The following is a 144,179-nucleotide window of genomic DNA, read 5'->3' on the forward strand; positions in this document are numbered from 1 at the left end:
CTGGCCCACCGGAGAAGATGGCGGTGGCGCCCTCTGCTGGCCCACCGGGGAGGATGGCGGTGGCGCCCTCTGCTGGCCCACCGGAGTGCATGGTGGCGGCGTCTGTTGGCCCACCGGAGAAGAGGATGGTGGCGCCCTCTGCTGCTGGCCCACCGGAGAAGAGGATGGTGGCGCCCTCTGCTGCTGGCCCACCGGAGAAGAGGATGGTGGCGCCCTCTGCTGCTGGCCCACCGGAGAGGAGGATGGTGGCGCCCTCTGCTGCTGGCCCACCGTAGAAGAGGATGGTGGCGCCCTCTGCTGCTGGCCCACCGGAGAAGAGGATGGTGGCGCCCTCTGCTGCTGGCCCACCGGAGAGGAGGATGGTGGCGCCGTCTGCTGCTGGCCCACCGGAGAGGAGGATGGTGGCGCCGTCTGCTGCTGGCCCACCGGAGAGGAGGATGGTGGCGCCGTCTGCTGCTGGCCCACCGGAGAGGAGGATGGTGGCGCCGTCTGCTGCTGGCCCACCGGAGAGGAGGATGGTGGCGCCGTCTGCTGCTGGCCCACCGGAGAGGAGGATGGTGGCGCCGTCTGCTGCTGGCCCACCGGAGAGGAGGATGGTGGCGCCGTCTGCTGCTGGCCCACCGGAGAGGAGGATGGTGGCGCCGTCTGCTGCTGGCCCACCGGAGAGGAGGATGGTGGCGCCGTTGGTTGTAGACCCACCGGACTGCATGGTGGCGTCTGCCGGCCCACCGGACTGCATGGTGGCGTCTGCCGGCCCACCGGACTGCATGGTGGCGTCTGCCGGCCCACCGGACTGCATGGTGGCGTCTGCCGGCCCACCGGACTGCATGGTGGCGTCTGCCGGCCCACCGGACTGCATGGTGGCGTCTGCCGGCCCACCGGACTGCATGGTGGCGTCTGCCGGCCCACCGGACTGCATGGTGGCGTCTGCCGGCCCACCGGACTGCATGGTGGCGTCTGCCGGCCCACCGGACTGCATGGTGGCGTCTGCCGGCCCACTGGACTGCATGGTGGCGTCTGCCGGCCCACCGGAGTGCATGGTGGCGCCGTAGGTTGCAGACCCACCGGAGATGATGGCGCCGTCTCTTGCAGACCCACTGGGGCGAGAAGTAGCTGTGCCTCCCCAGCTGCACTGCTACTCATAGCCCCTCCCCCAAGGGACGGATCCCAGACGTCCCCAGATAGGACCACAGACGACAGGGGTGGGAGGGAGAGGGCTTGAAAAGCGGCCGAACTTTTCTTCAGATTAGCCATTAAGTCCAAAACTTTGTTAAGCCTCTCCGCCATGGACATCTCTGCGAGATTCGAATTTGGCTGGATCATTATGTCAGAGTTTGTAGGTGACGAACCCCAAGATGCAGAGAAGGCGAAAGGCATTGTGCGAGAAAACATGATTTAATTAAAACACTAAGGCAAAACTACAAACGAAAGGGTAACAAAAGGCGCGCACAAGGCGGAGAACAAACTTGGCTATGAACTAAAATAGCACAGAGGCTAACTGTGGACAAGAAACCAAAAACACTTACTGTGACACGAAGGAACTAGGACATGAGCAGAGTGAAACAAAAGTAGACAGAGCTACAACGACAAGTATTAAGAACAACGACACGACAGGTAGGAACGACAATGATCCAGCAATGACTGGAGGAGAAGGCAGGTTTAAATAGTAGCTGGCTGATTGATACCAGGTGTGGCCAGGTGCCAATCAGCCACAGCTGAGGGGAAGCAGCACTCAGGGAGACACTCAGGAAATGAAGACAAAATAAAAGCGCTGACAGGAAACTAAGACAAACACAGAGAAAAAACTAAAACAGTCAAACTGTCAGGGACAAGCCTGACAAAGACAACCTTAAGTATGAACAACTGGCCTTCTTTCCACACCATATAAAATGTGATATCATTGTATGTATTTTCTTAAACCAACTTTTAATAATTAGGACAGGCATCATTTTCAGTATATAATTAACTGCTGGCAGTATACTCATTTTTACTATGTTCACCCGACCCCAAAGTGATATTTGGAGACGTGACCAGCGTTCCATTTTGGATTCTATCTTATTTTTTAAATGTTTAAGATTGAGATCTCTGCTTGAATAAAGGTTTGGTGTAATGTGCAGTCCTAGATATATGATTTCTGCCTCTTTCCATTTAATTTTGGAGTTCTGAACTTGGGATTTCTTGCAGTGTTTATTAAGTGGTAATATGTCACATTTGTCCCAATTGACTTTATACCCTGATAAACAGCCATATTCAGTGATGACATTATTGATATAGTGAAGAGAGGAGTTAACATGTGACAGGTAGAGAATTATGTTGTCACAATGCATCGATAGCTTATTATACTGAGAGCCAATTTTTATACCATAAATATTATTTTCACTTCTTATTTTTGCAGCTAAGGGTTCAATAACCAAATTAAATAATAATCCAGATGCAGGACATCCCTGTTTTACTCCTCTGTTTAACGAAAAAGGTTCTGAAATATGATTATTGGTTTTGGGCCTTGTATAAAGCATCTTAATCCATTGTATACAATTATCTCCAAATCCAAATTTACGTAATGTGCAAAACTTAAATGACCAGTTTATGCGGTCGAAAGCCTTCTCCGCATCAACAGTACATACTGCTGTGGGATAAGAGAAACGTCTGGCATAGTAAATAACATTAAACTATTTCCTTGTATTGTCTGAAGATTGTCGACCTTCCATGAAGCCAGTTTGGTCATTATGAATTAATTTTCCTATAACATTTGATAATCGTGTGGCTAAGATTTTTGCCAAGATTCAAAAAGATTCTCTATTCATTCAATACATAGGATTTCAGCAGGATCTACCCCAGTCTGCTGACATGCAAGCAGAGTAGTAGGTTTTTGTAAAAAGCTTTTATAATTGTAAAGAACAATGTTTTATCAACTGATTGCAATAATGTAAATTTGTTTTAACTATTAAATGAACTAAAAATATGACTTATTTTATCTTTGTGAAAATATTGGACAGTGTGTTGTCAAGCTTATGAGATGCGATGCAAGTGTAAGCCACTGTGACACTATTGTTCTTTTTTTTTATTTTTATAAATGTCTAATGATAATGTCAATGAGGGATTTTTAATCACTGCTATGTTGAAATTGTGGCGCAGTGGAAGAATGGCTGTGCGCGACCCGAGGGTCCCTGGTTCAATCCCCACCTAGTACCAACCTCGTCATGTCCGTTGTGTCCTGAGCAAGACACTTCACCCTTGCTCCTGATGGGTGCTGGTTAGCGCCTTGCCTTGCATGGCAGCTCCCTCCATCAGTGTGTGAATGTGTGTGTGAATGGGTAAATGTGGAAGTAGTGTCAAAGCGCTTTGAGTACCTTGAAGGTAGAAAAGCGCTATACAAGTACAACCCATTTATCATTTATTATTTAATATTGATACTGTTGTTGATAATATTCATTTTTGTTTCACTATTTTTGGTTTGTTCTGTGTCGTGTTTGTGTCTCCTCTCAATGCTCTGTTTATTGCAGTTCTGAGTGTTGCTGGGTCGAGTTTGGTTTTGGAATTGGATTGCATTGTCATTGTTATTGTTTTGTTGGATTGATTAAATAAATTAAAAAAAAAAAAAAAGTTTAAAAAAAATAAATAAATAAAACAAAATCGATGTTTTAAAAATGAGAATCGATTCTGAATTGCACAACGTGAGAATCGCGATTATATATATATATATATATATATATATATATATATATATATATATATATATATATATGTGTATGTATATAAATTATGCTTGTCAACATTACTTCTAATTTCAAAGCATGTTGTTCATTAGTTTGTTAGCAAAATATATACTAATCAAATGCATATGTTGTAGAAATCAGTGACACACACACCCGAACATACATACACAACTACGGATGCCCATAAGGGACATCCACTACATATGTAACGTGGGCCATGAGTGTGGCCAGGCGTTTATGTTTGTGACTCCCTCCCTGACAACTTCAATGAGTGTGATAGCCGTTGGGTTAGCAGTACGGGCTTTTGGCCTTCTGACTAGCACACTTACCTCTCATTCAGACGACGTGTTAGCGCCCATCTCGGGCAGTTGCAGTAATAGAAGATCAATACACAACGCTGAGCAGCCACACGGGGGCATCTGCGTAATAATAACATGAATTAATAATTATGCATTTGTATATTCACTATTTTCTTTTAAGTGACCCTCTAACAGCAACAAAACGGTATACCAAATTCACCTTCACGTTTTACCCGTCAGATGGCACTGCAAGCAAGTAACCAAACACTGCTTCGTGACATTTGAACGTAAACTACACGCCATGGTGCCTTTATTTCCCCCTATCCATGCATTCATTGCGTAATCTACTGTGTACTTTCAAACATTTCATTAACATTACATCATAATCTCACTCTCCATCAAGTTATTAGTGTAACCTGTTGCAAATGGTCTAGCGACAATGGTGCCTTCAGGAACTGCACAAAGTGTAGGACATCTCCAAGTACCTTGTGTAAATACGTCATATCAAAAATAGTTGACTCCGATGACCCTAAGTGGACTTGTGACAGGCCAATCGACGCCCCTCGTCGTGTTATTATGTCTACGTTTACAAAGGGATTAAAGGCCGCGCGATGGATGTCATAAACGGACGGAATGGGGGGGTGTTAGTGGTGCGTTTGAGGGCGGTGAGGCGGTGCCTTCTCGAGCCTCCTTTCACTCTCTCTGCGGCGCAGCGAGCTCCTTGGAACAGAAATGGCGGAGGGGGAGTTGGACGTCGACTCGTTGATTTCCAGGCTTTTGGAGGGTGAGTCTGACATAGTTTTTTTCCATCGCAGACTGCGTGCTGTTTAAGCGACACGTTGCTTTTTGGCGGATTCGTGTTGGCGCAGCCGACGACGAGCCGGAGGTTTCCAAGTGGCGCTGAGGAGAAAACATGTCTCAGCCACACCTTTAGTCCGCCCTTTTTGCCTTCTATTTATCCTATCTCTATCTTTTTCTCGCTTTCTATTATATTTGCACTGTCATGTGACGTTTACGTGGCAACAAAGTTGCAGTTAGCCGCTTGTTCTTAGCCCAACATGAACGCAGCACCAGCCTGTGTCACTGCCATTGTTGTCATTAACTTAATGCTATTATATTAATGTATTACACCTAATAACCCAGTTACGTGTAATATACATCTAGCTATGTTCTATTTTTATCACGCTGCTCATATGTCTTGAACGCAGCGTGGACGCTACTTTAAAAGTTGTCATGTTTTTAAAAACACAAGTGCTTCATATGGTTAACAAACTACGCCGAATATGTCTATGTAGTTGCTTAGTTTTAGGCAAATGACACAATCTCGACCTTATAAGGTGCATGTTGTATTTTTTCAGCTGTCTTAAGAAAAAAACGATGATTCTCGAAGGGGTTCGGCGTTTATATGCCGGGGATACCTATAAAAAAGTTGTCTTATTTATTAAAACAAGGCGTCACCTGGCAAATAAGTACACCGGAAGTGTCCGCTTAGTTGTTTTGTTTAGGGAAACAACAATGTCTTAAGATAATAGGGGCCGATGGCATTTTTTTCCAGCCGTCCTAAGGAAGAACGCTGGTTTTCCAAGCGTGGTATTTATTGTCTGTTGTGTTTACCTAAGCATTTTCTTTCTTTCTTGCTTTAGTTTATTTCGAACATGAACACACTTACAGCATAATACATCACACCATTTCATATCGTTTCACTTTACATCATGTCCGAAAAGAAGTAGGAAGAAGCTAAGCTTATTTAATCCTACCACTTTCCCACTTCAGAGCGTTTACAAATATATACGTTCATTTACGGACTTCTTCAGTTTTTGTAATAGATAATTAAGTGAGTCATGATAAACATACTGAGATGAAGAATATCTTATTTTTAATAAGGTTGAAAGTGTTTCTCATAATTGTTCTTCTTTGTACTTTGTAAGCACTATTAATTTGAACTAGCTCTTAAACTGGATCATATCAGTACATTGTTTAACTTCTTTACTTAATTTAATTTCACATACATGGGGCGGCATAGCTCGGTTGGTAGAGTGGCCGTGCCAGCAAATTGAGGGTTCCAGGTTTGATTCCCGCTTCCGCCATCCTAGTCACTGCCGTTGTGTCCTTGGGCAAGACACATTACCCACCTGGTCCCAGTGCCACCACACTGGTTTAAATGTAACTTAGATATTGGGTTTTACTATGTAAAGCGCTTTGAGTCACTAGAGAAAAGCGCTATATAAATATAATTCACTTCACACTTCATACTGATATGCTAAAGGTTCTAAGTAGGGCTGTGAATCTTTGGGTGTCCCACGATTCGATTCAATATCGATTCTTGGGGTCACGATTCGATTCAATATCTATTTTTTCCCGATTTAAAACGATTCTCTATTCATTCAGTACATATGATTTCAGCAGGATCTACCCCAGCATGCTGACATGCAAGCAGAGTAGTAGATTTTTGTAAAAAGCTTTTATAATTGTAAAGGACAATGTTTTATCAACTGATTGCAATAATGTAAATTTGTTTTAACTATTAAATGAGCCAAAAATATGACTTATTTTATCTTTGTGAAAATATTGGACACAGTGTGTTGTCAAGCTTATGAGATGCGATGCAAGTGTAAGCCACTGTGACACTATTGATCTTTTTTTATTTATTTATAAATGTCTAATGATAATGTCAATGAGGGATTTTTAAGCACTGCTGTGTTGAAATTGTAACTAATATTGATACTGTTGTTGATAATATTAATTTTTGTTTCACTACTTTTGGTTTGTTCTGTGTCGTGTTTGTGTCTCCTCTCAATTGCTCTGTTTATTGTAGTTCTGAGTGTTGCTGGGTCGGGTTTGGTTTTGGAATAGGATTGCATTCTTATGGTATTGCTGTGTATTGTTTTGTTGGATTGATTAATAATTAAAAATGAGAATCGATTCTGAATCGCACAACGTGAGAATCGCGATTCCAATTCGAATCGATTTTTTCCCACACCCCTAGTTCTAAGTGTTGTATGTGCATACAAATGTTTTAAATTAGATTTTCTTCTAAGGTTGCATTTCTCCTCTTCAGTAGAGGAGAAGTGTTGTACATTCTTTGGTAGCAGGTTATAGTTTGCTTTGTACATCATTTTAGCTGTTTGCAATTTTACCAAATCATTGAAATTCAATATTTTTGACTCAATAAATAAAGGGTTTGTATGTTCTCTGTATCCAACGTTATGTATCAGTCTAATTGATCTTTTTTGTAACACGGTTAACAAATGAAGCGCACATTTATAGTTACTTCCCCATATTTCTGTACAATAACTCAGATATGGTAACACTAGCAAGCAGTAGAAACACCTGCAATATTTGCAGGTAATTATTAATTAACATTTAAAGGTAATAGACTACGTGAGGTAAAGGTGTGTATTTAGTGTGTTGACTCATTCTTTAAAAGGGGGGTCCGAGCCGAGGCTGCTGTTGTGGTTTGTGCAGCCCGTTGAGGCTTTTGTGATTAAGGGCGATTTAAACACACTTTGATTGAAAAGCTGCACAAAAGTTGTTGATGTCACATCTGACACATACTGGGTGTTAAAAGTGTACTGGCCTACAAATATTGAGCAAATATCATGTTTGCACAACACAGGAAGTGCACAATGGCAGCAGCAGTGTGTTTATTAGGAGCTATGGTAATTATCTTCTACATTGCCTGTTAAATTGAAATTCAAGTATACACCATGTTTTTTTCTTTACAATATTTTTGTTTAATTTGTGTATATGGAGACAATTTTTGGTTGTTGTGAATGAAATAAAGGATAAGATGAAGACAAAGTCAGAATTAAGCTTGACATTTATACAGGACAGACTTGGGCTGGGCAATATGGCTGAAAACTGTATCACAATATAGTTTTTTTTAATTTGGGCAATACCGATAACAGTTGATATTTATTATGACTCATGGAACATATGGACTAAGAGAAAAATATATTAAATGTTAAAATTTTTATTTTACTGACTGTAATCCGCTCAGATATCAAGTCAGAAAGGAAAGGAAATGTCAACACAACCATGGAAAACAGTCAATGTAAACAACCTTCTAAAATCACAATAAACACTTGACAATAACTTCTTTAAATTGAGGCGCAAAAATAAGGAATATGTAAGAAATGCTTTTTAAAGTGTAACAAAATAGTGCAAAGTGTGAAAATGTAAACAGAAACCTGAGAAGAACCATTTTACGTGGTATATTTATGTTTACGTGCTCCGTGTAATGTTTATTTTGGTTTTGGAATTCTTATTTAAGTATGGAAACAGATGTATGTCACCCAGTAATTATCATTTAAATATTATTGAACCAAATTAATATTTTAAAGTAGCAGTTTTGTTATATGTTGCTATTTATTTTACTTATACAGTCCTGCACTTTCGTTCCTACCTGTTGTTTCCGTACATCCGAATAGGGAACGGACAAAGATTGAAAAGATCCTTTCAATGTGTTTTCTTTATTTTCATGACTATTTACATTGTAGAAGGCATCAAAACTATGAATGAACACATGTGGAGTTATGTACTTAACAAAAAAAAGGCGGAGTAACTGAAAACATGTTTTATATTCTAGTTTCTTCAAAATAGCCACCCTTTGCTATGATTACAGCTTTGTTATCAGTTATTTCACTTTTTTTGTTAAGTACATTACTCCACATCCACATGTGTTTATTCATAGTTTTGATGCCTTCAGTGACAATATACAATGTAAATAGTCATAAAAATAAAGAAAACGCATTGAATGAGAAGGTGTGTCCAAACTTTTGGCCTGTACTATATATAAATATATACAGTTGTGGTCAAAAGTTTACATACACTTCTGAAGGACATAATGTCATGGCTGTCTTGAGTTTCCAATCATTTCTACAACTCTTTTTTTTTTGGGATACTTGTTTGTCACAAAAAACATTCATGGAGTTTGGTTCTTTTATGAATTTATTATGGGTCTACTGAAAATGTGACCAAATCTGCTGGGTCAAAAGTATACATACAGCAACATACATGATCAATTTTGGTCATGTAGAAAAGTTACAATCAAATCAAATAGCTTCATGGCATGGCCTCTTAACTTCATGTGAGTGATTATGATTGATGACACATGTGGACTTCTCTGAGCCCATTTAAATAGGGCTCATGTGATGCAGTCATTATACTCTGTTACAAACGCAACAATGGGAAAGTCAAAGGAACTCAGCACAGATCTGAAAAAAAACAAATCATTGACTTGAACAAGTCAGGAAAGTCACTTGGAGCCATTTCAAAGCAGCTTAAGGTGCCAAGAGCAACTGTGCAGGCAATTGTCCGTAAGTATAAAGTGCATGGCACAGTTTTGTCACTGCCACGATCAGGAAGAAAACGCAAGCTGTCACCTGCAGCTGAGAGAAAATTGGTCAGGATGATCAAGAGTCAACCGAAAATCACCAAAAAGCAGGTCTGCAATGATTTGGAAGCTGCTGGAACACAGGTGTCAGTGTCCACAGTCAAGCCTGTTTTGCATCGCCATGGACTGAGAGGCTACCATGCAAGAAGGAAGCTCTTGCTCCAGAAGCGACACCTTAAGGCTCATCTAAAGTTTGCTGCTGATCACATGGACAGAGATAAGACCTTCTGGAGGAAAGTTCAGATGAAACAAAAATTGAGCTGTTGGGCCACAATACCCAGCAGTATGTTTGGAGGGGAAAAGGTGAGGCCTTTAATCCCAGGAACACCATGTCTACCGTCAAGCATGGTGGTGGTAGTATTATGCTCTGGACCTGTTTTGCTGCCAATGGAAGTGGTGCTTTACAGAGAGTAAATGGGACAATGAAAAAGGAGGATTACCTCCAATTTCTTCAGGACAACCTAAAATCATCTGCCCGGAGGTTGGGTCTTGGGCGCAGTTGGGTGTTCCAACAGGACAATGACCCCAAACACAGGTCAAAAGCGGTAAAGGAATGGCTAAATCACGCTAGAATTAGGGTTAGAATGGCCTTCCCAAAGTTCTGACCTAAACCCCATTGAGAATATGTGGATAATGCTGAAGAAACAAGTCCATGTCAGAAAACCAACAAATTCAGCCGAACTGCACCAATTTTGTCAAGAGGAGTGGTCAAAAATTCAACCAGAAGCTTGCCAGAAGCTTGTGGATGGCTACCAAAAGCGCCTTATTGCAGTGAAACTTGCTAAGGGACATGTAACCGAATATTAACATTGCTGTATGTATACTTTTGACCCAGCAAATTTGGTCACATTTTCAGTAGACCCATAATAAAGTCATAAAAAAACCAAACTTCATGAATGTTTTTTGTGACAAAAAAGTATGTGCTCCAATCACTCGATCACAAAAAAATAAAAAGTTGTAGAAATGATTGGAAACTCAAGACAGCCATGACATTATGTCCTTTACAAGTGTATGTAAACTTTTGACCACGACTGTATATACAACTTTATATCTGAAATGTGTATCTGGAAAAAAAAATTCGATGTTGCTTTTTTGTCTTACAATATCTAATATTTCTCTTAATTAAATTATACTAGCAATATTATTTTTTTAATGGTAAATAGTTATCTTTCTATTCAGCATGGCCCCAATAAATGCCTTGATAGTACAAAGGCATCCAGATGTAAGTTACCAATGCACAGCTGGTTTGCACCATGCAGAGAAGTAACTTTTGGGTTGTCTAGTTTCAACGGAGACGGCGACTCTTATTAAATGTCAGCAGCTGTCCCTGTCAATCATAAACATAAACCCCTGGGGACGCATGCACGCGGCGAGGCAGGCAGACTAAATTACTGACAGGCAGACACTGGGTCAGCGTTTTTAGGGGCGGCCATCAGTTTTTCTCACCCAAACCCCAGTGCATATATGGTAAAACCATAATCATTCATACTGTAACGCCTTAAAGAGACAATGGCTCCTTCGTGTAGACACAAGCCTGAGGCAAACCAGCTAAAAGACTGTGATGTCAGATGTGTTTGACCCTGGCAACATGCTGTCTTGTTTCTGGTCTCCCGGCAGCAGACTGGCTCGACCTGATTGACTGACAACACTCGACAATTCCCGCCCTCTGTGACGCTAAAGCTTGCCCTACGTGTGCTGGTTATATATATATATATAGGGAGAAACCGGTTTAGTCAACGCCCCTCGACCGGCTGGCTCACGTTGACATGAGTGGTTGTCGACATAATCGGTAACTAAACTGAAACTGGCTTTTGCTTGCACATTTAATGATAAATAATGATAAATAGGTTATACTTGTATAGCGCTTTTCTACCTTTAAGGTACTCAAAGCGCTTTGACACTATTTCCACATTCACCCTCTCACACATTGATGGCGGGAGCTGCCATGCAAGGTGCTAACCACGATCCACCAGGAGCAAGGGTGAAGTGTCTTGCTCAAGGACACAACGGACGTGACTAGGATGGTAGAAACTAGAGATTGAACCAGGAACCCTCAGGCTTCTGGCACGGCCATTCTCCCAACCGCGTCACACCGTCCTGTCAAAGACATAAGGAGAATGTCAAACTCTGATGTTGTGTTCATCTGTTTTCACCTTGCTTTCTGTTCTGAGCTCTTATTTTGGTACAACGGTTTCCTGTTTTGTCGTTGCTTTACGGCTGGCTTGGGAAGCAGCTACATGCTGATGTTTGTGATTTTTTTAATTAGAGTTCTTATACTAAGTGTGGTCATTTTGACCTTGGAGACTAATTTTTTGTTTGCTGCTTAGAGTAAGGTTGCTATTACATTTCTGTGTATCTTCTCGCTACTGCTGTTTAAAAAATAAATAATAATAATAATACTGTGTAACTCGACAGTGCAGTGTGTTTCTCATACGTTCATCCAATTTTAGGCTGCCAGAAATAGATTTAGGTGACTAGTAGGGTTGTACGGTATACCGGTATTAGCATAGTACCGCGATTCTAAGGAATCATATTCGGTACTATACCGCCTCTAAAAAGTACCGGTCCCCCACCCGTAGGGATGATGTTTGATAAGAAATGATCGAGTTCGAGCCCATTATCGAATCCTCTTATCGAATCGATTCCTTATCGATTCTCTTATCAAATCCAGATAGGTTGTTGTATATGGAAAAAAAAACAATATTTGGTTTAACAAAAGCTCACTTTTATTTTATAAGAAAAATAAATAAATAATAATAAATAAATATTGACTGTTACCCCCCTAAAAAAAAAATATTGACTGTTACCCAAAGTATATTAAGTGGGATTTTTCAGAAAAACAAATATATACAGTAACACAAAAACAACCTGTCTCTGTGATCACTATATGTGTATAAATAATAATGTAGTGTTGAATAAAATCAGTCCCTTGGGCACAAAACTGAAAATAATACAGCTCTCCAAAAAGTGCACTTCTGCTGCTATTGGAACATACTAACTACACACACTATGACACTAAGAACACCACAGTCATCAATCAACAATTCTTCCCCCTTACATGAGAGCGAAGCCTGGCAATAATTGCATATTGCCTGTTCTGCCCTTTACTATACGTGTTGAGGTTATACAGCTTGGCAGACAGCTAACAAGCAATCCAAAGCAGATTAATCCATTTAGGCTCTTTATTGTTGTTGATTTTGCTTTGTCTTTTCCTATCTTTACTTTTGTCTTGCACTGGACTGTTATTTTTATTTTTTTAAACTGAAATACACACTATGACAAATGTATAAGCTATGTGATTCAATTAACATACTGAAATGTAATACACAATATGTAAATATTAGCTTCACACAAATATATACAGTACTATTATCAAACAAATACTTCTGAGTGTTGAAACTATTTCGATGGTGGAAATACATGACTGGCAGCCATTTTAAGTCCTCAAAACATCCATTGAAACAGTGCACAAAAATTGTTTTTCAATAAACATCTTAGTATCAAACTTAAACACTTTCCACCTTAATATTGAGTTACATAAACAAGTTAAACAGTTTACTTACAGACTTATCTTTTCCAAGGCTTGTAAGCGCTAACATAACTTGTCTACTTCTCTATTGTCTCAACCCGGAAGTGCCCAAACAAATGACGCGTAGTATTTTCATATCGCCACAAGGTGTCAGTAAGAGTCTACAATCAAATGGGCATAACATTGCAGGTCCCACAGGGCATTTCCTGTACGTGGGAAGGTATTCGTTCCCAGGGATTCGAATAAAGAACCAACTCTTTTTCTTTACTATAGTGGCCTCGATAACGGGAACCGGTTCTCAACAAGGGATTCGAGTCCATGGAATCGGTTCTTTTGTTATCGAACAACCGAGAGAACCGATTTCGAACATCATCCCTACCCACCCGTCGTCATCGTCACCTCGTGTCGTGCAGACGAGCATGTTCGGCAGTGCACAATCACAGAGTACTTACAAGCAGACAATGTGTGTAGACAGAAAAGGGAGAACGGACACATTTTCGCTTGATAACTAAAGATAAAGATGAAGTAAGTTATAACACTGTAACGCCCTCAGGAAGAGGTGCTTTCAGACATGGCTAGCTGGCGGCTATTGTCTATCCGCAGTGTTGTAACTACTTTTTAATTTTTACTCCTTGTCTCCATGGCGACAAATATAGTACATTTATTCAGAGTATAGGACGAGTGATATCTATTCATGCTTCACTACAGAACGCAGCACACCGGAGTCATAATATTGGATGTGTTAAAAATGATCTATAGTTGACAAGGCCAAGACAAGATTTCACTATGCCCAATCATTAGTCATCAAGACGATTATCTTAACTTTGACTATGCACCATCATTAGTCATCAGGGCGATATCTTAACTTTGAACACACTACTTACAAGTGAATGAAGGACATGCTTAGTCAACAGCCGTACATGTCACACCCTAAAGGTGGCCGTATGAACAACACTGTCATAAATATGTGCCATATAGTGAAACCACACTAAACAACAATGACAAACACATTTTGGGAGAATATTTGCACCGCAACACAACATAAACACTACAGAACAAATTCCCAGAATTCCCTGCAGCACCAACTCTTCCGGGACTCTACAATATAAACAAACGCCATTGGTGGATCGACACCTAACATCCACTGTAATGATACCTAGTACAGTCGATACTACTATGATTACATCGATATTTTTAGCATCACAAAATCTTATTTCATTTTTTTAATTTATATTATGTTTATAAACTCAGGAAATATGTCCCTGGACACATGAGGACTTTGAATATGACCAATGTCTGATCCTGTAACGACTTGGTATCGGATTGATACCCAAATTTGTGGTATCAACCAAAACTAATGTAAATCATCAAACAGAAGAATAAGTGATTATTACATTTTATCAGAAGTGTAGATAGAACATGTTAAAAGAGAAAATAACCAGACATTAACAGTAAATGAACAAGTAGATTAATAATTCATTTTCTACCACTTGTCCTTAATACTTTTGACTAAATAGAATGAGAAATGACACAATATGTTACTGCATATGTCAGCAGCTAAATTAGGAGCCTTTGTTTGTTTACTTACTACTAAAATACAAGTTGTCTTGTATGTTCACTATTTTATTTAAGGACAAACTTGTAATAAGAAACATATGTTTAATGTACCGTAAGATTTTTTGTTCAAATAAAGCCAATGATGAAATTTTTGATTTTTTTGATGCCAACTTATAGAGACGTTGTCGCTGTGTTTATTATTTGTATTCATACCGCCAGATACTAGGGTTGACATTAGGGATGTCCGATAATGGCTTTTTTGCCGATATCCGATATTCCGATATTGTCCAACTCTTAATTACCGATACCGATATCAACCGAAATAAACCGATACCGATATATACAGTCGTGGAATTAACACATTATTATGCCTAATTTGGACAACCAGGTATGGTGAAGATAAGGTCCTTTTTAAAAAAAATGATAAAATAAGATAAATAAATTAAAAACCATCCATCCATCCATCTTCTTCCGCTTATCCGAGGTCGGGTCGCGGGGGCAGCAGCTTAAGCAGGGAAGCCCAGACTTCCCTCTCCCCAGCCACTTCGTCCAGCTCCTCCCGGGGGATCCCGAGGCGTTCCCAGGCCAGCCGGGAGAGATAGTCTTCCCAGCGTGTCCTGGGTCTTCCCCGTGGCCTCCTACCGGTCGGACGTGCCCGAAACACCTTCCTAGGGAGGCGTTCGGGTGGCATTCTGACCAGATGCCCGAACCACCTCATCTGGCTCCTCTCGATGTGGAGGAGCAGCGGCTTTACTTTGAGCTCCCCCCGAATGACAGAGCTTCTCACCCTATCTCTAAGGGAGAGCCCCGCCACTCGGCGGAGGAAACTCATTTCGGCCGCTTGTACCCGTGATCTTGTCCTTTCGGTCATGACCCAAAGCTCATAACCATAGGTGAGGATGGGAACGTAGATCGACCGGTAAATCGAGAGCTTTGCCTTCCGGCTCAGCTCCTTCTTCACCACAACGGATCGATACAGCGTCCGCATTACTGAAGATGCCGCACCGATCCACCTGTCGATCTCACGATCCACTCTTCCCCCACTCGTGAACAAGACTCCGAGGTACTTGAACTCCTCCACTTGGGGCAAGATCTCCTCCCCAACCCGGAGATGGCACTCCACCCTTTTCCGGGAGAGAACCATGGACTCGGACTTGGAGGTGCTGATTCCCATCCCAGTCGCTTCACACTCGGCTGCGAACCGATCCAGCGAGAGCTGAAGATCTTGGCCAGAAGAAGCCATCAGGACCACATCATCTGCAAATAGCAGAGACCTAATCCTGCAGCCACCAAACCAGATCCCCTCAACGCCCTGACTGCGCCTAGAAATTCTGTCCATAAAGGTTATGAACAGAATCGGTGACAAAGGGCAGCCTTGGCGGAGTCCAACCCTCACTGGAAACGTGTCCGACTTACTGCCGGCAATGCGGACCAAGCTCTGGCACTGATTATATAGGGAGCGAACTGCCACAATAAGACAGTCCGATACCCCATACTCTCTGAGCATTCCCCACAGGACTTCCCGGGGTACACGGTCGAATGCCTTCTCCAAGTCCACAAAGCACATGTAGACTGGTTGGGCAAACTCCCATGCACCCTCATGGACCCTGCCGAGAGTATAGAGCTGGTCCACAGTTCCACGACCAGGACGAAAATCACACTGTTCCTCCTGAATCCGAGGTTCGACTATCCGGCGTAGCCTCCTCTCCAGTACACCTGAATAGACCTTACCGGGAAGGCTGAGGAGTGTGATCCCACGATAGTTGGAACACACCCTCCGGTTCCCCTTCTTAAAGAGAGGAACCACCACCCCGGTCTGCCAATCCAGAGGTACCGCCCCCGATGTCCACGCGATGTTGCAGAGTCTTGTCAACCAAGACAGCCCCACAACATCCAGAGCCTTAAGGAACTCCGGGCGGATCTCATCCACCCCCGGGGCCTTGCCACCGAGGAGCTTTTTAACTACCTCGGCAACCTCAGCCCCAGAAATAGGAGAGCCCACCACAGATTCCCCAGGCCCTGCTTCCTCATAGGAAGACGTGCTGGTAGGATTGAGGAGGTCTTCGAAGTATTCCCTCCACCGATCCACAACATCCGCAGTCGAGGTCAGCAGAGCACCATCTCCACCATACACGGTGTTGACACTGCACTGCTTCCCCTTCCTGAGGCGGCGGATGGTGGTCCAGAATTGCTTCGAAGCCTGCCGGAAGTCTTTTTCCATGGCCTCCCCGAACTCCTCCCATGTCCGAGTTTTTGCCTCCGCGACCGCTGAAGCCGCACACCGCTTGGCCTGTCGGTACCTGTCTGTTGCCTCAGGAGTCCCATGAGCCAAAAGAACCCGATAGGACTCCTTCTTCAGCCTGACGGCATCCCTCACCGCCGGCGTCCACCAACGGGTTCTAGGATTACCGCCACGACAGGCACCAACTACCTTGCGGCCACAGCTCCAATCGGCCGCCTCGACAACAGAGGTACGGAACATCGTCCACTCGGACTCAATGTCCAGCACCTCCCTCGTGACATGTTCAAAGTTCTTCCGGAGGTGGGAATTGAAACTCTCTCTGACAGGAGACTCTGCCAGGCGTTCCCAGCAAACCCTCACAATACGTTTGGGCCTGCCAGGTCTGTCCGGCATCCTCCCCCACCATCGCAGCCAACTCACCACCAGGTGGTGATCGGTAGAAAGCTCCGCCCCTCTCTTCACCCGAGTGTCCAAAACATGAGACCGCAAATCCGATGACACAACTACAAAGTCGATCATGGAACTGCGGCCTAGGGTGTCCTGGTGCCAAGTGCACATATGGACACCCTTATGTTTGAACATAGTGTTTGTTATCGACAATCTGTGACGAGCACAAAAGTCCAATAACAGAACACCACTCGGGTTCAGATCTGGGCGGCCATTCTTCCCAATCACACCTCTCCAGGTTTCACTGTCGCTGCCAACATGAGCGTTGAAGTCCCCCAGTAGAACGAGGGAATCACCCGGGGGAGCACTCTCCAGTACTCCCTCTAGTGAATCCAAAAAGGGTGGGTACTCTGAGCTGCCGTTTGGCGCGTAAACGCAAACAACAGTCAGGACCCGTCCCCCCACCCGAAGGCGGAGGGAAGCTACCCTCTCGTCCACCGGGTTGAACTCCAACGTGCAGGCTTTGAGCCGAGGGGCGACAAGAATTGCCACCCCAGCCCGTCGCCTCTCACTGCCGGCAACGCCAGAGTGGAAGAGAGTCCAGCCCCTCTCAAGAGAAGTGGTTCCAGAGCCCTTGCTGTGCGTCGAAGTGAGTCCGACTATATCTAGCCGGAACTTCTCCACCTCACGCACTAGCTCAGGCTCCTTCCCCCCCAGCGAAGTGACGTTCCACGTCCCAAGAGCCAGCTTATGTAGCCGAGGATCGGACCGCCAAGCGCCCTGCCCTCGGCTTCCGCCCAGCTCGCACTGCACCCGACCTCTATGGCCCCTGCTATGGGTGGTGAGCCCATTGGAGGGGGGACCCACGTTGCCTCTTCGGGCTGTGCCCGGCCGGGCCCCATGGGGACAGGCCCGGCCACCAGGCGCTCGCCATCGTGCCCCACCTCCGGGCCTGGCTCCAGAGCGGGGCCCCGGTGACCCGCGTCCGGGCGAGGGAAATCTGGGTCCTTTGTTTTTGTTCTTCATCGAGGTCTTCGAGCTGCTCTTTGTCTGATCCCTCACCTAGGACCAGTTTGCCTTGGGAGACCCTACCAGGGGGCATAGAAACCCCCGGACAACATAGCTCCTAGGATCATTGGGACACGCAAACTCCTCTACCACGGTAAGGTGGCAGCTCAGAGAGGAGTAAATTAAAAACATTTTCTTGAATAAAAAAAAGAAAGTAAAACAGTTACATAGAAACTAGTAAATAATGAAAATGGGTAAACTTAACTGTTAAAGGTTAGTACTATTAGTGGACCAGCAGCACGCACAATCATGTGTGCTTACGGACTGTATCCCTTGCGGACTGTATTGATATATATTGATATATAATGTAGGAACCAGAAATATTAATACCAGAAAGAAACAACCCTTTTGTGTGAAGGAGTGTAAATGGGGGAGGGAGTTTTTTTGGGTTGGTGCACTAATTGTAAGTGTATCTTGTGTTTTTTTATGTTGATTTAATAAAAAAATAAAAATAAAATAAAAACAACCATACCGATAAAAAAAAAAAAACACGATACCGATAATTTCCGATATTACATTTTAAAGCATTTATTGGCCGATAATATCGGACAGCTCTACTTCTGACCTATTTATACAGGGCGTCGATATTCAATTAACAATGTAGAAAAATAAACAATACCTAAATAATCAACCCACGTGCAAACAATATAACTAAATGAAACACATGCCTATATCTGTAGTTGACATGTATGTATTCCTATTTTGTACAGGGGCAGACTAAATACCAATGCTGGACGAGTTTCTTGTGTTCTGTGTTTACTTGGTAATCAAATACATTCATACAGTCCCGAAAGACAAAATTCCAGACATGCAGTCACCTCCATAAGCCTGGGGAGTGTCCCAATACCACGGCTGTAAATGGCGAGGTGTGGAAGCATGCAGAACACTTCCACAAGCGTGAATCACAACTTGTGCTAAGAAGACAGAGTTTGGGAACACTTTGCCTTTTCGGTGAAATACGTAACCCAGGGGTGTCCAAATTGGGGGCCATTAACTGTAAATAAATAAATGATAAATGGGTTGTACTTGTATAGCGCTTTTCTACCTTCAAGGTACTCAAAGCGCTTTGACACTACTTCCACATTTACCCATTCACACACACATTCACACACTGATGGAGGGAGCTGCCATGCAAGGCGCTAACCAGCACCCATCAGGAGCAAGGGTGAAGTGTCTTGCTCAGGACACAACGGACATGACGAGGTTGGTACTAGGTGGCAACAATAAGTACAAGCACAGAGTCAACTATATCATGTCATATCGTCATGCTGGCGAGGGCGAGGCAGTCTTAGGATGAAATCATCATCATCTAATTTGCACAATTGGCGGACACACGTATAAAAAAAGGCTACATGAACAGTATTTAACGACAAATCTTTTTGTTGTTAGTTACAATCCACATCTTTTTGCTATTTTTTTTCAATTTAATTAAAAAAAACAAAAACAAAACAAGCTGCTCTTTGCAAATGGGCCCTCCCTGAATGTTTCAATTTGGTTTGGCAAATAAAAAGTCATTTTAATTTAGAGATAAAACACTTCCAATTTGAGGTTGTTTGATTGTCTTCACAATGAATTACTGTAAAACTAAACACCCAAAAAAATGACATTAATGTACACATTAAGTACATATTAATGTAGGAATCATGTTAAATCAACAATACATTGTGGCATAAACGGCAAAAAGCAATCCAACCATGCATGAAAAAGTGATGAATACCCCATTGACAGGATAAACCAAATTGGCATCACCATCATTACAGTACAATCCATCAAGCTGTGCGGCTTCATAGCTTACCAAAGTTGTGTTCTATATTTTCAATGAAACATGTACAATTTTGGTGTTGTTTACTTGAGTCATATTGTAGTCTACACGTATCTCTTATGTATAACTGCCATCTACTGGTGACACTTATCATTTCGCCATGTACCAAATAAAATGGCTTCAAGGACGGTAAGCACAACCAAAATTATTCCGTACATTAGGAGCACCGGGTTATAAGGCGCACTGTCGAGTTTTAAGAAAATGAAAGGATTTTATGTGGACCTTATAGTCCGAAATACAGTAATGTAGTCAATGTTATGTATGACATGATTGCCAGGAGAGGGCAGGAGATACAGTTCACCTGTGGTAAATTACGTGGGACATGTAAGTGTCAAAAAGACAGCTAAAAGAGGTTAGTAGATGAGAATAAATCTAAAGGCAAAATATAGTGTAGAAATGCACCCAATTGATTTCCAAATGTTATTTCGGGGTTTGCGTGGCAGCACATTGTGCTAAAAGAAATGTTCCTCTTTTTTTCTCAACCTCTCTCTTTTTTCCCAAAGGGTGCTAATAATCCTGCATCTTTAACACTAAGATGTTTTTTCCCCCCAAAATATTAATGTGTTAACCTACAACTGGGCAATAAAAAAAAAGACCAGGAGAAAAAATTATGAAATGTAAATTTTTTTCTTTAAATTTAACCTCTGATTATAATCCCTTCAGCTATCAAGGCAGAAAGGTAAATAAATGTCAACACGCGCATGAAAAACACTCAGTTAATGTAAACAAAATTCTAAATTCACATTGAACACCTAACAAAAACCTCTTTAAAAGTGAGGTCCAAAAATAGGGAATATGTAAGAAATGCTTAATAAAGTGTAACAAAATAGTCCATCTATCCATTTTCTACCGCTTATTCCCTTCAGGGTTGCGGGGGGCGCTGTGGCCTATCTCAGCTACAATCGGGTGGAAGGCGGGGTACACCCTGGACAAGTCGCCACCTCATCGCAGGGCCAACACAGATAGACAACATTCACACTCACATTCACACACTTGGGCCAATTTAGTGTTGCCAATCAACACTATCCCCAGGTGCATGTCTTTGGAAGTGGGAGGAAGTCGGAGTACCCGGAGGGAACCCACGCAGTCACGGGGAGAACATGTAAACTCCACACAGAAAGATCCTGAGCCCGGGATGGAACCCAGGACTACTCAGGACCTTTGTATTGTGAGGCAGACGCACTAACCCCTCTTCCACCGTGCTAACAAAATAGTAAAAAGTGTAAATAAAAAATTAAACAGAACTATTTTTTGCAGGTTTACTGGCAGCAAGTTATGGCTGTGTAACATTTAATGTGGTCTGTTATTCTTATTTACTATGGGAAGGAATTTGTTATGCAGTCATTTTTAATATTATCAGACCAAATTAATATTTTAAAGTAGCACATTTGTAATTAAAATAACACTTTGCCATTAGTTCCTACCTGTTGTTTCTGTATATCCGAATAGGGAACGGACGAGGGTTGAAAAGTAAAAACGAGCGCAGCGAAGGACTACATTGCTTTTTAACGTCCGGTTTCTTCTGACCAAAATTACGTATGAAGTATATCGAACATTTTATTGTATACATTTTCAACTTATATCGTTTGTGTCTATCACAAAATATATTTATATTGTTTGTATTCATTTGACCTCAAATGGATTACCGTATTTCCTTGAATTGACGCCGGGTATATACCGTATTTTCCGCACCATAAGGCGCCCTGGGTTAAAAGCCGCGCCTTCAATGAACGGCATATTTCAAAACTTTGTCCACCTATAAGCCGCCCGGTGTTGTAAGCCGCATCTAACTGCGCTAAAGGAATGTCAAAAAAAACAGTCAGATAGGTCAGTCAAACTTTAATAATATATTAAAAACCAGCGTTCTAACAACTCTGTTCACTCCCAAAATGTACGCAAATGTGCAATCACAAACATAGTAAAATTCAAAATAGTGCAGAGCAATAGCAACATAATGTTGCTCGAACGTTAATGTCACAACACACAAAATAAACATAACGCTCACTTTCTGAAGTTATTCTTCATTCATAAATCCCTCGAATTATTCTCCTTCGTTGTCCGAATTGAAAAGTTGGGCGAATGTGGGATCCAAAATGTCGTCTGGCGCTGTCTCCCTGCCTCCCTGTCTTGGTGAACGTCACGTGTGTTCGCCTTCTGTTATCCACTGTTCCCACGCAGTTAGCAGTCTAGCTTCGAATGCCCTGTTGACACCCATATCTAGCGGCTGGAGGTCTTTTGTCAATCCACCCGGAATGACGGCGAGTATTGAATTAAGCGCGTAAGCGTGTCTCTTAATGTGATGTTATGAGCTAGCAAATATAACAACTACACTACCCAGCATGCAACGATAGTGACGAGCATGCGCGGTAGCCCTGAGAAGCGTTGTTGTATGCTGGGAGTTAGAATGTGGTTATGAGCACGCTGTGAGTAAACGTTGAGAACTCAGTTAACACGCCTCGTCTGCATTATTTATAATTAGACAGACAACACACTTAATAGGAGCCATTTTGGGGTCTTTACATAAACACACAAATGGAAATGAAACGTCACATATCCCAGCATGCACCGCGCGCTTCTTCTACGGGGAAAAAAGATGGCGGCTGTTTACCGAAGTTGCGAGACCGAAACTTTATGAAAATGAATCTTAATATTTATCCATATATAAAGCGCACCGGGTTATAAGGCGCACTGTCAGCTTTTGAGAAAATTTGTGGTTTTTAAGTGCGCCTTATAGTGCGGAAAATACGGTTGTATGCGCATGCCTCGATTTACCGCAGGGTCAAACCCGTTTCGCAAAATAATTAGCGCATGCCTAGAATTACCGCCGGGTAAGTCATGTACCTACTATGTTTTTAGCGTTACCCAGCAGTTCGCGGTATTGCAAATGTTTGTTCAGCGTATTTTTTGCACTGGTATACACTGATATGTTATGTCACGAGTGACATAACATATGTCCCTAGTCCTGTGTGCAACATCACAGCATAATATATCACAATTGAATATACCGATATACATTGTACTGCTGTGTTATAACGCAGGCACTTGGGAGCCATTCAACAATTACGTATGCAAAAGGGGGTGGGGTTGGGGGTCAAAATCCTGGGGAGGAAATGCGCACAATTAAGCACCATCATTTTTATAGTAAATTTTGCGTACGGGGGTGGGGGTCAAAATCCTGGAGAAAAATGCGTACGTAATTGTTGACTGACCCCTTGTAAAAATAAAGAGTGTCACGTTATAATTGCCTTTTCAGACCCAAACAAAAAGAACTCCCGGGATGATTCATTGTGCTTTAAATTTTATTGCGGCATTAAGCGATGTCATGATTATCCTTACATCACACTCAAATTTATAAGCGCATGCCTAAATTTACCGCATGCCTTTGGTAAGCGCCGGAGTGAGAAGAGGTTTTAAATTAATTACCGCCGGTGCGCTAATTCAAGGAAATACGGTAGTTTTAGCATTATTATAGGGGTGTATATTGCAGCCCGGAAGAGTTAGTGCTGCAAAGGGTTCTGGGTATTTGTTCTGTTGTGTTTGTTTTGTGTTACGGTGCGGATGTTCTCCCAAAATGTGTTTGTCATTGTTGTTTGGTGTGGGTTCACAGTGTGGCGCATATTTATACAGCAACACTCAGTGTAACCTGTATCGCTGTTGATGAAGTATGCGTTGCATTCACTTGTGTGTGCGTGCAGAAGCCGCACATAGTATGTGACTGGGGCGGCACGTTGTTGGAATTGATGAAAAGCAGACGTGACGACAGCTCGTAGAGGACGTTAAAAGCAGTGCCTTTAAGGTACGCCCCCAAGACTGTGGTCCGGGTGGTCTACGAGATATAATGACATTAATGAACTAGCATCCAAGAAAAGATGGCAGGTATCTGGCTTGGGCACATCAGATTAGATCAGTGTGTTGCAAACTGAGCAGTTTAAAGTCCTGAATGGTTGGTTTATTCATTGATATTTAATTTTCAAATTTATTAGCCTGTGGAAAAAGTTAATGTTGATATTTACCTCAGACGGCTGCAAATAGAAAAGAGGCATTACATTTTTATTTAAATTGTATATGATATGCCATTGATATTTTTTAATTATTATTATTGTTATTATTTGAAACTCGATTTTGCATGTCACTATAAAGTTATATAAGCCTTGCTTGTTCAATATTCAATGCAAAACTTGTTTGGGTCCCTATTAAAAAGTTAATTTGTTCAACCTTGGCCCGCGGCTTTGTTCAGTTTGAAATTTTGGCCCACTTTGTATTTGAGTTTGACACCCCTGCTCTAACCACTAGGCCACCGAGTAGGATTCTTCTGTATGAAGAAAAATGTTTTAATGTAGACATGCAAGCCTTGAAAGAAAATTTTGAAAATCAAGACTACATTTCCTGCAAATGGGTGCATTTCTACCCTATATTTTAACTTTAGATTTATTCTCATATCAAACTCTTTTGGCTGTGTTTTTGACTCTTACATCCGGCGCCCCCCTCCACACCCCGGATTATAAATAATGTAAATAATTCAATGTGATTATCTTGTGTGATGACTGTATTATGATGATAGTATATATCTGATAGTATATATCTGTATCATGAATCAATTTAAGTGGACCCCGACTTGAAAAACTTATTCGGGTGTTACCATTTAGTGGTCAATTGTACGGAATATGTATTTCACTGTGCAACCTACTAATAAAAGTCTCAATCAATCAATCAAAACACATAGAATCATCATACTGCTGTGATTATATGCATCAAGTGTTAATTCAAGGCTAAGGCAAAATATCGAGATATACTGTATATCGTGTATCGCAATATGGCCTTAAAATATCGCAATATTAAAAAAAGGCCATATCGCCCAGCCCTAGTTTCAATGATGCCATTTCTGTTTGTCATGTATAATTTTGTCTATTTTGTGTTTATCCTTGAATAAACAGGTCAGTTTCTTGTTACCAACCATTGTGTATTATTCAAACTCCCCTAATTCAGCTGGCTAGTTGTTATCAAGAGTACTAAAACCCTTTTCAACATGATTCTGACAACTATGTAGGCTAAATAACTTTAAACTTTAATACATGCTCGGATAGGCCAGTATCGGTCAGTATCGGTATCGGATCGGAAGTGCAAAAACAATATCGGTATCGGATCGGAAGTGCAAAAACCTGGATCGGGACATCCCTAATTCTTTCACACCATTTTTTACTCTTTTGGTGGTCCCTCAGAGCTGTAACTCCACATTGCAGAGCCGAGGAGGAGGAGGCATTGTTGTGCAAACAATAGTGCGTCTGTGCATATGAGGAGCGCTTTCCCCCTGGCACGACGGGCCCTGGCAAAAGGGGCAGATGAACCCTCCTCTGGACCGCTTCCATACCTTTTTTCCCCCAGTTTCTCCTACTTCCTGCCCTCCCCTGTCTTGGTTTTGCCCTTTCTTCTGCCTCACTAAGACACTTATTCTCTTGCGGCTAGGAAATGCCAGCGTGGGAGCAAGGGCCTGTGCAAAAATGACGCTGCAATGAGGGAGGGGTGGTCATCTTTTTCCCTTCACACTGATGCACAGTCATGGCTACTTGACCTAATAGAAAAAAAGCTTCCTGTTGACGCAGCTATATTGCTTCTCCTCCACTGCAGTCAAGGAGAACACATTTTGACAGTATGACTAATGCAGGTAAAACATTTTGTTTACTGCTAGTCAGCTCCCTTGTTAGCCTCGCTCTCATTCCATCAGCACAGCCTCTTACGGCCCTGACAGCTCTCTTCCTCGTCCCCGCCGTGCAGCGACGGCCATATAAGGTCTGGCTCACTCACGCTTCAGATGAACTCTGCTCTTCCAAAATGAGGTAGAAAAGAAGTTGACCTCTTGAACCTTTCTTTTTAAAGGAGATGGAGAGTAGCCAAGCAAGAGAGAAGCCAAACTTTTAACTTTTGTCCTTTCCTGAACTGGTGTAAATGTGCTTGAAAGCAAAAAAAAAAAAACAGCTGTAATAAGCTGTGAAAGAGGATGGATTCCTGTGATTAAACTCTTATGAATGCAGCCTAATTGGAGTCACCACATGTGTGTTGTAAGCGCACACACACACACACACACACATTCTTGTATTTGTTACCTTCTTGAGACCTCCGAAAAATGCCTACCTCTTAAGGACCACCTTTTCTAGTTATAAAGATTTGTACTTAAAACATTAATAATATATACATACTATGCAAATATAAAAAAGGTAAGCTTTTAGTAAAACATTTTTTGTTGATTTTTTTGTTTGTATTTGGTTTTTAATCTTCATTATTTACTTGAGGATATTAAAGTATGTCTCTATATACATATATATTTTTTTAAATATATTTTGACAAAGGGGGCGCATTTCATTCCTTACACACACTTGTTATTACATATGTTGGCCAGAGGGGGAGTGCTTCAAATTTTTACACACACTTGTTATTTCATATGTTGACCAGAGGAGGAGCACTTTTAAAACCAACACACAGTCAATTTGAAAAGTCCCTCCTTTTTGGAACCACCCTAATTTTGATATATTTCACCAGCAGGGATGCAAATAAGACATTCTCTATTAGATGCAATGGTTTTCCATAATGGGACCATGATTTCGGTCCTAACTTGTTCTCCGGTCCTCATATGGAAGGTACTTTTCCTTGTCGGTGTCTCAAGAAGGGTAGAAATACAAGCGCACGTACGCACACGCACTGTCAATGCTGGAGTTGGGCAGCACCTGAGATTTTTCTACAACCTTTGGCAAAAATAATGAATCAGCAGCAATGGAAAAAAAGCAAGTTACAGACATGACACAAAACTATAGTCATTTCAAATAGCAACTTTCTGACTTATAAAAACACTAAAAGGAAACAAATAAATTGTGGTAGTCAGTAATTTAGATCAGGCAGAGTGAAAAAAAATAGGGAATCTCTCAATTCTAAGGACAAAATATTGGAATCACCCGGTAAATTGTAATTTCCAAAGCGAACACCTGCATCAGATGAAATCTGGCCATTAGCAGTTAAAAATAAGTGTTGACACTTTGGAGAGCTGTTGCACAAGGTGTGTTGACATGAATCATGGCTCCAAAACGATAGGAGGGCTCAAATTTAACCACGGCAACCGCCCTCGTCACTTGCCGTAATGCTTAAAAAGTTGACCAACATCGGCGGCAAAAAAATAACTCTATCAAAATGTAAAAATAGAGATATATGCATGCATGCTAATGTTTGCCTTGGTGATATAAAATATGAACCATTCTTTAAGGCAATACTTGCCTTGACCTTAAAAAGTTTAAATTCGAGGCCTGCGATAGATGTCAATTGAAACAAATCAGATAATTATTTAATTATGCAACTTAATTTTTTGCGTTTGACTTTTGTGAACCCGATTTTTTTACATCAAATTATGCTGACAATTTAATCAGGGAAAAAAAATCAGTGAATAAAAAAATCTGTGTAAAATATTCAGTTAATAAAAATGTCAGTGTAAAAAAAAAAAAATTGCTGTCGAAAAAAAGCAAGACTTCTGTTAAATTAAGACTGAAGCAATCGATCCTGTCTCAAAACCAGCCAATGAAGTGTCAAGTCTGAAGTCACCTGACACGGGTCTTGCAAAACGGCATAAAGAAGCAGTTAACTGGGCTCTCTTGGCATATTACAATCAATCAATCAATGTTTATTTATATAGCCCTAAATCACAAGTGTCTCAAAGGGCTGCACAAGCCACAATGACTATGAGAAACCTTGGAGAGGACCGCATATGTGGGTAACCCCCCCCCCCCCCCCTCTAGGGGAGACCGAAAGTAATGGATGTCGAGTGGGTCTGACATAATATTGTGAGAGTCCAGTCCATAGTGGATCCAACATAATAGTAAGAGTCCAGTCCATAGTGGGGCCAGCAGGACACCATCCCGAGCGGAGACGGGTCAGCAGCGCAGAGATGTTCCCAGCCGATGCACAGGCGAGCGGCCTACCCCGGGTCCCGACTCTGGACAGCCAGCACTTCATCCATGGCCACCGAACCTGTGCCCCCCCCCCCCCACAAGGAAAAGGGGAGCAGAGGAGAAAAGAAAAGAAACGGCAGATCAACTGGTCTAACAGGGGGGCTATTTAAAGGCTAGAGTATACAAATGAGTTTTAAGATGGGACTTAAATGCTTCTACTGAGGGAGCATCTCTAATTGTTACTGGGAGGGCATTCCATAGTACTGGAGCCCGAATAGAAAACGCTCTATAGCCCGCAGACTTTTTTTGGGCTCTGGGAATCACTAATAAGCCGGAGTTCTTTGGACGCAGATTTCTTGCCGGGACATATGGTACAATGCAATCGACAAGATAGGACGGAGCTAGACCGTGTAGTATTTTATACGTAAGTAGTAAAACCTTAAAGTCACATCTTAAGTGCACAGGAAGCCAGTGCAGGTGAGCCAGTATAGGCGTAATATGATCAAACTTTCTTGTTCTTGTCAAAAGTCTAGCAGCCGCATTTTGTACCGATTGTAGTCTTTTAATGCTAGACATAGGGAGACCCGAAAATAATACGTTACAGTAGTCGAGACGAAACGTAACGAACGCATGAATAATGATCTCAGCGTCGCTAGTGGATAAAATAGAACGAATTTTAGCGATATTACGGAGATGAAAGAATGCCGTTTTAGTAACACTCTTAATGTGTGACTCAAAGGAGAGAGTTGGGTATAACATAATTAACATTTCAATGCAGCCCGCTGGATATTTTGAAACTACAGCAATAATTCCAATGGTTAGAATCTGCACTTTTGTGTCACATACAAAGCTCTGCTTCATGCAGACCGGGCACGAACAGAGTGGGGCAGAATGGGCGGGGCTTGTATACGGAGCAGCAAGTGTCAGACGAAGGCAGAGTTCTACAGCAAAGTTCGGCAGAACAGTGATATTATATCCAATATGTGGAGGTTTTTTACCCTTGCGGTTGTGTTACGCCGTGTTTGTCGCATCTTTGTTCTTGCTCAATTATAAAAGATGTTGATCAAGGAGGTGGTCTGCAGTAGAGGAGCAAAGTTCATATATTCTTAATATTCAGCCCGCCTTCCACCCGTATGCAGCTGGGATAGGCTCCAGCACCCCTGCAATCCCGAGAGGGACAAGCGGTAGAAGATGGATGGATAATCAAAAACTAGTATACACTGCACCTTACTCTTGGCAAAATTGAAATTTGTACAATGTTGTTCTTTTTAGACCACATATACAGTACATTTGTACTTTTTATGACATCATTTTGAAATAAATAAATTAAGAGCTTCCCTTTGGAAGCAATGTTTCTGCTTGAATAGAATACTTTTGTTAACAAAAATGTAGCATTGCACATTTTGCATGCAAATAATCTCCAACGTTGATCAATAAAGTTCAAACTTCTGTGTTGAATGACACAGTGTAAATAAAAATGTCGTATTAAACATTGTATCCAAATAAATAATGAAGTAAAACATTGAGAAGACTAGTTTGTTTCAGTAAGTGGATAAAGTAAAAACAGCCTTTTTTATGCACACATCTTGGCGGTGTGCAGAGCGACTGCTTCAGTGATCGCTCTACGTATTGTGAGTGAATTGTGAATTGTATTTATATAGCGCTTTTCTCTAGTGACTCAAAGCGCTTTGCATTGTGAAACCAAATTATTTAAGTTACATTTAAACCAGTGTGGGTGGCACTGGGAACAGGTGGGTAAAGTGTCTTGCCCAAGGACACAACGGCAGTGACTACGCTGGCAGAAGCGTGGATCGAACCTGGAACCCTCAAGTTGCGGGCACGGCCACTCTGCCAACCGAGGTATAGCTTCTTTCTCATCCTACATACCTTGTGTAAATAAATCCACCATAGTGATTTTTATCCCGTAGCGTGTTTGTAGTTACGTCTTGCCCACTGGGGTGAGTTTTTCCTTGCCCTTATGTAGGCTCTGTACCGAGGATGTCGTTGTGGCTTGTGCAGCCCTTTGAGACACTTGTGATTTAGGGCTATATAAATAAACATTGATTGATTGTTCGCCTCGTAAATAGTTGTATTTCCCGCACTCCGCTAGAGGCTTTGATTTTTAGATGCTGGAACTTTGCCCCGTGCAGTCATTTGTTCCACGCATGTTGCCGAAGTACTGACAACACTTTTCTTTTCCTGGGAACAGATGTCTTGCTCTCAATAGCGTTAGCATTAGCTATGTTTTTCTATGTGTGCCGCTAAGGAAGTAATGCGACTGCACAAGCTACGGAAGCTCCTGAGGGGCAAAAAGTATGCCGGAGCAGGTGGAGGAAAAAAACCCAATTTTTTTCCATTTTAAATTGTCTGCAACAAAAAACTTGAATATATCGATATAATTGATATATCGCCCAGGCCTAATTGTAAATCTCACATTATGTATTTTCATGTACATTCTGAGTGTCTTTTCAGTAAAAAACTAAAGACCATCTCAATAACAGAATAAACTTTAGTTTTACTGAATTACATAAAAATATAGAATGTGGGACTTACAATATTAACTATAAACAATAAAACACTGAATATTGAGAATAAATTAACGTTGCTCCTCTACTTCCCAGACCACCTCCTTGATCGACATCTTTTATAATTGAGCAAGAGCAACAAAGATACAACAAACACGACGAAAACAAAGGCAACAGGATACAAAACATCCACTTATTCGATATATCACTTTGTTGCAGAAAGATCTGCAGAACAGTGAGATAACAATGAGGTCTGAGGTTTGTCGCTGTCCGACCCACACTGTCCCATCCTTCGTCTTCACGAAGCAGCGCTTTCTATGTGGGGCGGTACAGCTCGGTTGGTAGAGCGGCCGTGCCAGCAACTTGAGGGTTGCAGGTTCGATCCCCACTTCCGCCATATTGGGTTTCACAATGTAAAGCGCTTTGAGTCACTTGAGAAAAAGCGCTATATAAATGTAATTCACTTCACTTTTCTATGGTCACCGTATAGTGTTTGGTTCATCTATTAATGACCAAACTTTGTCTTGTGAACAACGAGCTTACTCTCAAACATTTATTCCTCCTTCCATGAATGCACCCAAACATTTATATACAGACCCTTTTCCAAAAATGTTAATATCCTGGAAAAGTGTATTTATTTCCACAATTCCATTCAAAATGTTAAACTTTCATAGATTATAAATTCAGGGCCCACAACTTAAACAATTTCAAGTATTTAGTTGTTTATTAGTACATAATTTGGGCCTCCAGTTCACAAAACCCACGAAAACAGGATTTAAAAAATTTTGAATACTGTGAAGAAATCTGCCCAAATTTTACAGGGAATTAATGTTTTAAACAGAGTGTCACACACTACTCATCTACTGCACAGGTTTTCCCAAGTGTCATTAAATTGCTTAACTTTAGTTCAATTGTCTCAGTTAGCATCAATATGGGGAAGACTGCCAGAAGACCATTATTGATACCCTCCATAGGATGGGTAAGCCACAAAAGTTCATAGCTAAGGAGAATGGCTGTTCAGAGTGCTGTGTCCAAGCATATCAATGGAAAGTCTAGTGGAAGGGCAAACTGGCAGGAGAAGATGCACCAGCAGAAGAGCTGACCGTGGGCTTCTGCGGATTATCAAACAGAGCAGATTCAAGAATCTGGCAGAGATCCAGAAAGAGTGGAATGAGGCGAGAGTCACAGCTTCACAAACCACCACATTCAGACCATACTTTTATTTATTTGATAATTGATCCTAATTTTTTTTTCTGCAAAAACTGAGAAGTAAATGGTGATTTCTTCACAGTAATAAACTTTTTGGAATATTGTTTTTGTGGGTTTTATGAGCTGGAAGCCTAAATTATGTACAAATAAACAACAAAATACTTGAAATAGTTTCAGTTGTGGGCCCTGAATCTATAATCTATGGAAGTTTTAACATTTTTAAATGGAATTATATAAATAAATACATTTTTACATGATATACATTTTTTTTTTGGAAAGGGTCCGTATATGTATATAGATCATGTCTTCTTCGTCATGTTCACCTAAACATCGTTATCCAGCACCATCTGCTGGTCACATTGTGTATCACAGTTTAGCTGCATATCATCAATCCATCCATCCATCCATTTTCTACCGCTTATCCCCTTCGGGGTCGCAGGGGGCGCTGGAGCCTATCTCAGCTACAATCGTCATGACACATAAAAAATGTCACTCAAAAGTGCAGTATAGTTTGAAAATATCCAGCGGGCCGCATTGAAGTGCTTATGTTGTTTTATGCCCAGATACCAGCTTTTTTATGTTGTTTTGCAAGACCCGTGTCACGTGACTTCAAACGTGACATCTCAGTGGCTGGTTCTGAGACAGGATCGATTGCTTCAGCCTTATTTTACTGGAAGTGAGTCTGCTTTTTGAAGCAGCAAATCTTTCGACACTGAATTTTTCAACACTGAATTTTTATGTTCCGATTTTTTTTTCAATGAAATTGAAATGATAATGATAATTGATATAAATAATAAATTGTAATTTGATGTAAAAAAAAATGTACCTCCACTGTTAACTGATCAGTTCAATGCCCTGAGAATAACAATAACCTGGATGAATGAGAAAACCCCTAAACACATTCAACTAAAAATATATTGAACAAAAATATAAATGCAACACTTGTTTTGCTCCCATTTTTCACGAGTTGAACTCAAAGATGTAAAACTTTTACTATTCCTCACAAATCTGTTTAAATCTGTGTTAGTGAGCTCTTCGTCTTTGTCAAAATAATCCATTCCACCTCACAGGTGTGGCATATCAAGATGCCGATTGAACAGCATGATTATTGCACAGGTTTGCCTTAGGCTGGCCACAATAAAAGGCCACTCTGAAAGGTGCAGTTTTATCACACAGCACAATGCCACAGATGTCGCAAGTTTTGAGGGAGCGTGCAGTTGGCATGCTCGTGTTTCCTTTAATGTTAATACACTTACAATGTTATGCAGAGGTAAAGTTAGAACAATTTTAAGACAAATTATACTATTTATAGTCACAATGGAGAGTGGGGGGAGGAAGGGGGTGCGAAATAGAAAATATTTGAGACGCACTGCCATAGAGCAAAAACTTCCCTTAAAGGGGAACCACACTCTTTTGCGAATTTTGCCTTTCATTCAGACGTTAGCAATCAGATATCAAACAATCATAGATTTTTTTTTTTAAAGCATTCTAACTTGCAAATAAAGGCCCACTTACAATGGAGTTAATGGGAGGTCCTCTATTTCGGCCATAAAGCCTTCTAAATAATCATCCAAAAAGCGGCAGCAATACTTCATTCACATTTCATGACCAAAATTTTAACCAAGTATTAGTGATATTGTTATTACAAGCGCCATCACAAACTATTGTTAGCGGCGCATTGTCCCAGAGAACTTAATAATGTGTCTCACCTTGATAGTAGAAGGATGCGGGCATAATCTAAGAAGTTGGTCAACTTTGACATCCAATTTGGACACGAAAAGATGTTTGGTTCCATTCCCTACCCTTTTTTTTGCAAGGATTATGAGTGACAGTCATTTTTCATCTAAACGGGAATATATGAACATCCTATCTGTCGGTATCCTAATGACAGCAGACATTGTACAGTAAGTGATGTTTTATTATGCTTGTTATCTCACAAAGTCTGCAGCGAGTAATAATCAGTGATGTAATTTTGAAATGAATGCACCGCGTATGCTTAAAATGATCAAAGTACGGTAAATATTAAATGTTATTATAAATGTGCCTGTTAATACATTTTATATACTTACATCATGAATATAAAACAATAGTGGAAGTGTTTTTAAATCACTTTATAGGCGTAATAGCGCGACTATTATAGGCTCCAGTGTAAGCAGACTTTTGATCGCATTTTTTTACTAGTTAGAATGCATTAAAAAGAAAAACGTGTGTTCTTGTCTTACATTAGGATTGTGAATGATAGGCAGAATTCCAACATAAAGTGCAGTTTCCCTTTAAGGAAAGATACATAAGGTCAATGTCATGGCCTGCAAATAGTCCTGATCTCAATCCAATGCAACATCTGTGGTGGAAATGGAAAAAAAGGGTCCATGACAAACCTGCAAAGCTGTTGTAAAAGCCAGAGGTGGTGCAACAAAGTACTAGTGGTATGTTTTTTATTTTTATTTTCTTGATTTCTTGTAGTGATTCTTAAAGCCAGAAAGATGCATTTGGAAATGACTATAGTTTGTGTCATGTCTGTTATCGTTTTTTTCGTGTACATCTACACCCTCCAAGGCAGCTGATTTGCTTTTTACTGGACAGGCCTGCCAAAAGGGCACACGCTGACCTTGCCTAGGCCAAACAACCCAAATCTAATCCAACATTTAGTTGGGAAATGTAAGGAAAAGGCATGTAAAATTAAACAAACTAATACAAAAAATACAATTTCCAGGAACTTTAACAATTACCAAGCTTATTTATAATAATGTTTGTTAAACCATGTTATCTCAAAGTTTTCCAGAAAATCTTCCAATCAGAAAAGAACAACCTTAGTCATACCTCAGGTACTTTACTCTTGAAAGTTTGTTTTACTTGGCTAAATGTAGTGGGAACGTGCCAAGGTGTTTTTAAAAAAAACATTCAAACGAGAATTTATTTCCTGGTATGTTACAGAATCTAAAATAATACCTTACACCAAGGGTCCCCAAACATTTTGACTGGGGGCCCACATTGGGTTAAAGGAATTTGGCCGGGGGCCGAGCTATCTATTTGTTCTTTTTGACTATCTTCATACTATCCCCTCCTGCTACAGTCTGGCTGAGCCAAACACTAACTATATCCAACCATTTATTAAAGTTTCAGTTGAATATGCTACAAAGACAACATATTTGATGTTCAAACTGATAAACTTTTTTTTTTTTAAATAATCATTAACTTTAGAATTTGATGCCAGCAACACGTGACAAAGAAGTTGGGAACGGTGGCAATAAATACTGATAAAGTTGAGGAATGCTCATCAAACACTTATTTGGAACATCCCACAGGTGTGCAGGCTAATTGGGAACAGGTAGGTGCCATGATTGGGTATAAAAACAGCTTCCCAAAAAATGCTCAGTCTTTCACAAGAAAGGATGGGGCGAGGTACACCCCTTTGTCCACAACTGCGTGAGCAAATAGTCAAACAGTTTAAGAACAACGTTTCTCAAAGTGCAATTGCGAGAAATTTAGGGATTTCAACATCTACGGTCCATAATATCATCAAAAGGTTCGGAGAATCTGGAGAAATCACTCCACGTAAGCGGCATGGCCGGAAACCAACATTGAATGACCGTGACCTTCGATCCCTCAGATGGCACTGTATCAAAAACAAACATCAATCTCTAAAGGATATCACCACATGGGCTCAGGAACACTTCAGAAAACCACTGTCACTAAATACAGTTTGTCGCTACATCTGTAAGTGCAAGTTAAAGCTCTACTATGCAAAGCGAAAGCCATTTATCAACAAAATCCAGAAACGCTGCCGGCTTCTCTGGGCCCGAGATCATCTAAGATGGACTGATGCAAAGTGGAAAAGTGTTCTGTGGTCTGACGAGTCCACATTTCAAATTGTTTTTGGAAATATTCGACAGTGTGTCATCCGGACCAAAGGAGAAGCGAACCATCCAGACTGTTATCGACGCAAAGTTCAAAAGCCAGCATCTGTGATGGTATGGGGGTGCATTAGTGCCCAAGGCATGTGTAACTTACACATCTGTGAAGGCACCATTAATGCTGAAAGGAACATACAGGTTTTGGAACAACATATGCTGCCATCTAAGCGCCGTCTTTTTCATGGACGCCCCTGCTTATTTCAGCAAGACAATGCCAAGCCACATTCAGCACGTGTTACAACAGCGTGGCTTCGTAAAAAAAAAAGAGTGCGAGTACTTTCCTGGCTCGCCTGCAGTCCAGGCCTGCAGTCCAGACCTGTCTCCCATCGAAAATGTGTGGCGCATTATGAAGCGTAAAATACGACAGCGGAGACCCCGGATTGTTGAGCGACTGAAGCTCTGCATAAAACAAGAATGGGAAAGAATTCCAGTTTCAAAGCTTCAACAATTAGTTTCCTCAGTTCCCAATCGTTTATTGAGTGTTGTTAAAAGAAAAGGTGATGTAACACAGTGGTGAACATGCCCTTTCCCAACTACTTTAGCACGTGTTGCAGCCATGAAATTCTAAGTTAATTATTTGCAAAAAAATAATAATTTTATGAGTTTGAACATCAAATATCTTGTCTTTGTAGTGCATTCTATTGAATATGGGTTGAAAAGGATTTGCAAATCATTGTATTCCATTTATATTTACATCTAACACAATTTCTCAACTCATATGGAAACGGGGTTTGTATTCTAAAGTCAATCTACATCTACATCAGAGGTCCCACACTTTTTTTCTGCAGGCGAGCTACTTTTCAATTAACCAGGTCGAAAGGATCTACCTCATATATATATATATATTTTTTTATTATTTATTTATGAAAGACGTTTTTGTTAACAAGTTAAATGTGTTTAACGTCAGTCTACCCCAGGGCAGCTGTGGCTATGAAAGTAGCTTACCACCACCATGTGTGAATGAATGATGGGTTCTACATGTAAAGCGACTTTGGATACTTAGAAAAGCGCTATATAAATCCCAGGTATTATTATTATTATTATTAATGATAATACAAGCATGAAGACAAGTATATAAGTTGGTGTATTACCTGATTCTGATGACTTGCATTGATTGGAATCAGACAGGATTCACTGTAGTGCTGATAACGTCCACATTTTTTAATGGAGGAGAAAAAAAGTCCTCCTTTCTGTCCAATACCACATTGAAGTAGTTGTTTTTTGGCATCTTATCTGTCCAGCTTCCATACTAGTTTTTATACACTTTACAAGAAATACATTTGCGGCAAACTCCGTAGCTTGCTAGCTTGTGCACGCCAGCTTTCTGAGACCCGTATGTTGTTAGCGCAGGCAGGATTAAGCAGGGCTTTTATTGTGAAGACAGGAACTGGGCAGTCGGCCTTTAGAGTTTTGACGGCAGGTACGGCGCGAGAGTCTGTTGAAAGTAAAAGTGTTTCTCGCCCTCCTCCTTATTCTTAATAATGATCTCGCATTAGCCAGCGTCATCTCACAAGACCCTCGGGTGCCGTGAATGTCAATCAAGTGACGAAAGTGACGTCATAGTGAAGATTGATTGCTAATTTTAAATTAAATGGTAAATGGGTTATACTTGTATAGCGCTTTTCTACCTTCAAGGTACTCAAAGCGCTTTGACACTATTTCCACATTCACCCATTCACACACACATTCACACACTGATGGTGGGAGCTGCCATGCAAGGCCCTAACCACGACCCATCAGGAGCAAGGGTGAAGTGTCTTGCTCAAGGACACATGGATCGTGATGAGGTTGGTAAAAGGTGGGGATTGAACCAGTAACCCTCAGGTTGCTGGCACGGCCACTCTCCCAACTGCGCCACGCCGTCCCTATTTTAATTTTATTTTTAGGTCTATTTTCTAATGCCTGGTTGGCGGTTGACTGACACACCCGATTGACCAGTAGTTTGCGATTTACGTAATGGGCAACCCTGATCTCCATCGACATTTGCCCGAGCGGTTGGATTGAGAAAAAAAAAAGTGTTTTCCCCCCCTTGGCACACACCCCAGGCCGCAGTTTATGGACCCCTGCCTTACATTGTAGCAAAGATGGCTGAACAAGGTGGAGATGAGACGATAGGATGAATCTCCTTCAGTGGCCCCCGGTCTGAACCAAAGATAAATGGATTTGTTTGAAAGTTTTTTAAAGAGATAGATGCCTCTACTTGCAAATCAGCTCTTTTGCCTCTATTCGCCAACACCTCAGACACTGGAGATTAGTCTTGCTGGGTTGCCATAGTAATTGTGTGTGTGTGTGTGTGTGTGTGTGTGTGTGTGTGTGTGTGTGTGTGTGTGTGTGTGTGTGTGTGTGTGTGTGTGTGTGTGTGTGTGTGTGTGTGTGTGTGTGTGTGTGTGTGTGTGTGTGTGTGTGTGTGTGTGTGTGTGTGTGTGTGTGTGGTCTCTCCTGCAATACAAGTGGTTGGGCAAAAAAAGCAGCAAAGCAAAAAAAAAACAACTTTTGCTTTGGATAGTTGAAGAATAGAATTGTGAGGAGTTGTAACCATAATGGTCACTGGAGGTACTGCAGCAGCAACAAAAGTATTCTGTGATTTATCCCCACCAGCTCAGAGTGGTACAATCCACACTCAAGGTCACTGTGTGTGCAGAAAGCGTCAGACAAACATTGAAGTGTGGGCGTGTGTGTGATATCAGGCCTGACTGTCAGATGAGCCAGCTGCTCGGCCTGCAACGCCGCTCAGTAGGAGGGAGGGGTCTTAAATTGTTCTGCTGACAGCTTGCTAGTTAAGTCTGGATGTCACTCTTCAGGTTTCAGAGTTCATTTTTGTTCCTCTTGTACAAAGCAAACGACAAGAACACAAACACACTGCATGTTAGCTGTAGGGTCAAGTACCAACAAATGGCGCTTCAAGGCAGCAGACGCTCAGTTTGATCCACCGTCATGGCTGAGCTGTCCCACTTCGTGATGTTGGCCCGCTCAGAAAAGCTGAGGCAGCGAGTCTGTGGAACAACAACGGCAACATCTTAAAATGGCACACGAGACTGCTGTCAACAAGAAAGCAGATTTGTGCGTGAGGCAATGCTGCAAAAGTGCAATAATACACATATTGTTAATGGGAACTTATTACAGTAGCTGTGTTCCCAACAACGTTTCCCCTTCTGGTACGATACTGGTATTGCAGCCTTGAATATTTACCATTACCGATATATTGTCTGATAACGATATCGGCACAAATCATTAGAGGTGGGAATCTTTGGCCAGCTTACGATCTAACTACGATTACGAATCAGGCGCTACGATTCAATTAAAATCAATTATGGATGCATCTTTAATTTATGTACAGTACATGCCAAAAGTTTGGACACACCTTTTCATTCAATGTGTTTTCTTTATTTTCATGACTATTTACATTGTAGATTGTCAGTGACGGCATCAAAACTATGAATGAACACGTGGAGTTATGTACTTAACAAAAAAGGTGAAATAACTGAACAAATGTTTTATATTCTATCCATCCCATCCATTTTCTACTGCTTGTCCCTTTTGGGGTCGCGGGGGGTGCTGGAGCCTATCTCAGCTGCATTAGGGCAGAAGGCGGGCTATTTTCTTCAAAATAGCCACCCTTTGCTCTGATTACTGCTTTGCACACTCTTGGCATTCTCTCAATGAGCTTCAAGAGGTAGTCACCTGAAATGGTTTTCACTTCACAGGTGTCATAGTTGTGATGCCTTCAGTAACAATCTACAATGAAAATAAAGAAAACACATTGAAATGAAAAGGTGTGTCCAAACTTTTGGCCTGTACTGTATATTGATGCAGTTTTACATTTATTTTCGTTTCACTAAATAAGTGTTTATCACTTGCAACTTTTGAAAACAGTGAATTTGAAACCAACAGTTGACTTACTTTTTTTACATCATGGACGTGTGTGCAAAACTGGAACATAAGTGCCCTAAAATAAAGGAGCTGGTCGGATCTCTCAGTGAGATGGCTAGCTGTAGTCAGTTAAATTTTAGAACTGTCTGCATTACTTTATTTACAATAAATACATTGATTATTGATGTTTATTAATTGATTTTATAATCGTCCATGTCCGAATTGCGATGCATCTAATAATCGATTATTTCCCCCACCTCTACGAATCATACAATTTTATTATTTACTTTGAGGTGTGTACTGTTAGAAAAGGCTTGATCAATATTCAAACACATAGCAATCGTGGATTGACTATGTGGTCTCTGCATGCTGGTTCCTGGGTCTGGAAGGGGCTGCTTTTTTTGAGTGCTTATTGCTGGGTTAAATGTGACATCACGTCTGGACGCCATGTGTTTAGACTTAAGCCCATGGTGGGCAAACAAGTGTCAGATAAGCAATAAGTCACTTGAAAGCAGAGTAAAAATGTTGCATACGTGCAGCATTCTCGCCTGTGGAATTACAACCCCTGTTAAAATGATGGACTCACTAGACTTGGAGGACGTTCATTTAGTTGTTTGATTTTGTAGAGAAAAGCAGATGACGGACATGACACACAACTATAGTCATTTAAAGTGGCAACTTTCTGGCTTTAGGAAACAGTAAAATAAACTTAAGAAAATAAATTGTGGTAGTAATCATTTCATTTTTGGATGAATCAGAGTAAAACATTTATGGAATCACTTAACTCTGAGGAAGAAACAAAATTACCCTGTAATATTTTAAAGCTAACACTTGCATCAGATTTTTTTTCTCCCATTAGTCAACAGTTAAGGAGTGTTCACAGTTTAGATTGCCGTTGCACCAGGTGTATTGACATGAATCATAGCTCCAACACGAGAGATGTCAATTGAAACAAAGAGACAATTATCAGACTTCTTCATCCATCCATCCATCCATCTTCTTCCGCTTATCCGAGGTCGGGTCGCGGGGGCAGCAGCCTAAGCAGGGAAGCCCAGACTTCCCTCTCCCCAGCCACTTCGTCCAGCTCCTCCCGGGGGATCCCGAGGCGTTCCCAGGCCAGCCGGGAGACATAGTCTTCCCAACGTGTCCTGGGTCTTCCTCGTGGCCTCCTACCGGTCGGACATGCCCTAAACACCTCCTTAGGGAGGCGCTCGGGTGGCATCCTGACCAGATGCCCGAACCACCTCATCTGGCTCCTCTCGATGCGGAGGAGCAGCGGCTTTACTTTGAGCTCCCCCCGGATGACAGAGCTTCTCACCCTATCTCTAAGGGAGAGCCCCGCCACCCGGCGGAGGAAACTCATTTCGGCCGCTTGTACCCGTGATCTTGTCCTTTCGGTCATAACCCAAAGCTCATGACCATAGGTGAGGATGGGAACGTAGATCGACCGGTAAATTGAGAGCTTTGCCTTCCGGCTCAGCTCCTTCTTCACCACAACGGATCGATACGGCGTCCGCATTACTGAAGACGCCGCACCGATCCGCCTGTCGATCTCACGATCCACTCTTCCCTCACTCGTGAACAAGACTCCGAGGTACTTGAACTCCTCCACTTGGGGCAAGATCTCCTCCCCAACCCGGAGATGGCACTCCACCCTTTTCCGGGCGAGAACCATGGACTCGGACTTGGAGGTGCTGATTCTCATCCCAGTCGCTTCACACTCAGCTGCGAACCGATCCAGTGAGAGCTGAAGATCCTGGCCAGATGAAGCCATCAGGACCAAATCATCTGCAAAAAGCAGAGACCTAATCCTGCAGCCACCAAACCAGATCCCCTCAACGCCTTGACTGCGCCTAGAAATTCTGTCCATAAAAGTTATGAACAGAATCGGTGACAAAGGGCAGCCTTGGCGGAGTCCAACCCTCACCGGAAACGTGTCCGACTTACTGCCGGCAATGCGAACCAAGCTCTGACACTGATCATACAGGGAGCGGACCGCCACAATCAGACAGTCCGAAACCCCATACTCTCTGAGCACTCCCCACAGGACTTCCCGAGGGACACGGTCGAATGCCTTCTCCAAGTCCACAAACCACATGTAGACTGGTTGGGCAAACTCCCATGCACCCTCAAGGACCCTGCCGAGAGTATAGAGCTGGTCCACAGTTCCACGACCAGGACGAAAACCACACTGTTCCTCCTGAATCCGAGGTTCGACTATCCGGCGTAGCCTCCTCTCCAGTACACCTGAATAGACCTTACCGGGAAGGCTGAGGAGTGTGATCCCACGATAGTTAGAACACACCCTCCGGTTCCCCTTTTTAAAGAGAGGAACCACCACCCCGGTCTGCCAATCCAGAGGTACTGCCCCCGATGTCCACGCAATGCTGCAGAGTCTTGTCAACCAAGACAGCCCTACAGCATCCAGAGCCTTAAGGAACTCCGGGCGGATCTCATCCACCCCCGGGGCCTTGCCACCGAGGAGCTTTTTAACTACCTCAGCAACCTCAGCCCCAGAAATAGGAGAGCCCACCACAGATTCCTCAGGCACTGCTTCCTCATAGGAAGACGTGTTGGTGGGATTGAGGAGGTCTTCGAAGTATTCCCTCCACCGATCCACAACTTCCGCAGTCGAGGTCAGCAGAACACCATCCGCACCAGACTTCTTCAAAGAAGGTAAAATCATCACTCAATGTTGCAAAAGATGTTGATTGTTCACAGTCAGCTGTGTCTAAAAAGGCATCAAGGCTGTGGGTCTTTAAGGACAACATCAAAGCGTCAAGACAGAAAACTTAAACAAATGTCTTGAAAACAGAAAATGCACAGCAAAACAAATGGTCACTGTAAGTAAGAAAGTGGCAAAAGGAAAATGGGATTTGAATAAAGAAAAGCTAAACAAAAGTCGTCATTAACACTTCAATGGGCTAAGGAAAAGCAATGGTGGACTATGGATGACTGAGTAAAGTCATATCCAAGTGATGAATCATGAATCTGCATTGGGAAAGGTGATGATGGTGGAACTTTTGTTTTGTGCTGTTCCAATGAGATTTATGAAGACGACTGCCTGAAGAAAACATGCTAATTTCCACAGTCATTGATGATATGGGGCTTGCATGCCAGGTAATGGGGAATGGCTGCCATTACATCTTTAATAAATAGCACAAGTTTACATTGGCATTTTGTACACTTACAGTATCTTTTTCCATCAATAGAAAGGTGTTTAGAGATGATTAAATCATTTTTAAATGATAATGCATTTGCTATAGAGCAAAAACTTTGTTTGAAGAAGGATACACAAGGTCAATGTCATGGCCTGCTAATAGTCCGGATCACAATCTTAATTGAAAATCTGTGGTGGAAATTGAAGAAAATGTTCCATAAAAAACTCCAACCTATGAAGTTGATCTGACAACAGCAATTAGAGAAAGTTGGAGTAAGATTGATGAAGATTACTGGTTGTCACTCATTAAATCCATGCCTCACAGGACTGCAAGCTGTAATAAAAGCCAGAAGTGGTGCAACAAAGTACTAGTGGTGTTGTTAGTGTTTTTTGGTCTGTTTTTCATGATTCAATACAATTGAGTGATTCTATATTTTCACTCTGCTGATCTAAAAATGTAACCTTTACTGTCTACCACCGTTTATATTCTTGATTTATTTTAGTATTTCTTGGAGTTGTCATTTGAAATGACTATTTTGTGTTTTTCTACAAAATTAAACAAATGGAATGAACATCCTCTAAGTCTGCTGATTATATAATTTTTTTGACAGGAGTTGTAATTCCAAAAAGAATTTAGTAACCCCCCTCCCAATCGATCATAAAAGGCAAAAAAGTTGTTCAAATAAACAAAAATGCAGAGAAAGGTTGCTGCTCTTGTTAAGTAGAGCCGAGTCAACAACATGAATGCAGTTTGTCAATGTCTGTATGCAAAAAGTCTGAATTGTAAAAACCTGCTTAATTAATAAAACTGACTTTTTCTTATTCTCCGTATACTTGCATATGAACAGTTTTCGGAAACTTTCACATAGAATGGATTTTTGTGTTGTTGTACAGCATTTGGTGCAATGAATATAATCAAGAAAACATGGCTCAATAGTGTGAATAAACTAGATTAATAAATCTCTTGTAGGCTGCATATTCCATAGCATAACAACATTCTGTATCTTGATATTGCTAAATATTGTTGGAAACATTCCTGGACAGCAGGGACGTAGCTAAATCTAACTAAACAAAGAAAAACATTAACTTCACAGTATGAAAACAACTGCTGTTATTAATACACATGACAGCAAAATATTTGGCTTGCTTGCAACAGGAAATCAACTGCAAAAGCTAACCTTCCGGTAAATATTATATATGGCATACGTGAATGGTCTGTCAACACAGAAACTAAAACACATAAAAACAAGGAATACACGGCAGGGACAGCCCTCGTTAACAACCGCCCCTGCTCTTACCCTTCAGTGCGAGGATGTCGTCCGGGGAAGATCGTGCAGATGACGGAGGCTGAGGTGCGCGGACTCTGCATCAAGTCTCGCGAGATCTTCCTCAGTCAGCCAATCCTTCTAGAACTGGAGGCGCCGCTCAAAATCTGTGGTGAGTTCCCAGCCAGCGGCCGTCCTTTCACACCTGTCACTTCCTCACGGCTCGCCCTCCCTGCAGGTGACATCCACGGGCAGTACACAGACCTACTGAGACTGTTCGAGTATGGCGGCTTCCCTCCAGAGGCTAACTACCTGTTCCTTGGCGACTACGTGGACAGAGGAAAGCAGTCGCTGGAGACCATCTGCCTGCTGCTGGCCTACAAGATCAAGTACCCCGAGAACTTCTTCCTGCTTCGAGGCAACCACGAGTGCGCCTCCATCAACCGCATCTACGGCTTTTATGACGAGTGTAAGCGCACCTGCCTTACTTATTATTAATCGTTACGTATACTAATTAATACTTACCATTACTTACTTGTTTGCTGATCATTACTTTTATTACCTATCATTACTTATGTATTACTTATTTATCATTACTTATCATCAATTACTGAATAATTATCATTACTTATTACTACTTACCTTTTATTACTACTTATCATTAGTTACTTATTACTTCTTAACTTATTATTTATCATTACTTATTAAATACTTACTTATTCATACTTATTACCTATCATTACTTATTGCTTACTTACTATTACTTATCATTATTTACTTATTACTTAGCTATCATTACTTACTTACTTATTATTATTATTACTTACCACAGGGGTGCCCATTACATCGATCGCAAGCTACTGGTCGACCGCAGATGTATTACTTACATATTACTTTCAGTACTTTTTAATTAATTAATGCCTCCCTTATTATTACTTACTTATTATTTACACACCCCACTTGTTACCCGCCTCACTTGTACTTATTAATACTTGTCTCACTTATTCTTTCTCACTTACTAATCCGCCTCAGTAATTGTTGCTTACTTATTACTTAGTCACCTTACTTACTTATCAATACTTGTCTCACTTATTACTTACTTACTTATCCGCCTCAGTAATTGTTACTTATTACTTAGCAACCTCACTTTATTACTTACTTATTAATACTTGTCTCACTTACAACTTACTTCCTTATTACTTACGTACTAATCTGCCTCAGTAATTCTTACTTACTTATTACTTACCCACCTCACTTATGTGGGAGTCCTTTTGCAATGGGCCATTGCGGGCCCGCCTCACTTTATTACTTACTTATTAATACTTGTCTCACTTATTACTTCCTTCCTTATTACTTACGTACTAATCCGCCTCAGTAATTGTTACTTATTACTTACCCACCTCACTTATTATTACCCGCCTCACTTTATTACTTACTTATTAATACTTGTCTCACTTATTATTACTTACTTCCTTATTACTTACTGTCTAATCTGCCTCAGTAATTGTTACTTATTACTTACCCACCTCACTTGTTATTACTCACTCATTATTACTTGCTTAGTTATTATTAGTTACCCGCCTCACTCATTATTACCCACCTAAACGGAACGTTCCTACTTCTCGACCCCCCGACTCAAAGTTGCATTTGTTGGTCACTCAGGTAAACGCAGGTTCAACATCAAGTTGTGGAAGACGTTCACCGACTGCTTCAACTGTCTCCCCATCGCCGCTATCGTGGACGAGAAGATCTTTTGCTGTCACGGAGGTACGCAGCCCAATGCTGGTGTTGGATTCACAGCAAGTTTCTTGATGAGGGCTTTGAAGCAGCTGGTGATGATGACTTGTACCTCAGGTCTCTCCCCGGACCTGCAGTCTATGGAGCAAATCAGACGTATCATGAGACCAACAGATGTGCCAGACACAGGTCAGTTAGCAGCTCGCATGCAATGGATTAATTAGATTAGTCCAGAGTATTGGGTCTCAAAGATTTGTCATATTGCTCCTCTTTTAGCATCCTTGCACTGAGTCGATGTTTCACTACAATACAACATTTTATCCATCGCTTACTGCTGGGTACTCTACAGTCAGGCGCCTTCACTCATGTAGATCTTGTCTTTTCAGGAGTCAGTTGGTCTGAAATGGTGGAATGCAACCCCATATTGACATTTTTAAAAACACTTTAGTTTAAGCATACGTTCCAGTAATATTCCATTATTATTTAATGTGCCATGAGTTAGTGCGCAAGGTGGAGAAGTTCCGGCTGGATATAGTCTGACTCACTTCGACGCACAGCAAGGGCTCTGGAACCAGTTCTCTCGAGAGGGGCTGGACTCTCTTCCACACTGCCGTTGCACGGCTGGAGTAGCAATTCTTGTTGCCTGCACGTTGGAGTTCAACCCAGTGGACGAGAGAGTTTCTTCCCTCCGCCTTCGGGTGGGGGGACGGGTCCTGACTGTTTGTTCTTATGCACCAAACAGCAGTTCAGAGTACTCACCCTTTTTGGATACACTCGAGGGAGGACTGGAAAGTGCTCCCCCGGGTGATTCCCTTGTTCTACTGGGGGACTTCAATGCTCATGTTGGCAACGACAGTGAAACCTGGAGAGGCGTGATTGGGAAGAATGGCCGCCTGGATCTGAACCCGAGTGGTGTTTTGTTAATTGGACTTTTGTGCTCGTCACAGATTGTCCAAAACAAACACCATGTTCAAACATAAGGGTGTCCATATGAGCACTTGGCACCAGGACACCATAGGCCGCAGTTCCTTGATCGACTTTGTAGTTGTGTCATCGGATTTGCGGCCTCATGTTTTGGACACTCGGGTGAAGAGAGGAGCAGAGCTTTCTACCGATCACCATCTGGTGGTGAGTTTGCTGCGATTGTGGGGGAGGATGCCGGACAGACCTGGCAGGCCCAAATGCAGTGTGAGGGTCTGCTGGGAACGTCTGGCAGAGTCTCCTGTCAGAGAAAGTTTAAATTCCCACCTCCGGAAGAACTTTGAACATGTCACGAAGAAGGTGCTGGACATTGAGTCAGAGTGGGACATGGTCCGCTGAAGAAAGAGTCCTATCGAGTTATTTTGGCTCATAGGACTCCGGAGGCAGCGGACAGGTACCGACAGGCCAAACGGTGTGCGGCTTCAGCGGTTGCGGAGGCAAAAACTCGGACATGGGAGTAGTTCGGGGAAGCCATGGAAAACGAGTTCCGGACGGCGTCGAAGCGATTCTGGACCACTATCCGCCGCCTCAGGAAGGGGAAGCAGTGCACTGTCAACACTGTATGGTGCGGATGGTGTTCTGCTGACCTCGACTGCGGATGTTGTGGATCGGTGGATGGAATACTTCGAAGAACTCCTCAATCCCACCAACACGTCTTCCTATGAGGAAGCAGTGCCTGGGTAATCAGTGGTGGGCTCTCTTATTTCTGGAGCTGAGGTTGCTGAGGTAGTTAAAAAGCTCCTCGGTGGCAAGGCCCCAGGGGTGGATGAGATCCGCCCGGAGTTCCTCAAGGCTCTGGATGCTGTGGGGCTGTCTTGGTTGACAAGACTCTGTAGCATCGCGTGGACATCGGTGGCGGTCCCCCTGGATTGGCAGACCGGCGTTGTGGTTCCTCTCTTTAAGAAGGGGAACGGGAGGGTGTGTTCCAACTATCGTGGGATCACACTCCTCAGCTTCCCGGTAAGGTTTATTTAGGTGTACTGGAGAGGAGGCTACGCCGGATAGTCGAACCTCGGATTCAGAAGGAACAGTGTGGTTTTTGTCCTGGTCGTGGAACTGTGGACCAGCTGTATACTCTCGGCAGGTTCCTTGAGGGTGCATGGGAGTTTGCCCCACCAGTCTACATGTGCTTTGTGGACTTGGAGAAGGCATTCGACCGTGTCCCTCGGGAAGTCCTGTGGGGACTGCTCAGAGAGTATGGGGTGTCTGATTGTGGCGGTCCGCTCCCTGTACGATCAGTGTCAGAGCTTGGTCCGCATTGTATCCAGTAAGTCGGACACGTTTTCAGTGAGGGTTGTACTCCGCCAAGGCTGCCCTTTGTCACCGATTCTGTTCATAACTTTTATGGACAGAATTTCTAGGCGCAGTGAAGGCATTGAGGGGATCTGGTTTGGTGGCTGCAGGATTTGGTCTCTGCTTTTTGCAGATGATGTGGTCCTGATGGCTTCATCTGGCCAGGATCTTCAGCTCTCACCGGATCGGTTCCCAGCCGAGTGTGAAGCGACTGGGATGAGAATCAGCACCTCCAAGTCTGAGTCCATGGTTCATGCCCGGAAAAGGGTGAGGTGCCATCTCTGGGTTGGGGAGGAGACCCTGCCCCAAGTGGAGGAGTTCAAGTACCTCGGAGTCTTGTTCACGAGTGAGGGAAGAGTGGATCGTGAGATTCCACAGGCGGCGTCTTCAGTAATGCGGACGCTGTATCGATCCGTTGTGGAGAAGAAGGAGCTGAGCCGAAAGGCAAAACTCTCAATTTACCGGTCGATCTACGTTCCCATCCTCACCTATGGTCATGAGCTTTGGGTTATGACCGAAAGGACAAGATCACGGGTACAAGCGGCCGAAATAAGTTTCCTCCACCAGATGGCGGGGCTCTCCCTTAGAGATAGGGTGAGAAGCTTTGCCATCCGGGGGGAGCTCAAAGTAAAGCCGCTGCTCCTCCACATCGAGAGGAGCCAGATGAGGTGGTTCGGGCATCTAGTCAGGATGCCTCCCTAGGGAGGTGTATAGGGCACGTCCGACCGGCAGGAGGCCACGGGGAAGACCCAGGACACGTTGGGAAGACTGTCTCTTTGCTGGCCTGGCACTGCCTCGGGATCCCCCGGGAAAAGCTGGACGAAGTGGCTGGGGAGAGGAAAGTCTGGGCTTCCCTACTTAGGCTGCTGCCCCCGCGACCCGACCTCGGATAAGCGGAAGAAGATGGATGGATGGAATTTATTAAATGTTTGGTTTGAATTTTATTAAACAAAACCAGTTTTCTTTTAAGTAATAAATACATTTATCACAGCTGTTTATCTATTTTATGGAGGAATGTAGTTATTCATAGAACTGGCATCCAATGTTAGCAAAAAGTATAGATTTTCGATCGAGAATAGTTTTGAATCGAGAATTTATTCTGAATCGAATCGTGTGGTGCCCAAAGATTTACAGGCTTAATGAAAACTACAACTCACCATAACGCTGAATTAGTGGAGCCCTGGCCTTCTTTTTCAAAAAAGCTCTCCAAAGACTTTTGTTTTTCACTAATTTTCGCCTGTGGGCTTTTTTTTTGGCAAACGTATTGAATGTTAGTTATACGTGATACGTATAGCAATAGCATAGATATTAGGGATGTGGGAAAAAATCGATTCGAATTCGAATCGCGATTCTCACATTGTGCGATTCAGAATCGATTCACATTTTTAAAAAATCGATTTTTTTTTTGTAATTATTTTTTAATGTTTAATTATTTTTTTAAATTAATCAATCCAACAAAACAATACACAGCAATACCATAACAATGCAATCCAATTCCAAAACCAAACCCGACCCAGCAACACTCAGAACTGCAATAAACAGAGCAATTGAGAGGAGACACAAACACGACACAGAACAAACCAAAAGTAGTGAAACAAAAATGAATATTATCAACAACAGTATCAATATTAGTTACAATTTCAACATAGCAGTGATTAAAAATCCCTCATTGACATTATCATTAGACATTTATAAAAAAACAAAAAAAACAACAGTGTCACAGTGGCTTACACTTGCATCGCATCTCATAAGCTTGACAACACACTGTGTCCAATATTTTCACATAGATAAAATAAGTCATATTTTTGGTTCATTTAATAGTCAAAACAAATGTACATTATTGCAATCAGTTGATAAAACATTGTCCTTTACAATTATAAAAGCTTTCTATAAAAATCTACTACTCTGCTTGCATGTCAGCAGACTGGGGTAGATCCTGCTGAAATCTTATGTATTGAATGAATAGAGAATCGTTTTGAATCGGGAAAAAAAATCGTTTTTGAATCGAGAATCGCGTTGAATTGGAAAAAAAAAAAGAAAAAGATTTTGAATCAAATCGTGACCCCAATAATTGATATTGAATCGAATCGTGGGACACCCAAAGATTCACAGCCCTAATAGATATATAACAAAACTGAATATACTTTCTATTATTTCCAATGAGTTTCAACTGGTTTCTGTTGATTTCTATTCTACAAGTTCTTTATTCATAGTTTTTGCAATAGTTCATACACTACATAGATACACATATGTATGTTTTTTTGGTGTAATTTCTCCATGCGTAAACACATCTGTTTATTTGCAATAATACCAACACTTTTACTTACTGGCTCAAGGGAGATGTGTATTTTTTTCCCTTAACCTTACTATGCAACAATTTAGCACACTTGCACTTTAGTGCTATTGCACTTCTCCATCTGCTTTAAACACTTGAACTACTCTGGTGACTTGATCCTTAAACTGTCTTGAGCTGAGGCCATGCAGCAACCTACTGTTTTATATGGGCCTCCATTTTATACATTGATTTCAACTCATTTCAATGGGTGACGTTGGTTTGAGATACAAGTGTTTTGAGTTAAGAGCTCAGCCACAGAACCAATTCAAATCAATCAAATATTCCAATCAGCTGCGCAGGGATGTGTGCTGCTGTGCATGGAAGAATAGTAGTGTGGTGGTCCAACGAGTGGAGATTGGAGAAATTCACTCTGGCAACCTGGTATCCTCCCCAGGCAGTAGAGGGGGCACACAGCAGAAAAGCGGCGGATCAAAAAGGGGTCTATTTAAAGTCTAGAGTATATAAATACGTTTTAAGATGGGACTTAAATGCTTGTACAGAGGTGGCATCTCGAACTGTTGCTGGTAGGCCATTCCAGAGTACTGGAAAAGGCTCTGGAGCCTGCAGACGTTTTGCTTAATAGGGGACCTAGATTTCGGGACGGAACGTAGGGTACAATACAATCAGCAATATAAGATGGTGCTAAACTGTTTAATATTTTGTACGTCGGTAATAAAACCTTAAAGTCGCATCTTAAGTGCACAGGAAGCTAGTGCAGGTGAGCCAGTATAGGTATATATATGTATATAAAGGTATATACAATATATATACATACATAGGTATATATACACATATATAAAGTTAGGTCCATAAATATTTGGACATTGACCCAATTTTCAGTATTCCAGCTCTGTACAACACCACAATGGATTTTAAATGAAACAATCAAGATGTGCTTTAAGTGCAGACTTTGAGCTTTAATTTGAGAGTATTTACATCCAAATCAGGTGAACAGTGTAGGAATTACAACACATTTTATATGTGCCTTCCACTTTTTGAGGGACCAAAAGTAATTGGACAATTGGCTACTCAGCTGTTCCATGGCCACGTTTGTGTTATTCCCTTGTTTTTTTTTCATTTATTTCATTTACAAAGAGCAGATAAAAGGCCTAGATGTCATTTCAAGTGTGGAATATTCATTTGGAATCTGGGGAGGTCATCTCTTAATATGAAGTCCAAAGAGCTGTCACTATCAGTGAAGCAAGCCATCATTAGGCTGAAAAATCAAAACAAAGCCATCAGATAGATAGCAAAAACATTAGATGTGGCCAAATCAACTGTTTGGTACATTCTTAAAAAGAGAGAAAACACTGCTGAGCTCAGCAACACCAAAAGACCTGGAAGACCACGGGAAACAAGTGTGGTGGATGACAGAAAAATCCTTTCCCTTGTCAAGAAAAAGCCCTTCACAACAGTTGGCCAGATGAAGAAAAGTCTCCAGGAGGTAGGTGTATCCGTGTCCAAGTCAACAATTAAGAGACGACTTCTCCAGAGGAAATACAGAGGTTTCATCACAAGGTGTAAACCATTGGTGAGCCTCAAAAACAGGAAGGCCAGATTAGAGTTTGCCAAGAAACATGTAAAAGGGCCTGTGCAGTTCTGAACAACATCTTATGGACAGATGAGACAAAGATCTACTTGTACCAGAATGATGGAAAGAGAAGAGTATGGAGGAGGGAAGGAACTGCTCAAGATCCAAAGCATACCACCTCATCAATGAAGCATGGTGGTGGTAATGGCATGCATGGCTGCCAGTGGAACTGGATCTCTTATATTTATTGATGATGTGACAGCTGACAAAAGCAGCAGAATTAATTCTGAAGTGTTTGGGGCAATATTATCTGCTCATATTCAGCCAAATGCTTCAAAACTCATTGCACGGCGCTTCACAATGCAGATGGACAACGATTCGAAGCATACTGCGAAAGCAACCAAATAGTTTTTTAAGGCAAAGAAGTGGAATGTTCTGCAATGGCCAAGTCAATCACCTGACCTGAATCCGATTGAGCATGAATTTCACTTGCTGAAGACAAAACTGAAGGGAAAATGCCCAAAGAACAAGCAGGAAGTGAAGACAGCTGCAGCGGGGGCCCGGCAAAGCATCACCAGGGACGAAACCCAGTGTCTGGTGATGTCTATGGGTTCCACACTTTAGGCTGTCATTGACTGCAAAGGATTTGCAACAAAGTATTAAAAAATGACAATTTTATTTATGATTATATTAGTTTGTCCAATTACTTTTGGTCCCTTAAAAAGTGGAAGGCACATATGAAATGTGTTGTCATTCTTATACCTTTCACCTGATTTGGATGTAAATACCCTCAAATTAAAGCTCAAAGTCTGCACTTAAAAGCAGATCTTGATTGTTTCATTTCAAATCCATTGTGGTGTTGTACAGGGCTGGAATACTGAAAATTGTGTCAATGTCCAAATATTTATGGACCTAACTGTATATACATAGGTATATGTACACATACATACATATACAGGTATTATACCTGTATATGTATGTATGTGTAACCTGTATATGTATGTATGTGTATATATATACATACATACATATACAGGTATATATACACATACATACATACTAGAGATGCGCGGATAGGCAATTATTTCATCCGCAACCGCATCACAAAAGTCGTCAACCATCCGCATCCACCCGAACTAACATTTAATCAAACCTGCACCCGCCCGCACCCGCCCGTTGTTATATATCTAATATAGACGATGCAAGGCAATAGTGAGGTTATAAAGCTTTTGCCTGTTAAAGAAAGGAGACATGATCCAATGCGTGCCACGCTGTCACGGCCCAGACGCACACCAGTGCGCAATCATCTGGGAGCCGCGCTGAGCGCACCTCCAAGCGCGTGGAGGTGCGATGTCCCTCGCACCCACGGCGGCTCCACCCGGGCTCGCGCCCGAGGCTTCAGCGCGCACCACGGCGGCCATCCTACTTGTCGCGGCATAGCCCTCGCGGCTCTCGCTGCCGGCGACGGCCGGGTATGGGCCCGACGCTCCAGCGCCATCCATTTTCAGGGCTAGTTGATTCGGCAGGTGGGTTGTTACACACTCCTTAGCGGGTTCCGACTTCCATGGCCACCGTCTAGCTGCTGTCTATATCAACCAACACCTTTTCTGGGGTCTGATAAGCGTCGGCATCGGGCGCCTTAACCCGGCGTTCGGTTCATCCCTCAGCGCCAGTTCTGCTTACCAAAAGTGGCCCACTCTGCTCACCAGGGTGAGCCCCACCCCTTTCGTGAGCGCACTGCGCGCGGAGTGACCCCTGTTACGCGCCCCCGGCAACGGGGGTGGCGGGCAGGTAAGTTGCGCGGGCGGAGCGCGCGGAGTGACCCCTGTTACGATCCCCCGGCCACGGGGGTGGCGGGCAGGTAAGCTGCTTGCCGGCCGCGGCGAAAGCGGACGAGGCGGGGTGTCGGTGCGGTGGGCGTGGTGGTGACCCTGGACGTGCGTCGGGCCCTTCTCGCGGATCACCTCAGCTACGGCTCCCGGTGGGGCCCTCTCGGGGGAAGGGGCCTCGATCCCGGACCCCGGCGAGGCGTCCCTTCTCTGCTCCGTAAAAGTGTCCATCTCTTTTTTTTTTTCTTCTTCTGTTGTGGCATATGCTGCAGGTGCCTGCTCGTTTTTCGTATGTGGGTAACAACATTTAACTATGTATATATATTTCCGAATTGGTTTAACTGCCACCCGCCTGAATCTATTTAAAATCTAATTTGTTTTTATTTCAACCGCCCGACCCGACCCGCGGATAAAATCTTTTTTTTTTTTATTTCAACCGCCCGACCCGCGGATAATCCGCGGACTCCGTGGTTGTGTCCGCAAACCGCGCATCTCTAATACATACATACATACATATACATTAGGGGTGTAACGGTACATGTATTTGTATTGAACCGGTTCGGTTCGGTTCGGAGGTGTACCGAAAAAGTTTCCACACGAACATATTAAGTAGCCGCCCCCGCTTCCTTCTGCCTCTGTTTCTGTCAGTACTCTACACAGCACCCAGCATTGTCCCACCCACACAACCATCTGATTGGTTACAAACAGAGCGGTAACAGCCAATCAGCAGTGCATATTCAGAGCGCATGTAGTCAGTGCTTAGCAGGTAAGCATCAGGCAGCGGACTCTCCCCAAATTATAATAAACACCTCCCAGTCAACTACTAGTAACTTCACTATGAGCCCGTTGACCTTCTAGAAATATAAAATGCAGCTCAGCTCGCTCGCAGTCCTGACTTGAGGTGAAGGCTAATTCGCTTTTAGCGTAACGTTAGCTCATTTTGCGCTGTGTGTGTGTGTGTGTGTGTGTGTTACGGACAGCAAAGCCCTGTCTGTCTGTTATTTCACTTGACCTTTTTCTGTGTTGATTGAGCTGCGTTGAATCAGCAAAAAAGGACATTATGTTAAATGAAGAGTTTCTGTCTCTGATAGTTGATATAATAATGTAACTGCATCATTAATCCTACATGAACTCCATGGTGTTCAGGGATCAAAAGTCTCTCCTATTGCTATTGTACCATTTTTTCAGCTATAGTTACATTAATCATTAGTAATGCAGCAGCCTAGTTTTGAATGGCAGGGTCCCTGCTATCACATGTTGATAAAAATATAACATTTACATAATAAATCAACTACAGGCTTCCCAAATGCTGTAATAAATTAAGCATGATGAGTTGACTTGAAACTGTTTAATGTTGCACTTTTTATATGTAGAAGAAAAGTTTTGTAATTTTATTTAATCTGAGCAACAACTTGAGGCAGTTTAATGTTGATTAACGTGGGCAAAATTATTATAGTGTTCCCAATGTTAAAAGGATAAAGCCATTGTTTACAAATTTGGTAAATAAATAACCAAACAATGTATATTTTGTTGTTTTCTTACTGTACCGAAAATGAACCGAACCGTGACCTCTAAACCGAGGTACGTACCGAACCGGAATTTTTGTGTACCGTTACACCCCTAAGATACATACATACATAGGTTAGTTATTTTGTAGGCATCCGTCCGTCAGTAGTGACGATGGGTTGCGCCTGGGGAAGTTCTTCCTCCCACCGTCGTAGCTGGCGCCAATCGGGTGGATTGCAACACTGCCAGATTCCGTGTTGTTTCCACCCTTTAGGGGGGAGGCTGGAGTGACCTCTCCGTGGCGCATGCCTGGGCAGAAAATATGGAGATCCTGGGTTGCCCAGTCATCAAGATCCCCCTCTCGGCCGTGTCGAAATGGCCCAGAGGAAAGCAAGGCAATACGCCTGGGATCGGCTTGGCAGCAGGAGCTGCCGGCAGGGGGTCAGCAATGACACCCAGCCGCCTTAGGGGCTCCACTCCTGATTTTCTGTCTGGGTTTACTCCCATAGCCTTTCCTTCTCCCAAAGGTACCACAAGGCAGCGGGTGAGGGGGAAGGGGGGATGACGTCTATTTGACCCATAGGTGGGGCAGTGGTTGGTGGATGCCAGGGCGTGTTCACACACCGGTGGGCCTGCACACCTCGCCTCTGGGGCCCACTGCTGCTCCGAGATCCCCTACAGTTTAGCCTGAGACCGCAAGGTCCCAGTTACCGTGTGTGGCCGCGAGGAGGCACTGTAGGAGTCTTGGTGGTGGAGAGGCTGTGTACTGGCAAGAGGAGGCTTACGCGCTCGGCTCCTCTTTTCACCCCCCGTAAGGAGGGCTAGCCGGTGGCAGTAGCTGAAAGCAGATAGTAGCATGCAGAAGCAGCATGCGCGATCTACAAGCACTTCTACGCAGTGCTACTGCACTGACACATCACACACACCCTGTTTTTACATCACACACCATATACATAGGTATATATACACATACATACAAACGGACAGGATCAATGCTCGTGCTGCACAGACAGACGATGAGGGACTAGCATCCTACGTGTGTATGTGTGTGTGTGTGTGTGTGTGTGTGTGTGTATCAACACGGACTGACAGAAACAAAAAATATTAGACATATAATCTATTCAGCAATTTTCTTTATTTTTTTAGCTGCTGGATGACTTACTGGGCTGAATAAAATTAAGTTGATGCCGTTTGGTGTGCGCTAGCCTTTTTTTAATATTAATTTTGTTAATTCCGGAAATATATTACCATAGTATATTTCCTACATGTATAGACGTCTTTCATTGTGCATTTTCTTAGGTTTGAGTCACTCCGCACAAATACGCTGGTGATGCGACCCTCAGCCTCGCGCACAGAATTAAGTGTCAGTGTGCACACGTTTCTGTTGCCTTGATTGCGATCCAGAAAAGGCGTTTAAGATTATTGATATGTGCAACACATCGCACACAGGTAGGAGCATAATATGAATGTGCAGAAAATAAGAGTGTCTCCATGGTAAAAGCAGGCAAAATCGTCATTTAAATAAGGCGATCTGCACCACTTTTCAATTGCACACGCAGTCTTAGTAGATCACACGCAACACGCCCATTGATAGTACACGCCATTTTATTTTTTGCACACGCTGTTCAGCGTGTGGTATTTTGATCGTAGTAAATCAGGCTTTTAATGTGTAGCTCAAACGAGTTAGGTCAAAAATAATGCTGAGATTTTGTACGATTGTTTTGTCAAATGTGCCCGTGTCAATCTAGCAGGGCCAATAATCAATAAGCTTGTAAGTTGAGGTACTACTAGTAAATAAGTAAATAAATTTACTATGTTTCACAAGTGGGGAATACAGAAAGAAGACTGTCAACAAATGTGAGTCAACGGCTACGTTTACACTGCAGGCCAAAGTGGCCTAAATGGGATTTTTTTCCAGCTGACTGTTTACACTGCAAGTAAAATGTGATCTTTACCAGACTTCAGTGTACGGATTGGTTGGCTGCTGCTTACCGTCAATCATTGGGGCAGTTTGTCTTCTCCCCTCTCCTGCCCCGGTGCTCTACATGCACGCCTCACAGCTGCGTTATGCATCCTTGGCGCAGTTAATCTTTAAGGGCTTTGGCTCTTTGGTTAGCAAGTTGAGGTCTTGGGCTTAACACCAAACACACACAGATGTTAAGAATTAACATTTTAAGCTACACAAGGGTAATTTGTCATAAATAAATCATTTGTGTACCCATTAAGTGAAATTCGTCGCACACCTGACGACCTCACGCAGCACAGTGGTTGGAAACCTTGTACTGTAAATATGAAATTGTAGTTCTCTCAAACTTGTGTGCTGTTGAAGAGCATGGGTTTCACCTCGAGTACAGAAAATGGTAGGAGTGAGACCTCTTTGTTGCCACGAAATCTCTTCTCCTTTTAAGGTCATCTCAACTACCTCTCCCCCCACATAGTCTTTTATGGTCTGGTGTAGGAACGCTGTGTACACATATCAGAACACACACACATCAGTAGGGGTTTGAAACATCGTTCCTCCTCCAGGCCTTCTGTGCGACCTGCTGTGGTCAGACCCCGACAAGGATGTGCAGGGCTGGGGCGAAAACGACCGCGGTGTCTCTTTCACGTTTGGAGCCGATGTGGTCAGCAAGTTCCTCAACCGGCACGACCTGGACCTCATCTGTAGAGCCCACCAGGTACATCAACTATATAAATATGCAAACAAACAGTAAGGCCATTTGACTGTGTGTGTGTGTGTGTGCTGCCACCAGGTGGTAGAAGACGGTTACGAGTTCTTCGCCAAGAGGCAGCTGGTGACGCTCTTCTCCGCCCCGAACTACTGTGGCGAATTTGACAATGCCGGGGGCATGATGAGCGTGGACGAGACCCTCATGTGCTCTTTCCAGGTGCCAGGAAACAAACTGACAAGAAGTAGCACACAATCATTTCAATAATTTTTTTTTTTTTTTTTAGATTCTGAAGCCCTCTGAGAAGAAAGCCAAGTATCAATATGGCGGCATGAATGCCGGTCGGCCCGTCACTCCTCCCCGCACAGCCCAACCACCCAAGAAGCGATGAAGGAGGACAGAAGAACTGTTGACATGCTCTTTTCTCAGCTTTTTGCAGAACACCAAGCGATCAATTTTACTTACTCTTCTTTCTTATCCCACAAACTGAACTGCTGTCACTCTCGTCGTCTGTTCGCCCTATAACCTTCAAACATTAAAGTGTTTCAAAAAACAACACACAAACTGTCAGTTGCAGCCTCTTTTCTGTCCAGTGAAAAAAATCACCTTAAATCTCAAGTTTTTTATTTGCAGTTAAACATGTGAAGTCTCCCTTAAGTGACAAAACAACATTTTCTACACATCTTTAAGGCAAATAAAAACAACTTTTTCAACATTCTAATAAAGCCATTCCTGACAACATTGGCTTTTAAATGCTTGATATAAAAAAGCGACTATCCCTGAAAAAAATAGTATCACGCAAGTTTCAAGTCAAAAGATACGAGGCCACAGCTCAAAACAAAATATACAACATAATTGTGCAATATGGTTACAATGCATATACCAACTTAACAGTTGCCATATACTGTAAAATGACTGAGCCTCATGTTCAAGGTGAATTTGTGTCTTCGACCACTAGAGGGCAGTGTATGCCTCTTAAACTGTGGCCTCTCTTAAGCAAAGCTGATGTAATTTGGCCATATGACTTGTAATCGGTCACTTTGCAGCAGTGTATAGAACAGGGGTGTCCAAAGTGTGGCCTCGAGGCCATTTGCAGCAGCACATACTAAAATGCTATAAATAAAATAAAAAACGCAAAAAGTGAGATAAAAGACCAAATGGTTAATGTAACAATACAAGTAGAAATTATGTTAACAGGAAACCAATATACAGACCAACTTTTTGTTATCCTAGTATTGGTTTTTAATATATAAAAAATGGCAACTGCATCCTTTTAGTTTTTTCTGGATGAGGCCCTCAGTGGAGAAAGTTTGGACACCCCTGGTATAGAACATCGTATTTGTTCCTTGCATGTTTAGAACATTGGAAACTCTCAGGGGTCCCCAAAGTACGGCCCACGGGCCAGACACGGCCCGCCAGCATCCAAAATCCAGCCCGTGGGAAATCCCAGGTTAAAAAAGTTTTAATTTTTTTTGTTGTTGTCCTTTTGTAATCCATTTTCTACCGCTTGTTACTCGGGGTCTCCTAGCCGCTCAGGCAAATGAAGCGCGCACTCTCAGTCAATTAGTGTGCGTGAGGAATATACTTTACAGCCCGGACAAATTTTTTTTAACCCAATGCGGCCACCGAGTCAAAAAGTTTGGGGACCCCTGCTCTAAATTGTCAGTATTGTAAGTGCCCTGTGTTTGTACTGCTGACCAGTCTTGGGAGTATCCAACCTCTCAAAAAGTCATCTGGGATAAGCTTCAGCTTACCCCGTGATCCTAATGAGGATACGCGCTACAAAAGATGGATGTTTTCTTCATGTTAAGTAGAAAGAGTCTGTAAAACCATGGCGAATTACTGTACATACCCCGTTTCCATATGAGTTGGGAAATTGTGTTAGATGTAAATATAAACGGAATACAATGATTTGAAAATCCTTTTCAACCCATATTCAATTGAATGCACTACAAAGACAAGATATTTGATGTTCAAACTCATAAACTTTTTTTTTTTTTGCAAATAATAATTAACTTATAATTTCATGGCTGCAACACGTGCCAAAGTAGCTGGGAAAGGGCATGTTCACCACTGTGTTACATCACCTTTTCTTTTAACAACACTCAAACGATTGGGAACTGAGGAAACTAATTGTTGAAGCTTTGAAAGTGGAATTCTTTCCCATTCTTGTTTTATGTAGAGTTTCAGTCGTTCAACAGTCCGGTGTCTCCGCTGTCGTATTTCACGCTTCATAATGCAGCAAACATTTTCGATGGGAGACCGGTCTGGACTGCAGGCGAGCCAGGAAAGTACACACACACTTTTTTTACGAAGCCACGCTGTTGTAACACGTGCTGAATGTGGCTTGGCATTGTCTTGCTGAAATAAGCAGGGGCGTCCATGAAAAAGACGGCGCTTAGATGGCAGCATATGTTGTTCCAAAACCTGTATGTACCTTTCAGCATTAATGGTGCCTTCACAGATGTGTAAGTTACCCATGCCTTGGGCACTAATGCACCCCCATACCATCACAGATGCTGGCTTTTGAACTTTGCGTCGATAACAGTCTGGATGGTTCGCTTTCCCTTTGGTCCGGATGACAGGATGTTGAATATTTGCAACTTGAAATGTGGACTCGTCAGACTACAGAACACTTTTCCACTTTGCATCAGTCCATCTTAGATGATCTAGGGCCCAGAAAATCCGGCGGCGTTTCTGGATGTTGTTGATAAATGGCTTTCGCTTTGCATAGTAGAGCTTTAACTTGCACTTACAGATGTAGCGACGAACTGTATTTAGTGACAGTGGTTTTCTGAAGTGTTCCTGAGCCCATGTGGTGATATCCTTTAAAGATTGATGTCGGTTTTTGATACAGTGCCGTCTGAGCGATCGAAGGTCACGGTCATGCAATGTTGGTTTCCGGCCATGCCGCTTACGTGGAGTGATTTCTCCAGATTCCCGGAACCTTTTGATGATGATATGGACCGTAGATGTTGAAATCCCTAAATTTCTTGCAATTGCACTTTGAGAAACGTTGTTCTTAAACTGTTTGACTATTTGCTCACGCAGTTGTGGACAAAGGGGTGTACCTCGCCCCATCCTTGTTTGTGAATGACTGAGCATTTCATGGAAGCTGTTTTTATACCCAATCATGGCACCCACCTGTTCCCAATTAGCCTGTACACCTGTGGGATGTTCCAAATAAGTGTTTGATGAGCATTCCTCAACTTTATCAGTATTTATTGCCACCTTTCCCAACTTCTTTGTCACGTGTTGCTGGCATCAAATTCTAAAGTTAATGATTATTTGCACAAAAAAAAATGTTTATCAGTTTGAACATCAAATATGTTGTCTTTGTTGCATATTAAACTAAATATGGGTTGAAAATGATTTGCAAATCATTGTATTGCGTTTATATTTACATCTAACACAATTTCCCAACTCGTATGGGAACGGGGTTTGTACATAAACTTCAAACTAAGCATCAAAAGCAAAGCAAAAATAAAGATTCCCTTGCATACATAATGAGCTGCATAAAACTACATTTAAGTTACAAATGCATTAGGACTAACGGAAATAAAGCGCAAATAAGAAAACTAACCTGTGCAATAGCAAACAGTTTTGTTCCTTATTATTGCCAGCACTCAAGTGTGTGTTGAAACTACACTAGAATGCGGAGCGGGAAAGACAGCAAGGCACCGATGGAGAGACCCAACGCCAAGAAGAAGGTCATCAGGGCACCAGCAGTCTCCGCATCCTTGCCCTCCACCATCCTGACGATGAAGACAAGGGAAACGTCAGCATGAGGAGAGGAAGACAACCGACAAGTTGTTGCGTCGGGACAACAGTTGAGACTCACTGCGGCGCGTAGGACATGGACAGGCACACAAAGTAACCGCTGGAGAACGAGAACAGTGCCATGATGAGAGTGAAAGCGGCGTCATGCTCGAAGAGGACGGGCAGATGTCTGACGTTTGAGATCTTGATGTTGCAGAGCAACAGCAGAGGAATGAAGACCACACGTGAGACCACCAGCAGCGGGAAAAGACGAGACTCTTTGCGAGGCTGAGGAGAGACAGAACGACCGTCATATTAGACTCAAACAATATTGGCATCTTAAATTAAGAGAATATTTTAATGAATGTGAAGAACATGTTGACACAAATACTAATATTGCAAGAATAACATTTTAAAACATATTTTACAGCACAAGTAAGTCACGCATAGTCCAAGGATAGCCAATTGTCAGGAGGCGCATGAATAAAGAGAAGAACATTGCTAATTGATCCTGCACAGACACAAAAAAAGGAGAGAGACAAAGTTGTTTATTGTTCTGTGTGCGTCATATGAACGAATAAGCAAGTTTGATGATTATGTTATCTAAGAAAGGTTTGCGTGTACAAAAACACGTGTAAACTTGATAGCGCACACAAAGCTGCTCTCGTAAGCCTGTGCGCTGAGGATTGCATCTCTAAAATGAGCAAAATAGCGAGACGCAAATGTATTAATGTAGCGGCCGCAATGTGATTGATCAAGTCTGAAAGTGTTTGCGTCCGCTGTCGCGGGATCTAACTTTGCCGCGTTTTGTAAGGTTGTGCAAACTGGCACGGTTACGCACAAACGGCCGCGAGAAGGAGGCGATCACGAAGACGGAGAGAGAATGCTTGGTCCGTGTGTCAATACGCGAAATGTTGAGGCTCTGACCAGACAGTATAAGCTGCCACGTCCTGATCCAAATCTCCCATCCATCCATTTCCTATCGCTTGTCCCTTTTGGGGTTGCTGGAGCCTATCTCAGCTGCATTCGGGCAGAAGGCGGGGTACACCCTGGACAAGTTGCCACCTCATCACAGGGCCAACACAGCAGCAGATAGACAACATTCACACTCACATTCACACATCAGGGCCAATTTAGTGTTACCAATCAACCTATCCCCTGGTGCATGTCCTTGGAGGTGGGAGGAAGCCCACGCAGTCACAGGGAGAACAAATCTTCTGCCAGGCAAACCAGTGCTGAAGTGGGCGTATGTTCAGTAACCACAACAGTACAGCCTGGCCGCTGCGGCAAAGAAACCCGGCAGTCGTTCATGCTGTTGAGCCAACAGTGCACTGAGAACCACAACTCGTTAAGAAATATACATAAGCCAAGATGCTTGCCTGATCTGTCTGTCAAGAAGTGGCTCTTTAACGCATTTAACTGCAGGTGAAGGGAAGTGCACTAATATAGCCACAACGTTTGTTGGTCACAACAAAAGGCGGGGTGACAATTTAGTTGAGTACTTGGCTGCAACTGTCTTAGCGGAGAAAATCTCTGCAGTGAATAACTGCAAGATCATTGCGCATGTATGCCACAGCCCAAAACATGAAACGCAGGTAGCAGCAATGGTCTGGGTGTACAGTTATGTAGAAATAGGCATCACGAGGGTGTACTGTTGTGAACCAGTCGCCTCCCCAGGTGGCATGAAAACAGTTTGAACATTCAGAGTAAAAGTAGCGCGTTAGTCCCAACACTGATAATATACAATTTTAGAGCTGGATAAATTTGCTTTTAGCATAAGAGCCATTTTACCGGAAATTATTAGTGCTTCCTGAATTGATTGATGGTCATATGACAAATCATGTGCACAGTTACCGAAAATACAGGGAGTGGGTCAACTTACCCACTGACTCAATTACCCCACTCTCCCCTATTTGGAGAAATTAGTTTAGCTGCCTTAAGGTCGAGACTAGGACAGAACCGACCAGTGCATTCTGGAATAAATAGGCGGAATACAAATATCCCACCTTTCCTCTTCTGGACCCAGTGGTTGTTTGTCCCTCTATGCTTTAAAGTAGGGGTGTCAAAGTCAAATACAGAGTGGGCCAAAATTTAAAACTGAACAAAGCCACGGGCCAAGGTTGAGCAAATTAATCTTTTAATAGGGACCCAAACAAGTTTTGCATTGAATATTGAACAAGCAAGGCGTATATAACTTCATAGTGACATGCAAAATCGAGTTTCAAATAATAATAATAATTAAAAAATATCAATGGCATATCAAATACAATTTAAATAAAAATTGAATGCCTCTTTTCTATTTGCAGCCTTCTGAGGTAAATATCAACATTAACTTTTTCCACAGGCTAATAAATTAGAAAATAAAATAACAATGAATAAACCAACCATTCAGGACTTTAAACTGCTCAGTTTGCAACACACTGATCTAATCTGTTGTGCCCAAGCCAGATACCTGGCATCTTTTCTTGGATGCTAGTTCATTAATGTCGGGGCTCAGGCTTTGAGCTGAGGCAACTTTTATTATCGAACGAAGTTGTTCATCAGTCATTATACCTCGTAGTCCACCCGGACCACAGTCTTGGGAGCGTGCTTTAAAGGCACTGCGTTTATCGTCCTCTACGAGCTGTTGTCACGTCTGCTTTTCATTCATTCCATCAATGTGCCGGCCCGATCACAAAATATGTGCGACTTCTGTAAGCACACACACGAAATGCAATGCATACTTGGCCAACAGCGATACAGGTTACACTGACGGTGCCCGTATAAATAACTTTAACACTGTTAGAAATATGCGCCACACTGTGAATCCACACCAAACAAGAATGACAAACACATTTCGGGATAACATCCGCACCGTAACACAACATAAACACAACAAAACAAATACCCAGAATCCCATGCAGCCCTAACTCTTCCGGGCTGCAATATACACCCCCGCTACCACCAACCCCCCCTCCGTGCGTCAGTTGAGGTGGGCGGGGTTGGTGGTAGCGGGGTTTGGTGGTAGTGGGGGTGTATATTGCAGCCCGGAAGAATTAGGGCTGCATGGAATAGCGCTCAAAGGAAGACATGAAACTGCAACAGGAAAACATCAAGAAAACAGGAAAAGCCACCAAAAGACAAGAACTAAAACACTACACACAGGAAAACACCAAAAACTCTAAATAAGTCGCGGTGTGACGTGACAGGTAATGACAGTACTTTCAGACAAGAGCTATAGTGATGCATGGACTAGGGATGTCCCGGTCCAGGTTTTTGCACTTCCGATCCGATACCGATATTGTTTTTGCACTTCCGATCCGATACCGATACTGGCCTATCCGAGCATGTATTAAAGTTTAAAGTTATTTAACCTACTTAGTTGTCAGAATCATGTTGAAAAGGGTTTTAGTACTCTTGATAACAACTAGCCAGCTGAATTAGGGGAGTTTGAATAATACACAATGGTTGGTAACAAGAAACTGACCTGTTTATTCAAGGTTAGGGATGATATTTGGATCGGATCGGCCGCCGATATTTGCCAAAAATGCGTATCGGCAAGGCATGGGAAAATGCCGATCCAGATCTAAAAAAAACTCCGGTCCGTGTTTTCCAACGCACCGATTTAAATAATACATTCCACTTTTCTGCTGCTCCCTAATTTCCGTTCCGCATTTTCCAGCACACCTTCAACACATCCACAGGTGTATTCTCACGCAGTTGCATTTAGCTGCTGCATTACACGACAGGCTCTTCTCACTCTTTTCTGTGTCTCCCTCTCAAATACAGCAAGCGCACCTTCTTACACACGTCACATACACACATCAACACCGTATGAAAAAAATTGTGATTTTTTTTAGTTGTGATTACCTTCTCTGCATGAAAGTTTAAAAGTAGCATATATTAATGCAGTATGGGACATCCCTATTCAAGGTTAAACACAAAATAGACAAAATTATACACGACAAACAGAAATGGCATCATTGAACTAGGGCTGGGCGATATGGCCTTTTTTAAATATTGCGATATTTTAAGGCCATATTGCAATACACGATATATATCTCTATTTTGCCTTAGCCTTGAATGAACACTTGATGCATATAATCACAGCAGTATGATGATTCTATGTGTCTACATTAAAACATTCTTCTTCATACTGCATTAATGTATGCTACTTTTAAACTTTCATGCAGAGAAGGTAGTCACAACTAAAAAAAAATCACAATTTTTTTCATACGGTGTTGATGTGGAAATGTTTTCCTCTGCATTTTGATGGTGTGGGGGTGTGGCACCGAATGGAGATAAGCGTCTCGACAGACGTTACAATATTTGAACAATGATGACGAAAACTGTTTTCTCTGTCGTGTCCGTGTGTCGAAAATTATTATGCACTTATTTTTTTATTTGATTTTGTGCGTGGCATAGATTTGCCGTGCGCAGATGACGCTTGAGCAGTGCACAATTGCACAGGCGCGCACCTTAGAGGGAAGGTTGCTCGCACGGCTGCGCTAGCATCACAGCTAACGTTAGCCATGCTGCTACCTCTCTGCTCGGGGAGGGCGTATACGTATGTGACGTATGACGTGACAGTATGTGATGTGTGTAAGAATGTGCGCTTGCTGTCTGTGAGAGGGAGACACAGGAAAGAGTGAGAAGAGCCTGTCGTGTAATGCCAGCAGCTAAAAGGAACTGCGTGAGAATCCACAGACCTGTGGATGTGTTGAAGGTGTGCTGTAAAATGCGGAACGGAAATTAGGGAGCAGCAGAAAAGTGGAATGTATTATTTAAATCGGTGCGTTGGAAAACACGGACCGGAGTTTTTTTTTTAAAAACTGGATCTGGATCGGCATTTTCCCATGCCTTGCCGATACGCATTTTTTTGCAAATATCGGCGGCCGATCCTATCCAAATATCGGATCGGGACATCCCTAGCATGGACATATCAGCCTTCTTCCAGTTTTATCTTAAGTCCTGGAGAAGATCGTTTCGGAACAACTAATGCACCACTTTGAGACAAACCACTATTTGAATCCCCTGTAATTCGGATTCAGACATAACCATTCAACAGAATCTGCCACTTGTTTTTTACCTGAAAATATCAAACATTCCCTTGACAAAGGACAGGTGGTTGGTGCAGTATTTCTAGACTTTAAAAAAGCATTTGATACAGTCAATCATGACATTTTAATTTCAAACTAACTAAATTCAACTTATCCAAACAGTTATTGTCCTGGTTTGAGTCATATCTAAAGGGCTGTGAACAATGTGTCACCATTAATAATGTGAGATCTTCCTTCCGCAAAATTGAAACAGGGATACCTCAGGGTAGTGTCTTGGGACCGATACTATTCAGTCTATACATCAATGACCTACCAGATGTATGCATAGATATAGATCTACAGATGTATGCGGATGACACAGTCGTATATACATCAGGTAAGACCTGTACTCTAATTGCTGAGAAGTTAAATGCTAAATTAGACAAAATAGCATCTTAGCTGGCATCATCCTGTTTAACCCTAAACACTAAAAAGACAAAAAAAAGCTACCTCAAACAAACGTTCTGAATATAAAAATTAATGAGGAGCTCATTGAACAAGTACCTGAAGTAAAATATTTGAGCATAATCAGATTATCAGCTGAATTTTAAAAGTCACATTAAGAAAATGTGTAAAACCCTGAAGGCAAACCTAGGCTGTTTTAAGATTATAAGAAACTGCTTAACTCTCAGCTGTGCTTTTATTTTTATGAATTCAATGATTCTTTCACACATATCCTATGGCTTAACTACATGGTCCCAGGCACACCAGTCATCAAACAAGACCATTGAGTGTTTTTATAACCGCGCCTTGAAAGTCCTAGACAAGAAGAGTATACGATATCATCATAAATACAATATTTTAAGTTTTACAAATGTTATTTTGTTACACACAGTCAAACTGTTTTTTAAATGCTTAAATAACTCTGCTCCCCAATTGCTCTGCAAGGCAATTGTAAGACTGCAAAGTGGTACCAGATCGACCACCCGAGTAACGTCAAAAGGCAACTGTTGCGTTCCATTCCAGAGAACATCTTTTGCCCAGACTGCCTTTTCAATAAAAGGACCACAAGTATGGAAGTCTCTACCTGACACTTTGAAATGTATACCGGTACCTGCACTAGTCATTTTCAAAAAACAAACAAAATTGTGGCGAGTTGAGCAACAATCGTGTTCCCATGTTATTAGTTTTAATTTTTTTTTACTAATTGGTTCTTATCTAGTTTGCACTTTGTCTGTGTTATTATTATTATTATTGGCTTTTATCTAGTTTGCACTTTGTCTGTATTATTAATATTATCATTATTATCGACTCCTCTTTGCCTCATTCTTTTTATTTTCCTATTTTAATTATGTTAGATCTGTGTTGTTGTTGGGGACAAGTGTTGTAAATTAGCTTTGGCTACAAACACTATGATGCATACATTGGATAACTGTTTCAGATATCTATGTTTCTGTATCTGTCCCTATTTCAAATAAACCTTTATATATATACACAAAGTTTATATTTTGGCAGAAACGTCTTCATCGTTTTCAAATGCACCCATCTCTCTTGCGTTGTTAATTTGATAAAAACACGAAAATTGCAACTCGTCACGCTGCTGTCATTCACACGTGTTGCCCAGAGTGATGCCGAGGCTTGTGTCAAACGGACCCGATTGCTGGCAACAACACTGCTGAGGATTATTTTTTCACTGAGAGCAAAATCCGGGGAAAAACAGGATCGAAAGGAGGACAAAATACATGCTTTTTCGGCAAAAAGGGGAAGGTTGACAGGTGTGTCTCGCATACTCCTCGTACTGGAGTTTGTGTCCAATGAGTGTGGCTCCATTCCCGCCTAACTCTGTGCATGGGGGAGGCGGGACACAGCCCCCAGCGCAGACACAATGAACAGAGAGACTTCCGCGTCACAAACATTAAGGATTAAATAAATTGGTACGGCTATATTGTCTCAAATTGATTGATTGCTTGAAACTTTTATTAGTACATTGCACAGTACAGTACATATTCCGTACAATTGACCACTAAATGTTAACACCCGAATAAGTTTTTCAACTTGTTTAAGTCGGGGTCCACGTACCGTATTTTCCGCACTATTAGCCGCACCTAAAAACCACAAATTTACTCAAAGGCTGACAGTGCGGCTTATAACCCGGTGCGCTTTATATATGGATTAATATTAAGATTCATTTTCATAAAGTTTCGGTCTCGCAACTACGGTAAACAGCCGCCATCTTTTTTCCCCGTAGAAGAGGAAGTGCTTCTACGCAAGCAACCGCCAAGGTAAGCACCCGCCCCCATAGAACAGGAAGCGCTTCTTCTTCTACTGTAAGCAACCACCCGCCCGCGTAGAAGAAGAAGAAGCGCGCGGATATTACGTTTAATTTCCTTTGTGTGTTTACATCTGTAAAGACCACAAAATGGCTCCTACTAAGCGACAGGTTTCCGGTTCATGAAAAGACGCAATCTCTCCATCCGCACACGGACTACTATTTCACAGCAACTGCCTAAAGACTTTCAAGAAAAGCTGGCTACTACTCCGTGCATATTGTAAAAACAAGATAGCTGAAAAAAAGATCCGGCCAGAGAACATTATCAACATGGACGAGGTTCCACTGACTTTTGATATTCCTGTGAACCGCACTGTGGATACAACGGGAGCACGTACGGTGAATATTCGCACCACAGGGAATGAGAAGTCATCCTTCACTGTGGTTCTAGCTTGCCATGCTAATGGCCAGAAACTTCCACCCATGGTGATATTCAAAAGGAAGACCTTGCCAAAAGAGACCTTTCCAGCCGGCGTCATCATAAAAGCTAACTCGAAGGGATGGATGGATGAAGAAAAGATGAGCGAGTGGTTAAGGTAAGTTTACGCGAAGAGGCCGGGTGGCTTTTTTCAAGCAGCTCCGTCCATGTTGATATACGACTCCATGCGCGCCCACATCACGCTGGTTTTTAATATATTATTAAAGTTTGACTGACCTATCTGACTGTTTTTTTGACATTCCTTTAGCGCAGTTAGATGCGGCTTATAACACGGGGCGGCTTATAGGTGGACAAAGTTTTGAAATATGCCGTTCATTGAAGGCGCGGCTTATAACCCAGGGCGCCTTATAGTGCGGAAAATACGGTAAATCAATTCATGGTAATACATACCTCTTTCTAAAATATACTGGTTTAGTTTGCACTGCCCAGCCCTAAACTGGACTGTGCAATAATACACTGAGTGCGGAATGGTTGACAAAGGCCTTTACCAGCCAGTAGAGTTGGCCATTGAGCATCAATAGGAACCGGGGATTACGCTCCAATTTTCACTGAACCTTCCAAATTTTTTAAACATCGGTTCCTATTTTCAAAGCTCAGTCTGCTGACCGTAAGAAGTGCAGCAGCTAATTGTATCTCCATACACCGTGGGAAGCTGGCTGCTCCCCCAAGTCAAAAAATTATAATTTCTTCCAAGTATCGTGATGTTCAATGTAGGACTGTATAACGAGGCTTAACATGTTACACACCAAGAAAGAGCAAGCAGGAGCAGGCAAGTTAATTGCTAAGCTAGCCACTAAGATTTCTCAAAACAACACAAGAAATAAGTGCAAGTTAAGTCAAAGAAGTGTAGATGGAACCTCGTTACAACAGAAAGCAGCTATTAACATACAATTAACAAGTATATTAATAAGAGTATAGAGAAAGGATGATATAAACGCAACTGTTGGGCTGCTCTGTTACTGTTTAGCGGCCACTGACAGGCATACACGTAAGGGAAAGACTGATTGATCCATAAATCGGTAGTGTTGATAATACAGAGTATCACTATATGATACACACTAGAGTGATTAGATCAATATTTTTATTTTTCCTAAATCTTTTCGGTCGTTTTTGTTATTGTTTACAAATTCAGGGAATAAGGCCATGGACACAGAAGGACTAAGGACAAAACCGAAATTATTTTAGCAAGTAGCAGAATTATTTTGATTACACTAGCAATTGTGTAATATAGACTTTGTTTTGATCACACAATTGTATGTAATACAAGAAAAATAAGGAACACATTTTAACATGGTGTTGATAAAAAAAAAATATATTTACACACAATACACATTTTTATTTTTCTCCTGCATTAACAAAAGAGAAAATGATAACCAATCATTAACACAATCAGAACCATTTAATAATATTGTAAATTACTTAAAAAGAGCAAACTTTACTACTACTACTTATGAGCACACCCTTAGCGGCACAACACAGCTTCTAGTATGAATAAAACAACTTTTAATGGCTACACACAGCCTCAATGTTCAAGGATTCAATGTGAGGGAAAAAACAAGATGACTCACGGGATGGGAGGTGTGACCCAAAAAAAAACCCAGAAGGGGACAAAAGAAAAGAAGGTGAAAGCAGCAACTTGATTTTTAACCTTGATTTTACTACACTGTTGTGCCCCCATGACTTAAGTATACATAATACACAATATACATATTTAAGTGTTTCATTTGATACACAACCTAAGTCTTCAGCATATGCACCTTGGAATGAGGCTAGATTTGCCTCACTGAACAGGGAAAAAACACAGCAAACAAAACAGAGGTGGCTGGATGACAAGCAAATAGTTTGTAAGAATTTGTTTGAAACACACTTAATGCTGGTCCTTCGAAAATGCTACATATTTAAACATACACTTTTTAAACTAAATTTTATGTTTATTTTACAAAAACGTGCTCTAAACCAATGGAAGCAGATAAACACGCAATAAGGTTATTTTATGAAGGAGCAGGTGAGAGGTGATACTCACCCAGCGTACGCAAGTGGTGATGGTCCGGCCAAGCCAGTCGTTGAGGTTAAAGGTCAGGAAACAGCAGACACAGATGAAGTAGCGCTCTGGGCGAAGAATAATCAGAAGGATAACCGCTTCTATACGAGCGCTTAAAACCTTTTTAAAAGCTTTCACAATAAATAACAGAAGTCTAGCATCCTAAGTTAGTCATACCCCAATCTCCTGTGTACATCGTCTGGACATTTGCAGTGACGGCGGGAAAGACCGCCAGAGTGACAGTGAACACAAATGTCACACAGAACGCCATGACCCATATCTGAAAAATCAAATAAATTATTTTTCAGTCTTACACATGCGTCTCAATGCTACAAACAGCTGACCTTCTTGAAGACCTCGATGACCGAGGATTTAGCTTGGTTATTTTCCACTTGCTCCAGAGAAACGAATGCTTGCTTGGCTACGTCCACCTTGCCCTCCTGCAGGGTGCCATCTTTGTTGGGGCTGCTGGCCACCGAGGCATTAGTGAGGCCGTTTAACTTGTCATTCCCCACTGCGGAACTCTCGACTAGACACACATACACACAGTGAGTGTCTAACAAGCTCAGTCATTGTGTGACAGTGGACGCAAAGCAACTTCACATGGATGAACAGTTGCCTAACAAGATAATGGCCCCTAAATTGATTAGATTATGCGGTAAGTGAGGGACCTATTCATGGACTTAATGGAAAAGTCAACACAAGTTAACACTGCCAGATATGTGAGCAGGCATTTTTCCAAGGTCAATTTCACACACTTTTGCAAGCACTTTAAAGCTCAATTTTAGACTAAAGCGAGTATATCCCTCACATTTCAGCAAGTATTTCATTACAATTGGGACAATACTGTACAAACTTGTATATACTTGAGTAGTCAGTGGACAGCAGTGGTTTCCAAAGTGCGACCATCTATGGCCCGCAGCTCATTTATTATTATACCCAAGAGCATTTTAAGAAAACTTGAAAGATAAAAAAAAATAAAAACACACAAAAATGAGACAAACAAGAAAAAAGGCATGTGATAAGGAGAAACAGATGCAATGTTGATGCCAATTACCGTATTTTCCGCACTATTAGCCGCACCTAAAAACCACAAATTTACTCAAAAGCTGACAGTGCGGCTTTTAACCCGGTGCGCTTTATATATGGATTAATATTACGATTCATTTTCATAAAGTTTCGATCTCGCAACTTCGGTAAACAGCCGCCATCTTTTTTCCCGGTAGAACAGGAAGCGCTTCTTCTTCTACGCAAGCAACCGCCAAGGTAAGCACCCGCCCCCATAGAACAGGAAGCGCTTCTTCTTCTACTGTAAGCAACCACCCGCCCGCGTAGAAGAAGAAAAAGCGCGCGGATATACCGTACGTTTCATTTCCTTTGTGTGTTTACATCTGTAAAGACCACAAAATGGCTCCTACTAAGCGTCAGGGATCCGGTTCATGAAAAGACGCAATCTCTCCATCCGCACACGGATTACTATTTCACAGCAACTGATATTCCTGTGAAACGCACTGTGGATACAACGGGAGCACGTACGGTGAATATTCGCACCACAGGGAATGAGAAGTCATCCTTCACTGTGGTTCTAGCTTGCCATGCTAATGGCCAGAAACTTCCACCCATGGTGATATTCAAAAGGAAGACCTTGCCAAAAGAGACCTTTCCAGCCGGCGTCATCATAAAAAGCTAACTCGAAGGGATGGATGAAGAAAAGATGAGCGAGTGGTTAAGGTAAGTTTAAGTTTACGCGAAGAGGCCGGGTGGCTTTTTTCACGCAGCTCTGTCCATGTTGATATACGTATGTTTGTGATTGCACATTTGCGTACATTTTGGGAGTGAACAGAGTTGTTAGAACGCTGGTTTTTAATATATTATTAAAGTTTGACTGACCTATCTGACTGTTTTTTTGACATTCCTTTAGCGCAGTTAGATGCGGCTTACAACACCGGGCGGCTTATAGGTGGACAAAGTTTTGAAATATGCCGTTCATTGAAGGCGCGGCTTTTAACCCAGGGCGCCTTATGGTGCGGAAAATACGGTACAAAGCTGACATGCAGGCTGCTACACACAAGTACATCTAAAAGAACACATTAAAGTCTCATATTTTTTGTCACTTATTCCAGAAAGTGAAACCCATGTTATATACGTAGATTCATTACACAGAGCACAATTTGTGTGCAAGGTCATTCAAAGTGCTTTACAGATGTGTAAATTACAAAATGTGGGGTCTCTGCAGGCTTCAAAAAGTTACATTTAAAACTTTTTTGAGACTATGATGAATAAAATTTCCGACCATTTCACATCAAACGGTCAAAAAAGTGCAAAGATATGGAGGAAAATCAGTGGCCCTGGTTAAAATAACTAAAACAACAGAAGCCTCTCTATTGTAAACTTTTGAGAAAATAGAAAATATGGCAATAGCCGTTTTTCAGATTTGCCATAAAACTGTTAACTTGCAAAAAGTGTAGTGTGTTTCTGTAAAAAAAACAACAACCAGGAAGTACTGCACATTCACTGTACTTGATACATTTTGACAAGGCTGCACAGGTAATTAATTAGTTCCATTTTGTAGTTTTTAGCACCCTCAAAAATCAAAATATTTAAAAGCAAGACTTTAGTTTATGCATTTGTTTCTCCAAATTTTTTAAGACTTTTCATGGTCGTATTTGAGACTTTTTACTAGCTTTAGATACAATTTAAGACATTTTTAAGGCCTTAAATTGTAACTATTGGATTTTACACATTTAAAAGACCCCAAGGATACCCGGAAGATGGCAAATAAAATCATAAAAATAATCATGAATTATTTGAATTAAAAGAAAATAGTGTAAAAATACTTTCAGTTGTCATATGCACAGCTAAATAAAAGTGTCTTTAGCCTGTATTTGAACATTACCAATGTTGAAGCCTGTCTCACATCTTTGGGAAGAGTGTTCCAGATTTAAGAGTATAACACTGAAACACAGCCTCACCAGGTTTCATCCTGGCTCTCAGAACCTGCAGGACAGCACTACCCGAGGTTCTCAGAGCCTGAGATGTTCATATGGTTCTAACATGTCAAACACTTTGTAATATGGTCATATTTCCTGGTTCTAGTCAACACTTGAGCAGCAGCATTGTGGATTTATTCAAGCTGTGTTACAGCTTGTTTAGAGAGCACAGGGAGAAGGCCATTCCAGTAGTCTAGCCTGCTGGAAACAAAGATATTGATTTGTCTCTCCAAGTCTGGTTAGACACTATTCCTTTGATTCTGGCAACACGTTTCAGGTGGTAAAAAGCTGCTGATGTTATTGAATTATTGTGGCGGTTAAAGTTTAAGCCTGAGTCCACTCCATTTCAAGCCTTTATTTCTTGCAAAGACAAAGCTATGTGTTTCACTTTCTTAAATGAGTAACAGAAAATATAGAACTTTTTTTTGGGGTACGAGGCGGCGCTCACCTGTCAGCAGCTCGTCTGTGGTGTCCCCCTCATATTTGCCGCTCTTGTCCAGGTAATATTCAGCAAACTCCTGCATGGAAGCACACAGAACAAGAGTCTTTTCCCGATGTGGAAAATGTCGGTTATCTGTGGCGCCTTGTGTTAAGTGCACTGACCAGGCGGCGCAGGAGGAGGTAGCAGAAGAACGTGAACAATGTACCCACACAGGGTGTGACGAAGTAGCCCAAAGCCATAGAAGTCATGTCTACGTTTCCTGGAAACCAAACGAGGAGCACTTTAATTTGATGAACATTATTTTCCTGTTACTTTTGAGTAGTGTGCGTGGGTGGGCAGTCTTACGGGCAATGGATAACAACATGGCAATGGCTGCAAAGGTCCCGGCAAGTCCTTGACCACTCATGAAAATGGAACTGTACTTCTGGGGAAACATACCAACCAAGCCAAATAGACTTCCCTGCAACACGGCACCAAACGCTGCAGGGTGAGGACAACATACTGTTTACCTGTGGACTTGCGACCCCAGACGGCAACCCCGCTTATACATACAATTGATGAACCAAATTGTAGCCATAGTCACAGAAAAGAAGCGTTCAGTGTCCATTTCCACCTTCACCAGCACAGTGGTTAGGATGAAGAGCAACAGGATGAAAACCAGGCTGCCGCCGATACGCATGGCCTCGGATATCCTGAAACAGAAGCAAGCACACATAAGCACCTTCAAAGGCTATCAACATGAATAAAATCTTTATTAGGCGCAACGTTACATGTTTTGTGATCCAATTTTCCGGTAGAGTACAGTCTTGTACCAATTTCCCCACAAGGTACACAATAATGGTGAGTGACACGAAGTGTAAATTATAGTTACATTTGCATCATTATGGCCAAAATAAGAATCACAATTATTTTTTATCACAATTGAAATCACGATTATTAACCAGGAATAAAGCATACCAGTAGTTCATATAGTAACAGTAATATGAGCTTTGGCCAACTGAAAGCTTGTAGATGTCACCATGACTCACTCACTGGTCATGGCGGTCTGTGCCCCTCCCAGATGAGAGCAAGTTCACAACATGTGACAGACATGACTGTGTTTGGAGATGCAGTGGGGAACAATCTGTTCCCTGCAACATCTTACAGTATGATGGTTCGGCGGATATCCGCACTTTGATAAACTCACAGAACAGCTAGCACTAGCTAGCATAAATGCTAACATAAATACATAAGACATTTACGTCTTCTCCCATTGAGAAACAACACACCTAGATCTAAACTTGTATAACCACATTACTGTTTGAGCAAATAAGAGGCTGTTCTCTGATAGCATAGTGACATCAATCTGTCCCGGTGAAATACGACACCGTCGGACGGAGGCATCTACAACAGGGAGTGAACTCACGTGACATCACATGAACTGGAATGGTTTGTCTTCAGCATTAAAAAATACTGTAAAAGTTGGAAGAATAACATTCAAATACTCAAAAATGATGGCTCTTTAGAAGCCAATACAGTATTTAATGTTTACTCTGCCAATTATGTAAATGTATTTTATTTCATTGGACGGCTCGAAGGATGACAACCTATCTGATAGAGAATGGCTATATTGACACCACATGCCTAAAAGCAGAAATCCCAGGTTTTCCAAGGTGTGTGGGACTCCACCAATATCTCAGACCAGATGCAGAAGGCTCAACAGAATAAAACAGACCGACATTTCATTTGGCCTGACCGTGCCATCGTGCACTGATCAGTGCCACATCAGCTAATCAACTACGCCATGAACTTTTTTTTTCACATACCCCCCTGCAGAAAGGCTTTAATTGCATCCTACTTCAATGACCTACAGCCTTTAAACTAATCTTCACCAAGGCAAGACAAATAGTTGGAGGACTCAAACTACACTCTGGCCAGAGATCAGCCCCTTTGAGAAGTGACACGGACCATGTCATCAGCCTCCTTCAGACATCACCATGCACATCTCGATTTCTCAGAACATTGTCCGAACAACCCATCAAAAAGCATGAGGTGGCAGTATATCACTGAATTGTCAGACAAACTGATAGGGAGAACTATCATGAAGCAGCTAGCGCAGGGGTGGACAATTATTTTTTCCATGGGGCCACATGAGAAAAATAAAATATTGTGGAGGGCCGGGCCAAAAGGCTGAACTCAATTCTGCATACCGTATTTCCTTGAATTGCCGCCGGGTATATAGTATGCGCCTGCCTAGAATTACCGCCGGGTCAAACTTGTTTTGCAAAATAATTAGGGCATGCTTAGCATTACCGCCGGGTCAAACTCGTTTCGCAAAATATTATTTTTATTAGCGCATGTCTAGAGTTACCGCCGGGTCAAACTCGTTTCGCCAAATAATTAGCATATGCCGAGAATTTCCGCCGGGTCAAACTCGTCACGTCACGAGTGACACTTCACCTGTCATCATTTTCAAAATGGAGGAGGCTGATTTCAATAATTTGAAATCGCATAAAGGGAAGAAGATTAAGAGCTATTCGGTAGGATTTAAGGTCCAAGCTATTGAATATGCTAAAAAGAACAGTAAGCAGCTATGTTTTATTAATATACCGTAGCTGCGTGTGTCAAATATGAGTCATTAAATGACTCCCGCCTCCTGAGGGCGCTAGTGATCCTTCTTGCGACTACTCGGCTGCAGAAGAAGTGACAACAAGCAACAACAGTTAGCAGTGATCGTTTATTTTTTCCTTTCGCCTGGACTTTTAACATGGAGGATTACATATCTAAAATAAAACAGTTTTCTAAACTGGACTTTAAATCGAAGCAGGAGGTAATAATTAAAGGAAGATCTCCATCGAGACAGGGAGACTTTTAAAACTGAAGAAAGATAAGGAAGACTTCTATAAACAAGTTATCGATGCTTTTATTCAGAAGGAGCGGCGCATGAACTTCATTTATAAGTAAAGGTAAGACCATAATAACGTTTTTTTTTATTAAATGTGCTTTTCATGAAGGTATCCTTACATCACACTCAAATTTATAAGCGCAGGCCTAAATTTACCGCATGCCTTTGGTAAGTGCCGGAGTGAGAAGAGGTTTTAAATTATTTAGCGCAGGCCTAAATTTACTGCATGCCTTTGGTAAGCGCCGTAGTGAGAAGAGGTTTTAAATTAATTACCGCCCCGGCGCTAATTCAAGGAAATACGGTAATATTAATTGTATTTCTTTTGTGATTGTAATTGTATTTGTAAGCAGTAAATAGCATTGTTTTGACAAGCTGGTAAGACTGGCTATATGTTATAATTAAGAAATGAAAAGCTTTAGGGGTTGCCTTACAAAATATCATTTATTCAATCACATCACAATATTGTCTTTGTGCTCCAAACATTATGCAAGACATATCATATTGAACAAACTGAACTGATCATCACTGAACTGTGATTTTGAGAAAAAGGCTTCCAAAGAAAGTGTCCCAATTCACTGCTAATTGGTGCCTTTACGTACCTACATTTGTAGTCTAACCAACTCATTTGGTGTTTTTAAGTTATTTTTTCTTGTTCAGTGAGAGAAATCTAGTCTGCTGGGCTTTAACGAGTGCATCGAAGTCAGGTTAAATGTCTGAGGTTGAGACGCGAAGCACAGCTGACAGATCATCAGTGAGAGAGGATCTATACCTGGATTTTGTAAACTTCATCATTGAAAATGTTTGTTCACACATGTAGGTAGAGCCAAAGAGAACCAACATCTTCTGAGCATGTCTCCTCATGTTTGGAAAGTTCTCCTCCTTAAGAGAAGAGTAGAAATCCAGCAGAGATCCTGACTTAAAGTGCTCTGCCAGTACTGCATCAGACTACAGGTCAATGAGTTCCAGCTGAACATCCCTGGGTGCATTATCCACACTGCAGGTAAAGGGAGAGGAAATCGTGTGCATTTCACCCTCGATTGTTATGAGATATTCAAATCGCCATGAAAATTCAGCATGCAATGCTCCTAACACGGATGAGTACCTGCGGAGGTGATCAGCTGATGGTGTGACTTCTTTCAGGGTTTGCATGTGAGTGAGTGTTGCTCTCCAGTTGGCTTGAAAGAAACTGCATCTTTCTCATGAAAGCCTTCACCAGGCTGTGCATTTCATGAACAAAAAGGCCCTTGCCTTGCAGTTTGGTGTTCAGTTCATTCATCAGTGCAGTTACATCAACAGCAAATGCAAAATCTGCTATCCAGTCCTCATCTGAGAGCCCTGGCGATGTATTTGCCTTTCTTCTTACAAAACTCTCGAATCTCGGCTTTCAGGTCCCAAACTCTTTTTAGCCCTTTGCCCAGGCTGAGCCATCTGACAGCTGTGTGGTAGCCGATGTCCCTTCGCTCAGTCTCATGCTCCTCCAAAATTGCGACAAACTGTCTGTGATTCAATGCCCGTGCCCTGATGAAGTTTACTGTTTTAGCAACAACATCAATAACATGGTTAATTTTTAGCACTGACTTTCACAACACATGTCGGTGTATGATACAATGCATCCATCCATCCATCCATTTTCTACCGCTTATTCCCTTTGGGGTCGCGGGGGGCGCTGAAGCCTATCTCAGCTACAATCGGGCGGAAGGCGGGGTACACCCTGGACAAGTCGCCATCTCATCGCAGGGCCAACACAGATAGACAGACAACATTTACACTCACATCAACACACTAGGGCCAATTTAGTGTTGCCAATCAACTTATCCCCAGGTGCATGTCTTTGGAGGTGGGAGGAAGCCGGAGTACCCACGCAGTCACGGGGAGAACATGCAAACTCCACACAGAAAGATCCCGAGCCCGGGATTGAACCCAAGACTACTCAGGACCTTCGTATTGTGAGGCAGATGCACTAACCCCTCTGCCACCGTGAAGCTGATACAATGCAATAATACCAATTTCTGATCTGCGTCGAGCCCTGCGATGAAGTGGTTGACTTGTCCAGGGTGTACCCCGCCTTTCCGCCTGATTGTAGCTGAGTGCCCCCCGCGACCCCGAAGGGAATAAGCGGTAGAAAATGGATGGATGGATGGATCTGCGTCGATTTCTGTCACTTTATCTTGCATACGTTTCAAAAGTCCGACATTTTTCCCTGTAAGATTTGGACAACCATCTGTTGTGACACCTGCCAGTTTGTCCCATTTCAATCCCAGAATGTCCATGCACGCATTTACCTCCGTAAACAGATCGCTCCCTGTCGTCGTTCCTTTCATCGACTGCATGGATGCCAGCTCCCCCGTAATCTTGAAGTCCGTTATCCCCCGGACACATATGAGTAGCTGGGCTGTGTCGCGGACATCACAACTCTCGTCCAAAGCCAAGGAGAAAAAGTCAAAACTTGCCACTTCACGTTGCAGCTGAAGCTCCAGATTCCCTGCAATGTCCTCGATCCTCCTCGTCACGGTTCGCCTGGACAGCGGGACTTGCTCAAATGCGCCTTTTTTTCCCAGGGCATATTAGTGCTGCACAGTCCACCAAGCACTCTTTGACAAACTCTCCTCAGAGAATGGCTTACTGTTTTTAGCGATTTTGTGGGATATCACAAAGCTGGTCTTGATTGCTGCATCCCTGGATGTGTGAAGCCTGGTAAAAAAGCCTTGTTGATTTTGCAGCTGAGCTAGCAAAGCTTCCGATGTTCTCGCCCTTTCAGTTTTGTATTTCTCCGCGTGTTTCGTCTCGTAATGCCGACTCAAATTGTAGTCCTTAAAGACGGCGATCTGCTTCCTGCAAACTAAACAAGCGGCTTTACCTCGTACTTCAGTAAACAAATACTTTGCAGTCCAATTTTTGTTGAAAAGCTTGCATTCGGCATCTTCCTTTCTTATTTTTAGCATGAGCGGACATTTTTGAGGGCTAAAGTCATCTTGTTGTGACAACGATCCAATCACGCGCACATGTTGCTATAGCATCGCGTCATTATGTAAGTGCATAAAAAAAAACTTCAAAATAAAAGCATTGTAGCTTTAGTCCATATGGTCCATGCATGAGGTAAAATGACAAAATATGTTTGTTTTGTAATTTCCAATTAACCTTACACGGGCCGGTCAGAGTCAACCAAAGGGCCGTATGTGGCCCAGGGGCCGTACAATGACCAGGTCTGAGCTAGCGGATGGTCTGGCAAAGATCGACCAATGCCAACTCCCTGGGAAGTACAATGTATGGTGTTACCAGGTTACTCTATATAGTATGGTGATGTGGCTGCTGAAAATGAACGAGTTCCCCTCTTCCACCCCAACTGACATGGATAGAAAAGCCAACTTGTTCACCAGAATGTGGCTGCGTGCCTTTCTGAAAACAGGCCTCTTTGGGAGGAACATATTGCAACTGCCATTGCAGTCTATCAGATTTGGCTACATGCAGGAGAGTCCTAGTAAGGAACACGAACGACAATGTTTTTACAGGCCGAAAGTACAATGCTCAAACTGAAGTCAATCCAGCCGTCGCTGCAACACCGAGAGATTGTTGGCAGAGTCCAGGTAGGAAGAGCAGGACTGCAATGGGGGGAGGCGCCTCGCTTCTCATCAAAAGCCATCCACAAGGAGAGGAAAAAGATGGTGGAGGCAGAGGTGACAAGGATGGATGAAGAGTGCAACAAGATCCAGGCTGTGTCACTGGGGGGGTGTTGCCAACCTGAACATCAGCTGGTCAGAACTATGGAAAATTCCACAGGCAAGGCTTATCTTCCTAATTTGGTCAAACTATGACACATTTATCTACCCTCGCAACCTCTACCAATGGTTTGGAAACAAAGAATGTTGTTACCTTTGCAAGACCCAGAATGCTCTAGCACATTTTGTCAGGCTGTAAGATCGCACTCTCTCAGGGGTGCTAGAGATGGCGCCACGGCCAGGTCCTGAAGAAACTAGCGGAAGTGCTGGTGAGGTATCGCCAACGACAACAAGAGGTCACCACAAGCAGAGTACCACACCAACTGTGTCATGGAAGGTGGGAAGCAAATATACACCTAATCAAGAGAAACACCAAGACCCTTTTCCCCTGGTCATGAGTGGGACATGAGGGTCAACCTCCACAGACAACTTCAGTTTCCTACAGAGATCACCGCTACATCTCTTCATCTCGACATTGTTGTTTGATCTATCAACGCAAAGTTGGTGCACTCCATTGAACTGACAATTCCACACGAGGAAGGGATTCAGGCGGCATTCGAGAGGAAGTAGGCCAAATACGCCAAGTTGGCCGTCGAGTGCAGAAAGGCTGGCTGACCATCTACCCAGTTGAGGTTGGATACCGTGGCTTTGTAGGAATGTCAACCACACCTCTCTTGAGGGACGCAGCAATTGCCAGAGGGAAGATGAAGAGGGCACTAAAAGAGCAAGCAGAGGAGATGGAAAAGGCTGGCTCTGGCTGAGGAGGAAGGACAGATGCTTGGGAAAGAACATTAACTCCAAAATAGCCGCAGGGGTAACATCTATCAGCTGCAGGGAGTGACAGGGAGACGTCCCTGTCACTGCTACGCCACCAGGAAACGTTTCAGGATGAAAGGGGAGAAACGTTGAGGTTCGGTAGTTCCTGGCTGATGACCCAGAAGCTGACCGATGGGCACTGGAGAAGATGTGGCAGGCAGAAATGCCCAGCAGGAAATTCTACCTACTTGTATGCTTACTAACAGGTTAAAATAAAAATATAATCTCCACACCTTCATTTTTTTTTTTTTATGTGAAAACAAATTAAAGTAGTATAATGTATTGTAGCGTTGAGAAAAAGATTAAGTCTGATGTGCTTTTTTAACTTTTATTGTCAATGTCATGCTAACAACCAACTCAAGTCAAACACATTCTCTCCCAAGCACACACGTCGACCGTCGTACTTCCCCAGACACTTAACAACACTTCTCTTCTGTGTGACGTTTTGCTCGCTAAAGCTCGCGTGGAGCGACAGAAGAGTCTTTAAACACAAGTACAGTATACAACAGGGCTATTCAACTACATAATGAAGAGCGCTGCAGTTTCAAGAACCCGAGGGCTCAGGGGCCTGACATCAAAATGTGGATGTTTCGTTAGAAAGTGCCTTCGCAGGTTATATTTTTTTGAGACAGCGTATACTTAATTGCAAAGTAAACACATCGGCTTTCATACTGCACTGTCAATAAATTAATTACTCTGCCCTCGCTCGTCGTTTCCAGCGTGGAGAGCTAGTTAAAAGCATGAAGAAATAGAAGCTCTAGAAGTTTTGTTGAGGATTGATGTTCCTTCTATTGCATTATTTTCCTTCATTAGTTTTATTTCTTTACACTTCTTCATTCTTTTAGGTTTGTAAAACATAAAATAAACATAACCAAAGTATAACGTCCATTGTGTATTTTACATACATAATGTCCATTATGTATTTTACATAGATAAAATAGAATGTTTAGTGTTAATATAGTCACACCATAAAGTACAAATGTTTACGCATATGGAAATTACGCAGGACTCACACACACACCAAACATAGCACACACTACCGTATTTTTCGGACTATAAGTCGCTCCGGAGTATATGTCGCACCGGCCGAAAATGCACAATAAAGAAGGAAAAAAACATATATACGTCGCACTGGAGTATAAGTCGCATTTTTTGGGGAAATTTATTTGATAAAATCCAACACCAAGAATAGACATTTGAAAGGCAATTTAAAATAAATAAAGAATAGTGAACAACAGGCTGAATAAGTGTACGCCATATGACGCATAAATAACCAACTGAGAACGTGCCTGGTATGTTAACGCAACACATCATGGCAAGAGTCATTGAAATAACTATAACATATAGAACATGATATACGTTTACCAAACAATCTGTCACTCCCGATCGCTAAATCCCATGAAATCTTTTTCCTCGGTGTCGCCTCTGGTATGCGCCCCGCTAGCGTCCTTTCTTTCTGCTGCTCGATTGCTGTTCTCTGCAGCATATTTCACTACGTCCAGCCTGTAATCTGCAGTATATGATTTCCTTTTCGGTGCCATTTTAGTTCAGTCCTTCTCAGTTTTTATAAGTTACCGCGATTGTTGATGTGATCCATTGTAATAGCTACGGCAGTAGCGTATAGCAGTTAGCATATCATGGCCCACAATGCACTTCTGCCATGACTCGCCCCCGCCGAATTCTTATTGGCTGGCGTGTGAGTGACGATTGCTGACGTGTGTGTGACGATCGCGGACATTTTCTTCGTCGCTCACACGAATGAGATAAATAATATTATTTGATATTTTACAATAATGTGTTAATAATTTCACACATAAGTCGCTCCGGAGTATACGTCGCACACACGGCCAAACTATGAAAAAAACGTCGACTTATAGTCCGAAAAATACGGTATATGTTACTTATAACAGTTAAACCTAAGGTTTAGCGTTGTCGCCCTCTACTGGTCTTCTGCAAAACGTCTTGGGTGTCTTTGTTGATAATTATTTAAAACTCAACAAACAAATAAGGTCAGTGGTAAAAACTGCTTTAATTTAGCTCAGACTCCTTCAGAAGGTCAAACTATACCTGCCTACAAAGTAGTTAGAAACAGTTGTGCATGCACTAATAATATCCCGCTTGAACTAATGTAACTCTTTGTACTTTGGCATGAATCAATCCCCCACTCGCCACATGCAGGCCAACTCACAGGAATGAAAAAACATGACTATATCACTCTGCACTGGTTTTTCTCCACTCACTGCCTGTTTTTAGACTTTAGCATTTTTCTATTTGTTTTTAAACCTGACCAAGTGCTGGTTTGACCCTATTTATCCGACCACTATTTTTTTTGAGTGCCCAATGTCTAGACTGAAGACCACACAATATTTAAATTACAAGAACAATAAACACCATTTAATTTAATAGGAACTCTTGTTAGCACCTTCATTTAGAACCGTGCAACATTTTATGATGACCAAGCCCATCTTCGAATCGGAACCAGAATAAAAATCGAATCCGGAATTGTTCATATTTAAACAGTACCCAACTCTATGCATGACAATGTCTTAACTTTCTTTAATTTGTAATAAAATGCAGTGCAAAATTGCTCGGCGATCAGCCTGCTACACACTCTGTAATTAAGGACTATCAACCATAACATGATATAAAGGGAATATAAACATTATCTTAGGCTGCCAGAAAATGTGTCATCACACTTTAATCATCAATTGATGTACTAGAAAGTATTTAGGTAGAAATATCACAGATTACCAAACATCTTTGACAATCACAGCATGATTGTAACAATCCACATTTTGTGGTATTAATGCACTAAACTGGTATCTAAACATGGAAGTGAAGCTCCACCTCTTCTAATACAAGAGCTCAAGTAGCAGCAGACAGCCGGCGGGAGGCATTTGCTACGGTGATGATAACGGCTCACAGCGATCGTGGATGGAAATGTCTTTGGTCTTGTCGGGAGAGCAACCTGCCGCGGTTTTTTTTTTAACAATTTTTTACTTGGCTGTTGCTCAACATCAACTGAAACACAGCCACATTTTCCCACGCTACAGGGTGAACTGAGGGCCCCACAAGACACGTGCATGTTAATCACGCGTCAAATATTTCTTTTAATTTAAGGACTTTTCCGTTAATGTGTTAATGTGTTAATATCTCGTTGAATTTTACAGCCCTAATTATTTATTACACACATTTTCTTTGTCACCTATTACACAAAGCTAAGATGTGGATGTTTTGCTTTGATAGATTACCGTATTTTCAGAATAGAACGCGCAGTTAAAAAAATGTTATGTTCTCAAAAATAGACAGTGGGCCTGATAGTCCGAAAAATGCGGTGGCCTGTATCAACTTTCATCGGACTGGTTTTAGTAGGGCTGCATGATTATGGCCAAAATATTAATCACAATTATTTCGATCAATATTGAAATCACGATTATTAACTACCGTATTTTTCGGACAATAAGTCGCTCTGGAGTACATGTCGCACCGGCCGAAAATGCACAATAAAGAAGGAAAAAAACATTTATACGTCGCACTGGAGTATAAATCGCATTTTTGGAGGAAATGTATTTGATAAAATCCAACACCAAGAATAGAAATTTGAAAGGCAATTTAAAATAAATAAAGAATAGTGAACAACAGGCTGAATAAGTGTACGCCATATGACGCACAAATAACCAACTGAGAACATGCCTGGTATGTTGACGTAACATATTATGGCAAGAGTCAGTCAAATAACTAACATATAGAACATGCTATACGTTTACCAAACAATCTGTCACTACCGATCGCTAAATCCGATGAAATCTTCCTCCCCGGTGTCGCCTCTGGTATGTCCTTTCTTTCTGCTGCTCGATCGCCGTTCTCTGCTGTATGGTTCACTATGTCCAGCTTGTAATCTGTAGGATATGATTTCCTTTTCGGTGCTATTTTAGTTCAGCCCTTCTCAGTTTTTATAAGTTTCCGCCAATGTTGATGTGATCCATTTTAATAGCTACAGCAGTAGCGTATAGCATATAGCAGTTAGCATACCATGACCCACAATGCACTTCTGCCATGACCCTCCCCTGCCGAATTCTTATTGGTTGACGTGTGAGTGACAATTGCTGACGTGTGTGTGACGATTGCTGCCATTTGCTTCGTCTCTTACGCGAATGAGATAAATATTATTTGATATTTTACGGTAATGTGTTAAAAATTTCACGAGTCATTCAAATAACTATAACATATAGAACATGCTATACGTTTACCAAACAATGAAATCTTATACGTCTAGTCTCTTACGTGAATGAGCTAAATAATATTATTTGATATTTTACGGTAATGTGTTAATAATTTCACACATAAGTCGCTCCTGAGTATAAGTCGCACCCCCGGCCAAACTATGAAAAAAACTGCGATTTATAGTCCGACAAATACGGTAAATAAATATTTACAAAATATTTCTGTGTAAAAAAACTAATTTCACAACAGATATATCTGTGGCTTTAAGTCTGGTGCGCTGTATGGATTTTTTTTATTTTTTAATGTAAATTAAAAGCTTGTGGTTGTGGCTTATATACCAGTACGCTTTATAGTCCGGAAAATACGGTAGTCTAGTAAAAAGGCTATAAATCAATGTTATTCATATATTGAAAAACAAATATTTGTGTTTTTGTTCATTTATAGTATCAACGTGTCAGCTTTTTCTCATTACATTCTGCCTTAGCTCTATTTTTCCGTTTTTGATAGAGAATATTTTTTTTAAGTTATGTACATTTTGTGTACATTTAAATGTACTAAATGTATCTAGATGTGCATGTACATTTTAAGTAACTGGACAGATCCATAAAAAGTTTGAGCAGAATGTGACATGTAATATAGGAATTAAGTATAAACCATGAAACAATAACAAAATGCTATGTCACATGAACAGTTTTTAAAGTAAAAAATAAAAACACACAAAAGTAATGGCCAACAATAATAAATAGGAGTGATACCCCTCACATCTAATACAAAATCTTCACGCCTCACTGACAATTCTGCGTGCTGACATTTTATAGCCTGCGTTCAATTAAATGAGATTACAAAACATTTGAGCTAGTATTGTTTATTGGGAACCCTGACAAAGTTAGCAATTAAATAATGTTAAAGTGATCATCCCTGAGAAGAAACCGTAGGGCTGGACAATCAATCAAATTTTAATTTCGATTTCCATTGTGGCTTTCTCGCGATTATGAAAATATAATAATCCAAAAACTGTTAATGGGCCGTGCAAAGTAAATGCAAATTCCGGAGTTTGTGACGGCGAAACAGATGAGGAGTGAATGAGTGAAAAAAAAGCATGTCCACTACAAGTTTTGGATGTCACCATGGTTGCTACTTTTTATTTGACACAACGCGAGTCTGCCTAATCAATAGTAAGGCATATGATTTCTGCGTTCACGAAACCACGGACAAAGCCCCATACTTGGCCAATAAAATGGAAACCGCTGACAAACGCAAAATAATATCTGGGAAATTGACATAAATGTAAGTGAAATGTTGTCATGGTGAGGAGAAGGAACATTTGTTTGGGAAAATAACCTGTCCGATACCGCTCATTCATCCCGGACACACTCAACCGCCTAGTCTTAAACGACACGGCCATTTGAAACAGCAACTAAACTATAGAGCTAAAGCAAGCAAGAACAAGCCATACACCCACAAAACATTAATCTGCTTGTGTTGTTGTGAACGACAACATCGATGTAACATTAAGGTGCAAACAGTGGTCGCAACTTCAGAAGCAGTCTCTCTCTTTTTCTCTAACTCAATAAAAAAAAACAAAAGGTTTCCAAAAAGTACCTTCCACAAACAATGTACTTAAAGCACTTATTGATACATTTACACAGTTATTATGCTTTGATCTAAAATACTGGTCAAAATTGTCCAAAGATGTATTGCACTAATAAATGTGAGGATGTTTGCATTTAATAAACAAACATTTTATTAAATTGTATTTTATTCAAGAAGCACACATTCTATACTGGTAAAATAAGTGTTAAAAGGTAAAAAAAACTTAATTATAAACCAAACAGAAAAACTTAATTTTATTGTTATTTCTATTTCTATTGTTATTTTAATTTATTGTTATTGCAATATAATTTTATTTTTTGTGTATTTTTGTTACTAATTTATATCCAGTTTTTTTTTAACTACCGGTATATTTAAAGTGGAGTTTTGGTGGTAAAATAAATACTGATGTTTTCAAATTAATTAAATAATTATCGTGATTACAATACCAATCAAAATAATCGTGATTATTATTTTTGACAATCATACAGCCCTAAGAAACAGCAAGACGTTATCAACAAGTTGTGGCAACGTTCACTACATATTGCCTGCTGCATGTGTCGTTGCGTCATTAACACTTTGTCACAGCAGGTGAGTGAAGGAGCAACCAGTGTTATGCTTCCAAAATGAAAGCAACATCAAATATTTTTCTCCTCCGCAGTAAACTTTTTGGGTGGGACAAATGCGTCCGTATTCAATATTGTCCACACCTGTTGCCACCTATTAACAGTAGCGTGGTCAAAAAATGTACGCCGAAACTCCACAGAAGCATAGTGAGTGAAATGAAGTAAAACAAAATGATCAGCTGCAGCAACCTCGGGAAATGTTTTTGAATAATAATCGTGATTAAAATGTAATTAATTGTACAGCCCTAAAATGTTAGTATTTTAATGCACCGAATGTCTCAAAGTTGCGCCCAACTTCAATATTTAATCATTATATTTATTGGAGAATTACCTGCTTGCAGTTTGTTGTTTCAATTAAGCAATTATTATAGGTAATAATTGCTTAATTATTACCTATAATTGCTTAATTTGTTCCCTCACTGTACCCGAAATGAACCGAACTGTGACCGTAAAACGGTAAAAAAGTAGAACCATGATTATGGCATACAGTCAGAACCCTATTACTGTTTATATGTCATGAACATGGCCTACCTCTGGTAGAGGATGGAGTTGAGCAGGGTGAATAGCAGCAGGGGCAGCTGGGACAGCAGGGTCATCAGGCTGTTGAAGTAGTAATCTTTAGGGGCCTCGTCTGTGTTGTTGCCCGCCTCAGTTAGCGTGCCTGTTGTGTTCAGGCGGCTTTCAAAATACTACACACAGGGGTGGTAGAATGTGTGACATGAGGAAACAGAGGAAAGACAGACATGTTTTTATAATGTCAGTGGTGGTTTTAAGCACTGTTCAATAAAAGAATACCATGCATACATAAAAAGATCGGGAGAGGGTTCAAACACAGCAAGTGGCTTTCAGTCAAGGAAAAATAAAACAAGTGTGAGAAAGGAAGCTTCACAAGAGCATATTACATGCCTCACCACTTATAAATCATATGCTTAAGGCTCCAGAAGCATTCGGTACAACACAAGACCACCATTTCATATCACATGCTCACTCTAAAGGTCACAACACATGAAATATGATGTTTTTACCAATATGGCAGTCATGAAGAAATTCCATGGCAGCAGTGTTCCCAGGCCCAGGACGAAGAAACATATCGCCACCAAGCAGCCCCTAAAGGTGGGAAGTTACCGTGTTAAAGCAGCCTGGCTATTAACAATGAAGTACAGGTGTCTGCACAAAAGGCTGCATGCACATTTAAACTTGTGTCGAAAGTGTGTCACATCGCAACTCACCAGTCTGAAGGAGCCTCTTTACGTTTACGTCCCTTCATTGTCCTATGAAGTGTTCTTGTCAAACTATTGAGACAAGTCATACAGTGTTACAATTACATTTACTGTGACTGTAATACACACACACACCAGAGTCTTTATTATAGCTAGCTGTCTCAATGCAAGCAATAACAAGCACAGCTAAGAATGTTTCCATCCATCCATCCTCTACCGCTTGTCCCGTTCGGGGTGGCGGGGGGTGCTGGAGCTTATCTCAGCTGCATTCGGGCAGAAGGCGGAGTACACCCTGGACAAGTGCCCACCTCATCGCAGGGCCAACACAGATAGACAGACAACATTCACACTCACATTTGCATAGCTGAAATAAAAACTGCTTTCTTTGCATGACTTCTACTAGTGCTATTCAACTGATTTTTTTCTGCAGAGCCACATTTTTAGAAAGTCAAACTCTTCTCTCTTAACTATACTTATTTTGTCCAGAACATTGATGTCATATCTTCAATATATTTACAATAGCCAAAGAGCCTCTCGATGACAGGAGCACTTTGCTGTTTTTAAGGACTGACCGCGAAAAAACATTAAATTGTCGATGTGACAGGAGCGCACATGTTTTTTTCAATCATGAATTAAATTTTTTTTTTTTAAATGCTAACCTTGGAATATACAAATGTACATGTAAGTAGTGTTTACCATCTATGTCAAATTACATGTTATAAGGTATGTGTATATGTATTTTATACAGATATACCAAGTACCGTATTTTTCGGAGTATAAGTCGCACCGGAGTATAAGTCGCACCTGCCGAGAATGCATAATAAAAAAGGAAAAAAACATATATAAGTCGCACTGGAGCCGGCCAAACTATGAAAAAAACTGCGACTTATAGTCCGAAAAATACGGTATACTGTAACGGAACAGTTTTGCCGACTTCAAACCCTGCATATTTACCTTTTTGCTTTGGCTGCGCAATATTGATACACAAGTATAATACAACATTGATAATGCAACATACATAACAGGTTGTTTATGTTTTTTTCTTACCCTTATTAAAGTACATATCTACGGAGCCCCTAAAGGGACATGGGGGAATTTTTTTTTTTTTTTTTAGACATGTATCTCGTGCACACAAGAAACGTTCTCGTGCGCACAAGAAACTTTTTATAAAGTTATATAACAAATTTTTTTTTAAATTATAATTTTTTATTTTAGACATGTATCTCGTAAAAGTGCGCACGAGATAGTTTTTCGTGCGCACGAGATACATGTCTAAAAAAAAAAAATTAAATAAAATACAATTATATAAATAAAAATTTCCCCCATGTCCCTTTAGGGGCTCCGTACATATCAGTATGTTAACACGAGTTAAATATTCTCTATATACAACACAAGCGCTCTGTTGTTAAGACCTACAGGTAAATGTTTTGTGGAAATTCTTCATACCAAAGACTATAAAAATGGGACCCATTACCTCCCTGCTTGGCATTCAGCATCAAGGGTTGGAATTGTGGGTTAAATCACCAAAAATGATTACCGGGCGCAGCCACCGCTGCTGCTCACTGCTCCCCTCACCTCCCAGGGGGTGATCAATGGTGATGGGTCAAATGCAGAGAATAATTTCGCCACACCTAGTGTGTGTGTGACAATTATTGGTACTTTAACTTTAACTTTATAACAGAAACTCTGTTTTAACGACCTACGGCACAAAACACCAGTCAAAGGGTTTCTGTATGACAGGAGAGCTTTCCTGTTTTAAACACCAACCGCAAAAAGGCTGGTCACACTATTTCAATCTCATACAATCATTAATGGGCTAACTCGTGATGTGATGATCTCGACTACATTATATGTGGCGGTATAGGGCTAAACTCCTCACTTATGGAGCTGCTGAATGCTTAAAATTGCTGTTTGGCCCAAGACCCATTGTCACATGTTTAGTTTGGCCCTTGTCGGCAAAAAGTTTGGGAACCCCTAATCTACACAAGAGCACGCTGCAACTTATAAGCACATACTGCAAAAACGCAGGTCAAAGACCCTTTTTGTGACAGGAGCACTCTACGGTTTTGAAGGATAAGGTTAGTCAAAGATCCTCTCTGTGACACGAATGTGCTGGTGTTTTTAGAAAGCTGCTGAAAGGGAAACTGTACTTTTTTGGAATTTTGCCTATCAATCACAGTCCAAGAACAAATGTATTTTTCTTTTTTTTATGCAATCTCACTATTCAAAGTTTAAAAGTCCGCTTACATTGGAGCCTAAGGGAGTCAGTGAGTCGCTCTATTCCGCCTATCTAAAAAAAAACAAAAACATCCAAACACCTTCAGTAAGGTTTTATACAAACACTAAGTATATATGTATTGTAGTAATTGTAACATTTATAATAACGTGTCATATTTAAGTATGTTACTAATTTTAAGCATATGCTGTGCATTAATTTCAAAAATGGATCACAACTTGCTTTCCCCCCCAATAATATGACTGATTATTACTCACTGCAGACTTCATGAGAGCCAACAAACATAATAAAACATCACTGACTGTATTAGGATGCGGACTGATAAAATCTTGTTATAGTCCCGTTTAGATGAAGAATGACTCAAAATCCTCGCAAAGAAAAAGGGGGAACCAAGCGTCTTTTTCCGTCGTTTTCTTGGCTGTCAAATAGTACCTACTTGTAGGAATATGTCCTCTTCCTTCTACTATCCAGGTGAGAGGCATTATTTCAACCTGACTCTCGCCAGATCCTTGTAGTTTGCTGAGCTCCACACAGGGATCTGGAACTTCTCAATAGGAGATGTATTTCAGAAGGCGGGGCCTTGTAAAAAAAATAATTGTATGTGATTGGATAAACCATTTGTCCGTTATCTTGAATGACGTGCTACTTCAACCACTCACATTGAAATCAACCCGTGACGCTGGGAAATCCAAAACAGAAACGTCGACATAATGGATAACGACAGAGCGAAAAGTAAAATAAATGCCTTCAAAACCGTTCCCTGTTCATCTTTTAAAGAATTACCGGTAATATTCGATAGATTCGACAAAACAGTTGCAACAGCAGAATCAATGTCAGCACACGACTCCTTGCTGCGTGCCGCCATTGTTATTTGAATCAAACAGTCGCTTCGGCGCTACGTCACATCTATGAGATCCCGCCCGGCGATCCTTATATGGTTCATCATTTTTTGCTATCTTGAAAAAGTTTGCAATGCCCTCGAGCCCAGATCCTTGTGTGGAGCTCAGCAAACTACAAAGATCTGGCGATAGTCAGGTTTAAGGCTGCAGCTAACGATCATTTTTCTATCGATTAATCTATAGATTATTTTTTCGATTAATCGGTTAATCTATAGATTATTTTTTTCGATTAATCTATAGATTATTTTTCTTTTTACCGATTTTTTTTTTATATTTAAAATGAAGATGAAAAAATAAATGTAGGTCAGTTTTTTCAAAAGGCATGACTTTTATTTACAAAAAAATAAAGTATGGCCACTCAGTCAACATTGACAACAACATGACAAAATATTCTGTAACAATGTAAACATTTAAAACTTTTAACGTTTAACACAATTAAAAGTAGCTTATTTGCTTTTTAATGTGCAAATATAAAAATATAAAACATCCAGTGCAAATCTTAATATTCTTCAATAGTATAAGCATTTCTAAAGTAAAAGTATTGCTTATTTTGCTTTAAAATGTGCAAAAATAAAAGATAAACATCCAATACAAAAAAGTGCAAAACGAAATATTCTGTAACAACAGTATAAACATTTCAACAAAAGTAAAAGTATTGCTTATTTTGCTTAATAACACAACAATGATAGTATGATTAAAGTGAAAGTTAATTGTTCGTTTGTCCATAGTATATGTACCGTATTTTCCGCACTATAAGGCGCACCTAAAAACCACAATTTTTCTCAAAAGATGACAGTGCGCCTTATAACCCGGTGCGCTTTATTACGATTAATTTTCATAAAGTTTCGATCTCGCAACTTCGGTAAACAGCCGCCATCTTTTTTCCCGGTAGAACAGGAAGTGCTTCTTCTTCTACGCAAGCAACCGCCAAGGTAAGCACCCGCCCCCATAGAACAGGAAGCGCTACCGCCCGCCCCCGGAAGAAAAAGAAGCGCGCGGATATTTCGTTTCATTTCCTTTGTTTGTCTACATCTGTAAAGACCAGACTACAAAATGGCTCCTACTAAACGACACGCTTATAACGCAGAATTTAAACTTAAGGCAATAAGTCATGCCGAAGAACACGGAAATAGAGCAGCAGCAAGAGAATATAACATAAATGAATCAATGGTGCGTAGGTGGAGGAAGCAAGAAGATGACCTGCGCCAGGTAAAGAAGACAAAACAGAGCTTCCGAGGGAACAAAGCACGATGGCAACAGTTGGAGGACGAACTCGAACAGTGGGTTGTTGAGCAGAGAGCAGCAAGCAGAAGTGTCAGCACCATCACTATTCGAATGAAGGCAACAACGCTAGCAAGCGAACTTCACCTGGATGATTTTAAAGGTGGTGCTTCTTGGTGTTTTCGGTTTATGAAAAGACGCAATCTCTCCATCCGCACACGGACCACTGTTTCACAGCAACTGCCTAACGACTTTAAAGAAAAGCTGGCTACTTTCCGTGCATATTGTAAAAAGAAGATAGCGGAAAAAAAGATCCGGCCAGAGAACATTATCAACATGGACGAGGTTCCACTGACTTTTGATATTCCTGTGAACCGCACTGTTGATACAACGGGAGCACGTACGGTGAATATTCGCACCACTGGGAATGAAAAGTCGTCCTTCACTGTGGTTCTAGCTTGCCATGCTAATGGCCAGAAACTTCCTCCCATGGTCATATTCAAAAGGAAGACCTTGCCAAAAGAGACCTTTCCAGCCGGCGTCATCATAAAAGCTAACTCGAAGGGATGGATGGATGAAGAAAAGATGAGCGAGTGGTTAAGGGAAGTTTACGCGAAGCGGCCGGGTGGCTTTTTTCACGCTGCTCCGTCCATGTTGATATATGACTCTATGCGCGCCCACATCACAGATGGTGTCAAAAAACAAGTGAAGCACACAAATACAACACTCGCCGTCATTCCGGGTGGATTAACCAAAGAACTCCAACCGCTGGATATTGGTGTCAACAGGGCATTCAAATCACGACTGCAAACTGCGTGGGAAAAATGGATGACCGAAGGCGAACACACCTTCACTAAGACGGGCAGACAACGCCGGACGACATACGCCAACATCTGCCAGTGGATTGTAAATGCCTGGGCAGATATTTCTGTCACAACTGTGGTCCGAGCTTTCCGGAAGGCAGGATTCACAGAACTGCTGCACAACAACAGCGACACTGAATCCGATGATTTCGAAGAGACGGAGCCGGCCATTTTGGAAGCCACGCTAGCGCAACTTTTCAATTCGGACACCGAAGACGAAGAATTCGAAGGATTTACCGGTACGAATGAAGAATAACTTCAGAAAGTGAGCGCTATGTTTATTTTGTGTGTTGTGTGTTGTGACATTAACGTTCGAGCAACATTACCGGTATGTTGCTATTGCTCTACACCATTTTGAATTTTACTATGTTTGTGATTGCACATTTGTACATTTTGGGACAGAGTTGTTAGAACGCTGGTTTTCAATATATTATTAAAGTTTGACTGAACTATCTGACTGTTTTTTTGACATTCACTTTAGCGCAGCGTTTTTTTGACATTCACTTTAGCGCAGCGTAGGCGCGGCTTATAGTCCGGGGCGGCTTATTGGTGGACAAAATTATGAAATATGTAATTCATAGAAGGTGCGGCTAATAATCCGGTGCGCCTTATAGTGCGGAAAATACGGTAACTGTTAATGTTGTAAAAGGTATTTGCACAACTAATTAACGTTAGCGTTAAAGAGGAGCGCGTCTTTGTAAACACTGAACAGGCACGCCAAACGCGCCTCTCAGAGCGAAACAGTGTTTTCGTTTATGAATTTACAACGCAGATACAAATGACACATTCATGTTTTTGTGTAATGATGACAACGTATACTCACGCGGACGATTGACTAGTTGACGGTGATGGCAAGAACGCTGTCGTGTGTTTTCTTTTCAAATGTCCGTTTATAGCCGTTGTGCTGCTATGATAGGCCATTTCCGCTCGACACAGTGTGCATACAACAACTGTCAAGTGTTTTGCTTTTTTCGCTGTGCTTATCCCACACTTGAAGGGTTGTACCAATGCTGAATGTGGCTTCTGGATTTCACTCAAAAGACCAGACCGTAGTTACTTTTTCCTTTTATTTTCCTTTAGTTTGCAACAGTTTTTCCAACAAAGAAACAGCTTCTTTTTTCTTCTTTAGTCTTTTTAGCAGTCTTTAGCAGTGTTAGTAGACTTTAGTAGACTTTAGTTTCTTTAGCTGTCATTAGTAGCCTTTAGCTTCTTTAGTAGGTGAAAAACCTTTAAGGACAAAACACTACAAGATTAACATGCTGTAAAAAATCAATCAATTATCAATCCCATAATTTACAATTATTAATTAGGCTATCAAACTCTTAACCATTAAACAAGTGCAAGAAAATGGACACATCTTTTCCCTTTAAGTTAAAAAAGATTTTAAATAAATTGTCTCAACATAAATGCACCAAGATACATATAAAATACATTTAAACCCAGAAACACAATAGATAAATGCAACAGAAAACCCAATATACAAATACATAAATACCTAACCAATTAACCACCTATTTAGATACATATTTAAAATCCATATTCAGTATAAATATATTATTAATTTAGCAGTGAAACACTCAATCTTAAACGCTGTCTACTGGTAGAAAAATGCCCCTTTTTCTATGCCCTCACCAGCAGCCAATGATCCAACACACTTAAATCCAACACTTTAAGTTGAGCGACTTCACCCTCCTGATGAAGCAAACTGCTCCAACATTTATCAAACTAAGCAAAGAATATCAACACTAAACAACAATTACACAAAACACCGTGTGTATTTAGCCTCCAGACTAAGCTCGCTACATGCACACAACTCCCCCCGCCCCCAACCCCTCCCAATCTCACCAGCGCAACAGGTGCGCCACACCCACAAAGAGAAATATTAAATCTTACCGGCTGTCCGTTCAGCTTTTGGTTTTGGTAAACTTTTGGCACAACTCTTGGTTATCTGTAATGAACTAAACCTTTTTCCACTCTGCGCTGGCGTCTTTTGTACTCCTTGATTTGACCAAGCTGTCTAATTACCGGGCTCGCGCACCAGCAGATGAGACGGGAGCGCGCCGCGTTATACCTGCGCGTGAACGTAAACTGATCAGCTCTGATCATATAAGCCGACTGGCCAAAATAATGCCGAATTATATACATTTCCTGGGGTTGCCTAGGTGAATAGGGATGCGGATGTGCTCGAAGATAAAATATAATTTTATTAAGTGGGGTTTGGCTGGTTGCTAAGCAGCCACGGTTGCGAGCTCGCGCGTCAGCTGACGAGACAGCTGTTCGCCGCTACAACATTATTAGGCCGTTTATTGAAATACTCCCACACTTTTGACGACTTTTGGCGTGCTTTTTTTCCCTCACTCGCACCGCTCGCATCATCTGCTTTGCGCTCCGCCATGACGGTAGTGTGACATAATTATGCGACGCGTCGACGCACAAAAACGGCGTCAACGTATTTACGTAACCGATGACGTCGACTATGTCGACGCGTCGTTTCAGCCTTAGTCAGGTTAGCATTATTTATGATCTACAATAAACTTCCACAAGCAAGGAAGCAGCTTACCACTCGATGATGCCAACATTAGGCACACAAGCTTGTGATCACGGCGCCGCTATAAATAGTTTGTCTGCGTTAGCACTTATAATAACATTACTAATACTTGGTTCGTCACAAAATTTAAATGGAGCAGGGTTGGCGGTTATTGGATGGTTATTTATTGGGTATTATGGACGGAACAGAGTACCTACCATTGACTTTTATTTATGTTTACTTACGAGTTAGAATGCATAAAAAAAAATTAAAAAAACATTTGCTATGTCTTTCATAATGGTTGTGAATGATAGGCAAAATTCCCCCCAAAAAGTGCAGTTTCGCTTTAAGTCACCCTAAGTTTCGAACTGAATCTGTGGGCTCGTCTGATGTTATTCACCAGGTGCATTTGGTGGCAGGCTGCCAGTTGAAAACCGTGCTGTAGATCACAGATACATTACATATTCTTGCTTTTTTTACATCAGCCTGTGCAAGGTGGCTGCCAGTGGAAGCCAAGTGGCTATGGCGAAGGTCACATGTCATCAGGTGGTCAGCTAGGACCTATAAGCTACTTAAATATATGCTGAACCCCTTCGCAATGGTCATACAACATGACATGATTAACATTGTTACCAGGATTTGGGAATGAATACTAGAAGGTGTACACCGCTAGTTTTCGTCATCAATCATAAATATGTTCTCATCAACATACCATATGTCCCGGCAAGAAATCTGCGTTCAAAGAACTCTGGCTTATTAGTGATTCCCAGAGCCCAAAAAAAGTCTGCAGGCTATAGAGCGTTTTCTATTTGGGCTCCAGGACTCTGGAATTCCCTACCAGTAACAGTTAGAGATGCTACCTCAGTAGAAGCATTCAAGTCCCATCTTAGAACTCATTTGTATACACTAGCCTTTAAATAGACCCCCATTTTAGACCAGTTGATCTGCCGTCTCTTTTCTGCTCTTCCCCCCTCTCCTGCGTCGAGAGGTTATTAGGTGACTACAGATGAAGCGCGAGCTGTTCAAAGTTGGCACCCGGGGTGGACCATTATCTGTGCATCAGTTGATGACGTCTCTGCGCTGCTGACTTGTCTCCACCCAAGATTATCTCCTGCTGGCCCCACTATGGACTGGACTCTCTCACTATTAACTACAAACCCCGTTTCCATATGAGTTGGGAAATTGTGTTAGATGTAAATATAAACGGAATACAATGATTTGCAAATCATTTTCAACCCATATTCAGTTGAATATGCTACAAAGACAACATATTTGATGTTCAAACTAATAAACCTTTTTTTATTTGCAAATAATCATTAACTTTAGAATTTGATGCCAGCAACACGTGACAAAGAAGTTGGGAAAGATGGCAATAAATACTGATAAAGTTGAGGAATGCTCATCAAACACTTATTTGGAACATCCCACAGGTGAACAGGCAAATTGGGAACAGGTGGGTGCCATGATTGGGTATAAAAGTAGATTCCATGAAATGCTCAGTCATTCACAAACAAGGATGGGGCGAGGGTCACCACTTTGTCAACAAATGCGTGAGCAAATTGTTGAACAGTTTAAGAAAAACCATTCTCAACCAGCTATTGCAAGGAATTTAGGGATTTCACCATCAACGGTCCGTAATATCATCAAAGGGTTCAGAGAATCTGGAGAAATCACTGCACGTAAGCAGCTAAGCCTGTGACCTTCGATCCCTCAGGCTGTACTGCATCAACAAGCGACATCAGTGTGTAAAGGATATCACCACATGGGCTCAGGAACACTTCAGAAACCCACTGTCAGTAACTACAGTTGGTCGTTATATCTGTAAGTGCAAGTTAAAACTCTCCTATGGAAGGCGAAAACCGTTTATCAACAACACCCAGAAACGCCGCCGGCTTCGCTGGGCCTGAGCTCATCTAAAATGGACTGATACAGAGTGGAAAAGTGTTCTGTGGTCTGACGAGTCCACATTTCAAATTGTTTTTGGAAACTGTGGACGTCGTGTCCTCCGGACCAAAGAGGAAAAGAACCATCCGGATTGTTATAGGCGAAAAGTTGAAAAGCCAGCATCTGTGATGGTATGCGGGTGTATTAGTGCCCAAGACATGGGTAACTTACACATCTGTGAAGGCATCATTAATGCTGAAAGGTACATACAGGTTTTGGAGCAACATATGTTGCCATCCAAGCAACGTTACCATGGACGCCCCTGCTTATTTCAGCAAGACAATGCCAAGCCACGTGTTACATCAACGTGGCTTCGTAGTAAAAGAGTGCGGGTAGTAGACGGGCCTGCCTGTAGGCCAGACCTGTCTCCCATTGAAAATGTGTGGCACATTATGAAGCCTAAAATACTATAACTGAGATGCCCGGACTGTTGAACAACTTAAGCTGTACATCAAGCAAGAATGGGAAATAATTCCACCTGAGAAGCTTAAAAGATGTGTCTCCTCAGTTCCCAAACGTTTACTGAGTGTTGTTAAAAGGAAAGGCCATGTTACACAGTGGTGAACATGCCCTTTCCCAACTACTTTGGCACATGTTGCAGCCATGAAATTCTAAGCTAATTATTATTTGCAAAAAAAAAAAAAAGTTTATGAGTTTGAACATCAAATATCTTGTCTTTGTAGTGCATTCAACTGAATATGGGTTGAAAATGATTTGCAAATCATTGTATTCCGTTTATACTTACATCTAACACAATTTCCCAACTCATATGGAAACGGGGTTTGTAGATCCATTGCACCTGTGGCCCAGAGGGCCCCACATCTGCGGTCCCCTCCAAGGTTTCTCATTGTATCCCATTGGGTTGAGTTTTTTCTTGCCCTGATGTGGGATCTGAGGCTTGTGCAGCCCTTTGAGACACTCGTGATTTAGGGCTATATAAATAAACTTAGATTAATTGATTGATTGATTGATATTAGGAATACTCTGTGTACACACCAATTTATTGTCAAGCACAAGAGTAGCTTGACATGATTTATGTAGACCTCTTGTGGTCCATGAAGCGACACTAACACACACACATAATAAGCATGTCGCCCAGGTTACATTAAGATTTCACACTGGTATGGCGGCACCGAACACGCGTCGTCGTTCCTCTCACATCCTTCCTACTTGCCAATAGAGCGCGAAAAACAGGTTTCTAACGACTTGGTGATTAAAAAGGAGGAAACCGACGTTTTAATTCCAAAAAACAACAACAGTAGTTTTACGACAGTCGTGAGAGAACGTAAAGGCGCTTACTTGAAGAGGCGGACAAAAGGTGGTCTTCACCGTCGTCAATGTTGAAGGTAAATGGAGACGTCCCCCCCCCCCAAAAGTTGTTTTTTCCTGAGTTGGTGAGAGTTAGCTGGTCCATATGCACCATGCGTCAGTAGGTAGTCGACGACCGTCCGAGTCGTGTGGTTGGTTGGCGGGGACTTGACTCTACTTCCTCCGATAGTGCGGTGAAACCGGCATCACTTCCGGTGCGTACTCGCATTATAGCGGCCTGTGAGCCAGCAGGCGGAGACAGAGCCCGAGGTACTTCATTCTGTCTGTCTGGTTGGTTGAATGTATACAATTTCAGTAAGATACATCACATATTTTTTATTTTATTTAAAACATGTCCGAAAATGAGCACGAAGACGCAGAGTTTATTTAATTCTGTACTCCTTTTCTACCTCGTAGCAATTCCAGTACTAACACATGTTCACTTCCTGTTCTCCATTTGCACATAATTTACATCACTTCTTTCGGAATACAAAAGTTCTTTACATAAATAGTTACGTCAGTTATGATTCACATAATGAGATGAATAACATATCATTTTCAAGTAAAATACGTTTGTCATAATTCTTCCTTGTACTTTGTAAACACTTGTAGTTTGAACAGTTTCTTAAAGTGAATCAAGTTAGTGCTTTGTTTGATTTATTTGCTTAATCCTTTCCATAATTTAATTCTACATACTAATATAAAATGGAAGTAGAATTGTCTCACATCAACTTATATATATCAATATGATATTAATACATATGCCTATATGCAGAGGTGGGACCAAGTCATTGTTTTGCAAGTCACAAGTAAGTCTCAAGTCTTTGCCCTCAAGTCCGAGTCAAGTCCCGAGTCAAGACAGGCAAGCCCCGAGTCAAGTCCAAAGTCAAGACTGGAAAGTCTCAAGTCAAGTCCTAAGTCCTGCATTTTGATTTTCGAGTCCTTTCAAGTCCTTTTAACCACAGACTAATATATTAACACAGATTGTGTATGCTTTTCAAACGCTGTATTTATTTATTAAAACAAGTGCATTTTAAATTGCAGGAAAGAAAATTGTGCTGACATTGCACTTTATAATAGCACTATTAACCAGTCATTTTAAACATTAACTCATTCATTTACAGAACAAACACATTGAAAAATAAAGTGCAAATGTACTTATTTGTACAAAAGTGTTAACATTGAAAAAACATGACATATACGTGAACATAACAAAAAAGTTGTACTTTTTATATGTCAGGGCCCTATGCTGCATTGCATTTGCAAAAGACCAAATTAGCCAAGAGTCTGTCAGTCATTTGTGCACGATGGGGGCGTAGTATGATGCCACCATGGCTGAAAACTCGCTCCACTGGAGCACTGGAGGCAGGCACTGCCAAGACTCTCATGGCCACTCGGAACAGTGAAGGAAGAGTCTTCATGTTCAATGCCCAGAACAAAAGGGGGAGAGAGTTTTTTTGGGTTGGTGCACTACTTGTAAGTGTATCTTGTGTTTTTTATGTTGATTTAATTAAAAAAAGAAAAAAATAATATTTCTTGTGCGGCCCGATACCAATCGATCCACGGACCAGTACCGGGCTGTGGCCCGGTGGTTGGGGACCACTGAGGTAAACAACCAACAGTATGTTAGAAAGCTAGCTAAAACGGTACACATATTCATAATATAGTATACATTTTAACTGACCTTTAATTTACTATTTTTGTCTTTTTTTATGTGGCTAAAATACGCGGTGCTGCTGACCGCCGTCTAACGTTACGTGTGATATATTGACTAACGTAACCCTGCTTAAAAAAATCACTGAACAAAAAGTATGAATAAGGTAGTGAACTGCAACAGATTCCCGTGTTTGCAATAACGTTATAACGTTAGCAGTGAGTTTACAGCCTCACTGATTTAACTACACAGCAAATAAAAGTCACGTTACTTAGCCAATAAACGTTATCTTACGGTACATTCAAAACTTACCGTTCTTTGTGCAACTTCAAATGCCGGACGAAGTTGGAAGTTGTTGCCTCTCCATCAGTAATTTTCGAACCGCATGTGTTGCATACTGCAAACCGTTTTGTGTTGACCACCTCGTAATTTTTATACCCAAACGAAATTATTTTAGGTATCATTTTTTGTTCACTGGCGTGTGGTTTGGACATGTCTTCTTCGTTGGTTGTCCTGCAATTTGATTGGATGAATGCTGTGTGATGAAAACAAAGTAGATCTAATTTGATTGGCTGTTGTACTGAGACCACACCAGCTGACACACGCAACGCTGATAGACAAGTACACAATGAAAAATACGGAGCGCTCCCGAATAACTTTTTCATCTTTGGGTTTTGGGGAAAGTAGCAAGTCATGTCAAGTCATGTCAATTCAAAAAGCTCAAGTCCAAGTGAAGTCACAAGTCATTGATGTTAAAGTCTAAGTCGAGTTGCAAGTCTTTTTACATTTTGTCAAGTCGAGTCTAAAGTCATCAAATTCATGACTCGAGTCTGACTCGAGTCCAAGTTATGTGACTTGAGTCCACACCTCTGCCTATATGAATATATATACAAATACAAATACAAATGTGATATACAAATAAATAAATAATTTGTATAAATAAACGCGTATTTGTAAATATATTTTTGAGATTTGAAAATATATACAAATAAAATGTATAAATATAAAAACGTGACATACAAATAAATCAAGAAGTTGTATAAATAAACATGTATTTATAAATATATTTTTGGGATTTGAGTATAAATATGCTTGATTTTGTATTTGTATTTGTATTGAATTTGCATATGTGGATCGCTTTTTTGCTTTTGTGTTGATGAGACATTCCTCCCACAAACCAAATGCACAGATACATGTGACCTACACACTCCCCTGAACAACCAGCAGAGGGTACTGCAGCCAGAGCGGACTCGGTCATAGACATGGTCAGACACTGGCGAGCCAATCTGAGGCACACTAGGGAGCATACTTGCCAACCCTCCCGGATTTTCCGGGAGACTCCCGAAATTCAGCGCCTCTCCCGAAAACCTCACGGGACAAATTTTCTCCCGAAAATCTCCCGAAATTCAGGCGGAGCTGGAGGCCACGCCCCCTCTAGCTCCATGCGGACCTGAGTGACGTGTTGACAGCCTGTTGTACATGCATATGTGACCCACCCATAATGTGTCACATTTTTGTGTTGATTTATTCAGTTTATTTTGTGGTTTGAATTAGTTTTTGGAGCTGTCATTACACATTTATCAGTATTCACATTGGTCAGTAGGGGGCAGTAGGGCGTTTCTTCCCAATTGAATGCTATCACCTGCAGACCGGAAGTGTCTTGTCATTCTGATGAGAGCGACCAGTCTGTGAACAATTGAAACGTCCTGTGTGCTTTTTCCTCCTGTATAACAGGTTAGTTTTGGTGAATCAACTCACTGAATAATATCCATGTGATCTTTATAAGTTTAAGTACACATTCTGATGGTTGAGCCTAACTCTAAAGTGTTTGTGAGTTGTAGTTTGTATTTGTGAATGAATCCAGTGCACAGCTGCAGTAATCAATACAAAATGGCGACGTGAGTGCGCAATGTTTATATAGGAACTTCTGATCCTAATTCAGACTCCCAAATTAGAGCTCCCGTTTTCTTATTGATTTTATAATGTATATTTGTATAATGTGTGTGTTCTGAAATAGTGACAGAGAATAGAACAAGGATGGACAATTCAACCCTTAACTCAACAATGAGTAGAGGAGTGTTATGTGTGTGTATATGTGTAAATAAATGAACACTGAAATTCAAGTATTTCTTTTATTTATGTATATATATATATATATATATATATATATATATATACATATAATAAAATATATATGTATATATGTATATATATATATATAGCTAAAATTCACTGAAAGTCAAGTATTTCTTATATATATATATATATATATATATATATATATATATATATATATATATATATATATATATATATATATCTTAACCACGCCCCCAATGTATATCACATTTGTATTTGTATATTTATTAATGTATGCATATGTATTAATATCATATTGACATATATAAGTTGATGTGAGACAATTCTACTTCCATAGTATAATAATGGTTTTAAGTGTTTAAGTGTTAAAATTTTTCTCTAAGGTTATATTTGTCCTCTTTTGTTGAGAAGAATTGTTGTACAATCTTGGCTAGCAGGTTGTAGTTTGCCTTGCGCATAATTTTAGCTGTTTGCAAATGTACCAAATCATTGAATTTCAATATTTTTGATTTAATAAATAACTAGGGCAGCACGCTGGAACAGGGGTTAGTGTGTGTGCCAGAAGGTACTTGGTTCGATCCTCGGGCTCGGGGTCTTTGAGTGTGGAGTTTGCATGTTCTTCCTGTGACTGTGTGGGTTCCCTTCGGGTACTCCGGCTTCCTCCCACTTCCAAAGACAAGCACCTGGGGATAGATGGATTGGCAACACTAAATTGGCCCTAGTGTGTGAATGTGAGTGTGAATGTTGTCCGTCTATCTGTGGTGGCTCTGCGATGAGGTGGCGACTTGTCCAGGGTGTATCCCACCTTCCGCCCGAATGCAGCTGGGATAGGCTTCAGCCACCCCCGCGACCCCGAGAGGGACAAGCAGTAGAAAATGGATGGAAATAAAATGTCTGTATGTTCTCTATATCTAACATTATGGACAAAACCCAAAACCAGTGAAGTTGTCACATTGTGTAAATCGTAAACAAAAACAGAATACAATGATTTGCAAATCCTTTTCAACCTATATTCAATTGAATAGAATGCAAAGAAAAGATACTTAACGTTCAAACTGGAAAACTTTGTTATTTTTTGCAAATATTAGCTCATTTGGAATTTGATGCCTGCATGTTTCAAAAAAGCTGGCACAAGTGGCAAAAAAGACTGAAAAAGTTGAGAAATGCTCATCAAACACTAATTTGAAACATCCCACAAGTGAACAGGCTAATTGGGAACAGGTGGGTGCCATGATTGGGTATAAAAGCAGCTTCCATGAAATGCTCAGTCATTCACAAACAAAGATAGAGCGAGGGTCACCACTTTGTGAACAAATGTGTGAGCAAATTGTCAAACAGTTTAAGAACAACATTTCTCAACGAGTTATTGCAAGGAATTTTGGGATTTCACCATCTTTCATTCATTCAGGCCTCCGTCAGTCGTAACGACTATGGAAACTGCGCCAGTCCAGAGGTCAAGTTTAAACTCAGCGACAACACCTGCTGTGGCTGATGAGTCTTCCCGTTGTTGTTTACACCAGTGGTTCTCAAACTTTTTTTTGTCATCCCCCACTTTGGACAAGAGCGAGTTTTCAAGCCCCACCTGCCCCCATCGCCCCAACAGAACGCTAACGCCAAGCTTAACATTTTCAAATTTATTGAACATCAAGTAACATCAAGTTGTATACATTCAAACTCAATAACATAAAATAACATCAAGTTCAATAATAAATAAAATAACTGTGCAGCTGTGGTATAACTTGCCCATCCATCCATTTTCTATCGCTTATTCCCTTTGTGGTCGCGGGGGGCGCTGGAGCCTATCTCAGCCACAATCGGGCGGAAGGCGGGGTACACCCTGGACAAGTCGCCACCTTATCGCAGGGCCAACACAGATAGACAGACAACATTCACACTCACATCCACACACTAGGGCCAATTTAGTGTTGCCAATCAACCTATCCCCAGGTGCATGTCTTTGGAGGTGGGAGGAAGCCGGAGTACCCGGAGGGAACCCACGCAGTCACGGGGAGAACATACAAACTCCACGCAGAAAGATCCCGAGCCCGGGATTGAACCCAAGACTACTCAGGACCTTCGTATTGTGAGGCAGATGCACTAACCCCTCTGCCACCGTGCTGCCTGGTATAACTTGCATCAAGTTCAATAATAAATAAAATAACTTGCATCAAGTTCAATAATAAATAAAACAAAAGTGTTATAACTTGCATCAAGTTCAATAATAAATCAAAAAAAGTCTTATAACTTGCACCAAGTTCAATAATAAATCAAAAAAAGTGTTATAACTTGCATCAAGTTCAATAATAAATCAAATAAAAGTGTTATAACTTGCATCAAGTTCAATAATAAATCATATAACTTGCATCAAGTTCAAAATAAATAAAATAAAAGTGCCACTTTGCAATCTTTGCAAAAAAAAAGGAGGAGCTATGCATTTGGGAAGACAGGGCAAGTGACAGCACTTTGCCCCGGGAGAGCCACCTTGCTTCACTGTGAAACACATACTTGCCAACCCTCCCGGATTTTCCGGTAGACTCCCGAAATTCAGCGCTTCTCCCGAAAACCTCCCGGGACATATTTTCTCCCGAAAATCTCCCGAAATTCAGGCGTACCTGAGTGACGTGTCGACAGCATGTTTTCACGTCCGCTTTCCCACAATATAAACAGCATGCCTGCCCAATCACGTTATAACTGTAGAATGATCGAGGGCGAGTTCTTGGTTTCTTATGTGGGTTTATTGTTAGGCAGTTTCATTAACGTCCTCCCAGCATGGCAACAACACACAACAACAGCAGTCACGTTTTCGTCTACCGTAAAGCAGTTCGTCTGCCGTAAACAGCAATGTTGTGACACTCTTAAACAGGGCAATACTACCATCTAATGTACATGCATATGTGACATTAACATCTAGGGCTTTTAGAGAGTGCAGTGCACAACTGCGCACACAACAAGGAGACGAAGCAGAATTCATCATCAGAGAGGGTGTTCAGCATGGTTAGAAAAATAATGACAGAGATAGAACAAGGATGGACAATTCAACCCTTAACTCAACAATGAGTAGATGAGTGTTATGTGTGTGTATATGTGTAAATAAATGAACACTGAAATTCAAGTATTTCTCTTATTTATATATATATATATATATATATATATATATATATATATATATATATATATATATATATAGCTAGAATTCACTGAAAGTCAAGTATTTCTTTTATATATATATATATATATATATATATATATATATATATATATATATATATATATATATATATATATATATATATATATATGTGTGTGTGTGTGTGTGAAATACTTGACTTGGTGAATTCTAGCTGTAAATATACTCCTCCCCTCTTAACCACGCCCCCACCCCCAACCGCGCCCCCCACCCCCATCTCCCGAAATCGGAGGTCTCAAGGTTGGCAAGTATGGTGAAACAGCACGGCTGTATGATCAGCTCCCATTTCCTCACACAGTGCAGAGAATAGTCGCGCTTTCAGTGGTCGTGTTTTGATCAAATTTACCGCGCTCACATCTGTTAAAACCTCATTGAGTTCGGGGCTGAGCTGCCTTGACGCGAGTGCTTCCCGGTGAATGACACAGTGTGTCCAATGCGCATTTGGCGCAACCCTCTTTATTAGAGCCTGCAGCTTGTTTCTTGACCCTGCCATGGTCATTGCGCCATCAGAGCAAAAGCCCACACAGTTTTCCCATTTAAGGCCGTGTTCTTTGAGGAAACTGTCCATTATCTTGAACAGCTCATCAGCAGAGGCTCTATTTTTGATGTATTTGCAAAACAGCAAATCCTCGCACAGTGACTCGCCATTCACAAAGCGGACGTATGCGATGAACAGGCAGTCTTTATTGCTGTCAGTAGCTTCGTCCACTTGTAAAGCAAAACGACTTTATTTTCATTTGTCTCCGAGTTGTTCCTCAAAATCACTTGCAATGTCGCATATACGTCTCGCAACTGTGTCGTTTGACAGTGGGACAGCTTTTCATTTTGCTGCGCTTGTCTCGTCAAGTTTGTTCCGCTTAGCCCCGCCCCCATTAGTTACTGTTGCTATGTCTGTCAAACTTTTGCTCCTACCTAGAAATGTAAAGCCTACAGGAAAAATAAGTAATTTACATTTATTTATAAAGCGGATTTAACAGACAGAATCACAAAGTGATTTACAGTGTGTATAGAAAATGAAAGCATAGTAAAAAAAAAAAAATCTAAAAAAAAAAAAAAAAAAAAAAAAAATTAAAGTGAAATTCCCTCCCGTTCCTCGCGCCCCACCTGTCATGTCTCTATTCCCCACCAGTGGGGCGCGCTCCACACTTTGAGAAACGCTGGTTTACACGCTATGACACGAGGCTGGAGTGACCTCTCCAGGGCGCAAGCCAGGGCAGAGTAGTATGGAGGTCAAGCTGTTGCCCATGCAGCAGGACCCCCCTCTTCACACTGATGATGGATCCAAAGGAGCAGCAAGAGCTGGTACAATTTGGCACCAACAGTGTCGCAGGAGTTGCCAGTGCACCGCTGTAGCCAGCTTAGGGACTCCGTCTCCAGATTTTTCCTCAGGGTTTACTCCCGAAGCCTTCCCCGAGAAAGGTATGCCACAAGGCAGGGGCGGTTTTGGATCTGAGTTTACCTTTTCCTAGATGGGTCGCCTTACTGGGCTGACGGGTCCCATCTACCCATGCGGCAGGTTGTACTGGATTACATTTTACCAGTAGCAGGGATAAGACCTGACCTGACATCTACGGTCCATAATATCATCAAAAGGTTCAGAGAATCTGGATATTACGAACTTTCGATCCCTCAGGTGGTACTGCATCTAAAAGCGACATCAGTGTGTAAAGGATATCACCACATGGGCTCAGGAACACTTCAGAAAACCACTGTCAGTAACTACAGTTTGTAGCTACATCTGTAAGTGCAAGTTAAAACTCTACTATGCAAAGCCAAAGCCAGCACTCAGAAACGCTGCCGGCTTCGCTGGGCCCGAGCTCATCTAAGATGGACTGTTGCAAAGTGGAAAAATGTTCTGTGGTCTGACGAGTGCACATTTCAAATTGTTTTTGGAAACTGTGGACGTCGTGTCCTCCGGACCAAAGAGGAAAAGAACCATCCGGATTGTTACAGGCGCAATAATTCCACCTGAAAAGCTTCAAAATGTCAGAGCTTGGTCCTTGGGGATTGTTTTCCCGGAAGGCAACGGAAAGTTGGCACGGGCAAGACGAGAATGTGAGTACATGTTTAATATTTTAACTCAAAAAGGGATCAAACAAAAGGCGCGCACAATGGCGGAGGTACAAAACTTGGCTAATGAAAACAAAAGACTTGCACAAAGGCAAAAAACTGTAAACATGAAACAAAAACTTACTTGGCATGGGACTGTGAACATGGCATGAAGCAAAGTGGTGATAACGGGTGATGTTTCCAGGCAGACTAACTGAAAACAATGGACTTAAATACTACAAACATGATTGACAACAGGTGTGTGAGACCGAATGTGAAAACAGGTGCAACTAATCGGTCGTCATGGTGACAAAACAAGAGTGCACAAATAGTCCAAAAACAAAACCGAACATAACTAAAACAAAACATGATCACACAGACATGACACGAAAATTGGTCTCCTCAGTTCCCAAACGTTTACTTAGTGTTGTTAAAAGGAAAGCCCATGTGGTAAGTATGCCCCTGTGCCAACTTTTTTGCAATGTGTTTCTGCCATTAAATTCTAAGTTAATGATTATTTGCAAAAAAAAAAAAAGTTTCTCAGTTCGAACATTAAATATCTTGTCTTTACAGTATATTCAATTGAATATAACTTGAAAAGGATTAGCAAATCATTGTACTCTGTTTTTATTTACAAATTACACAACGTGCCAAGTTCACTTGTTTTGGGTTTTGTATTATGCTAATTGATGTTTTTTGTAACACCGTTAGTGAATGAAGCGTACTTTTGTAATTATTTCCCAATATTTCTGCACAATCACAGCAGTAGAGAATATGGAGTGATTTTTGGTACAGAACATATTTTGCTTTATTCATTGTTGAAATATTTTTTGCTACTTTATGTTGTATATTTTTTATATGAGATTTCCAGGTCATTTCCTTATTATTACACCTCGAAATTTGATTTATTTTACTCTTTCAATGTCTACTCCGTCTATTTGTATTTGTGTTTGACTTTCCCTTTGACTGTTACCAAATACCATTATTTTAGTTTTACTGAGGCTTAAGGATAGGCTTTTTGTCATGTTTTGTATGTCTATGTAAAAAGTATTGAGGATAATCCTTTTTAGCACAATTTTTTTTATAAAGTTAAAGTTAAAGTTCCAATGATTGTCACACACACACTAGGTGTGGTGAAATTTGTCCTCTGCATTTGACCCATCCCCATGTTCACCCGCTGGGAGGTGAGGGGAGCAGTGAGCAGCAGCGTGCGCCACTGAGCTGGTTATTCAGGATGTCACAAGTTGCTCTCATGTTGTTTTTGTTCTTATCTAATAATTGACTGTAATTTGTTTTCTACATGTTCGTATTTTTTCCTTGTTGCAAACATTTTTCAGACCTTTTGTCATCCACGGTTGATTGTTTTTTTTATGTTTCTTAGTTAATTGCTTTTTGTCATCCATGTTCCTTTTCCTGTAGTTTACTTGGAAGATTATAAAAACTGGTAGGTGATGGCTGATATCAGAAATTAGTAGACCACTGGTAGTATTATTGTCAAAATCATTAGTAAATATATTATCAATAAGTGTGGCACAATGTCCTGTGATTCTACTCAGCCTCGGGATTGTAGGATATAAACTTATGCGTTCATAGATACATTGTATCTATGAAGTCATCAATTGTTTTTTGCTTGTTAGGGTTCAAAAAGTCGATGTTGAAGTCTCCACAGTTTCCACTTTTGACTGATTTCGGTAAAAGTTGCCTTAATCCAGTCCTCAAACCTTTCTATACTTGACTTAGGTGCTGTGCAGTGTTGGGACTAACGCGTTACAAAGTAACGCGTTACTGTAACGCGTTACTGTAACGCCGTTAGTTTCGGCGGTAACTAGTAATCTAACGCGTTATTTTTTTATATTCAGTAACTCAGTTACCGTTACTACATGATGCGTTACTGCGTTATTTTACGTTACTTTTTATGTAGTATAAAGTGTGTTTTATCGCAGCGCTAGCTGTGTCATCGTTCTGATTCTTCTTGTGTCACAAGCCGGAGAAGAGAGAGAGACATGCGCTCTGTGTGGGTGTGTCTGAGTGTGAGTGTGGGGAGCGAGGGGGGGGGGGGCGTGTCTGATCATGGCGGAGCCAGAAGTCGAGTTTGCTAACATGGAGATATTTTCACTACTTTTCTTTTGTCGAGCACAAAGAAAATAACATTTTAGTTAAATGTAAATTGTGCTTTGGATCAAAGATGCCATCTACTGCCCAAAACAGCAATTCAAATCTGCTGAAACAAGCTACATAGCAACATGCTTCGACGAAGCTAGTAAAGAGAGACAGAGACTCTGATGCCACTTCACCTCCACCACCACCACCATTCACCGCTGAAGGTACACACTCTGTCAATCAATGTTCCCTCTAATTGTTCATGTGTGAGCAAATGCAAAAAGTCCCTGAGCATTGAGTGGAGTCCATGTGAGCAACTTTAGACGTGGCACACTGTGGCTACACCAGCAGCACACCTGTCCCAAACCTCACTAAATAACAACTTACATCTCCATCCATCCATCCATTTTCTACCGCTTGTCCCTTTCGGGGTCGCTGGAGCCTATCTCAGCTGCATTCGGGCGGAAGGCAGGGTACACCCTGGACAAGTCCCCACCTCATCACAGGGCCAACACAGATAGACAGACAACATTCTCTTATTATTATAATCAAATGACAACAGTCATTTCCATTTCTAATATAAGTGTTTAGGCCCACTTATAATGACAATAACAAAAAATATTGTTTTTCATGAACTGTGTACTTGTATTGTTTGTCTGGGTGGAGGTCCTGCTTTGGAAATAATTTGTACCCCTTTCAGACATTGCATTTAGTTCCCATTAAAACATTCACATGTTGCACAATGAGATGTAAGCAGGGGATCATGTGTACATTCCTGCAACTTCCTGTTTGTAAAAAATATATTTTTATTAGTATTTATATAATATACTAACAGCATTTAATGATTAATATTTATAAATTAAGATTCCTAATAAATGACACTAGAATAAGCACACATTTGATTGGTAAATCATAGTGTAACGACCTGGAATTACACTTTATGTGTGGTGTTGGAGTTGTCCGACTTTTTGTGTGGCTGTAAACGCATCACTGGCTAAGTGCCATATGTGCAAGTGTTGGCGCACGTGAGAGAGCGAGCGGCTGCTGTTGATATAACAAAGTTGCTTTTGGTCTGGTTTGTACTGCAGAAAATGACCAGTTTTGCTAGATATCATTTTTTTTACTAATGTTTTGGTGATGTGTTTATGGCCGACAGTAAAGAGTTTTGCTCAGTAAAGTGATGGATGGAATTCATGTCCTCAAAGCGTCTCGACAGACGTTACAATATTTGAACAATGATGACGAAAACGGTTTTCTCTGTCGTGTCCGTGTCGTGTCGAAAATTGTTATGCGCTTATTTTTTTATTTGATTTTGTGCATGGCATAGATTTGCCGTGCGCAGAGGACGCTTGAGCAGTGCGCAATTGCACATGCGCGCTCCTGAGAGGGAACGTTGCTGTCAATTCTCTTATATACGCTTTCATTCTAGACTTCTAGAGTGTTTGATTATCACATCACTCTAAATGTATAGACTATAAAGTTCACAAACATAAAGAGGGATCCTAGTGGGCCAGGCCAATCTTTCCTTATCTCTAAACTAAAACTGGGGAAATGTGTAGTGTTCTGGGTTTCAGACATGATTTTGTATAAGAATTACTTGAGGAAGAAAATGCCTGGTTAGACTTTGTGTATGTAGTGTGTGCCTTTCTTGGTTTACATCTATGCTGTTATTATGCTGTTTGTTACTTATGTATGTTATGTTGCAGCTATTTAAAATAGTTTTGTCAATTTGTTCTGGCCAGAAACAAATGGGCCTTTGTAACATATCTTTGTCTTTGTGTGTTGTATGTAGACCACATGGCTTAGCAGAGTTGAGTGATGCAAATTCATGTCAAGTTGATCAACAGATTTTATTATTCTCCAGTGCAATAACAGTACTGAAATGAAGGCTAAAAGGGCATTAATTGGAGCTTTAAAAAGAAAAGAAAAAAGAAGTAACTAAACAGTTACTTTTCACAGTAACGCATTACTTTTTGGTGTAAGTAACTGAGTTAGTAACTGAGTTACTTTTGAAATGAAGTAACTAGTAACTGCTTTTCAGTAACTAACCCAACACTGGTGCTGTGAATATACAACAGATCAGTACATTCTTGCTTTTTTCACGACATATTTCAACAGTTGTACACTGAAAAATATTATCAAAAAAAGATGACATGTTTTTTTTACCACATTGTAATGCAAGTCTTTTATCACATAAATTGCAACTCTTCCTCCATTTTTGTTTGTTCTGTTAATGTAATTGAGTTCATATCCTTCCAGTTCGAAATGTGTTGCCCTTTCAGCATTGAGCCATGTTTCCGAAAATGTATCACATTATAATTTGCATGCAAACTCCTGCAGTTGAGGTGAATAATTGACAATTGGATTTAATACTGGTATTGTATTGTTCGTTTGTGTAGTATAAACAGTTATTCTGGCTGTTGGACAAAACATTTATATCTGGATCTCTATCATTTTTGAACTCAGGATTTATTTGGTCTGTACAATGTAGTGTTTATTTTTCCATGTATAATTGTGGGTTGCCTGTGTCCGTCATGGTTGTGTTTTTATTTTGTTGTCATTGATATCATACTTGCCAACCTTGAGACCTCCGATTACGGGAAGTAATTCAGCTAGAATTCACTGAAAGTCAAGTATTTCATATATATATATATATATAGCTGTGTTGGCCCTGTGATGAGGTGGCGACTTGTCCAGGGTGTACCCCGCCTTCCGCCCGAATGCAGCTGAGATAGGCTCCAGCACCCCCCGTGACCCCAAAAGGGACAAGCGGTAGAAAATGGATGGATGGAGAGATATATATATATATATATATATATATACAGTATATAAGAAATACTTGACTTTCAGTGAATTATAGCTATATATATATATATATATATATATATATATATATATATATATATATATATATATATATATATATATATATATTTTATTATACATATATATATATACATATATATATAAATAAAATAAATACTTGAATTTCAGTGTTCATTTATTTACACATATACACACACATAACACTCATCTACTCATTGTTGAGTTAAGGGTTGAATTGTCCATCCTTGTTCTATTCTCTGTCACTATTTTTCTAACCATACTGAAGACCCTCTCTGATGATGCATTGCTGTGTGGCATGCACAAAAGTGCTTTCATCAAATGCACTAGAGTCTGGAATCTTCCATCTCTCCCTAGCATGGCCCAAAACCGGTCAATCTTTGCTTCCTGAGGAAGATCTTCACTGCCAAGCACTTGGTAGTCCACTACTTCTTCCCGGAGGCTATCCAGGTCCAATCGCAGCTGCTGCTTGGAACTTACAAGTGTATTTCTTCATCTTACTCGTCGTTGGCGTCGCCACGGCTGTATCTTCCTCATTCTTCTGCTTCGTCTCCTTGTTGTGTACGCAGTTGTGCACTGCCCTCTTTTTTTTATTTTTTTTTTTTTTTTTTTTTTTTTTTTTTTTTTTTTGGTGTCCTGTCCAGCTTCTCAGGCAAATCATATAGTTGATGTAGATGCCCATGTCGGCTGTTCAGATTTACTTTACAAAAGAGAAGTGTAGGATACTTCTCTTGTTGCCTTATTTGTATTTGACTTTATTAAATGTATTTATATTATCATTTAGTGCAGCCGGGCCGGAGCAGGAGGGGATAGAAAGAGAAAAAAAAAGAAGACAGAGGGGGAAATTGTGGGGACAAGAGGGGGATTAGACAGAGAGACAAAAACAACAACAGCAAACAACAACAACAACAACAATAGAGCAACATCAGCAAATATGACATGTACAAATATGATGGTAAAAGTAATAGCAAATAAGCAGTTAGCGAAAAATAAAAAATAATACAGAAATGGCAATGAGCATTATTACACTACAAATGGATCAATACAAATACCAATAGAAATAGCGCTATTGATAATGAACAATACCAATAATTTACCTTTATTATCAACAATGCAGTTGTTTAAATGCAACAATACATATACGTAATGATAACTTGAGATACGAAAGAATGCAGAAAAATGGAGGGGGAGAAAGAGAAGCAACCTACATTAACCTTGTAGATTGTTATAGTCACAATAGGTTAAGCTTTGTCAGTGTGCCATGTGTTACACCCAGTTTACCCTAGGGCAACAACGTTAATATATGTTTGATGAAACGTGATTATGTGCATGAGTGTAAGTATGCATATGTACTTGTATATGTACAGAATGTGTATATGTGTTTGTACAATGAATGTATATGTACAGAATGTGTATATGTGTTTGTACAGTGAATGTATATGTACAGTATGTGTATATTGAATGTGCGTGTGGATGTACGAACATTAGGTAGGTAAATATGTACTGTATTTGTGTATGTATGTGGGAGCGTAGGTACCTATGTACGTATGTGAGCATATGTGAATTTGCATGTACAATACATTCGACTCCCAGAGTGCGTGGGAGCCAGAGCACGGCCCCATCACCCCCGAGAGCCCAACCCACAAACAGGAGGCGTGGTGCCCAGGGAACCAGGGACCACCGCCCCCACGCAGCCAAGCCGGCCAGCGACAGGAACCCCAGAGCCCGACCCACCGTACCGCCCACAAGGGCCAGCAGCAGGCCGCAGACAGACGCACCCGGCAGAGGACAGGGCACGAGAAAAGCAGGGGACAGCCAGACCCCAAGCCAGCGAGAGACCACACCCCACACGGGCAGAAAGGCGAGACGCCCCGCCCGAGGGACCCAGAGACTCCCCGCAACCGGACGGGAAGACCGCCCCCGCCCCACCGGCAACCGGGCCCCCACGAGCCCACCCCCCACCCCCGGAGAGCGCGGCGAGGCCAGCCCCCGGCCACCCCACCCAAACCGGCCGCCGCAGGACCACCCAGGCACAGGGCCACGGGAACCACCCACCCCACCCGCAGGGACCCCAACGATGGAGATGGAACAACCAGCAACCGCCCCGCCGAGCCCCCCCCCCTGAGGGAGGGGAAAAATTAAAAAAGAATATTAATAAAATATATTAAAAAATAAATAAATTAATTAATTAATTAATTTAAAAAAAAAGAATTAAAAGAAGATCACAGACATGTTGACAAACAAGGTCACTACCCCAGCAACTGGCCGACTCGCAGCACCTCGGAATACCTTGCAGCACCAAGCTACCACAATAGACGCAGGGACTAGGCCCAACAGGCCCCAACCAAGACGGGCACCCGGAAGGGATGGACAGCGGGACCCAGGAGCTCCAGACACGCAGTTCGGATGCAGTAGCCTGAGGCGTCGACCCCCGTCTGACAGGCAGGCCCAGAGCGTACCCCCAGAAATATACATACATACATACATATATACATACACATACACACATACATGTATACATACCCACACATACACATATATACATATACATACACATATGTACACATACACATATATAAACATACATACATACACACACATATACATACATATACACAGTTCGTCAGCCCCGACTGCCCTCTCTAAAAGCCGTAGATGTTATTGTCACATATGCATGTACAGTAGATGGCAGTATTGTCCTGTTTAAGAGTATCACAACATTGCTGTTTACGGCAGACGAACTGCTTTACGGTAGACAAAAACGTGACTGCTGTTGTTGTGTGTTGTTACCGCGCTGGGAGGACGTTAATGAAACTGCCTAACAATAAACCCACATAAGAAACCAAAAACTCGCCCTCGATCATTCTACAGTTATAACGTGATTGGGCAGGCACGCTGTTTATATTGTGGGAAAGCGGACGTGAAAAAAGGCTGTCGTCACTCAGGTCTGCATGGAGCTGGAGGGGGCGTGGCCTCCAGCTCCGCCTGAATTTCGGGAGAAAATTTGTCCCGGGAGGTTTTCGGGAGAGGCGCTGAATTTCGTGAGTCTCCCGGAAAATCCGGGACGGTTGGCAAGTATGATTGATATTCATTTAGTTCTTTTATTTTCCGAATTACCATTAACTTTGCTTGTTCTGCTGTTCCATTTAATTCTATAAATATTTAGCAATTTGTGGTCCAAGTTTGCTAAATTTTTCCTTGTTTTTTTAAGTTACGTGCCTTCCTAGCAATGTCGCCGTGTTTTCGTCAAATGCTTATCACATTTGATCCTTTCAAATTTCTTCCCTGTTTTAGTAATGCGGTTTTGTGTTTTCTGTTAATGAACCTCATTATTATTTCTGATGGTGTGGAGCCATCTTTCTTGCTATGTAGTGGGTCGCAAGCTTAAATGTTGTCCTTGTCCGGTTCTACTCCCGTTGACATCATGAATGTGGCTACCTGCTGTTCTGTGGAGCTAATGCGTAGCTCTCAGGACTCCCCCTCATCATTGGCAGCCACCGCTCGTGCAAACTGTAGTGGGATTATGGCTCTTCGAAGGGAGCGTCAGCATAATTCAAACCAAACACTATCGGTGGGAATTATTCTGAAACATTATCATTTCATTCAGCCTATGTTTTCATTGTAAACATTTCAAAATGTGGTGCCATATACCATATCCTATCCCATATGAGTTGACAATAACATCACTCTTTTTGGAAAAAAAACACCTTTGTGGATCACAAGTACACAAAAATATACTAATAATACAAACCCCGTTTCCATATGAGTTGGGAAATTGTGTTAGATGTAAATATAAACGGAATACAATGATTTGCAAATCCTTTTCAACCCATATTCAATTGAATGCACTACAAAAACAAGATATTTGATGTTCAAACTCATAAACTTTATTTTTTTTTGCAAATAATAATTAACTTAGAATTTCATGGCTGCAACACGTGCCAAAGTAGTTGGGAAAGGGCATGTTCACCACTGTGTTACATGGCCTTTCCTTTTACAACACTCAGTAAACGTTTGGGAACTGAGGAGACACATTTTTTAAGCTTCTCAGGTGGAATTATTTCCCATTCTTGCTTGATGTACAGCTTAAGTTGTTCAACAGTCCGGGGGTCTCCGTTGTGGTATTTTAGGCTTCATAATGCGCCACACATTTTCAATGGGAGACAGGTCTGGACTACAGGCAGGCCAGTCTCGTGGCTTACTATGAAGCCACGTTGATGTAACACATACTTGCCAACCTTGAGACCTCCGATTTCGGGAGGTGTGGGGGAGGGGGCGTGGTTGGGGGCGTGGTTAAGAGGGGAGGAGTATATTTACAGCTAGAATTCACTAAGTCAAGTATTTCATATTATATATATATATATATATATATATATATATATATATATATATATATATATACATACATACATACATATATATATATATATATATATATATATATATATATATACATACATATATATATATATATATATATACAAGAAATACTTGACTTTCAGTGAATTCTAGCTATAAAATATATATTTCTTTTATTATTATTATATATATGTATATAAAATAAATACTTGAATTTCAGTGTTCATTTATTTACACATATACACACAGATAACACTCATCTATCTACTCATTGTTGAGTTAAGGCTTGAATTGTCCATCCTTGTTCTATTCTCTGTCACTATTTTTCTAACCATGCTGATGATACATTGATGTGTGGCACGCACAAAAGTGCTTTCATCAAATGCACTAGATGGTAGTATTGTCCTGTTTAAGAGTGTCACAACATTGCTGTTTACGGCAAACAAACTGCTTTACGGTAGACGTGACTGCTGTTGTTGTGTGTTGTTGCCGCACTGGGTCTGGGAGGACGTTAATGAAAGTGCCTAACAATAAACCCACATAAGAAACCAAGAACTCGCCCTCTATCATTCTACAGTTGTAACGTGATTGGGCAGGTACGCTGTTCATTTTGTGGGAAAGCGGACTCAGGTCCGCATGGACCCGAGTACGCCTGAATTTCGGGAGATTTTCGGGAGAAAATTTGTCCCGGGAGGTTTTCGGGAGAGGCGCTGAATTTCGGGAGTCTCCCGGAAAATCCGGGAGGGTTGGCAAGTATGATGTAACACGTGGCTTGGCATTGTCTTGCTGAAATAAGCAGGGGTGTCCATGGTAACGTTGCTTGGATGGCGACATATGTTGCTCCAAAACCTGTATGTACCTTTCAGCATTAATGGCGCCTTCACAGATGTGTAAGTTACCCATGACTTGGGCACTAATACACCCCCATACCATCACAGATGCTGGCTTTTCAACTTTGCGCCTATAACAATCCGGATGGTTCTCTTCGTCTTTGGTACGGACGGAGGACACGACGTCCACAGTTTCCAAAAACAATTTGAAATGTGGACTCGTCAGACCACAGAACCCTTTTCCACTTTGTATCAGTCCATCTTAGATGAGCTCAGGCCCAGTGAAGCCGACGGCGTTTCTGGGTGTTGTTGATAAACGGTTTTCGCCTTGCATAGGAGAGTTTTAACTTGCATTTACAGATGTAGCGACCAACTGTAGTTACTGACAGTGGGTTTCTGAAGTGTTCCTGAGCCCATGTGGTGATATCCTTTACACACTGATGTTGCTTGTTGATGCAGTACAGCCTGAGGGATCGAAGGTCACAGGCTTAGCTGCTTATGTGCAGTGATTTCTCCAGATTTTCCGAACCTTTTGATGATATTACGGACCGTAGATGGTGAAATCCCTAAATTCCTTGCAATAACTGGTTGAGAAAGGTTTTTCTTAAACTGTTCAACAATTTGCTCACGCATTTGTTGAAAGTGGTGACCCTCGCCCCATCCTCGTTTGTGAATGACTGAGCATTTCATGGAATCTACTTTTATACCCAATCATGGCACCCACCTGTTCCCAATTTGCCTGTTCACCTGTGGGATGTTCCAAATAAGTGTTTGATGAGCATTCCTCAACTTTATCAGTATTTATTGCCACCTTTCCCAACTTCTTTGTCACGTGTTGCGGCATCAAATTCTAAAGTCAATGATTATTTGCAACAAAAAAAATGTTTATCAGTTTGAACATCAAATATGTTGTCTTTGTAGCATATTCAACTGAATATGGGTTGAAAATTATTTGCAAATCATTGTATACCGTTTATATTTACATCTAACACAATTTCCCAACTCATATGGAAACGGGTTTGTACTTAAAAATGATTTCTGACAAGACAAATGGATTGATGGAAGATAAAAACATGAATGCCAAATTGTACTACTCTACCTGGTGTAGTGTTGTCCTGATACCAATATTTTGGTAACGGTACCAAAATGTATTTCGATACTTTTCTAAGTAAAGGAGACCACAACAAAATTGCATTATTGGGTTTATTTTAACAACAAATCTTACGGTACATTAAACATATGTTTCTTATTGCAATTTTGTCCTTCAATAAAATAGTGAACATACAAGACAACTTGTCTTTTAGTTGTAAGTAAGCAAACAAAGGCTCCTAAGTAGTCTGCTGACGTATGCAGTAACATATTGTGTCATTTATCATTCTAAAGTCAAAATTATTAAGGACAATTGGTAGAAAATTAATTATTAAACTACTCGCTCATTTACTGTTAATATCTGCTTACTTTCTCTTTTAACATGTTGTATCTACACTTCTGTTAAAATTTAATGATCACTTATTCTTCTGTTGTTTGGATACTTTACATTAGTTTTGGATGATACCACACATTTGGGTATCAATCCGGATCATACTTTGGTCACATTCAAAGTCCTCATGTGTCCAGGGACATATTTCCTGAGTTTATAAACATAATATACATTTTTTTTAAATGAAAGAAGATTTTGTGATGCTAAAAAATATTGATGTAATCATAGTAGTATCGACCAGATACGCTCCTGTATTTGGTATCATTAGAGTGGATGTCAGGTGTAGATCCACCAATGGCATTTGTTTACCGGCGAGCTACGGTTTGTAGTGAAGTGAATTACATTTATATAGCGCTTTTTCTCAAGTGACCCAAAGCGCTTTACATTGTGAAACCCAATATCTAAGTTACATTTAAACTAGTGTGGGTGGCACTGGGAGCAGGTGGGTAAAGTGTCTTGCCCAAGGACACAATGGCAGTGACTAGGATGGCGGAAGCGGGGATCGAACCTGCAACCCTCAAGTTGCTGGCACGGCCGCTCTACCAACCGAGCTATACCGTCCCGTAGTGAAGCATGTTTAGCTATTCCTCGTCCTGCAGGGATGATACTTGTAAGAAATGTACTTTAATTGTCGCCATGGAGACAGGGATTAGTGATTTAGAAGTAGCTAAAACACTGCCGATTACGCATGGACTTTAACCGCTAACTAGCTCACCATGTCTTAAAGCACCTCTTTCAAGAGGGCGTTTCAGTGTTAAATCTTCACCTTTATCTTTAGTTTTTAAGCCAAAATGCGTCCATTCTCCCTTTTCTGTCTACACACTGTGTCTGCTTGTAAGTACTCTGTGATTGTGTGCTGCCGAACATGCTTGTCTGCTCGTAAAACCAGCAATGTCATGACGTGACATTGGGTGGGGGACCGGTACTTTTTAGAGGCGGTATAGTACCGAATATGATTCATTAGTATCGTGGTACTATACTAATATTAGTATACCGTACAACCCTAACCTGGTGTTTACATCTGAACTTACTGTACATCATGCCTAGGCAATTTTTATTAAAATACCATGCAAACATACTGTCACCCAAGGATACGCCCAAATTAAAAAGTTTACTTTTCAAGTTTATACACATTAATATAATGTAAGTATAAAACTAAAAACTGTACTAACTGTGTACAATGCACTCACTTATGTACTTACACTTTTGGGTGCGTATTGAATGTGCATTCACACTGAGAAGTAGAGCATAATGCAGCACACTGTCAGTACAGTACTCAAAACAATCAAAATGGTTGGCTTCAAAGTGGCGGAAGGGGAGAGATGCCTTTGATGCAATCACTTAAATCGTAAACACTGTGATTGTCATTTCCAGTAAGTGTGCAACGACACTAATGGAATGGACAATTTCAAAAGTTGCACACTCAGGAACTAAGTACACAGTGTATGTACCTAGCTTACTTATTGAAGTGTACTGATAGAAGTGTTCCATTGAGACACAGTCATGGCAGCACGCGTGCCTCACAATCAAGATGTTTGGGTTTGAATCACCGTGGGATAGGCTCCAGCTCACCCTAATGGATGAATGTTTTTAAGTGCATTATGGATGACGTTCAAGAATCCCAAGTCCACACGTCTGAGCTGCGTGAAAAGCGCGGCGTCTCCGTAAAGTCAATGGTGTCCCGTAAGCTGTTGGACTTCTTCATCTGCAGGCGTTGACTGGCGATCATCTTGCTGAGCTGTACGATCTCTTGCTTCTGGTTGGCGACGCAGCGCTTGATGTTGACCAGCGGCGCTTTGTCCGACATGCTGCTGCTCCTCTCCTCTGTCTCCTGCTTCACCCGCTTTAGCTCGTCGTCCATGTCGGCTAAGATGCGGGCCTTCTCCGTCAGATTCTCGCTGGCCTGCCGGTACTGTTCCTTCGCCTGGCTGAGCTGGGCTTGAGCTCCGCGGTACTCCTGGACGAGGTGCTCCAGCTGATTGTTGATGTACTTCTCTCGACTGCGGACCTTCTCCAAAGTCTTTCCGATGTCCTCCCGCAGCTTCTCCAGGTATCCCTTGGCCTCTTTGAAGGAAGACGAGATGGCGTCTCGGTGTTGGTGCATTTGTTCCACATGGACCCTCCAATCCTTGTTGTCATTCTTGATTGTGACTTTGAGCTGCGGAAGGACTCGCTCCACCTCCAGGTACCACTCAGACGCGTCCACTGTGGGCAGAAGTATTTCTGTATTTACGGAGGACACTTCCCGTTGAGTGCTGCGTAACTTTAAGGCCTCCAAGTCCATCACGTTCTCCTCGTCATCATCCAGCTCCTCAATCGCCTCCTCCTCCACGTTGCCGAGGGTGAGTTCCACGTCGTCCTCCACCACAAGGGGTTCCTCTGTGGTTTCTGGCGGGTATTTTGGGCTCCTGAAGCAGAAGCCTCTCTTCTTCAAAGCCTCTTCAGCCAGTCTGTCGAGGACAAAGCAGACATGCTCGCCTGAGCCGGACAACAGCTTGGAGGGCGGGAAGTCCACACGGACGCCAAAAGCCCGGAGCTCTGCGAGGATGTCCGATATGGTGGCGCTGGGCTCTCCGCACTCCATATTTTCATCAAACGGCCTGCCTGCGGCGTTGATGAGCCAGGAGGCGATGATGGTGAACATGTAGAACTGTTCACCCGAGTTGGCCTCCAGGTAGGGACTGCACACAAAGTAATGTCTGGACAGGCTCCTTGTGTTGTGTTTGGCCAGGACCTCCTCTTCATAGTTTAGAATGAGCAGCTTCTCCAGCAAACACTCCATAGATACAAACGCCTGGTAGGCTGCTCCGGGCCCACGGTCGCCCTCGTCCCCGCGGCGGTGCGCCATGCGTGCCGGTGCACAGTACGATCCGCTGGGTTGACGGCACACACCTCACAAACGGCGGCAACAGAAAGGAAAAGGCCTGTCATCTCTGTTGGGACGCGGACTGTGGTGGTGTCGTGTTGTACCGCGGTGCCTCATGATGTGTACAGAGCGGTTGTCGCCTCTGTGGAGAGGTGGCGGCGGGGACCGAGGTGGTGTCATCAAAGTGCTTGTCACCTCTGTGGGGGAGTGTTGCGGCGCTGGCGTTTATGATGTCACGATGCTTGTCATCTCTGCTTGGGATGCCTCATTCATTTCAAATGCATTCACAACAAACACAAAATGGGCTCACCGAGAGGCTGGAGTGGTTCGAATCCTTAGCTCAATGCCTGTGTCAGCGCACACGTACCACATATTAATATGCTGTGTATGTAAGTTATTAACTTATATAAATTTTCCCACAACTTATATATATTTTCCCACCGTATCATAGGTACTCCCGCTTGCAGAGTTGCAGACACCAAAACTGCAACTTCATTCGTTATCTTAGCAGTAGTAGTAAGTCGCGTGGCCTGCATTATTCATCATTACTTGTTTTTAGCAGTGGTGAAACCCAGTCCCGCCCCAAGCTAAATTGGGGCCCTAAGCAGAATTTTATTTTAAGGCCCCCTGTACTCTATTCCATTTATTTTTGCACTTTTTTATTTATGATTTTTATATTTTTTTTAAATCAAATTTGAATGACATTGTATGCATGTTTTGTACTAAACACATTCATGAGAAATAAATTGTTCAATAATCAATGTTTTTAAAGCAAAATAACAAATCTGATATAATGAAAAAATGTAAGTAACACATATTTACTTTGAGCCCTGCATAACCCACTCAGCACTAACATTGGACAATCTTCGTCCACCGTGGGCAGAAGTTTTATTTAATAATGAATAATGAATAATTTAATATTTTGGCCATTGTAACATTACACACAGTTTGAACAGTGTTTGAATATGGGAAAATAAAACACTGGGGGGTTTAAAAAAAAAAAAAAAATTATTTTTTATTTTTTTTGTCATTAAAAAATACAATCATGCGTGCTTACGGACTACAGACTGACCCATTATATTGATATATAATGTAGGAACCAGAAATATTAATAACAGAAAGAAACAACCCTTTTGTGCGAATGAATGTAAATGGAGGAGGGAGGTTTTTTGGGTTGGTGCACTAATTGTAAGTGTATCTTGTGTTTTTTATCTTGATTTAATAAAAGAAAAAAAATATTTTTTTATTTTATTTCTTGTGCGGCCCGGTACCAATCGATCCACGGACCGGTCCGGTGGTTGGGGACCACTGATTTAAAGCACAAAGTGTATTTGTTTTGTTAAATTGAGAGCACAAACCAGCCGCTACGCTAACGACAGTAGCACAAACTAGCCGCCTACCACGTCGCTAACGCTAACGTTAGCAAATATTTTGGGTGTCAAAAACATTTGTGTTTAGTGGGACTTTTCCAACTGTTTGGTCAATGTTGCTAGCTGAGCATTCCCGGGGCAAAACGGTTTAATTTCAAATGTACACAAAATTACGCCATCACCTGTCATCGCCCGCGGCTTCCTATTTGTGGATGCTCCTTTGTGCCGTTACACCTTTGATATTATGACACGCTACTGTATAAAAGACTCGCACAAACACCATTGCAGCTTGAAGGCAGAAAGCAATCATTAAAATGGAGCGAGGACTCTCAGCTGGCAGAAATGGAACTTGTCACTTTTTACGGAGAAGCTTCCCATAGCAAAAATGTGCTTGCTCATTTGTTGCTTGATCTCGTATCTTGAGAACATTTTGAGCTTCTCATATCTGTCTAATTCTGTGATCAATTGTTTCTCTTTTATTGCTCTTAAGGGACCCTTAGGACCAATAAATAAGCTAAAAAGAGACAAAACATCACTAAGACAAAGGAGGTTGAGTTGAGACAACTATTTGAGCAATATTTGAGAAGTGGGATACACTGAGGAGAGCTCATATATGTATGCCACTGATCTCAATTATGTATAATTTTGAAGGAGAATAAAAAGAGAAAGAAATGAGAAGTATGAGCAATAAAAGAGATTGTATGTAAGTCTCTTTCATGTCTTGATTATTTCTCTTAAATGTCTTAACAAGGCCATCATATTTCAAATTTGAGAACAAATTGAGAGTGCAATTTAAATATTCATTATCTGACTTAATTAGAAATAACACTAAAAAAATACTCAATATTGAAAAGTGTATCACTTTATTTGGCTATACAAAAATACAAAATATAAGATATAAAAATAGATTAAATACAAAAATGTAAATGTAGTTAATTAGTACATACATAATGTACATATTGACATTCACAATAATTAAAACAACATAGAAAACAATATACAAAAAATAAAACAAATACAAAAATAAATGAATTTAACCTTAAGAAAAAGTCAGGTGTAGTTTTTTTAACTCCTTGTTGAGCAAACCATGTACTGTAGTTAAAAAAAAACAACTGACTTCATCTCAGTAAGAGGGTGAGCAAATGACTAATTTTCCATTTTTGAGATATGCCAAGCAAAAACTGAAATACATTTATAGAATTGTAACCGTGCTGTTTGGAACTGATCTACATACAAAAAATAATCACACATTGAAAACCAGGGGGGAATAAGCGGTAAAAATGGATGGATGGATGAAAACCAGGGATACTTAACATTTTTTACCTTGGAGCCCTACCAACTTTTACACTACAGAGGGGTCTGGGCCCACTCAAATACAAACACTGAATTAGTCATCTTACACTAAAGTGTACTACAACTGAGTACCATTGCGGCCCATATGGACGGACCACAGCTAAGAAACATATATTTATTGGCGGCCTCCAAGGGGTACTCGCAGCCAAACAGTGGGCCCCAGCCCTATGATTAAGAAACACTGTTGTAAACAATAGAACAGCCTCCTGCGATAACAATATAACATTTGGTACATAAATGATCATTGAAACATTTTGAAATTGGTTACAAAAGCTATTACTATACCTGATATATATATATATATATATATATATATATATATATATATATATATATATATATATATATATATATATATATATATATATAGCCGAGTGTGAAGCGACTGGGATGAGAATCAGCACCTCCAAGTCCGAGTCCATGGTTCTCGCCCGGAAAAGGGTGGAGTGCCATCTCCGGGTTGGGGAGGAGATCTTGCCCCAAGTGGAGGAGTTCAAGTACCTCGGAGTCTTGTTCACGAGAGAGGGAAAAGTGGATCGTGAGATCAACAGGCGGATCGGTGCGGCGTCTTCAGTAATGCGGACGCTGTATCGATCCGTTGTGGTGAAGAAGGAGCTGAGCCGGAAGGCAAAGCTCTCAATTTACCGGTCGATCTACGTTCCCATCCTCACCTATGGTCATGAGCTTTGGGTTATGACCGAAAGGACAAGATCACGGGTACAAGCGGCCGAAATGAGTTTCCTCCGCCGGGTGGCGGGGCTCTCCCTTAGAGATAGGGTGAGAAGCTCTGCCATCCGGGGGGAGCTCAAAGTAAAGCCGCTGCTCCTCCACATCGAGAGGAGCCAGATGAGGTGGTTCGGGCATCTGGTCAGGATGCCACCCGAACGCCTCCCTAGGGAGGTGTTTAGGGCACGTCCGACCGGTAGGAGGCTGCGGAGAAGACCCAGGACACGTTGGGAAGACTATGTCTCCCGGCTGGCCTGGGAACGCCTCGGGGTCCCACAGGAAGAGCTGGACGAAGTGGCTGGGGAGAGGGAAGTCTGGGCTTCCCTGCTTAGGCTGCTGCCCCCGCAACCCGACCTCGGCTAAGCGGAAGAAGATGGATGGATGGATGGATATATATATATGTAAGCAGTAACATACTGCGTCATTTCCAGTTGTATTATTTTTTTATTTGGAAACAGCTTTGCACTGTGAAGGGATATTATCCGCTAGTTTGTTAGTGAGGTTGCATCAATGCCAAATTTGCGAGACACAGCACAGCTCAATATGCGTTGTCACAGTATAACGTGGTACTAAAAGCTACATCATAGGGCAATTTTATACAATATATACTGCGCAAACCTAGACCAAAATATTAACATGTTTACAAAGGAAACATCCTACCCCAGAATGAACTTGGCAGGTACAAGGGCTTACTTAAAACCTGCCCTGGCCCGACATTTGTTTACCAAAGCTTTCTTGAGCTTGGCCTCTTCAATAATGTCCCAATCAGGAAGGGTACCGCATCTCAGGACATACGCTGTAAGGCAAGAACATAATAATCAGGCATTAGTAATTTTGCCACATCCGAGTTTCTACAGGTATTAAATCTATGCAATGCAATAATAATAATAATAATAATGCAAATCTAATTTAATGCTTTTTAAAGCCATTTTTTTGGTGCTTAAAGAAATGTAATGCCCATGTGCGACTGCAAATAGTTATTATATATAGTCAAAATCTTACAATTATCTGTATACACACAGTTGTAAGCATTAGACAAGTTAATTAGTTGAAAAGTTTACATTAACTGTTACTATCTAGTGTATTAGAATTGGCTTACAAAGCTGTTTAATTGGAGAATGTATTTTTATTTATTTATTTTACTGGAGTAGCATATGGTGTTTTGACTGTGTGCATGGCCGTAGACAATCGCCAATTAAAAGGTTCCGTCCATCAAAAATATTAAAGTAGAACAATGAATGAATGAAATCATCTTGACTGCAAGGAAATAGACAACTCACTTAGTCAACAATACCAACTAACAGATTATGACAGATTTTTTTAATATTAAGTTATACATAACATTGACTATCACCAAAAAGTTATTACTTTATATATCTCAGGATTATTTATGAAATGTACAATTAAGTATAAACTGTCAAACCAGTACTTATATTTGATTTAAATATGTTTTTTTAAACTATTGCTTATTGAGATTTCCGCCCTACCTCCTTTATTTCACACAGGAAGTACAGGCATGTGAGCACCCTTTGACAAAAGAGGAGGAAAATTCACAAAAAAGAGGAACGTATGACATTTTGATATTGTTACATCACTGCTGTTTAGTTTAGTGTCTTTAAACTTTTAACTTCCTAAGAAACTGTCCTTTGCAGTGGACATTTTTATATTAGTTTGTGGAATACTGATTCTTAAGAGTTAACTAATAATTTGACTTTTAATCATGTAAATACCTCACAAATGGATATTTTCCCTTGCTGGCGTCTTGGTTTTACATCAACGATATTTTCCAAGTAACGGTTCTAACATATAACTCATTCTAGTATATTACTCATATTCCCTAATTTATTGTAGACATCGTGGTGTGTAGTGTGGGAACATTTCTTATTTTGTGCATGTCCGCGTTCCTACCAGGCGCATTTTCCTCTGGTGAGCTGCAACGGCTCTGGGTCGACTTGGAAATGGTCGGGATGAACGTGGCATGCTTTACCTTGCAGTATGCAGACTTTATTTTTGTTTAATCTAACACGGCAGTTATAGGCACAGAAATATTTCACAACAACAATTCCTCCGATCTACGAAGCACAAACGTTACCGTCACTCCTGCACACTTCCTCTTTTTCGCTCCTATATAATGTCCCCTGTTTGAACTTTGTTGTCCCACACTGCACGGGTTATCATGGGAGATCGAGTTTACTTCTCAGATCAGCCCACTTAATATTGTCAGAAAAAAACACACTGACGGGAGTTCTCGTATGATAGCGTCACACATCACGGCATTATTGTGATAATTTTGAAACCAAAATAACGCAATATTTACAATAATGTTGCATCCCTCGTCAATATCCTTTCTCATAGGTTTGGTTTGCTGCTGTGTATTTACTAATCATTGGCATTGTTTATCACTGAAGTTCCACACTTTCTTTTTATGGTGCGTGTTGTATTGTGATGAGTTACATTTAATACTGTGGATTATGTGTTACCACAAACACAGAAGATATGTAAACATGAACTACAATGCGATCAAGATGTGGGGAAAAAATAAATGCATTCCATTAGCTGGATTTGTATAATGTGTTAAATTTATGTCAACTTGCTTCTTGTTTTGCATGTTTTCTTATTTTCTTTTAATTATTTTAATCTTTAGAGTTTTTTGGTTCCTCTTCTTTGTGTCAGGAGGTAGCAGCAGGGGAACACTGCAAGAGGCGGTGCTTCCTGAAGGAGCCCAAAACACTGCTCTTCAAATGGAACACATCCAACCTCCAGGTGTCCATGCAGGATGTACCACTCTGGAACATCAAGCCTCTCCCTACCCGCCAGGCAGGGACGTGCACATGATTATAGAGGGGCAGGGGCTCAAAGTCAGAAAAGGGCAGGACATTTTTTTTGGTCCTTCACACAATATGGAAATTAATGTAAAATTAAATTTGCTAATAGGAAGCTAACTACTTACCGTAGCTGTGTGTCCTTTGTAGGTAAAAGTGATTGCCATTTCTTTTGTGTCAACAAATTATTGTCATAATGAGTTAATTCACATTATCATAGGCTTGGAAGACATGAAAAGCAACAAAACACTGGTTTATTATTAGGCTATTTATTGTTAAAGATAAGCACTTTAATATTGAACATTGAACAGTGCAACATGAACTTTGAAAAAAAATACAAAAATAAATACCCAAATGGAAAAAACTTCATTGTGAAAATCTGTCCTTCTTCCCTTAACTTGATGAAAAAACAAATCAAGTTGTAACTTATGGTCTTTCTCACTTAATGCTCAGACTAAACAACTGAAACGCAATACAGGGCCAAAAATATGGACCAGGGGCCAGAATAGGGCTGTAGGATGGAGGCCACCCATACCCAAATATGCTCCTCAATGTAAATTCAGGGCTTCCATGAAATGCTGTGAAATCAGTGCACAATCAGTAGCCAACCCTTCTGGGGGCCTTAAAGCAGCAACCTTCTGGGGGCCATGTCCCTGTAGATGTTGATCACATCATTGTGATTTATGACTACGTCTTTTTCAATGGAGAGGAGAAGGAGATCAGACAGCCTCTCTTCTGTGCATAGGCCTTTAGAAAAAGACCTCTCTACTGTGGCAGTGGACACTGGAATTGTGGCATATGTTTTCATCATTTCTTCCAGTGCATTTTAGATCAAAAGCTTGTTGGTGGGCAGGATCTGTAGGATACTTTAACAGTGCAATATTTGATAAGACCTCTTCTCCTACATCACTTGTAGCTCCTTCAACTTCCCCCTCATCTATGGCTTCCTCTGCAGTAGTATCATCTGCCTCCCTTCCTGTGGATTCTTCCTCCCCAACATTTACCGGGATTTCTATGGCTTCTTCTGTGTCAGGAGTTGCATCTAAAGCCTCTTTTCTCTCAGGTGTTGCTTCTACACTCTCCTCCTCCTCTCTCTCAGGTGTTGCTTCTAAGGTCTCTGCCTCTCAGGTGTGACACTTTCTGAGGTTTGTGGTCTTTCTTGAATTCTGGTGCTAGTACTTGGTTTTAGCCATGCATTAAGAGGTCTGCTACCCTTAGCTGTTTCCTGGCGCTCTTTCTCCTTCCTTTTCTGTATCCTTTCTTTTTTTGGCATTGTGCTGCAGGCATAATCAACATGAATCAAGTTTAAATACAGATGGTAATATTCCTAACAGATAACCTACATCTTATATCCCCAGAATGCTGAAATTATTATTATTATTCTTATTATTATCATTATCATTGTTATTATTCTTATTATTGTTATTATTATCATTATTATTATTTTGTTAACCCACACAGTAATAGCAGAGTCACAATAAACTTTATATCTAAACCTCTACTGTGAGAGAAATGTGATCCGCCGTAAACACAGTGCATTTTATTTTGAAAATTAACCCGGTGTTTTATTTTGTATTTTGTACACTACTTCCTGTCCCGCACGATCCGCTCTGCTCTGTGCTCAATTGATGCGCCGTGCTCCGACGTCCAGCAAAAACAGAAGCTGACACATTGAATAATAGAATAATACAGCGTTTTTCTGAAATATTACCCATATTAGATGCTGAATAAGTGGACGGCGACTAGACCATAACTCACAGGTTCAAGTTGCTCCACTGTCACGTCTCCTCAGGGGCGCAGTAACTTGGCTCTCTCTCCTCTCACTTACTCACTCACTCGCCCTCCCTCTCTCTTTCTGGCGGAAGCGGCAGGCTCAAACAACCCGGTATTACAAGAAAACGTGGAGTTTTTGTACTGCTGTTTTTTTTTTGTTTAGTTTTTTTTTACATCCCTGGCAGGAATTTATTAATGTTGTTTAAAGAAAAAAAAAAAAGAAGAAAAAAAACCACACACACAGGCAGAGGGCACTTTTTAAGACGAGGCAAAAAAGGGCAGGGGCTCAAGCACCCATAGGGCCCTATGTGTGCACGTGCCTGCCGCCAGGTACACCCACCGTCTTCTGTGTCTGACTAATGTTTTGTTTTGAATTTTGTCACGAAGCATATCTTGTTAAAATATGACAAACTTTTGAGTGTAAGAATGTGAGCGATATGCTGAGATGTTATACGTTTTGCCTTGTGACAAAATGTTATAAAAAACCTTTTATGATTTTTATTCTATTTAATTTCAGCACATGAAAATATTTCTACTTTTGACTCTATCAAATACAATGGAAAACCATTTTCCAGATCAGCCCTCATAGACCCTCCTGATGGCCTAACAACTGAACTACATGTCGATGCTGAGTATGATCCATCTCAATCATTTGAGGAATCTCTCCCTGATATGGGGGATTGGATGTACAATGACGGACATACGTTTAATGAAGGATATGAAGATAGTTTGAGTGAGGAGTGTGCAGAAGAGTCAAATTTCAAGGACACAACAGACAAACCAATATATGACAATGCATCAGTAACCGTGGCAGAGTGCCTTCTGATCATCATGGGTTATGTAAACTGTCATAAAGTCACTGATAAGGCCCTAAGCGATTTGCTGAAAATGTTCAAGTTGTTTTGTCCCAATAGCCTGAATACAGACTATTTAAACAGTGTGCAGAAGTTCAAAAACTTTTTTTTATCCCGCCCTGCATCATCGCCTATTTTCTTACATAAATACTGCAGTAATTGTTTTGGGCCATTAGAAAGTAAACAAATAAAATGCCTGTCTTTTGGGACCAAGGTGTCAGAAGAAAGATCCTCATCCTTTATAGAGGTTCTAATTAAGGCGCAAATAAGGTCATTGTTCCTCAAGCCAGGTTTTCAGGAGAAGCTTAACCTTAGATTAAGCAGAAAGAAGACAGATGCTAACAACATTGAAGATATATATGATGCAGAAGTTTACAAACAGCTTGTCAATAGGGGTGGTCCTCTCAGTGACCCTAAAAACATCTCACTTACTAGGAACACTGATGGGGTACCTATTTTCAAATCATCCAAGTTTTCAGTGTGGCCTTTTTATTGTATCATCAATGAATTGAGCTTCATGGAACGCACAAAAAGAGAGAATATGATATTTGCTGGACTTTGGTTTAGGGATTCAAAACCATCCATGGTTACCTTTTTGAGACCACTGAGTGACACACTGAGAGTAAGCTTGCAGACGATGGAATTATTGTGCAACTTGCAGACTTGACATCTGAACTTTTTGTGTGTAAAGTGCTCACCATTGCTGGAACATGCGACTAAAGCATTAGTTCTTAATTCAGTGGAATACAATGGGAAATTTGGATGTCATAAATGCGAACAGCCAGGAAAGACTGTGAAAACCGGGGTAAGAGGACAGGCCCATGTATTTCCATTCCAACATAGAGATCCAAAAGGGCCACTGCGCACCAATGAAAAGTGGATATGAACATCGCAAATGAAACCAAAACCATTGTCAAAGGGGTAAAGGGTCCCTGTTGCCTGAGCAAACTTAAAATGTATAACCTTATCAAAGGCACTGCCGTAGATTACATGCACTCAGTCCTCCTCGGAGTAATGCCCCTTTTGATGGTGTGGTTTTCTACAGAGTTTTCTCGTCAGCCCTTTAGCATGGCAAAGAATACCAAATAAATTGACAGGCGATTTCAGGAAGTCTGTCCTCTATCCTCAGCTAGATATCCTCGATCAGTGGCATCTCACAGAATGTTTTTTAAAGCATCAGAATACCGGGATCTTTTGCTGTTCTATGGACCAGTTATTTTCCGTGGAATTCTTGCAACAATGTACTAACCACTTCCTTCTACTAAGTGAAGCCATTTTCATTTTGTTAATGGAATCTATATCGGTTGAACAGATCCATCATGAAGAAAAACTATTGTGGAATTTTTGTTCTCACATGGCTACCTCTATGGTGAGCGGTACAAAACTGCAAATGTACACCTTCTCGTGCACCTGGCAGAGAGTGTCAGGACCCTTGGTCCATAATGGACTCATTCATGTTTCCACTTTGAAGACAAAAATGGATATTTGTTAAGGCTCATACATGGTACTCAAAATATACCTATGCAGATGGTAAATGCAGTCAAACTTGTGCAGTCTATTCCTGTTATTTCATAAACTATTAAACCAGGGAATGTTATAGCTGGATTTTACAGACATATGACTAAAGATGATAGTTTCTGTCAGGAAAACAAAGATTTGTCTAGGATTAAACTATATGGAGCATCTAGTGAACTTCTATTGGACACAGTTCACCTCTCTGTATTGCAAATACATGCTGGTCACTGCATCAATTCTGGAACAGTAAGCATCTTTCACAGGGCACAAGTTAAGAGAAATGATCTCACATCAAAACACTATGGTAAAGGTAATAGAAGAAACAATTTTACAGTTTTTTTTTTCAAATGACGGACAAACAAAGTACAGGTCGATTTCTTCTTTACCATAGCACAATCATGTGCCAAATGGGCCCTCATTCGTGAATTTAAACATGCAGGTTTTTCTTTGCTGCAAGATAGTGTAACAAATGGTACATGCAGTCATGCTATTATTCCCCTATTGGAAACCTCTGCCAGTACAGTAGTATCCTTGGATGACATATTGGGTAAAGTAGTTTTCCTTCACTTCACATCTATGCCTGGCATTGTGTTTGCAGTTCATTTCCCAAACACACTTGACAAGTTGTAACTAATTAAGAACTGAACTGGCCTAAGAAGCCACAAATCAAATATTTGATCATTGTTATAAATGATCTGAAAATACACACCGATGTGATGTTGCCGTGGATGCTGTAAAAGTCTGTAAATATGTACTGTATATGTAGTATCATTGTTGATTAAGTTTTTGCATTGTCTGTAATATTTCAGTGGCCTTTTTTAATGAATATTTAGGCCTACTACGCTACTGTATTTTAATATTAGTCCTTATCATGGTGGTTGGAGAGCCAAATGTTTTTTGAAGTGGCATTTTGTGAAAATAGTTTGAGAACCACTGCTCTAGAAAGTTCACAAATGTTAAAAGGTCTTAAAAAGTGTCTTGTGATCATATCAGTATTGTTTGGGTTCAGTTTTAAATCTCACAATTGTCGTCACTGAGTTGCTGCACATGGAGTGTGTATAAGAAATCAACAATTTAAGTAGAACATTATGTAAATAAACCATATAGATTACAGACCATACGTCCATATTGCCTGAATTAATTATTTTCTCCAAATGTTGGCATGAGATAAACTGGAGTATGATTGAGGTATAATGAAATTGTGCCAATTAAAATGCATTTTTGAATTTATTTTTCCTAAGATAGAAAAGAGGCATATCTGACAGACGCCATTGGACACGCAGCTTGAAGGCAGAAGGCGATCATGAAAATGGAGCGAGGACTCTCAGCTGGCAGAAATGGAACTTTTCACTTTTCACGGAGAAGCTTACCGTAATTGTGAACGCTCTTAAGGAGAAGTTCCAGGGACACTGGTACCCAGAGAAAACAAGCGAAGGACACGCATACAGGTAACAAGAGCATCGTGCGGCGTTTGATTATACTTTGTGCACTTTTTTGTATTATTAACATGAGCATTGTGCACATTTTTATATATTAACATGAGCACTGTGCACATTTTTATATTATTAACATGAGCATTGTTCACATTTTTATATTATTAACATGAGCATTGTGCACATTTTTATATTATTAACATGAGCATTGTGCACTTTTTTCGACAGTTAGTGTCGTGAGCCTTGTGACCTTTTCAACCGGTAACATGAGTGTTGTGCATTTTGTTTACTGTTAAAACATGAGCATTGTGGCAAGGCAAGTTTATTTGTGGAGTGCAATTCGTACACAAGGCAATTCAAAGTGCTTTACAGAAAATGACAAGAAAGCAAAAATGAAAATATTAAAATAATCATAAAAACGATCCAAATTAAAATTACATTTTTAAAATAAAATCATCATAAAATCATAATTCAAATTGAAATCACTCAAAACTTTTTTTTTCAACATCATTGATTATTACTCACTGCAGACTTCATGAGAGTCAACAAACATAATAAAACATTTCTTACTGTACAAGGTCTGCTGTCATTAGGATGCCGACTGCTAAGATGTTCATCCCATTTAGATGAAGAATGACTCTTAATCCTCACAAGGAAAAGGGGGGAAGGAACTAAGCATCTTTTTGTGTCGTTCTCGCCATTTCCAGGTCGAAATTGGCGGTCAAAGTGTACCAACTTGTCGGAATATGTCCTCCTTCTACTATCCAGGTGAGAGGCATGATTTATGATCCACAATAAAGCTTGGCGGGCAAGGAAACGAGAAAGCAGCTGATCAATCGATCATGTCAACATTGGCACACAAACTTGATCACGGCGCCGCTATAAATAGTTTGTCTGCGTTAGCGCTTATAATAACAATATCACTAATACCTGGTTAATATTCAAGTCACGAAATGTAAATGGAGTATTGTTGGCGCTTTTTGGATGTTTTTTATTGGGTTTTATGGGCGGAATAGTGGACCTCCAATTGGCTCCGCTGTAAGCTGACTTTTATTTACGAGTTAGAATGCATTAAAAAAATAAACATAAAAATAATAAAACATAACTTACTGTACAAGGTCTGCTGTCATTAGAATGCCGACTGCTAAGATGTTCATCCCATTTAGATGAAGAATGACTCTTAATCCTCACAAGGAAAAGGGGGGAAGGAACCAAACGTCTTTTTGTGTCGTTCTCGTCATTTCCAGTTCTAAATTGGCGGTCAAAGTGTACCAACTTGTCGGAATACGTCCTTCTCCTTCTACTATCCAGGTGAGAGGCATGATTAAAACACAATAAAGGAAATGAGAAGGCAGCTCATCAGTCAATCATGTCAACATTGGCACACAAACTCTTGATCACGGCGCCGCTATAAATAGTTTGTCTGTGTTAGCGCTTATAATAACAATATCACGAATACCTGGTTAATATTCAAGTCACGAAATGTAAATGGAGCATTGTTGGCGCTTTTTGGATGTTTTTATTTTGGTTTTATGGGCGGAATAGTGGACCTCCAATTGGCTCCGCTGTAAGCGGACTTTTATTTACGAGTTAGAATGCATTAAAAAATAAACATAAAAATAATAAAAACATAACTTAGAATGCGTTAAAAAGTAAAAATCCATCATGTCTTTCATAATGATTGTGAACAATAGGCAAAATTCCAAAAAAGTGCAGTTCCCCATTAACTAGGCTGACCATATTCTGAAATCCCAAAAAGAGGACACATATATGCGTGCCAAGGCGGGCAGCACGCCAAGGCGGAACTAGGTGAAAATTTGCCAATGATACTCAAACTTGCTTTATAAATAATATATTTGTTTGAATAAAGCATTTTTTCTCCTCTGTTGACAGCAGTGTTGGCGCTAAGAATTTTCAATATGGAGTCCCAGGGACCCCATCAAGTCATAAAAAATGGGGTCCCACAGTAAACTTTTGAGGTCCCACTTTTTTGTAAGCGTTTTGAAAACAAATGACAAATGTATGCATTATCCTGTTATATCTCACATTCTATATTGTTTTGGAAAAAGGTTGTCATAAACGTTACTTAATTCATTAAAAAATATTAAAAAAAGAAAACAAATGTATTCAGTTATAAACATTCATTCACTTTCTTCTTTCCTTCATGGATGTAAACTTTACCGCTGCTGGTAGTTTTTTTCTATATCTGTATTTAATAAGTTGTAGGTGTATTTATTTCAGTATAAAAGTCCAAAAAGTGTTTTGCTTCGGTCATGAAATGATGATAATGGTGTGCCAGCGCCCCCCGCGACCCCAAAGGGAATAAGCGGTAGAAAATGGATGGATGGATGGTGTGCCAGGGCATACATGCATTATTTATTTAACGCTTAAATCACTGGAGTCTACATCAACTTCAGATCTATCCCTCACTTCAAAATGTTTTTTGTTTGTTTGTTTGTTTTTTTATGTTGTTTTTCTGTTTGTTTGTTTTCTGCCCTTTTTTGTGAAAGAAAACTATGTTTTTTTATGGCAAACACACAAAATATGCAAAATCTTCCACCAAAAATAGTTTTCAAAGTGTAATATTTGATGTGAAGTAATCAGAGTCTTATATTAATTCAATAATTGATAATAATTGATAATAACATTTCGATTCAATATTATGTTTTGAGCAATGACGGTTTTAAAGAAAAAAAACAGCTATGTTTTATTAGTCAACATTGCAACTTTTTCTAAATTATATTTCACATGTAAGCTTTTTTAGTCCACTTTTGTTATGTTTTTGTTTATTTTAAAGTATTTTTAAAATGTGCCGTGGGCCTTTAAAACATTATGGCTTCCGGGCCACACCTTTGACACCACTGCTATAGATAATAAAAAAATTAAATCTGATAAGTCTATCGATAAAAAGCAGAGCCTGGCGACGCATGCGCGTTTATCATAACGCAGAGTCAGCATCTCTGCTTCAGTAAACAATGGCGGTGATGACGTCACCGTCAGCGACGCGAGCGACACTTGCTAACTTGTCAGCCACTTCTCCAAGAGACTCCTTTTGAACACTTTAAAAGGCACATATTTGGGGTGGAGGAGTCTGGACGGGTGCTGGTTAGCTTGAAGCTAACAGCTAGCCTGTCTCCATCCTCGAACGAATTCGATGCAGCGGGAGATAAAAGTGAAGTTTCCATGGACTCACAGAGACTAAAACAACTCATTTACTGGAGTTAGAAAGGTTGACTTTACACTCACCTTAATGTTTACCATGAAGTCTTTATTTTGACAGCCCCTCGCGGTAAACTTGTCCAAGTGCAAACTGAGGCAGTTTTTGTCATTGATAAAACTTTGGCCGAATCAAAATTTACGACCAATAAAAACTAGAGATGTAAATGGGTTAAAATGTAATATCGGAAATTATCGGTATCGTTTTTTTAAATTATCGGTATCGTTTTTTTTTTAATTCTTTTTTTTTTTATATATATATTTTTTAATCAAATCAACATAAAAAAACACAAGATACACTTACAATTAGTGCACCAACCCAAAAAACCTCCCTCCCCCATTTACACTCTTTCACACAAAAGGGTTGTTTCTTTCTGTTATTAATATTTTGGTTCCTACATTATATATCAATATATATCAATACAGTCTGCAGGGATACAGTCCGTAAGCACACATGATTGTGCGTGCTGCTGGTCCACTAATAGTACTAACCTTTAACAGTTAATTTTACTCATTTTCATTAATTACTAGTTTCTATGTAACTGTTTGTATATTGTTTTTGTTGAGTAAATGTGATCTCATTGTTATTAATGCTGTTGCTGTGTATCATGAGAAGAAAGGCTTGCTGTTGTTGTTATGCGCCTCCAATAGGTTATATACGGTAGTGCAGGTTCATCCGCGCTATCGTCACGTGATCTCTTCCGGTTCACTTCGCGCGAGAGAATGTGAGCCATACACAGAAAAGTTCGATGGAGTTGTGTTCTATTTTCCACAGTTACCGATGTTTTGTTTCCCGGTGCTGTGAAGCATTGTAATGAACCATCCTTAAAAATAAACCATCATCTTTCATATATATACAACTGGAGTATTCATTGAAGATGAATGAAGAAGGAGGAAACCCAACAGGTTATGGGCCCAGACGTGCAACGGGAGGAAGATGGCAGCGCCTGATCTTCGATGGAGACGAGGACAATTACGAACTTTGGGAAGTAAAATTTCTTGGTCACATGAGACTTGAACGTTTAAAGGACACAATACTTTCCTCTGGTGAGGTTGACCCAGAGAAGAATGCAGAATGCTTTGCAGAGCTAATCCAGTTCCTAGACGACACAAGTCTGTCGTTGGTAATGAGAGACGCTGCTGATCGACGATGGTCGCAAAGCACTACAAATTTTACGGCGCCATTATGCCAGTGATGGTAAGCCAAGAATTATTTCCCTGTACAACGAATTGTGTTCCCTGAAGAAAGACTCAGAAGAAACTATTACAGACTACATCATTAGAGCCGAAAAGATAGTGACTTCTTTAAGAAATACAAAGCAAGTAATAAGCGATGAGTTGGTTCTGCGGGGCCTACCGGAACCATACAAACCATTCGTCATTCACATGACACAGAGCAACGATGAAGTGACTTTTGTGGAGTTCAAGAGCAAACTACGAAGCTACGAAGAGACAGAGAAATTTGAACACAAACCAAAATCAGACAACGTAATGAAAGTGGACATAGCGTCAGCGACCTGTTATGGATGTGGGAATCGTGGACATTTCGCGAAAAATTGTCCCCACAAAACAACACCAAAGTGGTGCAACTACCACCGAAGCACAACACATACAGACGCGACGTGCAGAAGAAAAACCAAGCCTGACTCTGCTAAACAAACTATGGAGAAAGAAGAAGATTCAAAGGAAATTGGCACCTCCTTTGTGTTCCAAGCCAGTCATTTGGTGCTTCCGGACGGCATCAAACAAAATGGACTGATAGTGGACTGTGGGGCGACGTCACACATAATCACTGAGAAGAGCAAATTCACACGATTTGATGAGACTTTTAACCCAAACAAACACTACATGGAGTTGGCCGATGGAACAAGGAAGAACAACGTGGCGCTGAAGAGAGGCGATGCAGTGGTTCTTCTACGCAACACAGAGGGGAGAAGCGTCCCCGTCACACTGAAGAACGCCTTGTTCATCCCAACCTACCCACAAGACTTCATGTCGGTGAAAGCAGCCACGACTAATGGAGCTCAAGTGATCTTCGGAGAAGGACAAAACCGGCTCATCACGAAAGAAGGAAACACCTTCAAGATAGAAGTACACGAGAGACTGTACTACCTCAAAACGGTAAACCATCAAAAACTGTATGATGACTCTGTGCATGACATTATGTCAAAAGACAAAGTGAATCTATGTTGTGATGTGAAAACATGGCACGAGATCTTGGGGCACTGCAATGTGAATGATGTGTTGAAGCTTCAAAATGTTGTGACAGGCATGACAGTTACAGGAGATACAAAGATAGAATGTGACATTTGTACACAAGGAAAATTCACTAACACTAGGAACAAATTACCTGATGTCAAAGCTAGTGCACCCCTAGAGCTGGTGCACACTGACCTGGCCGGTCCCATTGACCCCATTGGATTACATGGGCATAAATATTCAGTCTCATTTACTGATGATTATTCAGGGGCAGTATTTGTTTACTTCTTGAAAAATAAGAGTGAAACTACCCTTGCGACAGAGAAGTTCATTGCAGATGTTTCCCCATATGGCAACGTAAAATGTGTGCGCTCAGATAATGGAACTGAGTTCACTGGAAACGATTTTCAAACACTTTTGAGAGAGAAAGGTATCAGACATGAAACCTCGTCACCTTATTCTCCTCATCAAAACGGTACAGCTGAAAGACAGTGGCGAACACTGTTTGAAATGGCAAGGTGTATGCTACTAGAAAAAGAGTTACCAAAAACATTATGGCCTTATGCTGTTCAAAGTGCCGCCCACATTCGGAACAGATGTTACAATGACAGAACAAAGAACACACCTTATTTCATGCTAACTGGAAAGAAGCCCAACATTTCAAAAATGTGGGTGTTTGGCTCGGAGTGTTACGCATACACTCACAGTCACAAGAAACTTGAACCAAGGTGTGAGAAAGGAGTATTTGTGGGCTATAGTAAAAATAGTCCAGCATACTTGGTCTATGATCCACAGTCAAGAAAGGTGTCAAAACACAGACTGGTAAAATTCACCAAAAAGAACACTGCAGAAAAAGAGACACAAACAAATGCGTATGACTTGGAAATCCCAGATTGCGAAAGCAATGAAACCAAACTACCTGACACTGTATCAGAAAAATTAGTGAGCATCGAAAATCAAACTGTAGCTCATAATGATGTTGATAACCAAACACAAACTCTAGAAGTAGAAGAGGATGTGGTGTTAGATGATGCCACAACTAACACAGAGACTAGAACAGAACAAAGAGGTCGTTACCCAAAGAGAGAGAGAATTGTTCCTCCAAAATACTTAGAGGAATATGTAACAAACATTGATGATATCAATGAAAGCCATGACGTTATTGATCACTGTTGCAGGGCAATGTGTGGAGTCCCACAGACGTATAAAGACACCCTGATGTCATCAGAGGCAGCCAGCTGGGAAAAAGCCATGAAAGACGAGTTGGCATCTCTCAAAGAAAATGACACATTCGAACTAACAACATTACCAAAAGGGGAAAATACAGTAGGTGGAAAGTGGGTTTATGCCCTCAAAGAAAACACAGAGAAAGGACAGCTTTTCAAAGCTAGATATGTTGCCAAAGGATACAGTCAAACTGAAGGTATAGATTATCAAGAAACATTTGCACCAACCGCAGACATTACTTCTGTGCGTACATTGATGCAAATAGCTGTCCAAAATGACCTCACCGTCCACCAGATGGATGTGAAAACGGCATATTTACATGCCCCCATTGATGAAGAGATATACCTAGAACAACCAGGTTTTCAGAAAACATCGGACACAGGTGAAAAACTAGTATTTAGGTTGAAGAAATCAATCTATGGCCTAAAACAATCAGGAAGAAATTGGTACAAACTTCTAAATGACCATTTAGAGCAAAACAATTTCAAAAGAAACCTATCTGATCATTGTGTCTACCGAAAACAAACAGAAAATGAAACAGTCATTGTTATCATCTGGGTGGACGACCTGATCATTGCTGCAAGTAGCAAAGAAGCACTTGAGCAATTCAAAGAAACAATGAAAGCCAAATTCAACATGAAAGACCTGGGTAAGATATCTTATTTCCTGGGTATTCATTTTGAACAGAAACAGAATGAAATCAAAATGGATCAAAAAATGTACATACAAAAGATGCTTGAAAGATTTGGCATGTCAGAATGCAAACCTAGAAGCACTCCTTCTGAACAGAAAGTAGAACTGAGCACTACAAATGAAAATGAGTGTGATACTACCGAGGTGGTAAACCCCAGAGAATACCGTGAAGTCATTGGTAGTTTGATCTATGCCATGACCTGCACCAGACCAGATATCAGCTGGATTGTTGGTAGGTTATCACAAACATTGGCAAAGCCAACAGCACAGGATCTAGTTTCTGCCAAACATGTGCTAAGGTATCTCAAGGGTACACATGACTTTGAACTAAGTTTCAAGAAAAGTGAGGAAGGCCTCAACCTGATTGCATTTAGCGATTCAGACTGGGCATCATCAATGGAAGACCGACGCAGCACTAGTGGATATTGTTTCGGTCTAACAAAACAAGGTCCAGCTATATCATGGAAATCAAAGAAACAACCAACAGTTGCATTGTCAACTTGTGAAGCTGAATATATTGCCTTATCCAGGCCCTAACCAATCTGGCGCCCTAGGCAAGATTTTAGGTGCCCCCCCCCCCATCGGCAGTGAAGTGTATATACTCACAAGAAACCGAATAGCTTTGTCTTTGACCTTTTTTTTTACTTAAAGAAAGCAAATTAACAATCAG

At 41.1% G+C, this 144,179-nt stretch overlaps 2 protein-coding genes and 2 pseudogenes across 3 annotated transcripts; 1 reads left to right on the forward strand and 3 right to left on the reverse strand.

Annotated features, from left to right (window-relative positions):
* The first annotated feature begins 4,647 nt into the window (after nucleotides 1–4,647).
* Nucleotides 4,648–58,331, forward strand: LOC133606801 (serine/threonine-protein phosphatase PP1-beta catalytic subunit). The gene is made up of 8 exons (XM_061961143.2): nucleotides 4,648–4,799; nucleotides 43,927–44,058; nucleotides 44,125–44,355; nucleotides 45,549–45,653; nucleotides 45,741–45,812; nucleotides 57,625–57,776; nucleotides 57,852–57,986; nucleotides 58,054–58,331. Exons 1-8 carry the CDS (start codon nucleotides 4,748–4,750, stop codon nucleotides 58,156–58,158), a joined length of 984 nt encoding a protein of 327 aa, XP_061817127.1. The 5' UTR covers nucleotides 4,648–4,747; the 3' UTR covers nucleotides 58,159–58,331.
* A 43-nt stretch (nucleotides 58,332–58,374) lies between these two features.
* On the reverse strand, nucleotides 58,375–101,038 carry LOC133606800 (equilibrative nucleoside transporter 2). 2 transcript variants are annotated; one of them, XM_061961140.2, is made up of 13 exons: nucleotides 100,851–101,038; nucleotides 89,871–89,933; nucleotides 89,667–89,748; nucleotides 89,173–89,330; nucleotides 75,338–75,477; nucleotides 75,131–75,265; nucleotides 74,947–75,044; nucleotides 74,792–74,861; nucleotides 71,698–71,882; nucleotides 71,531–71,633; nucleotides 71,336–71,421; nucleotides 61,609–61,814; nucleotides 58,375–61,522 (listed from the first exon to the last, which is right to left on the reverse strand). In XM_061961140.2, the coding sequence occupies exons 2-13, from the start codon at nucleotides 89,906–89,908 to the stop codon at nucleotides 61,411–61,413; spliced, it is 1,413 nt and encodes a 470-aa protein (XP_061817124.1). In that variant the 5' UTR covers nucleotides 89,909–89,933; nucleotides 100,851–101,038; the 3' UTR covers nucleotides 58,375–61,410. The 2 variants fall into 2 exon arrangements, with proteins under 2 accessions (XP_061817124.1, XP_061817125.1); XM_061961141.2 differs by lacking the exon at nucleotides 100,851–101,038 and adding an exon at nucleotides 92,534–93,028.
* Nucleotides 78,615–81,019, reverse strand: LOC140678831 (general transcription factor II-I repeat domain-containing protein 2A-like; annotated as a pseudogene).
* A 20,144-nt stretch (nucleotides 101,039–121,182) lies between the features above and the next one.
* On the reverse strand, nucleotides 121,183–124,458 carry LOC133605787 (intraflagellar transport protein 57 homolog pseudogene; annotated as a pseudogene).
* Between the last annotated feature and the right edge of the window lie 19,721 nt (nucleotides 124,459–144,179).

The sequence above is a fragment of the Nerophis lumbriciformis genome, linkage group LG05 (genome assembly GCF_033978685.3).
Source record: "Nerophis lumbriciformis linkage group LG05, RoL_Nlum_v2.1, whole genome shotgun sequence".
Classification (NCBI taxonomy): Eukaryota; Metazoa; Chordata; class Actinopteri; order Syngnathiformes; family Syngnathidae; genus Nerophis; species Nerophis lumbriciformis.

Coding starts and splice junctions, on each gene's coding strand:
- LOC133606801 (XM_061961143.2), top strand. CDS start 4,748: ATGGCGGAGGGGGAGTTGGACGTCGACTCGTTGATTTCCAGGCTTTTG. Junction 44,059..44,124: donor GGCGCCGCTCAAAATCTGTG/GTGAGTTCCCAG, acceptor CCCTCCCTGCAG/GTGACATCCACGGGCAGTAC. Junction 57,777..57,851: donor TCATCTGTAGAGCCCACCAG/GTACATCAACTA, acceptor TGCTGCCACCAG/GTGGTAGAAGACGGTTACGA.
- LOC133606800 (XM_061961140.2), bottom strand. CDS start 89,908: ATGAAGGGACGTAAACGTAAAGAGGCTCCTTCAGACTG. Junction 89,331..89,666: donor TCTTCATGACTGCCATATTG/GTAAAAACATCA, acceptor CCCTGTGTGTAG/TATTTTGAAAGCCGCCTGAA. Junction 71,422..71,530: donor GATGTACACAGGAGATTGGG/GTATGACTAACT, acceptor TTCTTCGCCCAG/AGCGCTACTTCATCTGTGTC.